The sequence below is a fragment of the Scardinius erythrophthalmus genome, assembly GCF_964197995.2.
Source record: "Scardinius erythrophthalmus genome assembly, chromosome: 7".
NCBI classification, from domain to species: domain Eukaryota; kingdom Metazoa; phylum Chordata; class Actinopteri; order Cypriniformes; family Leuciscidae; genus Scardinius; species Scardinius erythrophthalmus.
This window is the reverse complement of record NC_138227.1, coordinates 26,964,242-27,108,420: the sequence shown is the minus strand read 5'-3', so window position 1 is coordinate 27,108,420 and position 144,179 is coordinate 26,964,242. Positions and strand designations below refer to the sequence as shown.

Here is a 144,179-nt window from a genome sequence, read left to right as displayed (position 1 = left end):
CCCTACCTTTAAACTGAACAAGCGCAAAATTCAGCATTCAATCAAATTGTAACGATCACCAGCTGGAGCTGCCCTTGTGAGCCACCAGAGGGCAGTCCACATCAGACTATCATATTCACTCACTAACTACATTTCCCATAACTCACTGCCCGGACTCATCATCACTTATCACTGATCACATTCACCTGTACCTCATTCACTGATTGCATTCACCTGTCTCATCATCCTGTTAGTCTGTCTATATATACCTTGTTCATTCATTCACTCACCGTGAAGTCTTGTTGTACTGTTAGTCTGCAATTCCGAGCATTTTCCCTGGTTTCATGTTTCATGTTTCTTGGTTTTTGGATATCTTGCTCTGGTCCCTGGATTACTCTCTTGCCTCTGGTCCCTGCCTGTTTTGTTTGTTTGTTTATTTGTTTGTTTGGACTGCCTACCTGTGTTTTGACCCATTGCCTGTACTTTGGATTACGCCTTTGGATTGCCCCTTAAATAAAAGCTGCGTTTGGATCTACCTTCTTGTCTCGGAGCAGTTCATAACAGAAGACTTCGCCACACTTCAGATCCAGCAGCAATGACCTCCTGTAATACAGCAGTACGGATCTCACCTGATCTTCCCAGCATGAGCAGGGAGTTCGCTGGACAGATCGCGGCCTTAGCCCTGGATAGCCTCGATCTGTTCCAGTACACCTGGGGTTTTTTTCCTCTCGCTGCCTCTTGCTCTCTGGGTGACGAGGCTATTAAAGCCGAACTCGGCAACTCTAGCGAACTCTAGTCACTTCTTCGCTGATTTTCCCTTTTGTTGTCGCATGTTTTCCCCACGAGCTCCCCCTACAGCTGTGGTGGGGCGTATATTTCACAACACAGTCGTAAAAAACTCACTTGCGGCGGCCTCCTTCCCCTCTCTACCGCTGCTCATGTGCGTTTGTTTTGATCGAGCCAACTGCCAACTGTATCGCGTGGAGCTATGTCTACCGAGGTGGGTAATCTGGTAATACATCATACATGCGTGTGTGTTTATGTCGAATTGCCGTAAAGCAATTTGTGTTTCGCGCTCGTTCTCGCTTTCGCTTCTCACGAGACTTCCAATTTCTATCTTGCCGGGACGGTAGTGAACAAGTTGCAAGGTTGGTTTTCCGCCTGGGAACGCTGGGGGGAGCGGGGAAAGTCACCAATATCACCAGAACAGGTTGTTTAACCATCCAAATGATTTCTAGACAGTTTTATTAAGTTAAAAAAGCTACCAAGTTCTCCTTTAAGTTATGTTACCGGCTGGGGGCTAAGGAGGTCGACCCGAGGGAGCTCCCCGATCTCTCTGGTCTGGATTGGAGAGAGGCACTCTCCAGATGTCTGGAGAGCTTCCTTCCGTGGCACCCCCGTCCAGCCGAGCCTGCACTTCACGCCAGTCCAGCCGAGCCTGCACTTCACGCCAGTCCAGCCGAGCCTGCACTTCACGCCAGATCTGCCGAAGCCAAGACAGCAAGCGACATGCCCGCCAAGCTAGAGTCTTCACCGCTGGTCCCGTCCAGCACAGAGCCCTCTTCACCGCTGGTCCCGTCCAGCACAGAGCCCTCTTCACTGCTGGTCCCGTCCAGCACAGAGCCCTCTTCACTGCTGGTCCCGTCCAGCACAGAGCCCTCTTCACCGCTGGTCCCGTCCAGCACAGAGCCCTCTTCACCGCTGGTCCCGTCCAGCACAGAGCCCTCTTCACCGCTGGTCCCGTCCAGCACAGAGCCCTCTTCACCGCTGGTTCCGTCCAGCACAGAGCCTTCACTGCTGGTCCCGCCCAGCTCAGAGCCCTCTTCGCCGCTGGTCCCGCCCAGCTCAGAGCCATCTTCGCCGCTGGTCCCGCCCAGCTCAGAGCCCTCTTCGCCGCTGGTTCTGTCCAGCTCAAAGCCTTCTTCATCGCTGGTCCTAACCAGCTCAGAGTCCTCTTCGCCGCTGGTCCTACCCAGCTCAAAGCCCTCGCCGCCGCTGGTCCCGTCAAGCTCAGAGTGCGCTTCTGCTGATCCAGAGACTGTTCAAGTCGCTTCTGCTGATCCAGAGATTGTTCACGTTGCTTCTGCTGATCCAGAGACTGTTCACGTCGCTTCTGCTGATCCAGAGACTGTTCATGTCGCTTCTGCTGATGCAGAGACTGTTCACATCGCTTCTGCTGATCCAGAGACTGTTCACATCGCTTCTGCTGATCCAGAGACTGTTCACGTCACTTCTGCCGACCCAGAGAGTGAGCTTCACGTCACTTCTGCTGATCCAGAGACTGTTCACGTCACTTCTGCCGATCCAGAGACTGAGCTTCACGTCACGTCCGCCCGTCAAGGGTCTCGTCCCGCCCCTCTTCCTCTTTCTGCGCCTGTGTCTACAGACAAGATGGCCGACTCCACGCCTGTGTCTTCGGACAAGATGGCCGACTCCACGCCTGTGTCTTCGGACAAGATGGCCGACTCCACGCCTGTGTCTTCGGACAAGATGGCCGACTCCACGCCTGTGTCTTCGGACAAGATGGCCGACTCCACGCCTGTGTCTTCGGACAAGATGGCCGACTCCACGCCTGTGTCTCCAGACACGATGACCTCCGCCACCGAACCAGTTTCTACGGACAAGATGGCCGCTGACACGTCTGTTCCTGAGCAGGAGCCAGTGTCTGTTCCTGAGCCGGAGCCAGTGTCTGTTCCTGAGCCGGAGCCAGTGTCTGTTCCTGAGCCGGAGCCAGTGTCTGTTCCTGAGCCGGAGCCAGTGTCTGTTCCTGAGCCGGAGCCAGTGTCTGTTCCTGAGCCGGAGCCAGTGTCTGTTCCTGAGCCGGAGCCAGTGTCTGTTCCTGAGCCGGAGCCAGTGTCTGTTCCTGAGCCGGAGCCAGTGTCTGTTCCAGTCCCTGAGCCGATGTCTGTTCCTGTGCCCTGGCCGCCCGAGGGATCGTCTCCGCCCTGGCCGCCCGAGGGGTCGTCTCCACCCTGGCCGCCCGAGGGAAAGTCTCCGCCCTGGCCGCCTGAGGGAAAGTCTCCGCCCTGGCCGCCCGAGGGAAAGTCTCCGCCCTGGCCACCCGAGGGGTCGTCTCCGCCCTGGCCGCCCGAGGGGTCGTCTCCGCCCTGGCCGCCCGAGGGGTCGTCTCCGCCCTTGCCGCCCGAGGGGTCGTCTCCGCCCTGGCCGCCCGATGGACGGTCGTCTCCGCCCTGGCCGCCCGATGGACGGTCGTCTCCGCCCTGGCCGCCCGATGGAGGGTCGTCTCCGCCCTGGCCGCCCGATGGACTGCCTGCTCCGTCCTGGCCTCCCGTATTACCACAGTCTCAAGGTCCTCTTCCGCTCCACGGACCTGGCCCTCCATCCCGCCCCCGGATCCGCCTCCGGGCCACCTCCCACCTGGACAGTTTTGGAGCGTCTGGAAGCCGCTCTTTGGGGAGGGGCTATGTAACGATCACCAGCTGGAGCTGCCCTTGTGAGCCACCAGAGGGCAGTCCACATCAGACTATCATATTCACTCACTAACTACATTTCCCATAACTCACTGCCCGGACTCATCATCACTTATCACTGATCACATTCACCTGTACCTCATTCACTGATTGCATTCACCTGTCTCATCATCCTGTTAGTCTGTCTATATATACCTTGTTCATTCATTCACTCACCGCGAAGTCTTGTTGTACTGTTAGTCTGCAATTCCGAGCATTTTCCTTGGTTTCATGTTTCTTGGTTTTTGGATATCTTGCCCTGGTCCCTGGATTACTCTCTTGCCTCTGGTCCCTGCCTGTTTTGTTTGTTTGTTTGTTTATTTGTTTGTTTGGACTGCCTACCTGTGTTTTGACCCATTGCCTGTACTTTGGATTACGCCTTTGGATTGCCCCTTAAATAAAAGCTGCGTTTGGATCTACCTTCTTGTCTCGGAGCAGTTCATAACACAAATATTCAAAAAGACTTAATAATAATGTTATTTCAACATAATATCTCGTTATTTTGACATAATGTGCGTGCAACAAGCAAGATGTGCATTTGTAAATCCGGGGATGCGTGCATTAATTTTTATTTATAAAATAGTGTTTTCTGTCAGTGTCTGGCAAAGATGAAGTTGACGATCGCCATATTCGTAGTAAACGCGCCTATAGAGAGAAATAACATTATTATTAAGTCTTTTTGAATATTTGATTGCTGAATTTAATAAAATTAAAACTTTAATTGTGATCATTAAAATAATTGAATATTAAATATTTTGTGGCCAAGTTTTGCTCATTTATATATATATACACACACGTGTGTGTGCCCTCAGCGCATGGGTTAAAAATTATCCTGCGCCGCCCCTGACTGCAAGAAACAGTTTGCAAGAAACTTTTTAACTGCAAGAAACTACAGCGTTGGCTGTTGTCTACTGGCTATTTAAATCTAGCGGGTTTGTCTCGTGCATGGTCTCGTGTCGCAAATACAATGACACTGGTAGTGACGATTCAGTCTGACCAATCAGTGATCTACAGTGTTTTCACGTCACATTTTAGTATCGGTACGGTACGCTTGGAACCTCAACAGAGGTGGTACCATTTAAAGCGAGCCGTACCCTACCGTACCATGCAGTGGAAATCCGCCATAAGTAAGCCGTATAGTGAGCCGCGCCATAAAGCGCCAAAGCGTGCCGTACCGAACCGAGCCGTACAGTACCATGCAGTGGAAAAGCGCCATTATAGACCACTTATAGACCACAACACAATAGAATATGAAAGATATTTTACATAGCCACTGAGAAACACATAAGAACGCCTTTGCTTCATTCATATCTCTGTGAACCGTAAAAAAACTGTCAAATCTTGTTTCAAACACGTTCTGATTCTGCTCTTGATTTGTTGCTGTGATGAAGAGAGATGAAGGACCAAAATGCGAGATTCTCAATATGCAGTCTTTAATGATGAGTGAACGGAGATTAAGGATAAATGGGAACAGCTGGTACTGATGAGACCAGGGTGATAGTGTTGTAAGGACATTAGCTCTAAGGGGAAATATTAATAATAATCCATAATTACCAATTATGATTAATTATTAATATTTGGGTCAGTTAATCAGATTAACTTTGAGGTAAGCCAAATTAATATTACAATCAATTAATCAGTTCCAAAGAACTCTTTGATTATTCATTTATTCTAAGGAAAATGTATTGTTCATGGTCGCTGAAAAATAATTATTCCTTATGTACAGCAATTAGCATGTAGCAAGATCAAAATCGTAAAAGGGACTTTGTATGCAAACAGAGGATCAGAAACCAAATTCATAATCGTGCACAAATTTTATTAACTAAATCACAAACATAACTAACACTAAACAAACATAAATACATTCATACATCCATACATACATGCATAGGTAAAGGGGTGAGTGGTGTGGAACAGGAAATAGAACTATGGAATAAGATCTCAGTATGAGAAGAAGAACCATCAGCTTATTTCATAGCAATCTCATCAAAGAATACTTGCATGGCAGTTGCAATCATGGTCAATTCGAAGTGGCTGAAGATTGAGTTTGTTGATGAGTCTGTGGCCTTGAAGAAGAGCATGGTGGCTTCGAGCACATGGCTGTTGTGAGTCGAAGCCTGCTGAGGGCACACTGGACGGCGCGCCGCCCTCAAGTGCCGATAAGACCAGGAGTGGATCGTTGTGTCAGTGATGGTAAAGTTGCCGTTGTTCTCGGAAGAAATTGAAGAGATTGAAGAAATGTCTGACTCCCTTTTGGGAGTATGAAAGCATGGCAGGCATTGCTCAGGCCTGTTTGCTGGGCCCCAGTAACAGCAGAAACCTTTCCCAGTAACAGCAGAAACTGCGTTGTTGTTGGCTGAGAAGCGCTGAGAGATAGAGAGGCAGGGCTAACGGAAGGGCCTTTTAAAGCTTAACCAAAAGGCATGCCTTGAACCAATCAGAAACAGGGAATTTCTGGCGGGAGTTTCCTTTGTGGGAAAGATTTACAACGCTGTCTCAAGCCCTCTTTTTCTGTTCATTAATACTCAGCTAGATATAACAAATCCACACTGCATTCTAAGAGAAGGTGATGTACATCAAAGCGTGAGTTATCAAATGAGGATTAATTTGATAGGAGCCATGATACAGGTAAAGTTACAATGTTGTATAATAAAATACATACTATGGTGTATACATAATAGGACACAAAACATCACAATCATTCACACAGTTTCTGGGATCCACGTTCATTTCTAGATCAGTTAGTTTCTGATTAATGCAGCGAAGTTTGCATGGAAGATTGTTTCTGTCCCCCCATTGTCTCTCTCTTACACATGCAGCCACATACCTTTTGGTCGTAAACCCCCCTGTGTTTCCTGTAACAAGACACCATCCTGCCAGTGTGTTAGCATCATTTGGGATGTTAAGTTTTGGTGAAAGTTTCACAGTGAGTTTGCTGGATTATTTATCAAATAAATGAATTGTGTGTGTCCGATTGGTCCAGACGCTACAGTGTGGTGAAACAGTGTGAGAAGTAGCCACAAGAGGGAGACAGAGAAAGAGGGAACCCGGATCATGACAGCCCCCTGGCGCTCCCGAGGAGGAGAGCTGGCGAGAGTGGAGGAAATCATCAATGAGCGAAGTGTCCAGGACGTCCCGGGAGGGAATCCAGCTTCTCTCCTCTGGCCCATATCCCTCCCAATCGACTAAGTATTGGTGACCACGACCCCGGCGGCGCATGTCCAGGATACGACGAACTCTGTAGACAGGAGAATTATCAACACGAACCGGCAGACAGACAGGACGAGGAGGTGCACGCACGACGGGCTTAATATGCGAAACGTGGAAAACTGGATGGACTAGACGAAGATAGGATGGGAGGCGAAGTCGTACCGCGACAGGGTTAATGATCTTAATAATACGAAATGGCCCGATAAAGCGGGGCACTAACTTGCGGGAATCGGAACGTAAGGGTAAATTTGCGGTAGAAAGCCAAACGCGCTGCCCACGAAGATAGCGTGGACTCTTGACTCGACGTTTATTGGCAGTGATGCTCATGCGAGTGTTAGAGCGACGAAGAGCAATTCTCACCCTCCTCCAAGTGCGCTTACAATGGTCAATATAGGCTTGAACTGACGGTGAATTTGACACAGTTTCCTGAGACGAAAACAAAGGAGGTTAATAGCCGAGACAGCAGTGGAAAGGCGAAAGGCCAGTAGCAGAGGATGGTAGGGAATTGTGTGCATACTCTGCCCAGGCCAGTTGCTCAGACCACGATGCGGGACAACGGTGGGCAAGGCTGCGCAGAATGCGGGCGACAATTTGATTGGCATGCTCAGCTTGCCCGTTGGTTTGAGGGTGAAAACCCGACGAGAGACTGGCGGTGGCACCAATTAGACGGCAAAACTCTTTCCAAAAAAAGGCGGAGAACTGCGGACCTCTATCAGAAACCACGTCAGTGGGAAGACCATGTATCTTAAAGACATGATCTACCATTATTTGGGCTGTCTCTTTGGCAGAAGGAAGTTTAGTGAGAGGAATGAAGCGAGCAGATTTAGAAAAGCGTTAGACGACTGTTAGGATGACCGTATTGCCAGCGGACGACGGGAGCCCGGTGATAAAATCTAGCATGATATGAGACCAGGGGCGAGCTGGCACAGGCAATGGTCAAAGCAAAATTTCGATGGTCCGTCCAAACGATAAAAAGGAACGGAAGCGCCTTCCTACCAATGTCTCCATTTGCCGAGCGCCAGCCGGATGGTGAGCAGTTCACGATTGCCAACATCGTAATTTCGTTCGGTGGGCGCGAGACGATGAGAGAAAAAGGCGCAGGGATGTACTTTTCCGTCTGAAGAAGAGCGTTGAGAAAGTACAGCCCCGACCCCAACCTCCAAGGCATCGACTTCGACAATAAATTGTTTCGAGACGTCAGGAGTAAGACGGGAGCGGAAGTGAAGAGAGTCTTTAGCTGATCAAAAGCGGCTTGAGCTGTCTCCGACCATTTAAAGCGGGACTTGACAGATGTTAGAGCAGTGAGGGGTGCGGCAACTTGACAAAAATTTCATATGAAACGACGATAAAAATTGGCAAAGCCAAGAAAGCGTTGAAGCGCAACACGGGAATCAGGAACGGGCCATTCAGTAACCGTTCGGACCTTCGCTGGGTCCATACTGACTCCTTCTGCCGAAATGACTGAGCCCAAAAACGTGACTGACGGAACATGAAACGAACATTTCTCTGCTTTGACATAAAGGCAATTCTCTAACAGACGTTGGAGAACCCGACGTACGTGTTGGACATGGACTTGGAGTGAGGGAGAGAAAATGAGAATGTCATCGAGATAGACAAAGACAAAAATATTTAGCATATCTCGTAAGACATCATTGATAAGGGCTTGGAACACGGCAGGGGCGTTGACCAGCCCAAAGGGAAGGACCTTATATTCAAAGTGACCGAGGGGCGTGTTAAAGGCGGTCTTCCATTCGTCACCCTCTTTGATGCGAACTAAATGATAGGCGTTTCGAAGATCGAGTTTGGTAAAGATCTTTCAGGAGCCGATAGAGAGTCCCCGGGAGTAGGTCGATACAATCGTACGGACGATGGGGAGGAAGAGAAGTGGCCCGAGCTCGACTAAAGACCTCCCGCAGATCGTGAAAAACCTCCGGGACTCCAGACAAATCTCCGGGTTCTTCCTGAAAAACAGATACAGAGGAAACAGGTGAGACAGCAGAGGTTAAACACTCAACATGACAAGACAATTTCCACGACAAAATAGAACCATCAGACCAGTTAATTTGGGGATTGTGTAGTACTAGCCAAGGATGGCCGAGTACCACAGGGGTAAACGGGGAATGAAAAATAAAAAAAGAAATTGTCTCTTTATGATTTCCTGAGACGGTAAGCGTCAGAGGCACTGTCTTCTGTTTTATTCTAGGAAGGACGCTACCATCAAGGGCAAAGAGAGGGGTGGAGTCTTTTAAGTCTATGAGGGGAATACCTTGCTTCCGAGCCCACAACTCATCGAGGAAATTCCCCTCCGCCCCTGAGGCAACCAACGCCATGCAAGAGACAGATGAGACGGGCCACCGAAGAAGTGCAGGAAGGGTAGTACAGGACGTGGATGGAGAGTTCCTGGACATCGCGCTCGCCAGTAACCCTCCACCTACTGACGAGCTCTGGCTTTTACTGGACAATGAGTGACAAAGTTGGTGATGCGTCGCTCGCGTTCCTTGGGAGAAATTCGAAGACCACCAAGTTGCATGGGCTCAGAGTCCGTGTCTGAGGCAAGAGGTGAAACGGCAGAGTAGGGAGTGGAAAAGCGGGCGGCTTCGGTCTGACGTGCTTTGTGGCGTAGGTCAAACCGCTTCTCAATTCGAATAGCCAGGTCAATGAGGGCATCAAGTTGAGCAGGCACCTCGCGCATGAAGATCTCGTCCTTGAGATCAGGGTTCAACGCCTCCAGAAAGCGCGCCACTAGCGCCGGCTCATTCCAGCCGCAGGACGTGGGTAGAGTGCGAAACTCAATAGAAAAGTCAGTAACAGAACGCCTCCCCTGGCGAAGGGAGGAAAGAAGTCGTGAAGGCTCCTCCCCGTGGGCTGACCGGTCAAAGACATGGATCATCTCTTGCTTAAAGAGTGTGAAGTCGAAGACACATTCACCTTCTGCCTCCCAATGAGCCGTTCCCCATTCCCGAGCTCGTCCAGCGAGGAGAGAGACTACGTAGGCGACCTTGGCTCGACCCGAGCGTAAGTGGCAGGCTGTAACGAGAAAACCACCTCACACTGGGTAAGGAAGGAGCGGCATTGAGTCGGCTCACCGAAATACACAGGGGGATTATTGACACGCGGTTCGGACACATCACGAATCTCTTGGGTGGACGATTCGTGTCGAATCTGATGAACCCGCTGTGAGAGGTCGGCCATCTGGCTAGCGAGGGAGTCTACAGCCTGGCGAGCGGTGGAAATCTCCTGCTCGTGTTACCCCAGCATGGCGCCTTGAAGCTCGACTGCCGCTTGAAAGGGATGGCTGCTCGCTTGGTCCATAACTGGTCAGTTTATTCTGTGATGAAGAGAGATGAAGGACCAAAATGCGAGATTCTCAATATGCAGTCTTTAATGAGAAGCGATTCACAGAAGTAATATGAAACAAATCTTCACAGTATTCTCTGGAAACTGTCAACTGAAAACTTAGCTTTGTAGAAATCAACATAAACTGCTGGAAGTAGAAACGACAGGAACTCAGGGTGCACAGCAGGCGTCAGGCGAAGTGTGCTCCAAGAGGAGACAGTAGTCAAGTCAAGTCAAGTCAAGTCAACTTTATTTATATAGCGCTTTTCACAATACAGATTGTATCAAAGCAGCTTCACAGTGTTAAATAAAATAGTACATCAGTGTTTGTTTCTAGTGTAAAACGTCCACGTTTGGTAATGCTGATCAATAGTATTGTTGATTGATTAATTAAATTAAGTATCCCCAACTGAGCAAGCCAAAGGCAACAGTGGCAAGGAACCGAAAAACTCCATCAGGTGACCTAATGGAGAAAAAAATACCTTGGGAGAACCCAGGCTCAGTCGGGGGCCAGTTCTCCTCTGGCGTTTATGAACTAGAGACCGGATTTAACTGTAAGATTAAAAATATTATATAAATGCCTGGCTGAAGAGATGCGTCTTTAATCTAGTTTTAAACTGGGAGAGCGAGTCTGAGCAACGAACAGTATCAGGAAGGCTATTCCAGAGTTTTGGAGCTAAATGTGAAAATGATCTCCCTCCTTTGGTTGATCTGGATACCCTAGGTATGACCAAAAGCCTCGAATTTAGTGATCTTAAAGAGCGCGATGGATTATAGGGCGATAGAAGATCCGTTAAATAAACTGGAGCTAAGGCGTTTAGTCAAGTCAAGTCAAGTCAAGTCATCTTCATTTATATAGCGCTTTTAACAATGTAGATTGTCTCAAAGCAGCTTTACAGAGATAAGCGTATAATTTAAGGTAACAGAGATTGTTTCGGCTTTACAGCAGAGTTAAGTTATTTCCATCTAAAGTTAGTTTTAATTGATTTGGTTCCGTCGCAATGATCATTTGTTATTAAATTAGGGGCCGCTAAGATGACACCATTCTCTCTACACAGACTTTAAACGCGAACCTGTGAGAAACGCTGATGGCGTTCACATGCGCATTTAGAATGGGTTCTATAGTTATGTGCGTTAGAATATACGCAGGTTTGGAATTCCCTACAAGCCAAGCCTAAACAAAATACTTGTCTTTCCTTATAAATTTTGATAAGGAATTTTATTTTATTTGTTGCTTTGGGGTAGGACCGCAAGACGAATTTTCCCGACAACGCCTTATCTGTAGAGTGGTAGTGGGATCCTCCATAGGGAGAGACTAGTTGGCACTTCAGCACTGCGTTGTCATCGGTCCAGGTGAAGGTCCTTCGTCAGATCTGGATACGGCCCGGATCCGGCAGGCTGCAGGAAAAACCTTGGGATAAACACAGACATTAAAATTAGCGTAGATGCCATTCTTCTCATGATGTAACGAGTACATCAGGATTTTTGGGAAGTGTTCCCGGTTCCGGCTGACCTAATCTATGCAGCATAACATTAAATTATAGAAGTCTATAATGTATTATGTGAAAGCTAGGTCAAAGAGATGTGTCTTTAATCTGGCTTTGAACTGACAGAGTGTGTCTGCTTCCCGGACAATGGTAGGAAGACTGTTCCAGAGTTTTGGTGCTAAATAGGAAAAGGATCTACCGCCAGCAGTGGATTTTGATATTCTAGGTATAATCAACTGGCCGGAATTTTGAGATCGTAATAGACGTGACGGACTATAATGCGTTAAGAGCTCGCTCAAGTACTGCGGAGCTAAACCATTCAGTGCTTTGTAAGTAATCAGCAATATTTTAAAATTTATGCGATGTTTAATAGGGAGCCAGTGCAGTTTTGACAGAACTGGGCTAATATGGTCATACTTCCTGGTTCTGGTAAGAACTCGAGCTGCTGCGTTTTGGACCAGCTGTAGTTTGTTTATTAAGCGTGCAGGGCAACCACCCAGTAGAGCATTACAATAATCTAGCCTTGAGGTCATGAACGCATGAACTAATTGTTCCGCATTTGTCAATGAGAGCATATGACGTAATTTAGATATATTTTTAAGATGGAAAAATGCAGTTTTACAGATACTAGACACGTGACTTTCAAATGAAAGATTGGTATCAAAGAGCACACCCAGGTTCCTAACCAACGACGAAGACTTAACAGAGCAGCCATCAAGTGTTAGACAGTATTCTAGGTTATTACGTGAGGAAGTTTTTTGTCCAATAATTAGAAACTCTGTTTTTTCAGAATTTAGAAGTAGGAAATTACAAGTCATCCAATTTTTTATATCCGCTATGCATTCCGTTAATTTTGTGAATTGATAAGTTTCGTTAGGTTTTGAAGAAATATAGAGCTGAGTATCGTCAGCATAACAGTGAAAGCTAATTCCATGTTTCCTAATGATATCTCCTAAGGGTAGCATGTACAGAGTGAACAGCAGCGGTCCTAATACTGAGCCTTGTGGTACGCCATACTTAACCTGTGATCCATGAGACATCTCATCATTTACTGCTACAAACTGATAACGGTCAGATAAGTATGATTTAAACCATGCTAGTGCATTTCCTGTAATGCCAACATAATGTTCTAATCTATTTAAAAGAACGGTGTGGTCGATGGTGTCAAATGCAGCGCTAAGATCGAGTAACACTAATAGAGAGATACAACCACGATCGGATGATAAGAGCAAATCATTTGTGACTCTAACGAGAGCTGTTTCGGTACTATGGTACGGTCTAAATCCGGACTGGAAATCCTCGCAGATATCATTTCTTTCAAGAAAGGAACACAGTTGTGAGGATACTGCCTTTTCTAATATCTTTGACAGAAAAGGTAGATTCGAGATCGGCCTGTAATTGACTAATTCTGAAGGATCAAGTTGCGTTTTTTTAACAAGCGGTTTAATCAAAGCCAGCTTAAAGTTTTTTGGTACGTATCCTAGAGACAAAGACGAATTAATGATATTAAGAAGAGGATCTATGACCTCTGGAAGTATTTCTTTCAGTAGCTTAGTCGGTATAGGGTCTAACATACATGTTGTAGATTTAGATGATTTAATGAGTTTAGTAAATTCTTCCTCTCCTATAGCAACGAATGAATCAAATTTTTCCTCAGGGAGACTACAATGCACTGCCTGATGTGATACTGTAGTAGACGGTTGCATAGTTATAATTTTGTCCCTGATATTATCAATCTTATAAGTGAAGAAGTTCATAAAGTCATTACTGCTGTGTTGCTTTGAAACTTCGGTGCTTGAAGCTTTATTTTTCGTTAGTTTAGCCACCGTTTCAAATAAATACCTAGGATTATGTTTATTTTCTTCTAATAGGGTTGAAAAATAAGCAGATCTAGCAGCTTTTAAAGCCTCTCTGTAAGTAATTGAGCTCTCTTTCCATGAAATGCGAAATACCTCTAGTTTTGTTTTCTTCCAGTTGCGCTCCATTTTTCTGGCTGCTCTCTTAAGGGCCCGAGTGTGCTCGTTGTACCACGGCGTTGGACTATTTTCTTTAATCTTCTTTAAGCGCAACGGAGCAACTGTGTCTAAAGTGCTGGAAAAGAGAGAGTTAAACGTTTCTGTTGTAATATCTAGTTCTTCTAAGCTATCTGAGATGCTGAGATGATGAAACTGATTAGGAAGATTATTAATAAAGCAATCTTTAGTAGCAGAAGTGATAGGTCTCACATATTTGAAACACGGAGTCGGCTTTGCAGCCTTGGCTAAATGCAAATTACACGAGACTAGATAATGATCTGAGATGTCATCGCTCTGCTGCAGAATTTCAACGGCATCCACATCTATTCCGCGTGATAATATTAGATCTAGAGTATGATTACGACGATGAGTAGGTCCTGACACGTGTTGTCTAACTCCAATTGAATTTACAATGTCTTTAAATGCCAATCCCAATGCATCTTTTTCATTATCGATGTGTATATTAAAATCACCAACAATTAGTACTTTATCTGCAGTCAATATTAATTCTGATAGAAAGTCCGCAAATTCTTTGATAAAGTCTGTTTGGTGCCCTGGTGGCCTGTATACAGTAGCCAGCACAAATCTCAAACGTGATTTATCGTTTACACTATATATTTTTACATTAAGCACCAATGCTTCAAAAGAATTATATTTAAAACTTGATTTCTTAGTGGTTTTGAAACTATTACTATAGATTACAGCAACACCACCCCCTTTGCGTTTCAGACGAGGCTCATGTTTATAACAGTAATCTTGCGGGGTTGATTCATTTAAAGTAATGTAATCGTTTGGTTTTAGCCAGGTTTCTGTCAAACACAGCACATCTAGGTTATTATCTGAAATCATATCATTAACAATGAGTGCTTTTGAAGTAAGCGATCGAATATTCAGCAACCCAAGCTTTAGCATTTGCTCATCTGTATTATAGCTGTTTTTTATTTGTTGAACATCAATTAAATTTTTAACCTTAGTTGGGTTTAAACGTTTTTTGGATTTCCAAATTCGGGGAACAGACACAGTCTCTATATGATGATAGCTAGGTGAAAGAGGCTCTATGTGATGGGATTTATCTGACCTTGGTGACGAGAGGCCGCTAGAGAGTAGAGAGAAGATACCTCTGGCTGGATACCGCATCTTGATCAGGAACTCAGCATCTGAATTGGCAGGGCAGAGTTCAGTGAGCCAGCATGAGATAGGAAGAGAATACTTGACTCGAAGTGAGGCTTCCACACGAACCATACAAGACACGACACGACACGACACGACACGACAGGACTAGATTCACTTGATAAGAGAGGTAAGAGATACGTCTTCTGCATAAGATAAATCGGAATAAACTGACAAAGAAACAGAGAAAGAGAGTGTTAGAAATAGCAGGAAACATCAGGGGGGAAAGGGGAAACAGATGAGATGAGTGAACGGAGATTAAGGATAAATGGGAACAGCTGGTACTGATGAGACCAGGGTGATAGTGGGGTGAAACAGTGTGAGAAGTGGCCACAAGAGGGAGACAGAGAAAGAGGGAACCCGGATCATGACAGTTGCTAATGAAAACTTCCTTTTTTAAAGTTCTTGAGTTGCCAGAAGTGCCAAGCTATAAAAATAAATAAAATAAAAAACTGGATCATTATGTAAAAGATTGTAATAAATGTTAATGGTTGGTATGATTACTGTACATACACAGTCTAGTTGTGCATGATATATTGTTCAGTTTATGGCTGTTTTTGTAATCCTAATGCCTTTTTATTTTATTACAATATTTTAATGCTCTCAAGCTAAATTATTGTTAACTTGATCGAATCAGCGATCAGTGTGTTTGTGTCTGTCTACATGTGAAATTTCAACTGTTGACATGGGACATCAATGACAGTGAAGAACAGTTTGCAAGTCTTCACAAAACTATTGTTGGATTCCACATGGCACAAAACAAAGTAGCCTAATTATTGTGCAGTCTCTTTAAGATCATTCAATTTAAAATACGAGTACAGCTAAAAGTGGGTTTAGTTTCAGTTTTAATCATCAGTTACATCTCAGATATTCACAAATTTTCTGTGACAACAATGCAAGACAACAATGATGTCCTCCTATTGTTGCATGTCTTTAAACGTTTAGCTATGAGGAGAAGGATATGGTTTTGTGGGTATGAGGAAGTTTCTCAATGAAGGAACTTAATGAAAAACACTGCAACTTGCTGAAAGATCATTGAGTTTCTGTCACCAGTGGAAAATAATCAAAACAATCAAAATGTAATTTTCCCCCTCAAAGGCATTTTGTTCTACTGACAATGGCCACTTATCTGAAAAAATGCAATTACTATTATTGTACAGGGTATTATTAAGTCATCCACTTGCAGTAGACTAACAAACATCCATAAAAGTAGAGCTCTTAAAAGTGCATCTAAATCTATAAGCAATTATCAGAATTATTATACTTGTGCTATGACTTAAATGTTAGTGATTGTCTGAATCAGTATATGGAACATCAGTGTGTGTCATATCCTAATGGAACCTTTTCAACAAGTTTCTCTCCAGTTTGTATCTGGGTCTCTTTGGCTTCTGGGTCAAGACATCACACAGGTTTCAGAACCATGGATAGAGGATTAAACAGATTGATCTGTGTCATCTTGGCATGTTTACAAAAGTGAATACCAAAGATGATTTTTAACATGATCATGTGATCAGAATGATTTTTTTTTTTGTGGCTGTCTTTATCAATCTTTATGCCTGTATGTTTGGTGGTAAGAGAACATCATGTGCATTTCATTACCTTTGGCAAATAGTTTATCTGTACAGATGAGAACATCTGATAATCCTGACTTGTTTGGAAGTTAGTATCTAGTAGATTTGTATGCACTGTGGTTAACTATTGCAACACTTTTGTCTGTCATTTGTTACTGTGAAAGTGGAACAGTTTTTTAAAATTGCAATTTACAGTGAGGAAAATAAGTATTTGAACACCCTGCTATTTTGTAAGTTCTCCCACTTAGAAATCATGGAGGGGTCTGAAATTGTCATCGTAGGTGCATGTCCACTGTGAGAGACATAATCTAAAAAAACAAATCCAGAAATCACAATGTATGATTTTTTAACTATTTATTTGTATGATACAGCTGCAAATAAATATTTGAACACCTGAGAAAATCAATGTTAATATTTGGTACAGTAGCCTTTGTTTGCAATTACAGAGGTCAAACGTTTCCTGTAGTTTTTCACCAGGTTTGCACACACTGCAGGAGGGATTTTGGCCCACTCCTCCATACAGATCTTCTCTAGATCAGTCAGGTTTCTGGGCTGTCGCTGAGAAACACGGAGTTTGAGCTCCCTCCAAAGATTCTCTATTGGGTTTAGGTCTGGAGACTGGCTAGGCCACGCCAGAACCTTGATATGCTTCTTACAGAGCCACTCCTTGGTTATCCTGGCTGTGTGCTTCGGGTCATTGTCATGTTGGAAGACCCAGCCTCGACCCATCTTCAATGCTCTAACTGAGGGAAGGAGGTTGTTCCCCAAAATCTCGCAATACATGGCCCCGGTCATCCTCTCCTTAATACAGTGCAGTCGCCCTGTCCCATGTGCAGAAAAACACCCCCAAAGCATGATGCTACCACCCCCATGCTTCACAGTAGGGATGGTGTTCTTGGGATGGTACTCATCATTCTTCTTCCTCCAAACACGTTTAGTGGAATTATGACCAAAAAGTTCTATTTTGGTCTCATCTGACCACATGACTTTCTCCCATGACTCCTCTGGATCATCCCCAGACGGGCCTTGACATGTGCTGGTTTAACCCTCTGGGGACCAAGGTGTTTTTGGGGCCCTTGAGATGTTCTGACATGCCTTGACATTTGTGCTTTTTTCAGTTATTTATAAACATGTTAATGACAAAGGTGTAAATTCACTATATATAGCACAAACAGGGCTACCATAATATGCGAGCAACTTGTATGTAGATGTTTGTATTTTTAAGAGAATAATGTTTATGCGTGGTTATTGGAAAAAATAAAAATGAAAGTTGCTGAATTAAGACCACAAAACACATATTAAATATGTGTCCACAAGACTTTTGACCAATGGATGTGGTCCCTTTGAGTTCTAGCTTAAAAATTATATGAAAATAGTCTTGCTTTATCGTTCACAAAAAAAATACATTGATTTAAATGGTGTAAAACAGGTTTTGCTTGGAAAGCCAATATGCGAGGGGGAGGAGTAGTTCACACCCACTCTGCATAATGACTCTGCCTAATGAGCCATCCTTTCAGGTGTGACACTGACTGAGCCACAATGCAAGGACAAAGGATGTATTTAGAAGAAGACTTATATTGACCATTTAAGATTTTGCTTACATCTCTCTTGTAAATATGTTTTGCTATTTTATTAAAAATGTTACAATTACAACAATAATTACAATTTCAACAATATTTCAAGTGTACTCTTTCTTTGTAAAAAAGAAAAAGAAAAAAGATTATAGGCCTACATTTTATCATATGTATTCATTAGTTTGAATATAGCCGCATTGGAACATCTAACATCTTAGTCTATGACTTTATTTTAGACAAATATATATATATATATATATATATATATATATATATATATATATATATATATATATATATAAAACGTTAGATATGAGCAGAAATTGCTAAACAAAAGCTTATTTTATGTGGCAGTATATTTTACAGTAGCCTAAAAACTGTACCCAAATCTAGTCAACAAGTGACTGACTGTAGCGTTGTTTTTATGAAATATTAGGGCATATAAATGCTAATTTGCAGTTTAATACGTTGCTTATACAAATACATTTTATTTCAACATATTCCAGTCGATTTTTACTCATCTCAGTAGGCTATAGCAAAGCAGTTTATTCTTTCACACACAGACGAGCGATTTATATTTAGGCTAAACAGTCTTTACAAATATGTACCCTTCATTCATCTCACAGAAAGGCGAGTCATATTATAGAAATGCGATTCATCTTTTTGCGGTTTGCATAGGCCTACACTAACGTTATTCCATAACGTTATTCCACACTTGAGAAAAGAAAACAGCCTACCTCACTCCTCAGCGGGATCTGCTCCTCATATCAGGATATATTGCTCCTCATATCAGCACTGTTCTGAGGAATCTTTTCTCCATAAGGTAGGCTATATTATGCCTCACTCGATCGCGACGCGCTTTGTTTACAGCTGATGTGGGCGTTTCACAGATCTTCAATAGTTCTCAGAATTTGCGTTTGAATAGCACGCGCTCTCCGGGGAGTGGTCACATTACTGTGAATTAGCTTGTAATGAGCTCGACTGGAGTCGCTCTCTTTTTATACAGATTACAGAAGATGAGAATATTTGTTTTTTATATAAGTTACTTCATTTAACAGATGCGATCTCAAGCTTTATGCCCGTGGGTCTGTTTGCCTGTTTGACTGAATTTTCGCGGAGTTATAGATCATTTTCGAACGCGTTTCAAATGGGAGTTTACTGACAGTGAGAAAGCAGAAATCGCATCATGTTAATTTTTCTTTATTTGTCAAAAAGCAAAACACTTTATTTTTATTGTGAGTATACAGAAAAAAAATAGAAACTGAACAGGATCGTTTGATGTATTACACGAAAATGAAAGATCAAAATTAACAGAGCATTTAGTGTTTATTTTCATTGCTAAAAAAAAAAAACGAGCAAAACGTGCGGGCGCGTTTGTGGTCCCCAGAGGGTTAAGCAGGGGAACCTTCCGTGCCATGCATGATTTCAAACCATGACGTCTTAGTGTATTACCAACAGTAACCTTGGAAACGGTGGTCCCAGCTCTTTTCAGGTCATTGACCAGCTCCTCCCGTGTAGTTCTGGGCTGATTTCTCACCTTTCTTAGGATCATTGAGACCCCACGAGGTGAGATCTTGCATGGAGCCCCAGTCCGAGGGAGATTGACAGTCATGTTTAGCTTCTTCCATTTTCTAATGATTGCTCCAACAGTGAACCTTTTTTCACCAAGCTGCTTGGCAATTTCCCCGTCGCCCTTTCCAGCCTTGTGGAGGTGTACAATTTTGTCTCTAGTGTCTTTGGACAGCTCTTTGGTCTTGGCCATGTTAGTAGTTGGATTCTTACTGATTGTATGGGGTGGACAGGTGTCTTTATGCAGCTAACGACCTCAAACAGGTGCATCTAATTTAGGATAATAAATGGAGTGGAGGTGGACATTTTAAAGGCTAACTTTGAGGGTCAGAATTCTAGCTGATAGACAGGTGTTCAAATACTTATTTGCAGCTGTATCATACAAATAAATTGTTAAAAAATCATATATTGTGATTTCTGGATTTTTTTTTTTTGATTATGTCTCTCAGTGGACATACACCTACGATGATAATTTCAGACCCCTCCATGATTTCCAAGTGGGAGAACTTGCAAAATAGCAGGGTGTTCAAATACTTATTTTCCTCACTGTAAATGTATATTTTAAAAGTACTTATATTTTTAAGGAAAATATTTTATATTTAATTTTGTTTGCTGTATTTTATGTGGATTATGGTAATTTATGTTTTAAGGTCAGATAAATGATTACACTTCATTACAATTGATTGTATTCATTTCATTTTATTTTCATTATTTCATTACCAGAAATTTTCATTATTTGTTTAAAACTGTGACATGTAACATGAACCAAAAACAAAACATTAAACTCAACAGGCAGGTCACAGGAGCCCAGAGTGACACTGACACAAAATCATAAACAAAAAGACCATCAACAGGGACCAACTGTAATACAGATTAATGATTAAACTCTGCCTTTGCCTCCTTTGAAGGGTAAATGCTCAGACTGGCGCTCTAACTGGAAGCGATAGTCTTGTCGATCCAGGAGCGCAGTTGGGAGATACGGGCGTAGACTACTGGGAAACGGGTGTCACAAGTACTGAGGCCCCAGGACACAGACCCCACCAGAGTCCAGACTCCTGATCTCTCACACACCAGAGGACCACCAGAATCACCCTGTGGGAATCACACAGACACAAACACACATTTGAGATCGAAACAGCAGCAACGTTAATATGGTAATGTGTTTGTCCTGATCTGTCTTCCCGTACCATGCAAGATGAGGATCCAGAGGCTCCAGCACAGATCATGGCATCAGTGATACTGCTCTGACCCCAGATCTGTCTGCACACAGCAGGACTCATGATGGGCAGACCTGTTTGCTGCAGGATTAGAGGACTCCCTGAAAAAGGAAAACATCAGACAGACTGTTCAGAGTCATGTGGAAAAAAACAAAACAAGTAATATACACGAGTCATTTCTGCAATTCGTCTTTGTCTAACAGGTCTTTGTCTAACTTACATGTGGTGGCAGTTGCGCCCCATCCAGTGGTGAAGCAGCGAGTTCCAGGCAGGATGTTGATGGTTGATGGAGCCAGACATACAGGAGAGATACGGGGAGTGAAGACAACTGGAGACGCAAGTTTCAGCAATGCAATGTCATTGTTGATGGTCGAGCTGCTGTAGAGCGGATGTGTGATGACCTGCACAGACGGAAAGAACGAAAAAGATGGACGGTTACTAGTGGAAGCTGACTTTGTGGAAGGTAATCTAAGATATACATGTAAGCATGTTTTATTTCTTCTTCTCGTCTTAAGCTTTTCATGCATTTTCCCCTTTTACCCTCAGCATGAATGTTCATTTGAGAATATGGTGCAGATGGCTTCTTTCCTATGCTCAATTTTAAATCTGTAAATCTATTTGGATCATTTTTTAGGAGTAAACTAGACTTCATAAGCTGACAGACAGGACCAAAAGTTAATCTAGAGATAATTTGACTAATACCTATTTCTCCACTCAATTCAATTTAACAGGTAAAAGTAATCAAGTCATTTAAAAGGACAATACTGGATTCATAATGAACATTTATAGTGCATATTATTTGTTTTGTCTTTATTGTTCTAGTCCAGTGATCTCGTTTTATTATTGTCAAGTGAAGTCACCTTTATTTATATAACACTTTATACAATATTGATCACAGTAATAAACAGGAAAAAAAAAAACAGAATCAATGATGCAAAATTCACCAAATATACAGTAAGAGACATTCAAATTCTGCTGTAAAGCAGCTCTAAAAACCACAATAGTGTCATTATTCAGCTCAAGTCAGTTCAGTGTTGATTCAGTTCATTTCAGTTCAGTTGTGTGAAAAAGCAGAAATGAACCAACTATTAAAAAGCATTCAGTAATTGAACACTGAAATAAATAGTATGAGTTGATCTCTAATTTTGATATTCATCACTGAAATTAGTCAACATTTTTACCTTGGAAACTAGTTTGACCTGGATGGGTTCAACATTGGAGCCACGATCATGTTCTCCAAGAATGACACGATGATTGCCGACCCTAAAAAGAGAGCAGTAAAGACAAAACTAACTATGAAAAGAAAAGAGAAACAGCATCTATAAAGCACCATTGTAAGTGTCATTTGTCAGACTGAAGACTCTTACAAGACACCGCAGTGAGCAGCAGTGAGAACCCAGTTTTGGTTGATCAGGGATCCACCGCAGAAGTGGAATCCGTTGGGTTGCTGTTTCAGAGGTAAAAGCATTGAACACATGACATATACTCTTTGACCAAATCAGGCAAATGCAGGATAAAAGTCGGCCAATACACCGTTACCTGGAGAGAGACCTGCCAGGGCCAAGAACCAGAGATGGCGTTCTGTCCGTTCACAATCCTGCTGCCAATCATCTGTGGCTTAATCGCTGGCACTCCACAACCTGTAGATAAATAACAGAAGTTCATGACACATGAAGCTCTTTGTGTAGGTTTTGCATTTTGTAAAATATATATATATATATATGTGCACTCAATACTTTTCTTGCAAACTTCTAAAGAAGACACTTACCCAGAGAAGAGGCCACCAGGGCAAGGAAGGTGATGGTGAAGATCATGATGACAATGAGTTTGTGATGTCTCACTGTTGTACCTGTAGATGCTCTCTCTCGCTTTTATATCATCTATTAAATGTGGGATGTGATCGAGGTCCATCCTAGCAGCTTAAATGACTTCACAGCTGAAGAATGTTGAGATCTGTAATCGCTGGAGACAATCTGCATCTTTTGAAGGTGTGACTTCTTTCTATTGAAAATCAACATACTTCCTCTGTAGTTACAGGTTATGAAATGTTTCTGACGGGAAAAAGTTTTTGTTGTTGTCTGTTGTGAGGTTTTATTTATTATATGTAAAGTGCTGAGGGAAAGTAAAACTAAATATTCTTCATGTTAATCAACCGGTCGAATAAGTTGACATCACAGTTATCGGAGAGAGTGTTGTGCAACTGTGTGTTTTTCTGCAACGTCACTTACATTTACTTTTTGGAAAGCATTATATTACAGTTAAACTCTCCACTGATACAAAAATAAAGTTTGTTACATATACAGCAGGGGAAATAAGTATTGAACACGTCATCATTTTTCTCAGTAAATATATTTCCAAAGGTGCTACTGACATGAAATTTTCACCAGATGTTGATAACAACCCAAGATATCAGAACCTACAAAGAAACCAAAACAAATAAGCTCAGAAATTAAGTTATGTGTTATAATGTGAAATGACACAGGGAAAAAGTATTGAACACATGAAGAAAGGGAGGTGCAAAAAGACATGGAAAGCCAAGACAACTGCTTAAAACTATTAGTAATTAAAAAGCAATCGAGTCTCATTGCCAAGGTGTCACACAAGACACATCTCATGATGGGTAAAAGCAAAGAGCTGTCTCAAGACCTTAGCAAACTAATTGTTCCAACACATAATGATGGCATTGGTTATAGGCGCTGTTCTAAGCTTCAGAATGTTCCAGTGAGCACTGTTGGGGCCATAATACGGAAGTGGAAAAACGTACTCGGTTACTAATGTAACCTCGGTTCTCTCTAGAAGAGGGAACGAGTATTGCGTAAGTAGCTTACGCATCGGGAAAGTCTTCTTTCTTCGAGATCTGAAGCCAAAAAATTATCCTTAATTTTGTATTCATTGTCAACGCAGTGCAGCAGCCGACAGACCTAGGCAGGCTAAATAAGCGTGCTCATTGGCTGCTCGGCTGCAACTGCTTAAGCCTATCGGTGAGCGCTCTGAACGCGGCAACCAATGAGGGCGCTTCGCGCCCTCCACACCCTTCTAACCGTCAGAATGGGCGTGGCCAGCGTGTATATATTCAGCGCTCACAGGCTAAAATTCTGGTTTTCGCAGTCTGAAGCACAAAAGCTTGTGGCGCGACACGGCAGGTTACGCAATACTCGTTCCCTCTTCTAGAGAGAACCGAGGTTACATTAGTAACCGAGTACGTTCTCTTACGAGAGGTTCTCTCGTATTGCGTAAGTAGCTTACGCATCGGGAACCCTTTGTCAACGCCGTGTGCGCCGAGCATCCAGCCCATGAATCCCAGGGGAACCGGGGAAAACACTCTGCTGGGAAATGTGGCCGGTCGGAGAGACGGGCCAGCGCAGTACATGCACTTCATGCAGCATATGAAATAGAGCGGCGCGGCCGGTCTATAAACATAACAGTACAAACAGTAGGGCCGGCGGAGCGAGCCCATACAGTACATAAGCACTCATAAGGGTAGGAGAAAACGACATAGTCGGTCTCACATGAAGAGAAAAATTCCCGCGCGGCAGAGAATAATGCGGGCGGCCAGCAGCGCGGGCCAGCACCGATAACAGCGCGTAACGGGAAATAGGAAACAGAACGGATCAGCCGGTCTGAGTCAAACACTTCACCCTGAGTAGTTACCAGAATAGCGCCAGCATATGAACGTAGTCTGCACACGGGAGCTGGGCAGAGCATACATGTCACTTATACTGACAATATTTTTGCCTGTAGGGCAGGAACTTCCAGGTTATAAAACCTCACGAATGTTGACGGGGAGGCCCAGCCCGCCGCCATACAAATGTCGTGGATAGAAATTCCGCTGGACCAGGCCCACGACGAGGCCATGCCTCTAGTGGAATGGGCTCTGATGCCCAGAGGGCACTGCAGGTGTTTGGAGGCATAAGCTGCTGCTATCGCGTCCACTATCCACCTGGACAAGCTCTGCTTCGAGGCGGCAAGACCTTTGGTGCGTCCGCCGAAGGAAACAAAGAGCTGCTTTGAACGCCTGAAAGCGGCGGAGCGCGTGATGTAAACTCTCAGCGCCCGGACAGGGCATAGGAGGTTATCACTGTCCCCACTATCGGATGCTGGCAGAGCCGAGAGGGAAATAACTTGTGCCCTAAACAGGGTTCCAATCGCTTTGGGGATGTAACCGTGCCTCGGTCTGAGAATGACTTTCGAGTCATTCGGCCCGAACTCGAGACATGCAGGGCTAACAGATAGCGCGTGCAAATCACCCACTCGTTTGACTGAAGACAGAGCTATCAGAAAAACGGTTTTAAGCGACAGATACTTTAGATCCGCGGATTCAAGCGGTTCAAAGGGAAAAGCCTTTAGGGCCGCCAGGACCAAGGACAGATCCCACGAGGCAACCGAGGGGGGCCGCGGGGGATTAATCCGTCTAGCTCCTCTGAGGAAGCGGATAATGAGCTCATTCCTTCCCATTGCCCGGCCGCGCGTCGTCTCAGCGAACACTGTAATAGCGGCCACATATACTTTGAGCGTGGAAGGGGATCTGCCCTTTTCCAACAGCTCTTGTAAGAAGGAGAGCACCCGCGGGACCCCGCATGCGCGCGGATCCAGGTTTTGAGTAGCGCACCATTTAGAAAACACCGACCATTTAGACGCATAGAGCCGTCTCGTGGAGGGGGCTCTCGACTGTGTGATCGTGTTCACGACCCCTTCTGACAGGTCAACGGGTATCCGTTGATCACCCATGCATGCAGCGACCAGCGCTCTGGATGGGGATGCCAGATCGATCCAGCGGCTTTGGAGAGGAGATCCTTTCTCACCGGGATCGGCCACGGGGGTGAGTGCGACAGCCTCACTAGCTCTGGGTACCAAGTTTGGTTTTCCCATCGCGGGGCTATAAGCAGCACTGAGTGGTGCGTTTCTCTGATCCTCGAAATGACCTGTGGCAACAGGGAGATCGGAGGAAAAGCATACAGCGGGAGGCTGGGCCATGTCTGGGACAGCGCGTCCTCGCTCTTCAAATAAAACTTCAGGCATTGAGCATTGTCTTTCGACGCAAAGAGGTCGATTTCCGCTCTGCCGAATAGGCGCCAGAGAAACTGGACTGTCTGGAGGTGCAGAGACCATTCTCCCGGGGGAATGTTGTCCCTGGACAGTCTGTCTGGACCGACATTCAGGTGGCCCGGTACGTGCGCGGCTTTCAGCGAGCGCAGCGAGCGGTAAGCCCACACGAGAAGGCGTTCTGTCAGCCTGCACAGATTCCTGGATCTGACACCGCCCTGTCGGTTCACATAGGATACCACGGACATGTTGTCCGAGCGGACTAGCACATGGTGATCCCGTATGAATGGGAGGAAGCGCCTGAGCGCGTTCTCGACCGCTATCATCTCCAAACAGTTTATGTGGAGGCATTTTTCCCGGTCTGACCATAGGCCAAAAGCCGGTTTGCCCTCGAACAGAGCGCCCCAGCCTGAGGTGGAAGCGTCCGTCGAGATAATTTTGCGGTGTGAGATAGCTCCCATTGTCACTCCCCGCTGGTACCAGTCGGCCGCTAACCAGGGCTTCAGAGCTGAAACGCAGCTCTGAGTCACTCTGATGCGAATACCGCCGGAAGCCCATGCTCTGTGAGGCACTCGGGCATTCAGCCAGCATTGTAGCGGGCGCATTCGTAAAAGACCCAGCCGAAGCACTGCTGCGGCTGAGGCCATACAACCCAGTAGCCTCTGAAATGTTTTGAGAGGTACGGTGCTGCCCGGCCGGAGGGACGCGGCCAGGCGTCGAATGCAGCGCGCGCGCTGTGTCGACAGGCGGGCCGTGTACTGATATACCTGACCGTCGAAGGCGAATCTCAAGAATGGCCTGTGACGGGGTATTATCAGGATCTGAAAAGCACGCGTCTTTTAGATCGAGAGATATAAACCAGTCCCTCGGGCGAATTTGCGCGAGAATTTGTCTGGTTGTGAGCATTTTGAACGGTCTTCTCATAAGAGCCTCGTTTCAAACGTCTCAGATCCAAAATTGGTCTGAGTGCTCCGTCCTTCTTGGGAACGAGGAAATAACGGCTGTAAAAGCCCGACTCGCTCATGGAAGGGGAAACCGGTTCCATAGCCCTTTTGCACAGAAGTGTAGCTATTTCTGCTCGAAGTAGATGTGCTACTTCCCCATTCACTCTGGTCTCGATACGCGCTTGAAAGCGCGGAGGGCGGCGAGCGAACTGCAGAGTATAGCCCTGTTTTACTGTGCTTAGCACCCGTTCTGATGCGCCTGGAATAGTTTCCCACGCTTTTGCGTGTGCAGCCAGGGGCAGAATGGCCTCCGGGCTCCGATCGCCGCGCATCGCGGGCTCGAGAGCTCGAAACGGAGGGGCGGGCGCGGCGCGCGTGCTCTTGGTGCTTAGATACGGCAGATCGCACGCAGCGATAGCTGGCCGTTTTACACACAGTGTCCCGGTGGCTTTAGACGGGGAACATAAAGTGTGAGGCGCGACGCGCGATGGCGGCGTCGGGGCGAAAATGTTCGTTAGTATGTGTGAGCGCTCGAAGGCGGGCACAGGAGTTACATTCAGGGGCGGGCGCGGCGCGCGCGCTCTTGGTGGTTAGATACGGCGGATCGCACGTAGCGATAGCTGGCCGTTTTACACACAGTGTCCCGGTGGCTTTGGACGGGGAACATATAGTGTGAGGCGCGAAAATGTATGTGTGAGCGCTCGAGGGCGGGCACAGGACTCACATTTAAAACATGACCGGTCGTGCGAGGCCGTGTGACAGAGCGGGCAGTGAGTAGGTGTGGGCACGGAGAAGTGGACACGTGACCTACTTTTAACACTAAAGCGGCTTTTGCCTGCTTCATGAGAGTGGGCTCTGTGAGAGACACGGGATGTATAGTGCTTGTGTACAGGGGTGGGCACAGAACGTGGGCACATTCACTGTACTAGAAACACATACGGCGTCAGCCGTGCAACCAGACATTATGCTCTTTTGACATTTTTCTGGGTTGCCGTGAGAACGGCGGATGCGCGCAGGCGAGCGGGTAGATACCGGCTCGTTGACTGCGGGGTAAACAGCTGCAGTAGCCGTGGCAACGGGGACTGACAGAGCGTTAAGCTTCGACGGTGGTCCAGCCGCAGGGCTGCGGGATTTAACCGTCTTTTCTTCTCTCGTGTTTAGACGCTCAAAAAATACTCGAGCACCCTGAGAAGGTGTGGTGCGAGGGGCGGGTTCGCTTTCTGTAAGTAAGAAAGACTGGCCGCGAGCTCGGAGAAGCAAGCAGCATAAATTTTATTTTCCCCGAGAGCTGGGATCGAACGCGGGTCTCTCGCATGAAAGCGTATGATTCTGCCACTGAGCCACAGGGGAATCACATAGGGTTTCAGTTAGCGCGAGCATATAAAAAGCGACCTCATGTGTCGCGTCGGCGTTCGTTTGTTCCCCTTTCACCAGTGACGCGCGAGGACGGAGTAGCTTTCTTGTAACGTAAAGAGAGCTCAGACCGTCCGCTGCTGCCATCCCTTGTGAGCGGCGCAGTTTGCGCGGCTCGAACAGAGGGAGAGGAAATTCGCTCCGAGACCGTCCGCTCCTGCCATCCCTCGTGAGCGCCGTATTGCACGGCTCGAACAGAGGGAGAGGAAACTCGCTCCGAGACCGTCCGCTTCTGCCATCCCTCGTGAGCGGCTCAGTTTGCGTGGCTCGAACAGAGGGAGAGGAAACTCGCTCCGAGACCGTCCGCTCCTGCCATCCCTCGTGAGCGGCGTATTGCACGGCTCGAACAGAGGGAGAGGAAACTCGCTCCGAGACCGTCCGCTTCTGCCATCCCTCGTGAGCGGCTCAGTTTGCGCGGCTCGAACAGAGGGAGAGGAAACTCGCTCCGAGACCGTCCGCTTCTGCCATCCCTTGTGAGCGGCGTATTGCACGGCTCGAACAGAGGGAGAGTACGGGTATCTATCACATTCGCCTCATCTCCTGACGCGGCGGCGGCGCGGGCAGAGCCGGCGGTAGAGCGGCCGGGAGGGAGAGGGCGAGAGAGAGCTCGAGGGAGAGGTTCCGGCGAGCTCCTCAGTCACAACAGTCTCCGGTGGTCGCTGCGAGCGGCGCTTCTTATTGCGCGGCCCGGCAGGGACAGGCGGAGCGACAGCTTGGTCGAAAGCTTCAAGTCGAGCCCGCAGAGTCGACATTGAAAGCTCTTCGCACTCGGAGAGTGCGGTGGCGGCGTGCCCGCGGCCCAGGCGGAGAGCGCAGAGAGGTGGCGGTCTCCGTTGCTGAGTGGGGCGCGGCACGAGCCGCAAAAGAAGAATCTCTTTTAGAATACACACAGAAACAGTAAAAATGTAAAGGATATGTCGCCGGATAGCGTAGCAGGCACGGATGGCTGAAGGCGGCGAAGACGGCCGGCTTCCTCAGGCGCTGTCCTAAGCTTGCTGGTCGCTGGTTTCAACGGCGGCGGCTCTCAAGATCCAGCGATGCGAAGAGCGTCACTGAAGACAAGAAAATCAGAATTTTAGCCTGTGAGCGCTGAATATATACACGCTGGCCACGCCCATTCTGACGGTTAGAAGGGTGTGGAGGGCGCGAAGCGCCCTCATTGGTTGCCGCGTTCAGAGCACTCACCGATAGGCTTAAGCAGTTGCAGCCGAGCAGCCAATGAGCACGCTTATTTAGCCTGCCTAGGTCTGTCGGCTGCTGCACTGCGTTGACAATGAATAAAAAATTAAGGATAATTTTTTGGCTTCAGATCTCGAAGAAAGAAGACTTTCCCGATGCGTAAGCTACTTACGCAATACGAGAGAACCTCTCGTAAGAGAACAATCATTTCACCATAAATTTGCCTCGACCAGGTGCTCCTCGCAAGATTTCTGACAGAGGAGTGACAAGAATAATCAGAAGAGTTGTCCAAGAGCCAGTGTAACGGATGTGCAAGGACACACTCACAAATGGGGTTCAGCTCGAATTTATCTTTTTTTGGAAACAACAAGAAGAAAGATAATTTACATTGGCTGATGACAGACTGCAGACAATTCATATGGACCACAGCGTCGACTAGGGGTGTGACGATAACCGCATCACCGCAATATCGCGTTGAGATGCCTACCGCGGTGTGAGGTCATCACCGCTCGTTTTTTTTTTGTTGTTTTTTTTTGCTGAAAGTTACAGGAGTGCATATGGTGTGTGATATGAACTATAAACACATTAATATTTTGCTTATAATTTACTGTATTCTGCGAGTCCCATGTTCAAGGGCTTCTGGAGAAAAAAAAACGCTTCCTGTGCAAGGGAGGGAGTTGAGGGACAGTCCGTTAAACATAGCCTATGGGGGATTTATTTTTTTGTGTGTGTCTGATTATTATTAATTAACTGCTAGGCTTTGTGATGTTTACAGATAATGTTCAATTAAATACAAACAAACACAGGAATAAAAGACAAGCATAACGTAAACAGTTGGAGTTAGATTTTAATTGCAATTGCGATCTCTCTTATATGGTATAGGAAATAACAGTTGACGGCGCTAGCCGAATGATTAAAAAAAATAGCCACGAATCTAGTGTCTAAGCCAAATACTGTGTCGCCTTTGAGGCAGGTGACAATTAAGGGGAAGCCGGTGAATTTGGACAAGGCGCACAAAAGTATCCGTCTCGTGAGGAAATACCACTAACCAATAACTAGACCACATCTTAGAAAAATTAACCGTCCTGTGGCGTTTGCAGGACTTAAGTGCAGCACACTTACCTTAGGTCGGCGACACACTGGCTGCGTGGCGTGTCCGTTTTAATTTCGGCTCCCATATTAACAGGTTAGAGCTTGCGAGCGTGAGACGCGCTTCTCAGTTGCGGCACGAGCCGCGTTGAAAACGCGTGCATGCCAGAAATAGAACCAACGCCTATTTTTCACGCGACACGCAAGCCTGTTGGAAATAGGAAAAGATGTTTGTATGTCATTTTGACATGAATATTAATAAATTACATTTTGATGTTTGAAAGTTAAGGTTTTGACATAAATGAAGATATAAATGTAATTAAAAAAATACTATCGATTTTCAAATATTGCACCTGTCAATACAGAACGAAATATTCTGTAGCCTATTTTGCCGTCAATACTGCCGACGCTGTCTTTGCTGCTATATATTTATGTTTAACATTAGCCTAGGCCTTCCACAACTCTCTCCCCATATGTCGAATATATCACCAATGAGGTGTATATGTCACCTAGCAGCAGCAGCGCTGTTTCTGGTGTGCAAAGACATAGAAAAAGACACGCAACTGACACGAAACAGAAACGCCATCACACTCACACAACACACAGCCAGTGTGTCACCGGGCTTAAGACTACCTAATTAATAGTTAATTACAATTTTATACAAATGTTAATAAAGATTTTTAATAAAGAATACTGCTTTATGATTATTCATTTCCATTGTCATTTACAAGCTACATGCGGTCTTGATCGCGTCTGCAGTGTGTGATGCGGCCGCGGGTGATTTTTTTTTTGGGGGGGGGGGGATGTCGGTTAACCGCCAAACCGCGATATTTGTTGCTTCTTCACCGCGGTAAGAAAAAAATCCCATACCGTCACAGCCCTAGCGTCGACACTTGAATCTGCTGCTGTACCACTAACTCGTATTATTCACATTAAACACATAGTAATGATATACAATGTGAAAAACTTAACATAATACTTATAATAAGTACACCAATGTAAATGTACAGGATTGGTTAATTGCAGACAACATCAGTAACTCTTCATTAATTGTCAAATAACATTTGTTAACAATTATAACAGAATAAACATGAAAGCAACATACCTTTTTTTGGAAACAACAAGAAGAAAGATAATTTACATTGGCTGATGACAGACTGCAGACATTCATATGGATGTAACGGAAAGCAGATGATCAGGTCTGCCTTTTTGTTGATTAATCAAATCTAATCAACAAACAAAAGGTACTGATTAACCCCTCAAAACAAAACAACAGTGTTAGCAGATGCTCGGTCAGGTCCCCTGAGTTAATCTCATCAACTCAAGAAGATATTCACACTGAAAAGGAAGGACAAAGTTCGCCACGCGGTTCCACGTGTGCACGACTCTGCATACACACACACAAAACACAGACTCCTTATCATGCCCGACCACTTGTGGTCAAAATTACCTTTTTAAAATGTTTAAAATGTATTTCTTGCTGTGCTTATGATCCTTATACCCGAAATACGATATCTATAAGCTTTATTGATATGTAATCAGTTTAATATGCATGTAATCACGAGAAATCCTGTTTCTTTGTGTTGTTGACTAACAGAATTGTCATTCGCGGTATTGTTTTGTTCAGAAGAACACAACGGTGTTGAATATTTAGCACAGAATATTAGAGGATGCATTATTTGATCAATACCAGTTTTATAAATGTTTATGAACGAAGTTTATTCCGCCAGCATTAGTTAGAAGAGGCGTGTACCTTTCCAAATGAAAGGACATGGCCACAATACGTCCTCCCAGGCGATTGGGTCACGCACGCAAGGGGGCGTGACTTTAGCTCCTTCAAAACACAGCGGGCTCTCTCACCTCTCTCTCTCTCACCTCGCTCTCATCCTTCCTCCTCTTCTACCGGCGCGACGCTTTCCCGAGGAACATCCCGGAAGGCCTCGGACAAACACATGTTCGAGTCGTAGCAGCCGTTCTTTTGCAACTAAGTTATATTTGCCTCTTCCTTCACGGAAGATGAAGACGAACTTTCTCGGTAACGTTACATTTCAGTGAGCCTTTTCAAGCTTCCCGCGACACCGGAAGACGCAGTCGAAACAGGACCTCGTCCGCACTTTCAGCATCAACCAAACAGAGAACAGACGTGCAAGTATATTTATCTGATAAAAGCTGCTTTTCTGGGGTCCGTCGTTTAGGTTTCTGTATGTAACAATTACTAGCTTTTCCCTTCTCTCTATTTCTCTCTTTCTTTCTCTCATTTCATTTTATTCTTATCACGTATGTTATTATTGTTTAAATGTTTGTTTGTGTTTATTGTTTGCATTTTTACGTACGTTTCTATTCGTAGCTCATATAATCTTTAGTCACATTTATTAAAATCCATTTATACTTTTCACTGTCTCTGTGTTTGAAAACCCACCATTCTAAAGTCAATGAAACAAAAGATCCAGCTACAAGCTCGATATTAGACTACATTCAGTAGTTTTAATTAATAAACTCATAAAGTTTACTGTTCGTGGCCAGAACCTAAACTTTCTTGGAGTTTGTAAAGAGATAACCCTTCTTAACTGTGATTATCTCACCGTTATTCGCTGGACGAATAACGATTAGATCAGTTACAGAACCAGTTAATCTCTATAATTGATAAAATAAATGTATATGCGACTTATGAATTATGACCATGAGTCATAATTATTAATATTTCCAAAATTCCCTATATTATTGAGCTAATTCAAATTTACCCAAAGTCGTATTCGCTATATTTTGGTGGAGTTATTTTAGGCAGTTTCAAACTTTATTTGGTGGGCAAAATTCAGTTTCAGTGAATGTGTATTATTGGTATTAATAATTGTAACGTTACACGCGCGTTTTGAATTGTGAGGTAAGTCGCTATAAAGCGAACTCACTCAGCTGACGTTAGGCACAAAGCCAGCTCAGCTCTTCAAATTAACAGTTTCAAAAATGTCTAAGCATTTTTAATCACTGTTAAGTGCTAAAACTGCAGTTCATGATATTACATTTGTCTCTGTAAAGACGAAGCAAAACTCTTTACAGTTAGTTCATGTAATACGATTTAAACCGACTAAATGAAGACGAAAGGATCTCTTTTAGGACGAAGACGTAAATCTGACCTGAGTAGTGACTCAGTTTTTCAGTCGTAATAGGCCTTATTATATACAATACGTTAACGATAAGCTCCTGGTCAGAAATTGGCCTCGCGATCCAATTTCGTAAACCTACGCATTATCATAAAGTGCTACTTTGATTAATGCTTATGGGAGAGGAGCAGATGCAATAATTCCTGTTCCTGTAATGAGCAGATGTTTAATTCCTGTTCATAGCTGTAAGTAAACAGAAGAGAAAATTCCTGTTCACAGCTGAAATAAACAGAAGATAATCCCTGTTTATTCAAACCGTTTCATGTATAATGTGTAAGTAAACCGAAGTCTAATGCCTGTTTACTCACAGCTCGATTAATTAAAAACGGAAGTTTTAATGCCGGTTTTATTTAAACCGTTTCATATATAATGTGTTATTAAATAGATGTGTAATTCCTGTTAGTCACATGTTATGAAACTCGTGTAATTTTCCGCATGCAACAGAGCGCGAAATACTCGTGATTTCCACAGATAAAAAAAAATCTGCTGTCTAAATTGCTGAATCACGTCACTGACACTAGAGGGCAGCCTCTAGGTGTGTGGCAGTTCTCAAATCACGCGCGCCCCACCGACGTCGTCCTGCGTGAGTGTCGCCTCCCACTGACGTCAGCCTGCGCGAGCGCAACTACGCCATCTCGTGGCGTTATAAGATAATACCTGCTTTCAATTTCTTTTTCTCTCTGCATTCATTTTCTCTCTCAAATACTTAACTGCATTCAAGCTTAGCTTATGCTGGTATTATTTGGAGTTAGACAATTCCTTTTTCTGTTTTTGACTGTCACACTTTAAGTTAAGTTCGGAAAAAAAGAAAACTTTTCAAATTAAAAACTTAGATTTGATTCACTCAGTTCATTGATAGGTCCACCTAGGAAGAAGCACGCCACCGTGTGGCCATCTTGGGTCGACTTATCAATATCTGTTTAACCCCCAGTCTGCAATTGAAGTGTCTCATTGCTACCCTTTTCGTTTGATTATTTTTATAATCAATACTAATAACTTCAGTGTTATTGTAGGGATTATAGGAAGTCATTCTGAATTTCAGTTTAATTAATTTTAGTATTGATACATCACTGTCATCATTCTAATTTTCTTTCCTTCCTTATTTTTATTATTTTGAACCTCCCCTTGCATGCTTAGTTGAATTCCAATTCTAACTAGTTTGAATTTTAATTCAAAATTGTGTCTAATCAGCCAGGGAAGACCACTGAGAAGACACACGGCCCTCACCCTAGTGGCACAAACCCACTGCCGGGGCCTATCCCTCTGCCTGCGTCTCAAGCCTGTGTTGTTATTCACATTTTCTTTCATTGATAATTTTCTCTTTTTTTCTCTTCCCTCTTTTCTCCAAAGGGGGGGGGGGTAGGTTATACTGATAAATCACCATCAGTTATCATAATTTCCCTTTTGTTGTATCACTATTTTAGTAAAACCTTTGCCTCGGACCCCTGCATACATATTTACTCAATTTGATGACACCAGAAAGCCTTAATTTACATTAAGTCTAACATCTTAATCCCTTATTGTGTATCTATTGGCAGAACTCAGTCAGTGTTTATAGGCTTAGGCCTCTTTATTTTTATTTTATAACACTCCCCGTGTTATTGCTTGTGACATTTCATTACAGACCAATTCACTTCCTTGTGTTGTGTTTCCCTTTGATCTTCCCTACCTTCAACTTTGTTTTTATTTAAATTTTTCTCCATTTCTGTTGTGATTTGTTTCTCTCATTTCACTTACAGACAGAACCTAAGAGAGACCCCAGGAAAGTGAATAGAGTAACGATCAGAGCCGGCGTCATTAGACGACCCCCAGGCTACCGCCTGTCAAAATCTCTATTGTGGGCTTTATCCATACCCACGAAATTGGCTCCGCTAACTGTCGGCATCAGTTAGCCCCGAAATTCTCATAAACGGCCTAGCCCGTATGAGTATAGCTCATTTGACCCTAAAACAAACTTGCATTTTGTCTCTTTTTGTGTGTGCTGTGCTTCTCTCGCCAACAGTGAGCCGAGATGTCGAGCTCACCCTGTCCTGCAGTCCGCTGGGACGACCTTGAGGCATGGCTGAGAGACATAACAAAGACCGTGCTGCCCCAGGACTCACATCGCTCGAGCCAAGAGCAACGGGACACAGACCTGAGCCAGTTCGAGTCCCATGATCCAGCCCAGACATACAGCCACGAGCAGCTGTCCAGAATCTTCGGAAACCTCGCACTCAAACTCGTCGTCAAGGCCCGGGTCAGTGAAAGAACCACCCTCGAACTGGAGCAAAAGACAGCCGAATTACAGCTCCAGGCCACAGAGGCCCTGGAGGACCGAGCACACACACAGAGCCGTCTAGACCAGCTACTCTTCCTGACCGAGGAAGAGGACGAGACGGACACGACGCTGCAACAGGAAGTTGAAAGACTTCAAAATGCCCTAGACGATCTTCATCGACACACAGACCAAAGAGAACAGTTGGAGAGAAAAAACAGAAAAGAACTCAACGAAAGGCTCCAACAGGCTGAAGCTCTCCTTGAGAGAGCAAAGACTAAAATCCATCAGCTCACTCAGCAGAGACACGAGCTCCAAGATGAACTTGACACCGTTCATGCAGAACTAAAACATGCTTACAGATTGCAGAGTGTCTGGAACGGAGAAACACGCATCACAGAGTTTCTCCCGGTCAGCCAAACACCAAAAGCTGAAGGGGGCGGAGCTGTAAAGGGTCAGACTCCTCTCCAGACGGATTGGGCCCCCAGCAACAGCTCTCCTCCCAAAAGCCTTGACAAGCTAGCCCGCAACATTCCTACGTTCAACCCAGATCCTGCAGGAAACCATGACATTTTTGCTTACTTACAAGACATTGATTTTCACTTGCAAACTGTCGCCAACGTGACCGCTTGGGATGCATTGTATCTGCTACGAATAACTGCAAATAGAGATGTGCGTAAATTCCTGGATCGCCAACCAAACCCTGTCAAGGCAGATTACAAGCAACTGCGACAAGCTTCGATCCATGAATTCTCTGACCCAGAATCTGACCAAGGGTTTATCACGGCCCTCGACGTGAAACAGGCCCGACTTGAACACCCAAACTCCTATTATGGCCGACTCCGACAAACGTTTTTCGGAGCAACCGACACCCCAGGTATGGAAGAAGATGTGAACTTTAGAACGTTGTTTCTGCGGAATCTACATAGCAGCGTGAGTGGACATCTTGACGTGCTTGTCTGCCCACGAACAATGTCCACTCGAAAACTCAGAGACTTAGTCCACAAGGCTTACACCAAGCAAAGGGCTATAGATGAAAAGACTGTAAAAACACACACAATCTACTCCGTCTCTGAACACTGCTCAGAGCCAGACAGCAGGTGGCAGCACGACTGTGACAGTGCTCATCCAACGCGTCGGACCGAGAGCTCAGAAAGATTCTGGAACTAGCATCATCCGCCGTCCAGAACTCCAAGCCCAGACCGTCGAACCTGGAACCACTCTCCCCAGAACACTGGTGAGCCAGAGTCTTCTTACACAACAGATGAAGACAGCGCAGCCACGTCTGACTCAGACACAGAAAACGAACACTGACACCTGCTGCCTCAAGGTCCTGGACTGAACTGCAGTTGAGTAACCAGACCAATGTCTGCGCCACACACAGACCAACCACCCTCACGATTGCAGTGACTACACAGCAAAAACGAACTTTACCAACTACACTGCACGCCTCAGAGCTGCTTACGCTACCTCCGATGTGTTAAAAGGTCATGCGGGCCTCTGAAGAACAGACTTTTTCTAGGCCGCCACTTACCCCTCCACCACCCTCGCAAGCCATCTGAGCTCACTGGCAGCCAGTGCCTCAGAAAACTGTCTGCCACCACGCACAAGCTGCGTTCACAGGACTTCAGTACGCATTGTGCACCTGTGCCATCACAGCGCCACAGCTTGTAAGGCCACAGCGCACAAAGGGCGGTCAGGCGTGCCGAGAACACATCATGTGCTGAACACCGCAGCACCAAACCCACGCATGGCACACCAAAGCATGTGGCACACCAACCTCAGCGAAGCAACAAGATGCCCTAGCCAACCAAGGACATCCATCGCTGAAGTTTTTCCTCTCTTTCTCTCTCTCTCTCTTTTTCCTCCAACAGGATGCTGTGGTGGTTCGTTAGAAAGCAGCCACAATCGGACATCACCAGATCCTGCATCCGGCATCGCATGGGGAGAGAGCAACCCCGAGTCCTGATTACCAAAGCAGGACTCACACTCCGAAAGTGTACATTCGACTTAAACCCAGCAACGTCGAAAGAGCACCTTACCTCAACGAAATGTGAACATCCACAGCCTAGCTCACAAAGCCGTGTCCGGCGGTTTCCTATGGAACCCCGAAAAGGGGGGATCCCACACTATCGACCCCCCTCAACCTCATTTGAGCTGAGTCATCAGCCTAGCAATCACCTGCCATCTGACCATTGTTACCGTGATGAGTCAACTAGGCCCATACACGCCCTATCAACTCATCAAGGGGGGACTGTAACGGAAAGCAGATGATCAGGTCTGCCTTTTTGTTGATTAATCAAATCTAATCAACAAACAAAAGGTACTGATTAACCCCTCAAAACAAAACAACAGTGTTAGCAGATGCTCGGTCAGGTCCCCTGAGTTAATCTCATCAACTCAAGAAGATATTCACACTGAAAAGGAAGGACAAAGTTCGCCACGCGGTTCCACGTGTGCACGACTCTGCATACACACACACAAAAAACACAGACTCCTTATCATGCCCGACCACTTGTGGTCAAAATTACCTTTTTAAAATGTTTAAAATGTATTTCTTGCTGTGCTTATGATCCTTATACCCGAAATACGATATCTATAAGCTTTATTGATATGTAATCAGTTTAATATGCATGTAATCACGAGAAATCCTGTTTCTTTGTGTTGTTGACTAACAGAATTGTCATTCGCGGTATTGTTTTGTTCAGAAGAACACAACGGTGTTGAATATTTAGCACAGAATATTAGAGGATGCATTATTTGATTAATACCAGTTTTATAAATGTTTATGAACGAAGTTTATTCCGCCAGCATTAGTTAGAAGAGGCGTGTACCTTTCCAAATGAAAGGACATGACCACAATATGTCCTCCCAGGCGATTGGGTCACGCACGCAAGGGGGCGTGACTTTAGCTCCTTCAAAACACAGCGGGCTCTCTCACCTCTCTCTCTCTCTCACCTCGCTCTCATCCTTCCTCCTCTTCTACCGGCGCGACGCTTTCCCGAGGAACATCCCGGAAGGCCTCGGACAAACACATGTTCGAGTCGTAGCAGCCGTTCTTTTGCAACTAAGTTATATTTGCCTCTTCCTTCACGGAAGATGAAGACGAACTTTCTCGGTAACGTTACATTTCAGTGAGCCTTTTCAAGCTTCCCGCGACACCGGAAGACGCAGTCGAAACAGGACCTCGTCCGCGCTTTCAGCATCAACCAAACAGAGAACAGACGTGCAAGTATATTTATCTGATAAAAGCTGCTTTTCTGGGGTCCGTCGTTTAGATTTCTGTATGTAACAATTACTAGCTTTTCCCTTCTCTCTATTTCTCTCTTTCTTTCTCTCATTTCATTTTATTCTTATCACGTATGTTATTATTGTTTAAATGTTTGTTTGTGTTTATTGTTTGCATTTTTACGTACGTTTCTATTCGTAGCTCATATAATCTTTAGTCACATTTATTAAAATCCATTTATACTTTTCACTGTCTCTGTGTTTGAAAACCCACCATTCTAAAGTCAATGAAACAAAAGATCCAGCTACAAGCTCGATATTAGACTACATTCAGTAGTTTTAATTAATAAACTCATAAAGTTTACTGTTCGTGGCCAGAACCTAAACTTTCTTGGAGTTTGTAAAGAGATAACCCTTCTTAACTGTGATTATCTCACCGTTATTCGCTGGACGAATAACGATTAGATCAGTAACAGAACCAGTTAATCTCTATAATTGATAAAATAAATGTATATGCGACTTATGAATTATGACCATGAGTCATAATTATTAATATTTCCAAAATTCCCTATATTATTGAGCTAATTCAAATTTACCCAAAGTCGTATTCGCTATATGGACTAGAAAGATAGAAATTACACATTCACTCAAATCATAATACAAATCAGGGTTTCCCATACATTCATTAATTTGTGGCGGCCCGCCACATATCAACGCTGACCGCCACGGATTGATTCAGATTTTTTAACTATTTAATATGGGTAAAATTGTATTTTATTCGCGCTGCTTGCTCCCCCTCTCTCTCACAAACTGACAATGGAGGCACGACTAGCCCCTCCTTCTCTTACCGCACGATCTGAATCAAAATATGAGCATGTAGAGGGCGGATTGTTGCCGGTGCTTAATGCTTATTCCCCCAGCGAAGATTCCAGAATCAATCCGGAGTTGAATGGTTAGTATAATGAACACTGTTGCTCCACATAACTCTGAGAAGTTGTCTAGATGTTAAGCGCTGTCGCGTTTCATTACAGATTCGCGCAAAACTTTTGCGATTTTTTTTTTCTAAATATCCGTTACAACTATTGCGAAATGACGGCGTTTCCATTAACCGATGTTATGCAACTAAAACGTAATTTGTTCCTCTCGCGATCAGTCATTCCAAAAATCATTGCAACGGACGTTGGTAGGTTCATATCACAGCCACCAGACTAGACATTATATTATTATTATCTCCAGGTTCAGGTTGGTGTGTGTTGGTTTTTGTCCACCTCAATCTCCAGGTGTGTGTGTGTGTGTGTGTGTGTCAGAGTCTCTGTGTGTCCACCTCCAGGTCCAGTTTGGTGTGTGTTTGTGAGCCTGTGTGTGTCTGAGTATGTGTTTGGGTCTGAGTGTGTGTGAGTGTGTGTCTGTGTTTGAATCTGTGTGTGAGTCTTTTTGAATGTGTGTGTTTGAGTGTGTCAGTAAGTTTGTGAGTTTGTGTTTGTGTTTGTGTGTGTGTGTGTGTGTGTGTGTGTGTGTGTGTGTGTGTGTGTGTGTGTGTGTGTGTGTGTGTGTGTGTGTGTCCAGTTCCAGGTTTGTGTGTGAGCAAAATTTGCAACAAAAAGTCTGTGGAGCAGTCATAGCATAGAAAGTGTAGCAATGGCAAAGTCTTTAAGTTATCTGACACTAAGTGTTGGCAATGGGAATGTGTACTTGTCAATAAAAATATATGATATATATATATAAAGTTTATATATATGATGTATATATAAACATTATATATATATATATATATATATATATATATATATATATATATATATATATATAAACATTATATATATATATATATATATATATATGATATATTTAACTTAATCACCCCCCCCCCCGTCCCCAATACCACACCACCGCAAATAGAATCTAATTCTGTGGGAAACACTGCAAATAATCGTCAGATAGTTAAGACAGACGCAATCGTCACGAGAAATGAATCCGTGCTCGCACGTGTGACGCACATGGAAATTCAATACATCTTATAATACTCTCAACAACCGTGTTAAAGTGCTAAATGCATTATCTATATGTTCACATATATGTATCAAATATATTGCGTCGAAAAGATTCACTTGAAACGTATAATTTTCACAATTAATTTGTTAATGCGTCAGAGCATGAAAAACCATACATACCCACAGCGTCGACACTTGAATCTGCTGCGGTACGGCAAGAGAAGAGCGACAAAATTCAATATCTGCAGTACCATTAATAGCCACAGGAGGGAAGCCTTCTAACACCAATAAATACAACCAAATGCCTTATTTTATGAAATTCACACAATACTCTTTAAATCAAATGTTCTTTTTAACCCTGTTACATCCACCCCCACTGAATTACATAAAATATATGCATGACCAGGGAAATATCAACAACGGAACACTTTTCCTTCAGTTCACAATAATAAACTTCACAATACGAAAGGAACTCCTATAGGAGGACAGTCAAAAATCAATTATCCCTTAGGGACGAAGTGATGAGAGAGTAGCGCTAAGCTCTCTCACCAGCTACTGACAGCAGAACATCTACATACATTCCGCAATATCCTTCCATACTCTATTCACCATTACAATACCAAATAAAAAAAAATAAAAAATAAAACAATTTAGAGATACACAAGGTGTACTCAAAGATGTGAAGGCAACCCATTTCTTCAGGTATGTGCATAATCTGAACTACTGCTTTTAGACTATAAAACAGCTTTAACACTATTTTAGACAATATGCCAACAGGCACGAAACCAAAAGTCTTGTTCTAAGCAGAGAAAGCCCTAAACAATGACTTGCAAACAGCTTGAACATTGTGTTTTGTATCTTGAACCACAGCCTGTGTAGACGTTACATGTATTAATCTTTCAACAGGTCTAACGACTCGACCAAAACGTGTCCTAACCTGTGTGACTGAGCTAGAACTTTGCAGTACATTATCAGTGTCAGCTACATGTGTGTTGGTAGGAGTTTGAGAGGGTGGCTGGGCAGACAGGACTATCTCAGAATCGGATTCATGTGAATCTGAACCGCCTCTTGTGTCTCCATCAGAAACAGATGTTCTTACATCTCTTGACATGTCAGATACATGGCTTTTTGGTGCAGAAAGGAAGGCCTCAGCTACCGGATCTACCAGAACTCCATTTGGGTTTGATCAGACTCATGATGTGATCCTTCAGGCAGCTCCGAAACCCAACTTATCATTCTGTTTCTGGTATCAGATTCCTGAACTGACATAGAATCATCCTCACAATTAACGTCAGCATCATCACATGAGGCTATCACCTTGCCTCTCGTCATCACCGAGTCATCCATTGTAACACTGCTGTAGCTATCCTCTGTGTGCTCAGATACTACCGCATCTCCTCCCAAAGACTCATCCTCCACTGCACACAATGACAGGACTGAAGATGACCTCTGGCAAGAAGTGGAAACACCAGAAAGTTGATCAGACTGAGGGTGCTCTACGTTCACTGGTAAGAAATTCACCAACATCAATAGGTTTCGATGAACCACTTTTTCCTGACCTGTGGCTGGGTTACGGATCCTGTAAGTATGAGTGTCTGGTTTACGATCCACAACAGTGTAAACTGTTGACTCCCACCTGTCAGCAACTTTCTTCTTACCCCTTTCGGTTTTATTGGCTAAGAGCACCTGGTCACCTGTTTCGATGAGTAGTCCTTTTACCCTTCGGTTGTACAACTCTGCATGTCTGTTCTGTTCTTTTGTTGCATGTTCTTGTGCGATCTGTAACACTTCTTTCAGATCTTTGACCAGAGTGGATACGAACTTGTCACAGCAGGTCACATCTGGATCATTCAATACGGAGCGAAACAGAATGTCAATGGGCAGACGGGGTACACGCCCGAACATCAAATAAAAAGGAGCATATCCTGTCGTCTCATGGATTGTGCAATTATACAGAAATGTCAGTGTCTGCAACCGTCTCGGCCAATCTCGCTTCACATCTGGTGACAAAGCCCGAATCATATTTCCAAGGGTTCTATTAAAGCGCTCCACACTTCCATTACCCATTGGGTGATACGGTGTTGTGCGCGACTTGTTCACTCCAGAGACCCTTAGAAGCTCTCGGATCAATTTACTTTCAAAACTCGGACCCTGGTCGCTATGGATGCGTTCTGGCAGGCCGTAGATGCAAAAATACCTGTCCCATATTATCCTGGCAACCTGTTTGGCAGATTGATCTCTACACACAAAGGCTTGTGCTAGCCTCGTAAAGTGATCGGTTATCACCAAAACGTCAACAGACTTGTTAGTAGAGTCTTCAGCTGACCAGAAGTCTATGCAGACAAGCTCTAACGATCTACTTGTTAAAATGTTCTCCAGGGGTGCTCTACCAGAAGGATCAATCGTTTTGCTCACAGTGCAGCGATGACACAGGCGCACACAGTCTCTCGCATTTCGCTCCATGTTCAGCCAAAAGAAGCGCTGCCTTGCAAGGCTAACACTCCGCGACTGACCTTGGTGACCACAGTCGTCATGGATTCCTTTCAAAATCACACTCACTAAAGACTCTGGGACCACAAACTAAAAGCGTTTTTTCCTTGATAGTCGGTCACAGGACACTCTGTACAAGATACCACTTCTGACAACAAGTTTCTCCCAGTGCCTCAGGTATCGAAGAACACTCGTTGATTCCTTTGACCTCTCTCTTCTTGAAGGCCTACGCTGACGCTCAACATAATACAAGACTCTTGACAGAATTTTGTCTGAGAGCTGTTTTTCACGCAGCTCCTGTTCTGAATATGTTGGCAACGTGTCCTGCCCTTCTGACATCAACTGAGGTAAGTGATCAATGACAGACATTGCTCATGCTCTGGCACCGATGTTCCACTCAACATGTGAGTTCAATATAGCAGAGACATCTGCATTCGAGACAGTTAGAAGGTCTTTGGTATGCTTTATGTCTGGTCTGCATGACTGGCCTAGATTAATGACACCCAGCCTCCTATCTGAATCACAGGAACGCCTGAATGCATCCTGCACAGAATCTGTGGACATCCCTCTGGATCCAGCCAGTAGTGGTCCATATGGCTCTTTGAGCAGTCTCTGCGTGACATCAGTTTTGACAAATAGAACCCTGCTCAGGGCATCAGCGACTATGTTCTGGGGACCAGGCACATACTTTATGTCAAAGTTGTAGCTAGCCAACTTAGCCACCCAACGTTGTTCGCAGCAATCAAGTTTGGGTTTTGTAAGTATATGAGCCAAAGGATTATTGTCAGTCAAGACAGTAAATTCATGTCCTTTGAGCCAATGACTGAATTTATCACATACTGACCATTTTAAGGCCAAAAACTCCAAACGATGTGCTGGATAATTTTGCTGCGACCGAGAAAGGGACTTGCTGGCGAAGGCTACAGGCCTGGCTTTTGTCTCCCCCTCTGTGACCTGAGAGAGCACAGCTCCAATACCATCTAAGGAGGCATCCGTTGCCAGTATGAAAGGGCGATCAAAATCTGGATGGGCAAGGACAACGCACTTGACCAATGATGTTTTAAGCCGCTCAACTGCCTGGTCCTGCTCTTGTGTCCAGTCACTAGATTTCAGCTTCCTATTCTGATGAGCATGACCCAGCCTCCTCAGATTCCTTGCTGTCGTCTTTTGACCCTTCAGAAGATTAAAAAGTGGCTTGGCTACTGCAGAATAGTTTGGAACAAAGTGCTGGTAATAATTCACCATTCCCAAGAATGATCTTATCTTCTTCTGAGAAGGAGTTGTTCCATCAAGCTCCATCAAATCTAAACTGGTTATCTTAGAGATGCTTTCAACTTTACTTGGGTCCGTAGAAACACCCGTCTGATCAATCATGTGCCCAAGGAACTTCACTGATTTTCTCATCAGGTGACACTTCTTTGGAGCCAGCTTAAAATTGTGTGTGCGAAGCCTGCCAAACACCATTTCCAAGCGATCAATAGCGATTTTCTCATCTGGGCCAAAGACAATCAGATCATCCAGATAACACAGGAGACTGAGAAAGTTTTCATCCCCGAATATGTTGGTCATCATACGCATGAAGCTGCCAGGACTGTTGCAGAGACCTTGGGGTAATCGATTGTACTCGAAAAGGCCCATGGGTGTAGTAAAGGCGGTAAACTTGCGGTCCTCCTCATGCAGCGGCATATTATAGAATCCGGACGTCAAATCCATTGTGCTAAAGAGGGCGTTACCGCCAAGTGCTGCCAAACAATCCACCTGGTGAGGAAGAGGGTGCGCGTCCTTCAGCGTTCTCCTGTTCAGCCAACGGAAGTCAGTGCACACACGCAGGTCTCCATTCTTCTTCCAGACCAAAACGAGAGGAGAAGCATACTCACTGGTAGATCGCCTAATAATCTCCTTCTACTCCATTTCAGTCAGCACCTGACGCAGTTTTTGATATTGACCGGGTGCTACCCGTCTGAAAGGAAGCCTGAATGGTCTGGTGTCTGAGAGGTGTATTCTGTGCACGAAACCCTTTGCTTCCCCACAATCAAGATGGCCACGTGAAAAGATTTCTTCATAACTCAGAATCAGGTTCAGCAACCGTTGCTTGCATGCATCTGAGATATCACACGAGTCAATGTTAAGACTGTCCAGCCCAACTGACTTCAGTCGCTCGCTCACAGGTGACACTTCGGCCTCATCATCAGACAACCTTGTGGGGCAGTTTACCAGGAAAGGATCGACAGTATTGGCGTCATCAAGATCTTCAAGCGCAATGCACGGATAAAGATCTGCAATTTTTGCATTCCGTCTCAATAACACTGGACTCCCTGATGTGTTGATAAGTTTCAAGGGGACCCATCCATCTCGCCACAGGGACGTGATTAGCCTAGCCACCATAACACCTCTGGGAGCTGAGTGAGAAGATGTAGGTTCAGTCATGACTGCACTTCCCGGGGACACAACAGCAGATTTGGGCAGCTTCCCCCATACTAAATACTCACGGCCCGGCTCGAGCTGGACAGCTGAATTGCATCTGACTGTTCCTATCTTCCCAGGAATCTCTTCTCCTCTCCAGCGGTCCAATCCAGCAAGCATCGACAAGAAACTTTCACCCCCAATTTCCACCGGCTGCGTTACGGCTCCGGCACGGCGGCGGAGTCAATAGGTTTCAATTAAAGTGAATGAGTGTATTTCCACTGAATGCGGTACAGCTGCGTTCCGACTCCGGCGATCCGCAGCCCTCCGGAGCAGATACGCAGAGCTTCTATTTTTGCCGGATGCCGGAGAGCTACGCAGCACTACAGGGCAGAATGCGCAGGACAGGAAGTTGAGCAAAAAAACAGAACAAACCAAAACAAAATAAAAGATCCGGTTAATTTTCTAAATAAAATACACCGTGATCATGGCGGATCATATTTCCCTACACTACACCTTGAAAACGTCATAATATGCCATTCCTCATAACGTTCTGTTTATAGAAACTATATATCGCGCGATCATACGTGAATTAGCGAGATCTCGTGGGTCCTCGTGACTTCAGCGGTCAGTCATGGACGCAGCCGTTCCGCAACAAATCCGGACCTGGTGGGTATTGACGGACGACGGAACACGGAGCTGTCACGCAGCGGAGCTGTTACGCAGCCGTTACGCATCTGGTGGAAATTGGGGGTCACACTCAGGGTCTGCTGAAGTTGGATTAGACAGAGCTTGCCAAAATCCATCGCATAGTTTGAAGTATCTGAGAATGTGTTTAATGACATTAGTCCCAATTATCAGCTCATCATGTTGTCCAGAAACCACTAAGGTGGGTACTGCCATCTTTATACCATACACTTCCATGGTAAAATTGAATGATGATTTAGGTTTCACACGCAGCCCTCCGCAGCCTACAAGGGTGACATCAGTTTTGAACTCACTGGATTCATCCACTGCACCAGCTGATCTCAGTTTCATTTCAGCAGACTCATTTATAGTGCAGGCCATCGAACCACTGTCCAACATTGCATCCAATGTCACCGTGTCTCCAATCTTCACTGGCGTATAAAATAGACTGTCACGTCCCCCTACAATGTGCGTGTTCTGATAAATGACTTCTGAATGATCAAGACTTCCTTTGGCTAAAAGGTATGTATTCTCAGACTCACAATCATCAATGGCTTGGGAGTTACAATGAGGACCCGCACTGCCTCCCTCCAAATATGGGTCTGCTAGTTTCCCTCATGTTGTGTCTGGGCAGAGGAGTGTTTAGGACAATCCTTCTTTGTGTGTCCTGGGGAGAAGCATGCAAAACACAGTTTGTCTGTCATACAGTGTGTCACTGTGGTGTGTTTGCTGTCATTACAGACTCGACAGGCACTTCTGACAAAACTGCGCTGCTGTCTAGAGCCATGCCTTGGGTTGGAAACATCACGAAATTGCACCCTGCCCATGAGCTGCTCCATCATCTCCATCATTCGAGTGAGCAACTGACTCTCAGCCTGTTGTGTGTGTTGAGACATCGCTGGGGCCGGAGTTGAGCAGGAGGAGGGCTGATGAGGTGCCAGATTGGGTGCTGGTGTAGGCTCTGGCTGATGACGTGCCTGACTATCAGGCATAGAACTGAATGATTGGGCTGGAACAGAAGGCGACTCAGTCTTGGGGCAATCGTACATAACATGTTCACTGTTGAACACTGCAGTTGTGTGGCTCCGTAGATTCGCTGTACTATTTCCACAGCCTCTAAATTCCCTCTGGTAATCATCAATCCTGCTCTGTATTTCTTTTGCACTCCATTCTTGAACAGGCTTGCATCTGAACATACTCGCCAAACTGGGGTCAGGACAGAATTTAACAAACATCCGTGTTACCTCCTCTCCTATGTTGTCGAAACGTTTGCCTTGTCTTCGCAGTCCCTCATCTGCCAGATCAGCCGCTTTGTTAATTCGAATCCAGTAGTCCACAGGATTCTCTTTGGCTCTGGGGAGAGTGGCATAAAAATCTGCGAGTGGCAGGCAAGAGGTAGATTCACTGAAGTACTGCATAAGAATGCCATAAATCAACTCAGGTTCCTGCCTGACGTTGAGCATATCATCACTGCGAAGGCTGACTTTGACAACATCTCTTGCCTTTCCAGCTAGTCTACTCATTATCTCTTCGGCCTGCTCGTGAACAGGACACTTCTGCTTTCTTAAGTAAGCTTTTGTCCTGTCCACCCACTCCTCAATGCCATACTTATCAGAGCCATCGCCCCTAAATGAGTCATGTTCAGACTTCATGTGCACTGTAACATGTGGTGCCATCATTTGTGTATGTGTACACTGTTCTGTACGTGCTGGTGTCCGAGTGTAACTGAGCGAATTGGTTTGGCAATCAGCATTTGCATTAACTAAGCCAGCAGACACTAGTTTTGCAACTATCGACTCGCCAATTTGCAAACCTAACTGGCCTACCATGTCTGTGAGGTGGTCAAAAGCAACTCTATCAACACCAGGTGTCGAGGTGTATGGACCCTCACCAGGAACCCGACCAACAGGAGTACCGCCCGGGAACTGACTCAACCCAATACCCCTACCGTTGTCATCATATAACTGTGGTCGTCCAACCCCCCGACTAACGTCTTCACGAAAAGTACCACCTTCGGCACTACTCAGTAACCATGTACCCCTTCCTCTAGGGAAGCCCATGTTACCATAACATGATGCGTCTAGATCACCATCATATTCAGGTTTCTCAGCCATAATGAAATCAAAAGTTGTGCATAAAAAAAAATATAAAAAAAAATAATAAAACAAGAAAAATATCAACGAGATTGACTATGAGAAAGCTCACTACATGAAATTATATACAGTCAAATCAGAACTACATTCCATGTGTCCATGCGTTGTGTATGTAATAAACTAATGTACAGTCCCAATGACAGTGTGTGAGTATGTGTATACTGTCCGCATCCAAAGCATTGAAGACTTGATCCTTCTGACGAACTTGACCTGCTCACAGCAACGAAGATTCGAACCACCAATGAACTCGATCTGCACACAGCAATCACGGTCGATCTGCATCAAGCTGATCAAGGGATCCACGGAGTCACGGCACCAGTGTAACGGATGTGGAAGGACACACTCACAAATGGGGTTCAGCTCGAATTTATCTTTTTTTGGAAACAACAAGAAGAAAGATAATTTACATTGGCTGATGACAGACTGCAGACATTCATATGGACCACAGCGTCGACACTTGAATCTGCTGCTGTACCACTAACTCGTATTATTCACATTAAACACATAGTAATGATATACAATGTGAAAAACTTAACATAATACTTATAATAAGTACACCAATGTAAATGTACAGGATTGGTTAATTGCAGACAACATCAGTAATTCTTCATTAATTGTCAAATAACATTTGTTAACAATTATAACTGCAGACATTCATATGAACTAGAAAGATAGAAATTACACATTCACTCAAATCATAATACAAATAATCGTCAGATAGTTAAGACAGACGCAATCGTCACGAGAAATGAATCCGTGCTCGCACGTGTGACGCACATGGAAATTCAATACATCTTATAATACTCTCAACAACCGTGTTAAAGTGCTAAATGCATTATCTATATGTTCACATATATGTATGAAATATATTGCGTCGAAAAGATTCACTTGAAACGTATAATTTTCACAATTAATTTGTTAATGCGTCAGAGCATGAAAAACCATACATACCCACAGCGTCGACACTTGAATGTGCTGCGGTACGGCAAGAGAAGAGCGACAAAATTCAATATCTGCAGTACCATTAATAGCCACAGGAGGGAAGCCTTCTAACACCAATAAATACAACCAAATGCCTTATTTTATGAAATTCACACAATACTCTTTAAATCAAATGTTCTTTTTAACCCTGTTACACCAACACCAAGGTGTATGGCGTTTTTAGGGTAATGTGCAGTGCCATTTCTCCTCCAAACATGGTGTGTATTATGGCATCCAAACAGTTCAATTTTGCTCTCATGTGACCACACTAAATTCTCCCAGTGTTTCACTGGCTTTTCCAAATGTTGTGCAGCAAACTTTAAACAAGCTTCAACAGTAATGGAGTCTTGCGTGGTGAGCGTGCATACAGGCCATGGAGGTGGAGTGCATTACTTACTGTTTTCTTTGAGACAACAGTACCTGCTATCTGCAGGTCTTCTTGAAGCTCTCCACAAGTGATCCTTGGCTCTTGGACAACTCTTCTGATTATTCTTGTCACTCCTCTGTCAGAAATCTTGCGAGGAGCACCTGGTCGAGGCAAATTTATGGTGAAATGATTGTCTTTCCACTTCCGTATTATGGCCCCAACAGTGCTCACTGGAACATTCAAAAGCTTAGAATGGCGCCTATAACCAATGCCATCATTATGTGTTGGAACAATTAGGTTGCGAAGGTCTTGAGACAGCTCTTTGCTTTTACCCATCATGAGATGTGTCTTGTGTGACACCTTGGCAATGAGACCTTTTTGTAGGCCATCCGTTGGGACTGAACCAGCTGTTATTAATTTGCACGGACAGGGGGCTGGATTGCTTTTTAATTACTAATAGTTTTAAGCAGTTGTCTTGGCTTTCCATGCCTTTTTGTACCTCCCTTTCTTCATGTGTTCAATACTTTTTCCCTGTGTCATTTCACATTATTATACATAACTTTATTTTTAAGCTTATTTGTTTTGGTTTCTTTGTATGTACTGATTCCTTGGGTTGTTATCAACATCTGGTGACAATTTCATGTCAATAGCACCTTTGGAAATATATTTACTGAGAAAAATGGTGACGTGTTCAATACTTATTTCCCCTGCTGTACCTTTAACACAGTAATGGCCTTTTTGTAGGGTTGGTTTTTATTTGTATTTATTATTTTTCATTTCCTTGTTTATTTGTATGTTTGTTTATTTATTTATAAACGGAATTATCGTTGGAAAGTTGCATTTATAGCCTTGGCATTTTGTACTGACCACTTATATATATATATACCACATCTATCGTCTCTCTGTCCACTGGTTATTATATTGGTTATACTGTACTTAGTTATACAGAATTTATGACTGGAAGATAAAGCCAGCTTGCTTTACTTAGTCAGTAAGATGGACTGATGATGTAATGAAAGTTAGCACTAATTGTCAAATGCAATTTAAGTGTTTTATTAGAATTCAGATTTGTGAAACTCATTTCGATTAGAGCTGAATTTAATTCTAGCCATTTAGGCTTATTTGGATTGTAATGTTGTCAACATTATAATGTGTACATTTTAAAGTATTAACATCAGTTTGTACACAGTGCTGAGAAAGATAATCAAACTTCCTCACAAACAACACAATAGAATATGAAAGATATTTTACATAGCCACTGAGAAACACATAAGAACGCCTTTGCTTCATTCATATCTCTGTGAACCGTAAAAAACCCAGCAAGATAATCTGGCTCATCTTGTTTCAAACATGTTCTGAGTCTGCTCTTGATTTGTTGCTAATGTAAATTTCCTTTTTTAAAGTTCTTGAGTAGTAAATTGGGAGGTGATCAAGTCAAGTGTGATCAACTCAAGTGTGATTTGATTTCTCAGAGAATAGCCCTCTCTTCCAATTTCTCCAGCCTTACACAGCTAAAATGGGTTTAGTTTTAGTTTAAATTTTAATCATCAGTTACATCTCAGGTATTTACAAATGTTCCGTGACAACAATGCAAGACAACAATGATGTCTTATTGTTGCGTGTCTTTGAACGTTTAGCTTTGAGAAGGAGGATATGGTTGGGTATGAGGAAGTTTCTCAATGAAGGAACTTAATGTAAAACACTGCAGCTTGCTAAAAAATATCACAGATTTTCTGTCACCAGTGGTGACTCCCAACTTTACATATCTTTATTTAATGTCATAATGTTCCAGCTCCTGCTCATTCTGTAAATCAAAATGGACAGTTTGATTTTAAACAAAAACAATCAAAACAATCAAAATGTTATTTTCCCCCTCAAAGGCATTTTGTTCTATTGACAATGGCCAATTATTTGTAAAATGCAACCTCATACCACATCGTCTCTCTGTCCACTGGTTATTATACTTATATTGGTTATACTTAGTTATACAGAATTTATGACTGGAAGATAAAGCCAGCTTACTTTGCTTAGTCAGTAAGACTCACAGTATGTGGACTGATGATGTAATGAAAGTTAGCACTAATTGTTAAATGCAATTTAAGTGTTTTATTAGAATTCAGAATGAATGAATGAATGAATGAATGAAATTTTATTATTGTGTCATGCGTATGATTACGCCCAGCCCGCATGGACTTACAAGACACCAACATCAACAAACATAAACAAGAGGATTAATATACACGATAAATGTACAAAATATACATTAAATAGACAGATCCAAAGTACATAGAATACATTGCTCCCCAGATAATAGTAACAGAATTAATAATAATAATAGTACATATTATTCAAATACATGCATGCATGTAATCATACATACATGTATTCTCATTTATTCACATAACCACCCATATAAGCCCATAAGCCTACACAGAACAAAATTAAATCTAATTAAATAAACTAACTTGCCTTCTTTTCCAGGCCTTTGAAACAAAGTTTGCAAGCTTAAACACATCATACTTAAACAAGCATAATAATTTTTGATCATCAGCATACCAAAATATTTCTGGAATTTGTCGTGTAACTTCCAGAAACAAAGATTCCCTTAGATCATCATAATGTGTACAATACAAAAGGAAATGAGATTCACTTTCTACTTCACCAAGATCACATAGCACACATAATCTATTTTCCTCTGGAGTATTTTTGAATCGACCAACCTCAATGGCTAAAGGCAAAATCCCACATCTCAGCTGTGCAACCAAAGATCTCTGACTTCTAGATAAACGAGATGTAACATATAATTCTGGACTAAAATTCTGTTTGATATGCATGTATGTTCTTAATTTAGGCTTTAATAAAACATTTTCAAACCATTTTTCTTCATATTCCATTAACAGCTTATGTTTAAGCGAATTGACATTACAACTTAAATTATTTCTATAGATATACAACATATCCACCTCCTCAAAAATAGAATAAATCTCCTTTACCCATGGAGACCTATGAGCTTTACTCCAACTAAATACTCTCTTATTTACTCTACACTGTAAAAAATTTGCTGTAGTTTTGCAGCTGTTTGCCAGTAACTTACTGTAGATTTAAATTGATGTTATTTACTGGCTACAGTTTGTTCAAAGTTAAATGAACATTAAACATTAACAAGTCTTTGGGCCCTATTTTAACGATCTGAAACACAAGTGTCAAAGCGCAAAGCGCAAGTAACTTTGTGGGCGGGTCTTGGCGCTGTTGCTATTTTCCCGGCGGGATAAATGACTCTTGCGCCAGGCGCAAATCTAAAATGGGTTGGTCTGAAGTAGCTTCTTTATTCATAGGTGTGGTTTGGGCGTAACGTGAAATAAACCAATCAAAGCGTCATCTCACATTCCCTTTAAGAGCAGACGCACTTTTTCTAAAGCGGATTCCTATTGTAACGGCGGATTTGCCAGGCGCGCGCCAGGAGCGGTTCACAGCCGAGGAGAGCAACGCTCTCGTCAGGGACGTTGGGGATGGAGAAACCCACCCAAATTAACTTCGGTTAAAAAGGCGTATGATAATTTGGGTAAATGTGTAAGCTAGATGTATGCTTTTATAATAAATTATCTATCTATCTATCTATCTATCTATCTATCTATCTATCTATCTATCTATCTATCTATCTATCTATCTATCTATCTATCTATCTATCTATCTATCTATCTATCTATCATAATAATGTATGATTTGCAAAAATGAAAACTGCTGCTTCTGTGTAGATGAGAGAATCAAAGTGTATGCGCGTTGTGCACGCTTCATTGATTATGGCCAAGCATGCGCCCTTAAAATAGCATATTAATAACATGCGCAACGCGCCACTGACTTTAAACTATTTTTTCCTGGTTAGTAGCGCAATTGTTTTCTAAACCTGCAAAATAGCATGAAGGAACGTTTGCGCTGGAACACGCCTCCTTTTTTTGCGCTGAACCGCCCAGGGAGCGCAAGTTCATTCCCTAGTTTAGTGACGTGCTTCTGTGGAGGGAAAAGCGCGCTTTGCACGGGTGCAAAATAGGAATGAAACATGCGTCGGTGTACAAAGTCAATTGCGCTGGGTGCAAGATAGGGCCCTTTGTCTTTAAAGAATAAAATTATAAAATAACAATCTGATGCAAAGCATTCTGGGAACCAGAAATGTTCATCAACCTTTTTCTGTTTTTTTCCTTCAGATTTTGGTTCCCAGAATGCTTTGCATGAGGATGTTATTTTAGTTTTATTCTGTAAAGATAAAAGCCGTTTCTCAATATGCGTTCTTGTCTGTACTTGTGTTCTTGTGGACTTGTGAAACGTCATCAGTCGCTGCCTTAGTACTGTTCCATTTCAAAGTTCACATCTAGCCAAGTCCAGTTCGAATCCCCGGATGTGTTCTTGAGCCGCCCCTTTTACCGAGGATGCATCAAGAGGTGACTTGTGCGGACTTGACAAGCCAGGTATCCCAGAATGCATCTCACACCAACCAGCAAGCGTCAATAGCAGAGGAGAAACCCCGCGTAATTTAAAAATACTGCTATAAATGTGTCACGAAATGTAGTTTTAAGAGTATTTCAGGCGAGAATGTAGTTGTTTAAAGCTCAAATCTTTGGTTTATTTATAAAGATAGCGCCTATTTGAAAATTTGATCTGACGTTTTCGGAGTTGTGAGAACCAGGAAATCGGACGCTCGGTGCTCGTACCCCGCCGAGAACAGCCTTTTCTCGGCTTCTGCTGCTGACTTGCCGTTGGCTTGGATGTCTCTAGTCTAGTGGTATAACCTTTTACAGTCTATGGGTATAATATGAGATTTAAATCATCCTGTGTATATCAACAGGCGATTTATTTATTTTATTTGTCTCATTAATGTATTATTTGTTCCCTGGCAAAACGTTTTAGCTGAGGGCTAAGTGAAGTTATAGCTTTATTTAACGTTAGTCTATTTAACTATGTAGCCTAGAGAGCTGACTTATGTTTGACTGAATCGTTGGCTTTATTATTGTATAGCTTCTTATACCTTTTAGGCTACTTATACTTTTAGAATGGCTATTATTGATCATTAAAACTGACATTTAGCAAAAAAGGTTATGTCATTTTATTTAAAACATATAAAATATTTTATTATAATAGCCTACATGTTGCCTACATTCTCTTCACTGTATATACATATATGACACAACCCTGTCTCTTTTTGCTAAATGTTCGTTTTAATGATCAATATTATAATGTTTTTTTATTCATCATATTTTTAAAATGAAAACAAAAAGAGTCAGGGTTGTGCTTTATATTTCGTGTTGTTGTAGGCTAAATATGCAGTGAAGATAATCTTGCGTTGCCTGAACCTCATTTGTGTGGCCATTATGTTAAAGATCTTTTTTAAATGAAAATGAAAAGAGGCAAAGTGGTGGTTTATAACATATTTTGTTTTATTTGTAGCCTATAAAGAGATAACCGGAGTAGCCAGAGCGAGCTGAGTGACGCAATCAAGTACGCCGCTGTTCCATTTGCAGAATTACCGGACTCGCGTCCTCCCGTCCTCGGGAGTTCGTTCTCCTGAGTCGAACTTGTCAGTCCGAACTACCAAGGACTCAAGTCCGAACTTTGCGTACTTGGTATTGAGAAACGGCTAAAGACTTGTTAATGTTTAATGTTCATTTAATTTTGAACAAATTGTTGCCAGTAAATAACATCAATTTAAATCTACAGTAAGTTACTGGCAAGTAGCTGCAAGTAATACTGTAATTTCTACAGATTTTTCTAACAGTGTATCCTCTGCCATTCTGATTAGTCGATTCCACAATCGTATCATTTCGCATTTTCTCTGTACAACTCCTGGTACCCAGCCCATATCTCCCTGAATTGCTAGGTTTGGAGCAAATTTATGAACCCCCAAAAAACATCGTATGGCTCTATTCTGTATAGTATCTACTGTTTTGAACTCTTTCAAGCCCCACACCCCTGCAGCATAATTTAATATAGGAGAAACACATGCCTCATAAAGTCGAGTATATGTAGAATATCCAAGATCCTTACATACTTTTAATTTATTGATAACTGATCCTAAAGCTCTCCCTCCCGAATCAACAAGTGACTTAATACCAACTTCATAGGTCAAAAAATCATCAAGAACAAAACCCAAATATTTATATGAACTAACATAGTCCAAATTGACTGAGCCATAGCTAAATATATGTGTACTTCTTTCAATGCCTTTCTTTCTAAAATGCATTACGTGTGTTTTGCTTTGATTTATAGCTAATCGCCATTTAAAACACCACAGATTAACCACATTTAACATTTTCTGTAATTCAGACTCAGACTCAGCCAAAAAGACTATATCATCCGCATATAATAAAATTCCCAACTTAATACCATCAAGTAATACTCCTAAATTAGCATCCTTAATTTGTAAAGCTAAATCATTCACAAATAAAGCGAAAAGGGTTGGGGAGAGTACATCACCTTGTTTTACTCCAAAAGGTGTATCAAACCAATCAGTAAATAAATCATTAATCTCGACACTAGCAACTGTACCACAGTAGTATTAACATATACCATGTGTCACTTTTGGGTTAATATTTGATTGATTTATGACCCCTTGTCACTCATGATTGACAGGGAATCCGTGTGTCAAAAACAGGGTCTCTGATTTACAGCGCCGAGCTGGCTGGGGTTTGCTTCCTGATTGACATGACTGCGTTGTCACATATCCACACGTGGTGATGTCCGGTGGGGGATATTTTAAAAGACAAAAACAGATCAAACAGATCAAACAGATGTGTCTCTGATTTACAGAGCCATACTGTCTAGCCAATTGTTGATTGGTATCTGACTCCTTCCAGTCTGATGGGGCGAAGGTGTCTGGACAGGACGCGCGATGTGTATTGCAATATTTTCTGTGATGGTAGGTGCGTAAATGGCGTTGTGTGGAACAGCCCACTTTTAACACTTAGTTTGACCATGCGTAGGTATCTGTATAAAAATAGGGTTTATTTCATACAACAAACAGCTCGCATCAGCGTCCCTGTCTCGTCCTCAAACTACAATTTTCAACGTTGCATTTCGTTATTGGAAACGTGAGTGTTGTTCACAAGAAGATGGACGCCGGTCTTAACAGTAAGTGTGTTTTATTAATTAGTAAAAATTGTTAAGAAACTTACGAGAGTCACAGTTCTATTGCGTTACTTAAAACAGGTTTTCGCTTCAGGTGGGGTGACTGATATGAGTCTTTTCGATATCGTTGAGGAGATTAATTTCCTGAACCAAGCAAGTGGTACGTAATAATTACGTTTTATGTTTAAATGTTAATATTGTTTGTATGCTTGTATGCTTGTATGTGCGTGTGATGCATAAACGTTTTTTATATATATTAGGAGGAGCTCCGAATCTGAGATCTAGCACTGTAAAGGATCCTTTGTCAGAGCGCGTGGATGGCATTGTGCATCGTAAGTGTTCTGCTTCCTAAAACTGATCCGTATGCGGTGTGTGTGAGAACACATGCTTATACTGTATTGTGCGTAGGAAAAAATATCGTATCTTCTTTGTATCTCACTCTCTCTCTCTCTATCTTTTTTACCAGCCCGACTGAAACGGGAAACTGTCACAGCTTTAGTACATACTAGAGCACCGCGTGACAATGTGCACATTCCCCCGATCCGTGAGTGTATTTTGACATTATCGATCATTATACTATTTGCTATTATGGTGTGATGATTTTAGTTTAAAACTTCCTTATGTATTTCCAGAAGGCTTATCAAACGTTGTGAACCGTGTTGGTGCGTCTGAATCCACTAACGATGCTGCGAAGACTAATTCGTGCGGAATAGAGGCAAAACCGAAAAACAGACTCAAGCGGAAAGCTGGTGTGAACATCGCCCCAAAAGCAAAAGTACCAGTTGATTTCAAACCACAGACATCGAGGCGGAAGAAGCCAAGACGATCAGCTGTTAAAAGTATGTGAACAAACCAAACTGTGGAGATGATTTCTCTTTATACTAAATCAGATACAAACAATGTAGTAGAGTATGATATTGTTTTATTGGGGTGTAATAGAGAGAGAGCCCGTGTGTGTGTGTGTGTGTGTGTGTGTGTGTGTGTGTGTGCGTGCACGCACGCGTAGGTCTATTGCAATAGTTTAAAACTGTTGTTGACATGCATAATATTTAAAACGTAAACATGCATATCTCTTAGAGTATGCTTTTAGCCTATCTTTTTAACAGGCTGTAGCGGAGAACGGTGTGTAAAAGTGTCTCTTCTCAAATACCTTTATAAATAGGCATGCTGAGAAAAAAAAAAGTAATAATTTCATCTTTTAATGCATAAATTATTCTAAATTATTCTATTTTTCCCCCATCTCTTTTCTCAACAGATGTGGTCGTGGATGACAATGCGGTTCCCGATATAAATGATGTACAGAGTTGGAGTGATGGACTTATAGAATCGTGGGATGAGTGTGTGTTTACACCCGAACCCGAAACACAGCGACCTGTTCCATCCAGCAAACGTGTGGTGGCTGTGGAAGAATCAGTGCCCGGTTGCATAAAGCACCTTAAGTTTTTCCCTTAAGTGTGATACTTAAGGGGCGATTTCCCCTTACCTAAGAGAATAACTTAAGGGTGTTGCATATAATCTCTTAAACGGTTCTCTTAGGTAAGGGAAACATTTAAGTGTTTCACGACAGCGATCCTGGATTCACGTTATAAAAGTCTGTTGTTGCCATAGATACGCAAAACACTAAAACGCGCGTCGTGTCTAGGACAACTGTATCACACACCGGACGCGCACTTTCTCAGTTTATGGCCAGCAATATTGTTATGTTTAAGGACATTATGGAATTAAGATAATGTCTGTACGTTATGTTATGACTGTACTGTACAATTAAATATAATCGTTGCTATAAGTCTGCAGTCTGAACACTTTACCTCAGAGCGTCGTTAACTGAATGAATTGAGAATATCACCTGAAAATCCGATACACACTAATTGTAGCCTACATTTATTGAATGGTAGCCGATTTATGCACATGTAAAACATATCCCACTACTGAAAACTCCCAGTTGCAAAAAAAAAAAAAAAAACCCGCAGTGCTAAGCATTTGTAACACCGCAGGTAAAGAGTGGTTGCGATGTGTGACATGGTCAAGGTCGCTCTCTAGTTTGTTAGCAATGTATTGCGCAAATATTGCGCGTCGATCAAATCGGTATTCTTGCAACAATTTTTCATCGCTAAAATGGTCCAAAGGGTTCTCCCTATCCCTAAAAATTCTTCTTGGCACATAATGATCTTCAGCTGGTTCCATAAATTCAGCCATGTCGTCTTATTTTTGTCCGCGTTACTCTTAAGGTTACGATTTCCAAACCTTAAGTTATACTTAGGGAAATGACCGTTAAGGGGTTTTATGCAACACTTAACGCTTTTTAAGGGATTATTTAAGTGAAAAAACAGCATTTAAGGGAAATTCTAAGTGTTTATGACGTTTCACTTAAAGAAACCCTTAAGTAACACTTAAGGGTTTTTTTCTGCAACACCCTTAGGTTTAAGGGAAACATAAGGGCGAACTTAAGGGAAAATTACACTTAAGGTGCTTTATGCAACCGGGCACTGACCCTGAACAGCTACCTTCAAATCAGGAGGCTTTCAGACAGGAATCACAACCCAATATAGACACTCAACAAATAATCAGAGCGATACATGCAATTGAGAAAAAGATTGATGCTAACGCACATTCTACAGCTACAGTGCTACAACAGCATGGTGTTTGGATTAAGCAGCTCATGGCAACACAACAACAGCATGGTATTTCGTTCAAGCAGGTCATAGCCGCACAACGACTGCATAGTGGATCTGTCCAAAAAGCGGCCGTAGATCAATGTTTGTCGGTGGAATTGTTAAAGAAGGTCGTGTTCATGGCAAAAAAGAATCACCGGTGAGTTGTCTTTTTCTTTTTCTTTTTGCTGGGTGTGTTATACTTTTTCTTTTATACAATGTTTTTTTTTTCTGTTTTTTTTTTTTTTTTACATTTATCCCAAGCTGTGTGTGTTATCGCTATGATTGTATAGTTGCTGGTTAGTTGGTTTTCTTTCTTTTTTCACTGTTTTATTTTCCGTAGTTATTTCATGTGTAAAACCTACGTGTGTTTAAATAAAAACAAAACAAAAATTGATTTAAAATGGCCAAACGTTGTCGGGAGTCAGATGATTTTGATCAGGATCGGGTAGCAAGGTTTAGACGAGATGATGGCAGTGTGGTGTCCCTTGATCAATGCAGTACCACAGAAACTTTGCGCTATTTAATACAGACAATGGATGAAATTAATAGGCCTAGGTCTACAACAGATACATTGCTAGAATTATTAAACATCATGAACACAATGTCAGATGAATATCCAGAACCAAATTCTGATTTTGAACATTTTGTGAATACACCACATAGAGGGGATATGTCAGATGAAGATCCAGAACTAAATTCTGATTTTGAACATTTTGAAACTACCCAACAGTCAGGAGAGGTGTCTGAACCTACTCCAGAACCAAATTCTGATTTTGAACATTTTGATACTCCCCAACAGTCAGGAGAAGGGGTGTGTACCCAGTCACAACCCACACTCAATCCTGAAGCACCCAACATGGGTCTCACACATGATGATATAGAATCACTTGTAAGAGAGGGTGGTGATGTGAGTGGGTACACTGTACTGCCACGAACTCGGTTCAATGGTCTGGAAATCCACAGGCTTATAAATCTGCGGGAAATATCTTCTACAGATTTAGCAGCCTACACTGTGTTTTTACATGACACCCTTTCTGAAATAGTGGCGTTTTCCAGACTGTTAGGCGGAGATGGTAGTTTAATCAGCATCACCTTGAGGGGTCCTAGTTTGACATCAGATGTTAGTACACTTTTGTCAGGTAGCAATGGTTACAGTGTTGATCTATTTATAAACGAGCTTGAAAAAATAATGCAGAGTAACTCTGATGTGCAGTTTGATGAGAGAATGAATTTAAGAGTGTCGATAGCAAGAAGTAAACGTGGCGGTGCTTATCGTAAGTTACGTGACCTTGCTCACAATGAAGTGATTGGTAAAAACAGACTTAATCTGTTCTGCCCCACGAACATTTCAAACAACCTTTGTTTTGCAATCTGCCTGGCACATTTCCTAAACCCACAGAAACCTCACGCTGAGCTAGAGTCAGTTGCATCTTCATTGCAGAAGTCAGCTGGATATGCTGATAAACACAAGATAGCGTTTAATGACATCAGACAGTTTGAACGCATGCTGAATGTTAAAATAGTTGTCTTCTATCGGTCTGATACAGGTGTTTTGGAGAAGTATACAAACACAGACGACCCGCATGCTAAAACAGTATTTTTGTACCTGCACGACAATCATTATTTTATGATTAAAAATCTACGCGCTTTTATTGGTACACCATATGTGTGTGAGTTTTGCTACCAGGGATTCACCTGTAGGAGAGATCACAGATGTCGGTACGTCTGTGATGTCTGTAATGACCCAGAATGTCATAAACACCCCAAAAAGCCAAAACATTGCGATGACTGTCTGCGTTATTGTAAGTCTGACTACTGTTTTGAGATGCATAAAAAACCACCTCAAGGTATGCAATACGCGCAGTGTGATGTGACTAAATATTGCGGAAAATGTAATAGACGCTACCATGTCAGCGGCCCTAAACCCAAACCCCATAAATGCCCTGCAGATCGTTGTGTGCACTGTGGTGAGAGTTTGGTTACCGATGGTGTGCATCAATGTTTTATCCAGCCTGTTAAGGCGGAGGTGCCAAACGATCGTTACATTTTCTACGATTTTGAGACCCGTTATGAAAACGGAAGGCACATCGCCAATTTCGTATGCGCTATTACGTTTGCTGGCGACGAATTCGTGGCTGAAGGACCAGATTGTGTGGATCGCCTCGTTAAAAAATTCAGACATCCTCGTTACCGTAATTACACGTGGATTGCGCATAACGCTTCGGGGTTTGATCATTTCATCCTTTTGGAATACTTTACTAAGAAGGGGTTTGCCCCTAAAATTACGATGCAAGGTTGTCGTCTAATCTTGATGTATGACGCAGCATTCAAACAGCGGTTTATTGATTCATACTCCTTCATACCCATGCGGTTAGCCAAGACACCCGTTGCATTTAATCTGCCTAATGCTGAGAAAGGATATTTCCCGCATCACTTTAACCGCGTTGAAAATGACAACTACATAGGCCCGTACCCTGACAAGAAATTTTACGGGTACTCGACTATGTCAAGTCAAGACAGAGTGGCATTTGATAACTGGTACAGTACCACTTCCGACAAAGTGTTTGATTTTAAAAAAGAACTGGCGATTTATGGTAAAAATGACGTCGTTCTGCTGAGGGACGTATGTATGAAGTATCGCGATGAATTCCTTCTATGTGCAGGCCTTGATCCGTTTAATTACACTACTTTGGCAGCCACATGTATGGCTACGTATAAAACACACTTCATCCCTAAAGACACAATAGCGCTAACACGCAACAATGCGTACATCAACCAGAACAAGACATATTCAAACATCTCAATTGAATGGCTTGAATATATCCGATCATCACGGTCCATAGATGTTCAACACGCTCTAAACCGTGGTGAGGCGTCATTTGGAAAATACTATGTGGATGGTTTTTATGGCGACGGTACCGTGAAAAAAGCATTCGAATTTCTCGGGTGTTTTTTTCATGGTTGCGAACGTTGTTATAACCCTAATGATCTCAATCCGTTATCAAAAGTACCTTATGGTATTCTGAAAAGACAAAGTGATGACAAACTTGAAATTTTGGAGCGTGCGTACGGTCTTCAGGTCGAGGTGGTTTGGGAGTGTGATTGGGTCCGTGCTAAACAGACAGACACAGCGGTGATGGACTTCATGGCTACTTACAACCACCCTGAAAGATTGAAACCTCGTGAAGCACTTTTCGGCGGGCGAACTAATGCGTTAAAACTGTACCACAAAGTCGCGGAGGGCGAGCGTATTAGGTATGTAGATTTTACCTCGTTATATCCCTTCTGCCAAGCGCGAAAATGCTATCCAATTGGCCATCCTGAAATAATATACAAGGATTTTCAAAACCTTGAAAATTATTATGGCTTTGTCAAGGCTACCGTCATCCCTCCGCAGAAGCTGCTTCATCCTGTATTGCCTTATAGGACAGGTGGGAAGTTAATGTTTCCACTTTGTAGGTTGTGTGCTGAACAACAAAACCAGACACGGCCATGTGTACACACAGATGAGGAAAGGGCTATACACGGTTGTTGGGTTAGCATCGAGCTGTTAAAAGCAATTGAGAAGGGTTATGTAGTGGCAAAAATCGATGAGGTTTGGCATTTTCCCCAACGATCTGAAACATTGTTTTGTGATTATGTTAAAACATTTTTGCAGTTCAAACAGGAAAGTTCAGGTTTTCCAAAAGATGTTGTGACTGATGCCGACAAAGAATCTTATGTTAAAGATTACTTTGAGAAAGAAGGGATTAAGCTGAATCTGGACAAGATCGAGTTTAATGCCGCACGCAGATCCATTATGAAGCTTATTCTTAATTCATTGTGGGGGAGGTTCTCTATGCGCGAACAGCTCCCGACAACTGAAATACTTACAGACCCTGAACAGTTTGCCCGACACATTTTTGGCATTGAGTATGACGTGAAACATTTCTCATTTGTGTCAGACACCGTAGCGATCGTGCAATGGTCTTACGCAGATGGGAAAGGAGCTCAGACACGTGACATTAATATTTTTCTAGGCGCTTTTACGACTGCCCACGCCCGGTTGGAACTTTATGATCTTATGGACCGGTTGGGGGACAGACTGATTTATTGCGATACCGATAGTGTTGTGTACATATCTAAAGACGGTGAATACGAACCCCCACTAGGTCCATACCTTGGCGACCTTACTGATGAAGTCGGGGGCAACGATTTTATTGTTGAATTCTCCTCGAGTGGTCCTAAAAGTTACGGGTATCGTACAGCCAAGGGCAAGGTATGTATGAAGGCCAAAGGCATCACACTGAATGCTGTAAACTCTGAGGCCATCAGGCTAGACTCATTAATAGGACTTGTTGATCAGTATGTGAGGGGGCGGGGCGACAGCAGTTATATTCTTGCACACGCCGACAGTATAGTGAGGAACAAAAAGCAGTTCACATTACACAACAAGTCAGTTGTGAAAAAATTCCAAGTTGTGTACAACAAACGTGTTTTGCTACCTGACCTAACTACATTACCATATGGCTACTGACAACGTTTTTGGTCATCGAGGGGTGGTAGACACAGCTGGATTCGATTTCAGATTGGATCACCCATTTTCTTGTGTATTAAGTGGTCCTTCTAACTCAGGAAAAACATTTTTTGTAAAAATGTTGTTGAAAAATGCTAAAAGTGTCATTTCAAAAAATGTTGAAAACATTGTATACATTTATAATTGTTGGCAACCTTTATATGACGAATTGTTGAAACTGTATGATATTAAATTTATTGAAGGTATCCCCCAGACTCTGAATGATGATCATTTGTTTCCCCCCGACAAGAATAATTTTGTTATTTTAGATGATGTGATGCAGGATGCTAGTAACAATTCTGAAATCCAACGTTTATTCACGATGTATGTACACCACAAAAACCTGAGTGCATTGTATATTGTACAAAACTTGTTTTCTCAAGGTAAATCCAGCAGGACCATCAGTTTGAACACCAATTATCTGGTGCTGTTCAAAAACCCCAGAGACAATACACAAATTAATGTATTAGCACGCCAAATGTACCCCCGAAACACAAAAATTTTTATGGAGTGTTATGAAAATGCGACCAGCATGCCTTTCGGGTACCTTTTGATTGACTTTAAAGCAAAAACACCAGAGCAGTACCGTCTCAGAACAGACATTCTGTCACAATATCCAGTTGTGTACGTTCAGAAAAGAAAACATTGACATTGTTAGACGGAATTTGAAAATGTCTGCAAGACTTTTAAGAAACCTGCCTCTTTTAAAACTGTTATTAAAAGCTACACCTAAACAAAGACGTGTTATTTTAGAGGCTGCTGCAGACGAACTCATTGTGACGTTGTGTGAAGTAGCTCTTAACGTAGTCCATGGAAATATTCCACTATCACCACAACAATATCAGAAACTAAAGAGAAAAAGAAACGAGATCAAAATTGTTGCAGATAAAAAGGTTGGCGTTAGACGTAAAAGACGGTTAATCAATCAACAAGGCGGATTTCTATTACCTTTGTTAAGCGTTGCAATTCCCTTTATAACCCGTTTAATTACATCTAAATAAGCTGGTGATGGAGTATGCCGAGAAGATGTTTTTAATCCCGCAACACCAGTTGGATAAACTGAAATCCTCTAACACCCGCGAGTCTATACATCATGTTGTGGAGAACGATTTGGATACGACTATAAGAAATATATTGCAAAGGTCTGACATAGATCACCACGAAAAAGCTAAGATGTACACCACTGTTTTACAGAGGTTTTTAACACTCGCTAGACTGGGGGATAGGGAATCTTCCACATTAACATTAAGTCTTCCACAGCCTGACAGCCTTGTAAAAGAAGGTCCACACCCAACAGACAGCGTTACAGCCCACGATGGTTTAGATGATTTTGCAGATGAGGTTTTAAAAAATATCCCACAGAGGAGCGTGAAAAATGTCCGTTACATTTTAGATAAAATGTCTAAAACTAAAGATATTACGTCGTGGACTGAGTCGGGGGAGTTTGTGTTCAAAGGCAGAACAATCCCCGGTTCACACATGCTTGACCTTGTTAAAAGCATCACAGCTCCGCATAAGATTGCTGATGAGCGGAGACCAGGTGGATGGCACGAGTTTCTGGAGGCTTTTGCTAATTTAAATCTGCCATACTCTGTGGTACCAAACCAGTATGTCAGACAAGCAATTAACTCATTCAAAACCAAATCGACCCCTACTGTAGCCGATTTACCTAAGAAGAGTAAAAAACGGAAAGTGCATCTGAGCACACCGATACATTCAAAACATCCAGAAGACATCTTGTTCAATTCACCCAGTCTAGACCAGAGTCGATGGTTAAGTTTTTAATCCCCCAGTTTGTGTGTAGCCTATTGCGTTCTCTGTTTTTTTTTTTTTTTTTTTTGTTGTTGTTGTTGTTGTTTTGTTTTGAGAACTTATGTGTTATGAATTACATGTATTGTTGAATATGTAGTGTGTATGTGTAATAAAAAAGACTTTAAAGAAATATCTGTTTCTCGAGTATCTTTATTTAAAGATATTAAGCATGATACATGTACATTGCACCAAATTGCACACACTGAATACATTTGAAAACATTGTCATTACATGGAACATGTTTTAGTTTTTTCACAAATGTTGACACCATTTTATCATTTTTAATTAAATCATTGGTATACAATTTCAACACATAATCATAATCATATCCCTTTGACATGTGGTAGAGAAAGAACACACAGTGTTGACCACACGTGTCTGATGAAAAATCTTGGACTTGCACAGTGGAATGTAGTACTTTACTAGAATTGTGATTTAAAAAGTCTTTGATAACAGGGTGAAAGCCTTGGTAATCTGGTTTATTACCAAAACTATCGAAAAAACAACCTACTCTATCAGCATTTATGAAGATTGCCAACCAATGTTGGCCTGGGAGTCCTGATGGATCTGTATTGATTAAAACCATTGATGGTAATGTTCTTAAAGGGGTTTTTGGTAGATAGTCACACGGTAGTACCCCAAGAAAATAAGTATTGCACGAAATCTTATCCATGACACCCATAAGTTGTACTGTGTTCATTTTAACGCATTAATAGTAATCAACAAGTACCTGTCGTCGATTTGACACTTCAATTATGCTATCAAATAATGCGTAAACAATTAAGTTAACAGTCTGTGGTAGTGGTTGTCTAAAGCGCGCTTCTAGTCTTATATTGCCGCTTTTGATAAGTGATACATGCTGGCTGCACTCCTCGTCTGGTGTAAAATTGAACGAGTAGAGTGTATAACCATGCAGAAAATCCTCCCTATCGATACTCAGAGCCTGGTTTTTAAGATGCTTTCCTGAAGCCAGCGCCAACTGGTAAAACTCCCGCACTGCAGAACCATTTTCATATTCAGGCTGTAGAGGCTTCGAGGGGTATTGTTGACCATCCAGATAAATAGCTAAAAATTCTAAATCGTAGTTTTTAAAGGCAAAAGGGTTTTTATTATATGCCCCGACAAATGCATCATTATCAACCATCGCTAGAACCAGAGATTTTGGTAAATGCCCTAAGAAGAAGTTCTCTTGATTACAGACCCGGGAGCCGGCTGGTAATGAAAAGCTTTTCAAACACACCCTGTCGATGGGATACTTGGCTGTGGTTGAGAGTAGTGCTTGCGCATGACCCAGTCTCACAGCTGGTGACACTGTCACTTTTTTCACAAATAGCGACGCTGTCTGGATGTTCAGTTTGTAGGCTCTGTCATTGCTCCTCATCAGACAGAACTCGTCTTTACCCCTTGTCATTCTAATTTTAAGGTCCAATCCATTGAGTAAAAGTTTATCTTGAAAGAAGATGTCACTGTGAACTGGCGCAAGTAGTTCGACCACGTTACTAGCGTTGGTGAAGGCTGCTCTCTTTGTCAGACCACTATTTTCTCCGGCGGGGTCCGCCACATCCATATGCCCCGCCTTGTCTTTGTAAAAGAGTCCCGCTGAGAAAAGTGTTTCAAGGGTGTCTTTACCATAATTAGTAAGACACTCTATCATACAGCGGTATGGGTATGTGCTAGAACTCTGTGAAATGAGTCGATCTCCAAGTGATACGTCCACTTGTGAAAAAATTGTGGCTCCCGGATAGTTAACAAGCCCCACGGGATCTCCGTCTGCAATATCCGTTCCATCTGCATAAGTAATTTTGACACGCATAAACAACAATGTGTTGTTTAGATCCACGTAATCCTCTCCATTCCCCGCAATAAGAAATTCCAGAGGGGATGTGTCAGATATTGCTGATAATGGTGGTATTTCTATATAAGTGTTTTTTTCAATAGCGGTTTGAGTCAGTGGTACAGTAAACAGATCCAGTTCGGTTTTTAAACACTCTTCTGACATGTTGTGAAGTAACGCCATGATCTAAAATATTGTTTTAACAGAACTCCTTGATCTTTTTGAAGCACTGCTCTTAGCTGTCTCCTTGCGCTTGCGTTTTACAACTGATGTTTTCTTGGGGGGCTGTTTTGTTTTCTTCTGCTTCTGGCCACTCCTCCGCACACCCGGTGGCCTAGGTACGCTTCTGCGTGCCATCACCATCAACCCGGATCCGTCTTGAGTATCGTGATTGTTATTAAAAGATCGTGATAACGTATTACTAACAACGTCACTTAGTATGTTTTTCGCTGCTGATTTAAGATGTGGCTTGGCTATGCTAAATCCTCGTCTTAGTAGTGGTATAGCCATTCTAAAGAGACCCCTAAAAAGACCACCCAAACCAGCGCCATACATAACTCCGCCTCCTGCATACCCCGGAAGTCCATTTCCCACTTGATTCTGGTAATAGGCCACATAACGCATGGGATCAACATTGTGATTGTTGAAATACACCATTTTAATGAAAATTTTTTACTGGCCTAAAGTGTAGTTTGATGCACACTTTCCCGTAAGAAAAAGGGATGTGGTGATTTTGATCGTCCTTCACTTCTATAGCAATATCTGTGATGACCGATTTGTTGACAGATGCGTAGTGGGGTTTGTCGTATCGAACACTGACTGTGTTATTGTTATCACCTGTTATTTGTACACACTCCAGGAGCGGTACAAAGGCATCACCTACTGACTGGTATCTGATAATATCTGTGTATATATAAAGAGTATAGAAGCCACCGTGTATGTCTGCCTGATGCATTGCATATGTTACAACATCCTTTTCAAAATTAGTTTTTCCAGGGTTTGTTTTTTGTCGCATAGAATCTCCTATGGGAACACCTGGTTTCAACCCTAAAATAATGGCTAGTTTTCCATGGAATGTTATTGAAATGTTGGGTTTTGCTTTCAGAAATACTTTGTTTTTTACAACATCGTAACCGAATGATCCATGAGGGGCTAGTAAATCATTTATCACACTAACAACAGATGGGACCTTGTCATAATAACCAGTTTTTATCGGTATGCGTAGTCTCGATAATTCGGTCTTCTTCACATCTACACCACGGCGTATGTTGTTAGTGTTTTTTTCGTCGTCGACAGTGATAGGTTCGATGTTTATCTCAAAAACTGCATCTTTGCTGTTAAATGTGTACCAACTTCTAGGATATTCGATTTGAACGAGCCCCAGCTCCCATTCTCCTTTTATATTTATAGGTGTAGCCATCCTTGTTCTATAATTAGAGATTGCATTATCAGGGTATACAGACCGTGAAGCATTGCATGGTAGTGTGACATAAAAACCACCCTCTGCCATGTCTGTTTTTATACAACTGCAGACAATCTGTCCTTGTCCTTTGTTTTTATGGCACCTGTACGTCGACTAATTCTTTCTGATCGATCCATGATGCAAATTTTGCAGGCCATCCGAGCCACTGTACCAGTACTAATGTTTTGCGACCCTTCGTCTTCTTATCCAAAATCTTTTCAACTTTAAATGTCTTGTTTTTACTAACAAATATTTTTTGCAATTCTTCAGCATAAAAAACACAGTTGATAACATCCCCATCATAGTCACTCAATCTGTAAACAGGGGGGTCTCGTGGAATACGTGCTGAAACAGTGAAATACTCTTGTGTGTAGTTTTCCTCATACCCTTTGGCAAACGGACCTCTGACTTTAGAAATTCGAACCACGTCACCAATCTTGTATTTAAATATGGGGGAAGCATTGTGTGGTTTGGTATCTCCATATAGGTTATGTAGTACCACAGATTCGTTTTCTACACGCACATCAATCGGTCTCATCTTGATGCTTCTGTGATAGCTCACATTGTATCCTTGTGTAATGTCTTGAAGTATGTCGATGTAACGTTTGGAGTTTATAGCTGTTAAATATCTCCACATTCTTCCTTTTAAGGTTCTATTAAACCGCTCGATAACACAAGCCTTTAATTCTGTGTCTGTTGCAAAATGGTTAATATTGTACTTTTTTGTCACATTTTGAAAGTGTTTGTTAAAAAACTCCTTCCCTTTATCTGTCTGTAATTTCTGTGGTACGCGACCCTCTTTCAGTATGGATTCAAAAGCTTTAGAGACCTCTACACCACTCTTGTTTTTTAATACACGTGTCCATGCGTACTTACTAAACAAATCGATGCATGTCAACAGAAAGTGGTTGTTGTCATTTACCTCGGCATATGCAGACATATCTACTAGATCGGCTTGGAACTGCATATCAATACCATAGACAAAAACCCGATTCCTTTTATATTTTAGCGGTGCACTTCTGTGTAGTGTATATGCATCCTCGCCAGCGAGCCAATCTGAAACTTCTTTATCGGTTAAACGGACCCCCGTCTCTTTTAAAACACCTTCTTTTAAACGTTTTTTACCCCCTAAAGAACCAGGGTTAGAAGGTGTGTAATAAATCTTTTTCATTTCTTCTGACATATTGACACTTCAGGCTCCACAAAAGAATAACACAGATGGTTTAAGTGATTCAGGTTTTATTTCTTAAACATTAAAAGGATACAAAAGGTATCATACCGCATCGATGTAGTGTAGAAATTTTATACACATCACAATATTTTTCTCAAGAATATAATCAACCAGCGTTTCAACAATTTCACAAACATCAGTCTGATTGTTTCTTGTCAACATGTCCACACATAGATCTGATACATATGTACACAAGCATAATATATCAGCTATTCTAATAAAGCTACCACATTCAGTCATCAGGTCTAAAACTTTTCTGATGGTTACACAAACTGGATCACCAGCATTAACACATAATCGCATCATATCAGACCATTCATTTGACACATTTCTTACAAAAGACATTTGTTTCTTAAGGTTTGTAAAACGTTTGGCATCAACACCACATCTGTTTACAGTAACCGATACATTGGCACATTCATTAATGTTGTTATACAACAAGGTGGTCATCTCACATCTAATACGTTGTTTAAGTAGACACTTAGCCAGTCCTGTTGCAAAACAAGTGTTCCCCATGTTGTTGTCACAAACAGTCAACTTGGACAATACCTTTCCAGCTGTCCACAGCGTCATAGACAATTTGTTCACTGCCGCTGTCCACAACTTTCTCTCTGACTTCACGAAGCTTCTCAACAATAAAAACCTCGTCACGCAGTTCGTGTAAAATAGCATCCACTGACCCCTGAATCCTCTGGGGGTGAACCCTTAAACCACAACGACTCAATGCTTGAGCAACGATGTGCTTAAGGTCTGGTCTAACCAGATTACGCGTCAGCTCATCAAAGTAGGCATCCACAACTGTCCACAACTTTCTCTCTGACTTCACGAAGCTTCTCAACAATAAAAACCTCGTCACGCAGTTCGTGTAAAATAGCATCCACTGACCCCTGAATCCTCTGGGGGTGAACCCTTAAACCACAACGACTCAATGCTTGAGCAACGATGTGCTTAAGGTCTGGTCTAACCAGATTACGCGTCAGCTCATCAAAGTAGGCATCAAAGAAATAGGGGTCCGGTTCAAACAAACAGGAATGTCTAATCTGACTGGGGTGATCCACTTCACACCCCAAACAGATTTCTTTCAGCTTTTTGTTGATAACGTGTTCCAGAAGGACAACAACAGTCGCTTTTATGATTTTGAACCCGTCAGAACGAATACAACTGTCTGTGTCATCAATTCCGGCTAAGGCCGCAGCTCCAGCTATGGCACCGGTGTTGCCGTATGGAGTTGTAAGGAAGGTCAGGTTGTGATATCCTAGATCCATACAAAATTTATCCAACCAACTGTTGTCATAGGTTTGTGGGTGGGGTTCCAGCAGTGTGGCATTGTCATCAGGCATCGCTGGGGCCGTCTCAGGGGTGTTGCTGTAGCAGTAGACGGGTGTAGATCCGTGAGACATGGTGAATGAATGTTGCGAATGCACCGATCCGTACACGTTTTTAATGACTGTAATATGTGGGTGGGCTTAAGAGGCGGTCTTCGGGGTTGGTAACGCCCTTCTCAGGGTGAAACAATTGCATCTTTACAGAACTGTAACGATCATACATGTCACACCATCTAAACATCTTGTTTATGCTTGTAAATATATTGTCAAGCATACGAACATCTCTCCACTGAAACAGAAATTTCATGTCGTAGCACGTGTGATGCTCACATTCTCGAATAGGCCAGGCCTGTACGTTGAGCTTTGTCTTGTCGTTACAACAAAAAATATAAACACAGTCGTCTGGTAGCTTTTTACTGTGGTCACCGACCACCCGAAATCTTGTGTTAGGAGCTGATCCATCCCACTCAGCGATGTATAACGGATCATCACCACAGTCGTTCAAATCTCTCCAAACGTAGTTGAAAAACAGAAACCAGTCTTTGTCTTGAAAAATCAGACATGGAGTATGACATGTAAATTCGTCTCCAACATCAGCAGTGTAGAGTTTCACAATACGCAGCACCTTGTCAAACGCATATCTCAACACACGTTTACCAGACAATGGGAAATCACTTTTCACATTAGCCATGTCTTCATGAAGAAACTTTGTCAAGCTAACATTTTGCTTTTTCCTTGGTGCAAAAGTTAGTTCCTCTCTCATTTCAACAGGTCCTCTTGTTGGAGAAATACACATAACCTTTCTAGGGGTTTTAGGAGTTCTCGGAGCAGCCATTGTAACAGGAAAAGATGCAGAATGTCTTCTCTGTCTAACACAGCAACCCCTAACCTTATTTAATCCATGGTGTAGTTAGTGACGTAGGTGTGAAAAGACATGCCAGGAAAGACCCTATCATAAAAACTTCATTGGCATATGGTGAGGTGTGAGTATTCACATGTCAATCAGGAAGCAAACCCCAGCCAGCTCGGCGCTGTAAATCAGAGACCCTGTTTTTGACACACGGATTCCCTGTCAATCATGAGTGACAAGGGGTCATAAATCAATCAAATATTAACCCAAAAGTGACACATGGTATATGTTAATACTACTTACCACTATACATTACTTGTATTGTTTTATAGAATTTTCCATCCACTCCTGCTTCAATTAGTTTAAAAGCAAGCAGCTCTCTACACTCTAAAAAATGCTGGGTTATTTTTTAAACCCAAATGCTGGGTTGAGCATTTTGACTATGTTGCTGGGTTATTTTTTCCGTAATCAGCTGACAATGACCCAGCATTTGGGTTTGTTTTGGAAATTTTGACCCAGCTCCTCCTCGCGAGTCGCGCGCTTTTGTCCACACTGTTCAAATCACTACGTCAACAGGAGGACGAGAGGTTCAAGCAGGAGCGAGCGTAAAGGTGAGCAACCCTGTTTTATTACAACTTTCCTTTTGTTAAGTAGCAACGTTAGTCAAATAAGTCAGAAAGTCAACAAGAAGTTATGTTGAAATGAACTATGAATTATTGACGACGTCGACGTCTGTCGAACTAGCGACCGTTAACGTATGCTAACGTAAACGTTACGTTACACATAACATTCATTATTTTTACACGGTCTGTAATCAATTATTCCACTTAAAACACGGTCACAATGTCTAAGTACAGTTGTTGGTGTCTGTTTTATCTCCAGAAATGTTGCGGGTTACTTGATTCGGCGGATGGATGCAGTGTAACGTCACTGGCTAGTGGCTGGATATGCTAAAGAAGCTGTAAGTCTAACGTTACCTATTATTTAACTGTGTTTGTTAGTCATTTTCGAAAGGTAGCTTTACATAAAATATTGAATTATGCTGCAGTATGTTCTCTGTGTTTGGGTGTGTGCGCCTTAGTTCAATTTGGCTAAGCATTTCTGCAGAAAACAGTGTCATCGTCCAGCTCAGTACAATTCTTATCAAAAACTGTCATTGTTCATTTGAAGTCAGTTCAATGTTGCTTCAGTTACGTTCAGAAACTATGTAAAGTATCCACAAAATAACCACAAAATTAACATTTCTTCTGTTTACAGTCTTGTGAATTAACAATAGTTAATTAAGCTGTTAAAAATTATTTAGTCTATTTATTTATTTTATTTTTTTAATTAAGTAATGATTCATTAAAATTATTTAAATATATATTTTTTAAATTAACTGGAGCCAGCATAAAAATTATTTTTAAAAACATTGTATAAGACATGCTAAATTTGTAAAGATATTACTAATCAGATGTTTCCTTCTTTTCTTTTACAGCAATGGACATTTTTGTTCAACAAATCTCCTCAACTGGAGTCTTGAGTGCCTCAGTGAAAAATTGCTGGTAAATATGTGATGAACAATTTTGCATTTCAAATTCTCTTTCTTAGTATGTAATCTTTTTTTCACAGTTGCATCCAGTGCCAACCCTAACCCTTAAATAGTTCGCCCAAAAATGATATTTAACCCATGATTTACTCACCCTCAAGCCGTTTGAGATGCATATGTCAATCTTTTTTCAGACGAACACATTTTCAGTTATTTTAGAAAATGTCTTCGATCTTTCAGTGGTTATAATGTCAAGCAATGGGGTCCACCTCCTTCAAGTCCCAAAATGTGCATGCATCCTTCACAAAAGTAATCCATCCGGCTCCAGGGGGATAAACGAAGGCCTTCTGAGGGTAATCCGTGCGGTTTTGTCGTAAAAATATACATATTTAAAACTTTAGAAACGAAAATAACTGGCTTCCGGTAGCGTTCGACGTGCGTTCATGGAGATGGATGCTGGCGTATGACGTAGCGTAGAAAGCGTCGTGACGTAGAACGAACGTAGAGTTTTGTTTTGCTCTGCTCTCTGGCTGCGCTGTCACGTTCGTTCTACGTCACGACGTTTTCTACGCTACGTCCTACGGATTACTTTTGTGAAGGATGCATGCACATTTTGGGACTTGAAGGAGGTGGACCCCATTGCTTCACATTATAACCACTGAAAGATCTAAGACATTTTCTAAAATAACTGAAAATGTGTTCGTCTGAAAAAAGATTGACATATGCATCTCGAACGGCTTGAGGGTGAGTAAATCATGGGTTAAATATCATTTTTGGGCGAACTATCCATTTAACAAAGTTTGCTACACCATTCACAATAAGCTCAAAAACATGAATGGCCAATTTACTTGTCCAAGTACAAGCACATGACAAGACAATTTAAATCAGTTATATTGTAGGGCTGGCATAGGGTACCACTTCTGTGCCTAGTCGTTGTCAGTGTAATTTCATAGATAGCCGTGCTTGTTTGCCCCTTTCTTGGTTTAAGGCAGTGGTTCTCAAATGTCCTGGGACCCCCATAATTTAGGATGTCTCACCCAATTTAAATTTTGCAGTCTGTACTAATGAGCTGAATCAGGTGTGTTAAATGAGGGAGAGATATAAAATGTGCAGTGGTATGGGGTCCCCAGGACGGGTTTGAGAAGCACTGCTTTAAGGGATAGTTCACCTGAAAAGGAAAATTTTGTCGTCATTTACTCACCCTCATGGTATTACAAACCTGAATGAGTACTTTTTTCCTATTATGGAAGTCATTGGTTACCGGCAACTATCTTGTTACTGACATTCTTTAAAAAATCTTTTTGTGTTCAGCAGAGGAAAGAAACTTCAAAAAAAGTTCCAAAAAAAGGTTTGGAACAACGTGAGGGTGAGTAAATGAGGCGATTAAATTTGACATGAGGGTGAGTAAATTTGCATTTTAAGGTGAACTATACCTTTAATAACACTAAATGTTTTCAGATTACCAGAGTACATATTTAACTGTTATATATTTAAGCTAATTTCACTCATTCTAAGTTGACCTTAGTTAGAAATGCACTTTGCTTAATTTAAAAGCTGATGAACGAACAAGTTCTAATTTGCCATTTTTCTATTCTTAGATTCCAAAGGCATACTAGCACTTACAATCCTGCCTGTCATTCTTCCCCCGCCTGTGTACAAGATTGGCCACAAAACCTTTCGGCCAACTATTCAAGAGACAAGAACCTCATTCATTGATGTACAACCGGTAAGTAAAACAACAGGGGACAAAAAGAGCAGGCTCATTTCTTTACACCTGTTTGTAGGGCTGCACGATAAATCGTTTTATTGCTGCTTGAATCTAACATGCATTTCATTTTCTCACAACTCTTTAAAGGATTAGTTCACCCCAAAATGAAAATTTCCTAATAATTTACTCACCCCAATGTCTTCCAAGATATCCATGTCTTTCTTTCTTCAGTGGAAGAGAAATTAAGTTTTTTGAGGAAAACATTTCAGGATTATTCTACACAGAATGGACTTTAATGACAACCAACTATCCCAACGTTCAAAGAAGGTTCAAATGTCCATCTCAATGCAGCTTCAGAGTCTCTACACAATCCCAGTCGAGAAATAAGGGTCTTATCTAGCGAAACCATCAGCCATTTGTGGTTTAATAGTATATAAATGTTTTTTTTTTGTTTTTTTGTTTTTAAATGACCAATGGTTTCGCTAGATAATACCCTTATTTCTCGACTAGATTGTGTAGAGACTCTGAAGCTGCATTGAGACTGACATTTGAACCTTCTTTGAACATTGGGATAGTTGGTTGCCATTTAAGTCTATTCTGTGTAGAAACATACTGAAATGTTTTCCTCAAAAAAACTTAATTTCTTTTCCACTGAAGAAAGAAAGACATGGATATCTTGGATGGCACTGGGGTGAGTAAATGATTAGGAAATTTATATTTTGGGTTGAACTAATTCTTTAAGTTAATTTAAGATGGTATTTAACTAATTTAAGACTGCTCTTATGAAAACCTAAGACACACTTTTAAATAATTATCTGTGTCTGATATTGTCTTTCCCTCATTTAGTCTGGAACCAACATGGTGCTTTACCTGGAAAGGCAGAGAGAAGCAAAACCCTTCCCCTTTGTCTTGGAGCTTGGAATGGCTGGACAGTTTTTTGGTGAATGGGGAAACTCTGGAAAAGTTGACTCCGTTTTTTTTTTATCATCTTGTGAAGATAATTTTTAGCTAGGCTATTTTACAGTTTATAGGTATAGAGTTTCATGTTTTTATTTTGCTACACAGGACTAAATGATTGCTTATTTAAAATGAATTGCAATGTATGTACTTACTGTTTATACGCAGAGATGTGCCTCTCATTTTTGCTGCACAGGACTAAATGATTGCTTATTTAAGTGAATTACAATGTATGTACTTACGTGTTTTTTATTGTATTCTTTGTGAATAGAATCTTAAGCTGTAGGCTATTTTACAGTTTATAAGTGAAGAGTTTTGAATTTTGAGAATCTTACCATTTTATAATATTTTAACATACCAACATTTTAGCACAAATGATTTTTGTGGGCCTCCGTTTATGTTACAGATGTTTTTTTTTTTAACATGAATGTATTTTTGATTATATTAATTTCCTGGAATAAACACTTTAATTGAATCAATAAACAGTAGTGTTATTATTGTTATTAATATTTTTTTATTCGTTTTTTTATTATTATTATCTAAAATTAATAACCTGTAGCATGGGGGTTGTTTGACCCAGCACTGATCAAAAACAACCCAGCAGATGGGTTAATGTATAAAAACCCAGCCTGCTGGGTCAAAATAACCCAGCATGTGTTCTGTCCAATATTTACCCAGCGCTGGGTTGCCAAATAACCCAAATTGGGTTGTTTTTAACCCAGCATTTTTTAGAGTGTATTAATCCAATCAAAGGCTTTTTGAAAATCAATAAAACATGCAAAGGTGGATTTACTTTCAGCAATTCTAGATCTAATAATAGTTGATACAGAATATATATGATCGATGCATGCTCGTTTACTTCTAAATCCATTCTGCTCATCCACAAGATACTGACCCATTTCTAAGTACTGTGTAAGCCTATAATTCAGTATATTGGAATACAATTTGTAGGCTGTACTAAGAAGACTAATTCCCCTATAATTAAGGGGCATTCTAGGATCATTTCTTGATGACTTTGGAATAGGTTTAATAATAGACTTGCGCCATGTTGACGGAATTATACCATGTTCAAAGCATGTCTTAAAGAGATGGAATAGGATCTCTAGTAGCTGCGGAATTTTTAAAGCTTCATTTGGGATCCCCTCTATACCAGCTGCTTTATTCAGTTTTGCATTATCAATAGCCCTTTTAACTTCTTCCATAGTAATTTCATGATTCAGAAATATATTTGGACAATAATCTGGTGTATCCATAATCATCTCAGACTTAAATTTCTTAACACGAATGTTATTTAAATGTGCCTCATCAAAACCTGGCGAAATATAATTTCCTGAAAATAAATCTGAAAAATCCTTGCCCCATTTTCTAATCACTATTTCTTTTTTATTTTCCGTTTCACCATTCTCTAGTATAATTTCCATTGGGATTTTTTTCAATTTCTTAGGACCCAATTTGTTTATTTCTTTCCAAAATTGTTGTGGGTTATTAGTTTTTAATCGATCTAATTGTAATGCTTGTCCTCTTCTAAATTGCCTTTTATAAAACCGTATTCTCTTATCAAAAATAAACTGAGTTTGTGTATATTTATCTTTAAGTTGTTGTCTAATCAATGGATTTTTACATTTTAGAAATTTGTTTTCTGCATTTCTTTTATTGTTCCAAAGTTTTTTAAGTTCCTCGTTCCAGTATGGCTCGGTCCTACCCACTTTCTGACATGTCTCCTTCTGACTTTGAAAATTAGATTTTGTAGGTAGATGTGTATTCATTTCTCTACATATTACATCACAAAATGAGTTATACCAATTATCAATACTACTTTGTATTTTCTTGCCTTCTTCTAACTTGCTGATAAGTTCCACTAGTGCAAGACGACTTATATTAGAAGAAAAAAAGTTATCTGGAAATATTCTAGGTCGTCGTCTAGTCAAAGAAATCTCACTATCACCTTCAGAAGAGTGCATTTCAACAGAAGCATTCATTTTAAATTTAACCATTAACAAAGAATGATCTGGTAACTTACATCTCTCACCTATAAAATCAAAGCAAGTAGGGGTATTATCCAAAAGCTCAGATGCAGTGATCACTTCAAATTCAACGCAAGTATGCAGACAATCATGGGGAGTTATTATATAATCCACAACAGCTTTTCCCTTTGGTGATATAGATGTAAAATTATCTTTTTCAGGATTTATTCTCCCATTTAAAACACAGCATTTACAGTCCCTGAGAAATTCAAGGAAGGATTCCCCATGACTGTTTGCATTTACATCTATAGACACTCGGGATGGGACATGATCAATGTCTTCTATATATTCATCTTTATTCGAGATACGACTATTAAAGTCTCCAGATATATAAATAGCATCAGCATCCACAGAGTAAAGCTGCGCTAACAGGTGACTAAAAAAAGTAATTGAGTCCCGTCCTCTTGTAGATCCCTCTGGTGGTAAATAGCAAGAAAAAATCACTATACTGTACTGCAGTTCCCGGTGTTCCAGTCGTATACCTATTATATCGTCCATTGTTTTATCAATCACAGATTTGTGAAACTCATTTGATTCGAGCTGAATTAAATTCTAGCCATTTAGGCTTTATTTGGATTGTAATTTTGTCAAAATTATTATCTGTACATTTTAAAGTATTAACATCAGTTTTTAGACAGTGCTGGGAAAGGTAATCAAACTTCCTCACAAACAACACAATAGAATATGAAAGATATTTTGCATAGCCACTGAGAAACACATAAGAACGCCTTTGCTTCATTCATATCTCTGTGAACAGAAAAAAACTGTCAAATCTGGCTCATCTTGTTTCAAACACGTTCTGATTCTGCTCTTGATTTGTTGCTAATGTAAACTTCCTTTTTTAAAGTTCTTGAGTTGCCAGAAGTGTCAAGCTATAAAAAAAAAAATAAAAAAAAAACCTGGATCATTATGTAAAAGATTGTAATAAATGTTAATGTTTGGTATGATTACTGTACATACACAGTCTAGTTGTGCATGATATATTGTTCACTTTATGGCTGGTTTTGTAATCCTTATGCCTCTTTTTATTTTATTACAATATTTTAATGCTCTCAAGCTAAATTATTGTTAACTTGATCGAATCAGCGATCAGTGTGTTTGTGTCTGTCTACATGTGCAATTTCAACTGTTGACATGGGACATCAATGACAGTGAAGAACAGTTTGCAAGTCTTCACAAAACTATTGTTGGATTCCACATGGCACAAAACAAAGTAGCTTAATTATTGTGCAGTCTCTTTAAGATCATTCAATTTAAAATACGAGTACAGCTAAAAGTGGGTTTAGTTTCAGTTTTAATCATCAGTTACATCTCAGATATTCACAAATTTTCTGTGACAACAATGCAAGACAACAATGATGTCCTCCTATTGTTGCATGTCTTTAAACGTTTACCTATGAGGAGAAGGATATGGTTTTGTGGGTATGAGGAAGTTTCTCAATAAAGGAACTTAATGAAAAACACTGCAACTTGCTGAAAGATCATTGAGTTTCTGTCACCAGTGGAAAATAATCAAAACAATCAAAATGGAATTTTCCCCTCAAAGGCATTTTGTTCTATTGACAATGGCCACTTATCTGAAAAATGCAATTACTATTATTGTACAGAGTATTACTAAGTCATCCACTTGCAGTAGACTAACAAACAGCCATAAAAGTAGAGCTCTTAAAAGTGCATCTAAATCTATAAGCAATTATCAGAATTATTATACTTGTGCTATGACTTAAATGTTAGTGATTGTCTGAATCAGTATATGGAACATCAGTGTTTGTCATATTCTAATGGAAGTTTCTCTCCAGTTTGTATCTGGGTCTCTTTGGCTTCTGGGTCAAGACATCACACAGGTTTCAGAACCATGGATAGAGGATTAAACAGATTGATCTGTGTCATCTTGGCTTGTTTACAAAAGTGAATACCAAAGATGATTTTTAACATGATCATGTGATCAGAATGATTTTTTTTTTTGTGGCTGTCTTTATCAATCTTTATGCCTGTATGTTTGGTGGTAAGAGAACATCATGTGCATTTCATTACCTTTGGTAAATAGTTTATCTGTACAGATGAGAACATCTGATAATCCTGACTTGTTTGGAAGTTAGTATCTAGTAGATTTGTATGCACTGTGGTTAACTATTGCAACACTTTTGTCTGTCATTTGTTACTGTGAAAGTGGGACAGTTTTTTAAAATTGCAATTTAAATGTATATTTTAAAAGTACTTATATTTTTAAGGAAAATATTTTATATTTAATTTTGTTTGCTGTATTTTATGTGGATTATGGTAATTTATGTTTTAAGGTCAGATAAATGATTACACTTCATTACAATTGATTGTATTCATTTCATTTTATTTTCATTATTTCATTACCAGAAATTTTCATTATTTGTTTAAAACTGTGACATGTAACATGAACCAAAAACAAAACATTAAACTCAACAGGCAGGTCACGGGAGTACAGAGTGACACTGACACAAAATCATAAACAAAAAGACCATCAACAGGGACCAACTGTAATACAGATTAATGATTAAACTCTGCCTTTGCCTCCTTTGAAGGGTAAATGCTCAGACTGGCGCTCTAATTGGAAGCGATAGTCTTGTCGATCCAGGAGCGCAGTTGGGAGATACGGGCGTAGACTACTGGGAAACGGGTGTCACAAGTGCGGATGCCCCAGGACACAGACCCCACCAGAGTCCAGACTCCTGATCTCTCACACACCAGAGGACCACCAGAATCACCCTGTGGGAATCACACAGACACAAACACACATTTGAGATCGAAACAGCAGCAACGTTAATATGGTAATGTGTTTGTCCTGATCTGTCTTCCCGTACCATGCAAGATGAGGATCCAGAGGCTCCAGCACAGATCATGGCATCAGTGATACTGCTCTGACCCCAGATCTGTCTGCACACAGCAGGACTCATGATGGGCAGACCTGTTTGCTGCAGGATTAGAGGACTCCCTGAAAAAGGAAAACATCAGACAGAGTCATGTAGGAAAAAACAAAACAAGTAATATACACAAGTCATTTCTGCAGTTCGTCTTTGTCTAACAGGTCTTTGTCTAACTTACATGTGGTGGCAGTTGCGCCCCATCCAGTGGTAAAGCAGCGAGTTCCAGGCAGGATGTTGATGGTTGATGGAGCCAGACATACAGGAGAGATACGGGGAGTGAAGACAACTGGAGACGCAAGTTTCAGCAATGCAATGTCATTGTTGATGGTCGAGCTGCTGTAGAGCGGATGTGTGATGACCTGCACAGACGGAAAGAACGAATAAGATGGACGGTTACTAGTGGAAGCTGACTTTGTGGAAGGTAATCTAAGATATACATGTAAGCATGTTTTATTTCTTCTTGTCGTCTTAAGCTTTTCATGCATTTTTCCCTTTTACCCTCAGCATGAATGTTCATTTGAGAATATGGTACAGATGTTTTCTTTCCTATGCTCAATTTTAAATCTGTAAGTCTATTTGGATAATATTTTAGGAGTAAGCTAGACTTCATAAGCTGACAGACAGGACCAAAAGTTAATCTAGAGGTCATTTGACTACCCATTTATCCACTCGGTTCAATTTAACAGGTAAAATTAATCAAGTCATTTAAAAGGATAATAATGGATTCATAATGAACATTTATAGTGCATATTATTTGTTTTGTCTTTATTGTTCTATTCCAGTGATCTCGTTTTATTATTGTCAAGTGAAGTCACCTTTATTGATATAACACTTTATACAATATTGATCACAGTAATAAACAGGAAAAAAAGAATCAATGATGCAAAATTCACCAAATATAACACACATTCAAATTCTGCTGTAAAGCAGCTCTAAAAAATAAATAAATAGTTTGAGTTGATCTCTAATTTTGATATTCATCGCTGAAATCAGTCAACATTTTTACCTTGGAAACTAGTTTGACCTGGATGGGTTCAACATTGGAGCCACGATCATGTTCTCCAAGAATGACACGATGATTGCCGACCCTAAAAAGAGAGCAGTTAAGACAAAACTAACTATGAAAAGAAAAGAGAAACAGCATCTATAAAGCACCATTGTATGTGTCATTTGTCAGATTGAAGACTCTTACAAGACACCGCAGTGAGCAGCAGTGAGAACCCAGTTTTGGTTGATCAGGGATCCACCGCAGAAGTGGAATCCGTTGGTTTGCTGTTTCAGAGGTAAAAGCATTGAACACTGACATATACTCTTTGACCAAATCAGGCAAATGCAGGATAAAAGTCGGCCAATTCACCGTTACCTGGAGAGAGACCTGCCAGGGCCAAGAACCAGAGATGGCGTTCTGTCCGTTCACAATCTTGCTGCCAATCGTCTGTGGCTTAATCGCTGGCACTCCACAACCTGTAGATAAAGAACAGAAGTTCAGGACATGTGAAGCTCTTTGTGTAGGTTTTGCATTTTGTAAATATACATGTACACCCAATCATTTTCTTGCAAACTTCTAAAGACACTTACCCAGAGCAGAGGCCACCAGGGCAAGGAAGGTGATGGTGAAGATCATGATGACGATGAGTTTGTGATGTCTCACTGTTGTACCTGTAGGTGCTCTCTCTCGCTTTTATATCATCTATTAAATGTGGGATGTGTTCGAGGTCCATCCCAGCAGCTCAAATGACCTCACAGCTGAGGAATGTTGAGATCTGTTATCGCTGGAGACAATCTGCATCTTTTGAAGGTGTGACTTCTTTCTATATTTTTCAAAATCAACATACTTCCTCTGTAGTTATAGGTTATGAAATGTTTCTGACAGGAAAAAGGTTTTGTTGCTGTCTGTTGTGAGGTTTTATTTATTATATGTAAAGTGTTTCTGTAAATTAAGTGAAGACTAAACATTGTATTTCTGAATGCTCACAGTAAATTTGTGGCTCTACCATTAAGTTTTTGACCTGTTGCAAATTCCATAATCAACCTGTCAAGTCATTTAAGCCAGTGATGCCGAAGAGGAAGAGAGTGAAATTGAGTGATTAAGTCACACTATTAGAGCTGAGGGAAAGTAAAACAAAAGTGCTTGTGCAACTGTGTGTTTTTCTGCAACATCACTTACATTTACTTTTTGGAAAGCATTATATTACAGTAAACTCTCCACTGAGACAAAATAAAAATGAAGTTTGTTACATATACCTTTAACACAATAATAGCTTTTTTGGAGTTGGTTTTTATTTGTATTCATTTCTTTTTATTTCCTTGTTTATAAACAGAATTATTGTTGGTTGGCAAGTTGCATTTATAGCCTTGGCATTTTGTACTGACCACTTTTATATATATGTCACATCTATCGTCTCTCTGTCCACTGGTTATTATACTTATATTGATTATAGTTAGTTATACAGAATTTATGACTGGAAGATAAAGCCAGCTTGCTTTACTTAGTCAGTAAGACTCACAGCCTGTGGACTGATGATGTAATGAAAGTTAGCACTAATTGTTAAATGCAATTTAAGTGTTTTATTAGAATTCAGATTTGTGAAACTCATTTTGATTCGAGCTGAATTAAATTCTAGCCATTTAGGCTTTATTTGGATTGTAGTATTGTTGTCAAAATTATTATGTGTACGTTTTAAAGTATTAACATCAGTTTGTACACAGTGCTGGGAAAGATAATCAAACTTCCTCAAAAACAAGTTACAACACAATAGAACATGTGTTGTACAATACATGTTTTGTACAACATATTTTACATAGCCACTGAGAAACACGTAAAAACGCCTTTGCTTCATTCATATCTCTGTGAACCGTAAAAAACCCAGCAAGATAATCTGGCTCATCTTGTTTCAAACACATGTTCTGATTCTGCTCTTGATTTGTTGCTAATGATGTAAACTTCTTTTTTTAAAGTTCTTGAGTTGCCAGAAGTGCCAAGCTATTTAAAAAAAAAAAAAAAAACTGGATCATTATGTAAATGAAAAGATTGTAATAAATGTTAATGATTGTTATAATTACTGTACATACACAGTCTAGTTGTGCATGATATATTGTTCACTTTATGGCTGATGGTTTTGTATTCCTTATGCCTCTTTTTATTTTATTAAAATATTTTATGCTCTCAAGCTAAATTATTAATAACTTGATCGAGTCAGCGATCAGTGTGTTTGTGTCTGTCTACATGTGCAATTTCAACTGTTGACGTGTAGCGTTTATACGCCCGTATACATATAATTAATTATTATTCATAACGGATTATGATCAATAATTAATAATTAAATTATTTTCAGAATTTACTGTAGCAGAACCAATAGTATGATAATTGTATCAGTTCATCCAATGAACAGAAAGAATAAACAATTATTAACTCTAGGAAATATAATATCTTCCTGGCCAAGAAAGAATAATCCCCAGCTAACAATAAATTAAGAAATAATCAAGGGTAAAAGCATAGGTAACTTAGATCGAAGTTCAAGACAATAAATTCGTAAGCACATAACACAAGTTATACTTCTCTTTTCAAATACAAACAATACTTAATTGAGTATATGCTAACACATAAAATAATATCTAACACAAACACACGCATACACATACACACACATTCATACAAGTTGCCGAAAGAAAGAAATAAAGAGTTTGGAAAGAATGAGTTTAAGATTCTCAAGATTCCATGCACTTATAAGACATATCCTGAATGAACCATCAATCATTAATTAAGTCAAGTCAAGTCAAGTCAAGTTTATTTATATAGCGCTTTTCACAACACAGGTTGTATCAAAGCAGCTTCACAGTAATAAATTAGAACAATACATCAATGTTTGTTTCTAGTGGAACGTCTACGTTTGGTAATGCTGATCAATAGTATCGTTGATTGATTAATTAAATTAAATATCCCCAAATATCCCCAACTGAGCAAGCCAAAGGCAACAGTGGCAAGGAACCGAAAAACTCCATCAGGTGACCTAATGGAGAAAAAAAACCTTGGGAGAACCCGGGCTCAGTCGGGGGCCAGTTCTCCTCTGGCGTTTATGAACTAGAGGTCGGATTTAACTGTAGGATTAAAAGTATTATATGAATGCCTGGCTGAAGAGATGCGTCTTTAATCTAGTTTTAAACTGGGAGAGCGAGTCTGAGCAACGAACATATCCGGAAGACTATTCCAGAGTTTTGGTGCTAAATGTGAAAATGCTCTCCCTCCTTTGGTGGACCTAGATATCCTAGGTATGACCAAAAGCCTCGAATTTAGTGACCTTAAAGAGCGCGATGGATTATAGGGCGATAGAAGATCCGTTAAATAGACTGGAGCTAAGCCGTTTAGGGCTTTATAAGTCAGTAGCAATACCTTGTAATTAATACGGGACTTTATAGGTAACCAATGTAGGGATGATAAAATCGGTGTTATATGATCATATTTTCTTGATCTAGTTAGAACTCTAGCGGCGGCATTTTGGACTAACTAGAGCTTGTTTATTGAGGATGCAGGACAACCGGCTAATAACGCATTACAGTAATCTACACTGTAAAAAAAATGCTGTAGTTTTGCAGCTGTTTGCCAGTAACTTACTGTAGATTTAAATTTATGTTATTTACTGGCAACAGTTTGTTCAAAGTTAAATGAACATTAAACATTAACAAGTCTTTGTCTTTAAAGAATAAAATTATAAAATAACAATCTAATGCAAAGCATTCTGGGAACCAGAAATCTTCATCAACCTTTTTCTGTTTTTTTTCCTTCAGATTTTGGTTCCCAGAATGCTTTGCATGAGGATGTTATTTTAGTTTTATTATGTAAAGATAAAGACTTGTTAATGTTTAATGTTCATTTAATTTTGAACAAATTGTTGCCAGTAAATAACATCAATTTAAATCTACAGTAAGTTACTGGCAAGTAGCTGCCAGTAATACTGTAATTTCTACAGATTTTTCTAACAGTATAGTCTCGAGGTCATGAATGCATGAACTAACTTTTCTGCATCAGAAACAGATAGCATATTACGCAGCTTAGCAATGTTTCTAAGGTGGAAAAAGGCTGTTCTTGTAACATATGAAATATGATTTTCAAAAGACAGGTTGCAGTCTAATATAACACCCAGGTCTTTTACTGTAGAGGATGAAGTAACAGGACATCCTACTATGTTAAAGTTGTATTGTGAGAGGTTTTGTGGGTGGTTTTTTGAACCGATAAGTAGTACCTCTGTCTTGTCTGGATTTAATAAAAGAAAATTATGCGTCATCCAATCTTTTATATCTTTAACACACTCTGTCAATTTGGATAATTTAGCGTTTTCATCTGGCCGTGATGAAATATAGATTTGAGTGTCATCAGCATAACAATGGAAACTAATTCCATGTTTCCTTATAATATTTCCAAGTGGCAGCATATATATTGAGAATAATAGAGGGCCTAACACAGATCCCTGCGGCACTCCATAGTTTACTGGAGTTATGATAGATTTTTCTCCATTTAAATAAACAAAATGGTAGCGGTCAGATAAATACGATCTAAACCAGCTTAATGCTTGTCCTTGAACACCAGTATAATTTTGTAGTCGATCTAAGAGTATTGTATGATCTATAGTATCGAACGCAGCACTAAGATCAAGTAAAACTAATATTGAGATACAGCCTTGGTCAGAAGCTAAAAGTAAATCATTTGTGATTTTAACGAGCGCAGTTTCAGTGCTATGATGCGGCCTGAACCCAGACTGAAACTTTTCATAGGTGTCATTTTCTTGTAAGAAAGAGACCAGTTGAGCGGACACAACTTTTTCTAGTATTTTAGACATAAAAGGTAGATTTGAAATGGGTCTATAATTTACTAGATTATTCGGATCTAATTGTGGTTTCTTAATGAGAGGTTTTATAACTGCCAGTTTAAATGTTTTTGGAACATAACCTAAAGATAAAGACGAGTTAATAATATTGAGGAGAGGCTCTTCCACTACAGGTAACACTTCTTTCAATTGGTATAGGATCAATTGGTATAGAATAGTTGGTATAGGATCTAGTAAACATGTTGTTGTTTTAGATGAAGTAAAAAGTTTATTTAACTCTTTTTGTTCTATAGTTGTAAAGCACTGTAATTGTTCTTGCGGGGTGATAATTGAGGCTGAATTATAAGGCGCGATTGAGGATTGAACGTTTACAATTGTGGTTCTGATGTTTTCTATTTTCTCAGTGAAGAACTTCATGAAATCATTACTACTAAACTGTAATGGAATATTTTGTTCAGGAGACATCTGTTTATTTGTTAGTCTCACCACGGTGTTAAATAAGAACTTAGGATTGTTATGGTTGTTTTCTATTAGTTTGCGGAGATGCTCAGCCCTGGCCGCTTTTAGGGCCTTTTTATAACGTGACATACTGTCTTTCCATGCGATTCTAAAGACCTCTAAGTTGGTTTGTTTCCATTTACGCTCTAAATTACGGGTTTCTCTCTTTAGAACACGCGTAGTATTGTTGTACCATGGTGCTTTACTTTTCTCTCTGACCTTTTTTAATCTAATGGGCGCAACAATATCCAATGATCCAGAGAGAATGGTGCTCATAGTGCTAGTTAATTCCTCAAGTTCATCTGTTTGTTTGGGTTCACTGAGCAGCTGAGACAGATCCGATAAGCTGTTTGAAAAATTATCTATGGTGGATGGAAGGATTGTTCTGCCTAATCGATAACGCGGCGCAGCATGATATATTACAGGAGTACGTAATATGCAAGTTACCATGTAATGGTCAGTGACATCGTCACTTTGTGGAATGATATCTATATCGGTTGGATCGGTTCCATGTGATATAATTAAATCGAGTGTATGATTAAATCGATGAGTCGGTCCGGTAATGTTTTGCTTGACCCCAAAGGAGTTTAATAAATCTGTAAACGCAGCCCCTAACGCATCATTTTGATTATCTACATGGATATTAAAGTCTCCAACAATTAATGCTTTATCGAAGTTAACTAATAGGTCTGAGAGAAAATCTGCAAACTCTTTTAGGAAATCAGCGTAATGCCCAGGCGGTCTATATACGGTAGCCAAGGCTAGAGATAATAGGGATGTTTTTCGAACATCTAAGAGCATAACAATTAACCCTTCTATCGTTTCTTAGACAGGTTATTAAATTTATATCAATACACCAGTTCAGCTTAAAAGTCTGGAAGTTACTTGCTCGTTTTGCGTTCCTTTTTGGGAATTCCTTTGGTCAGCGTCAAAGGGGTTTCCCCGAGTTCGTTCGTTGGCTGGTCTCCTCGTGCCTGATGTCTGGGGCGGCCAATCACGTGGTGTACTGGCGGGTGGATGGAAGTCTTTGTTTGAAGCTGGCTTTGCAGAAGAAACGTGGACCGAAACTTTGCCGCAAAACTTAACTTAGAACCGAGACTCACAACGAAAAGAAAGGAAAACTCAGAAAAGAAAGAAAATTGAGACGAGAGTAGTAAGATGGCTTGAATAAAGCTGTTGAACCTGTTCTTCTGATCTTAATTTGGGTTCGTTGTCTCTTCGTGTCTACATGGTTACTAGATCTTCATCTTTTTCTGCCTAACTTGTTCTGTGCCCCCTCCTAACTAATGCCCTGCGCTAGGTTTTTAAAGGGTTTTTTTTAGAGTTCTGACTACTGCTTTGTTCTCAAAGTCGTAAATCATGTCTTCCCTGGGGGGTGTCGGTTCTCTAGCTTTAATTGGAGACCAGATGCAACAGTTTTGGTATGATTTCTAATTATCAGAATACGAAACATATTTTACACAGATTTAATTCCAGCCATCTTTTGAATCACGAGCATATGATCATACTGATATGAAACACCACACACTTTCATTCAAACATTTAACAGTTATAACCATTAAATGACTTACATGGGATCTAAGCTTATTAAAAATGCATATGAGTGGTAGAAACAACATAGGATTATGTAGTTGCATGATGTTTGATTATAAGTCCATCGAAAATTGTTCTGGAATGATTTTATTTATTGTTATGGGTAAAATCTCAGTTCTCGTGGTTTGAAGAGATTTTACTCTGTGTCATTCAGAGGTCCTTAAGAAAGATGGGGTCTGTTTTGTCACAGGGGTCAGGTGACCTCTTGGTAGGGCCCTGAGCAGTACCATCTCTGAACCGATCCGTCTTGCAAAACTATCAAACTTTGACAACGTTCTTCCTTAAAGTTAACCAATAAAAAGTCTTTGGTTAGCAGACTCTCTGGAGCCAGTGGGTGATTTATGGCTCTGGGTTTGGTGATTTGAGTCTGGAATGTGAAGACTCTTTGTGGGATTATGTATGAACAAAATCACCTAAAAGCTTCAATTGTGTTTGATTATTCTCGTAGTCGTTACACATGGGACATCAATGACAGTGAAGAACAGTTTGCAAGTCTTCACAAAACTATTGTTGGATTCCACATGGCACAAAACAAAGTAGCCTAATTATTGTGCAGTCTTTTTAAGATCATTCAGTTTAAAATATGAGTACAGCTAAAAGTGGGTTTAGTTTCAGTTTTAATCATCAGTTACATCTCAGATATTCTCAAATCTTCTGTGACAGCAATGTAAGAAAACAATGATGTCCTCCCATTGTTGCATGTCTTTAAGCGTTTAGCTATGAGAAGAAGGATATGCTTTTGTGGGTATGAGGAAGTTTCTCAATGAAGGAACTTAATTAAAAACACTGCAACTTGCTGAAAAATCACAGAGTTTCTGTCACCAGTGGAAAATAATCGAAACAATCTAAATGGAATTTTCCCCCTCAAAGGCATTTTGCTCTATTGACAATGGCTACTTGTCTGTAAAATTCAACAAGTTTTCAACAAGTTTCTCTCCAGTTTGTATCTAGGTCTCTTTGGCTTTTGAGTCAAGACATCACACAGGTTTCAGAACCATGGATAGAGGATTAAACAGATTGATCTGTGTCATTTTGGCATGTTTACAAAAGTGAATACCAAAGAAGATTTCCAACATGATCATGTGATCAGAATGATTTTTTTGTGGATGTCTTTCTCAATCTTTATGCCTGTATGTTTGGTGGTAAGAGAACATCATGTGCATTTCATTACCTTTGGCAAATAGTTTATCTGTACAGATGAGAACATCTGATAATCCTGACTTGTTTGGAAGTTAGTATCTAGTAGCTTTTCATGCACTGTTGTTAACTATTGCAACACTTTCATCTGTCATTTGTTACTGTGAAAGTGGAACACAGTTTTTTAAATAGCAATTTAAATGTATATTTTAAAAGTACTTATATTTTTAAGGAAAATATTTTATATTTCATTTTGTTTGCTGTACTTTACGTGGATTATGGTAATTTATGTTTTAAGGTCAGATAAATGATTACACTTCATTACAATTGATTGTATTCATTTCATTTTATTTTCATTATTTCATTACCAGAAATTTTCATTATTTGTTTAAAATCGTAACATACAACATGAACCAAAAACAAAACATTAAACTCAACAGGCAGGTCACGGGAGCCCAGACTGACACAAGGCCAAAAGTCATAAACAAAAAGACCATCAACCAACTGTACCAACTGTAATACACTGTAATACACTGGACCAACTGTAATACAGATTAATGATTAAACTCTGCCTTTGCCTCCTTTGAAGAGTAAATGCTCAGACTGGCGCTCTAGTTGGAAGCGATAGTCTTGTCGATCCAGGAGCGCAGTTGGGAGATACGGGCGTAGACTCCAGGGAAACGGGTGTCACAAGTGCGGAGGCCCCAGGACACAGACCCCACCAGAGTCCAGACCCCTGATCTCTCACACACCAGAGGACCACCAGAATCACCCTGTGGGAATCACACAGATACAAACACATATTTGAGATCGAAACAGCAGCAACGTTAATATGGTAATGTGTTTGTCCTGATCTGTCTTCACGTACCATGCAAGATGAGGATCCAGAGGCTCCAGCACAGATCATGGCATCAGTGATTTGGCTCTGACCCCAGATCTGTCTGCACACAGCAGGACTCATGATGGGCAGACCTGTTTGCTGCAGGATTAGAGGACTCCCTGAAAAAAGAAAACATCAGACAGACTGTTCAGAGTCATGTGGAAAAAACAAAACAAGTAATATACAAGAGTAATTTTTGCAGTTCGTCTTTGTCTAACAGGTCTTTGTCTAACTTACATGTGGTGGCAGTTGCGCCCCATCCAGTGGTGAAGCAGCGAGTTCCAGGCAGGATGTTGATGGTTGATGGAGCCAGACATACAGGAGAGATACGGGGAGTGAAGACAACTGGAGACGCAAGTTTCAGCAATGCAATGTCATTGTTGATGGTCGAGCTGCTGTAGAGCGGATGTGTGATGACCTGCACAGACGGAAAGAACGAATAAGATGGACGGTTACTAGTGGAAGCTGACTGTGTGGAAGGTAATCTAAGATATACATGTAAGCATGTTTTATTTCTTCTTGTCGTCTTAAGCTTTTCATGCATTTTTCCCTTTTACCCTCAGCATGAATGTTCATTTGAGAATATGGTACAGATGTTTTCTTTCCTATGCTCAATTTTAAATCTGTAAGTCTATTTGGATAATATTTTAGGAGTAAGCTAGACTTCATAAGCTGACAGACAGGACCAAAAGTTAATCTAGAGGTCATTTGACTAATACCCATTTATCCACTCGGTTCAATTTAACAGGTAAAATTAATCAAGTCATTTAAAAGGATAATAATGGATTCATAATGAAAATTTATAGTGCATATTATTTGTTTTGTCTTTATTGTTCTATTCCAGTGATCTCGTTTTATTATTGTCAAGTGAAGTCATCTTTATTGATATAGCACTTTATACAATATTGATCACAGTAATAAACAGGAAAAAAAGAATCAATGATGCAAAATTCACCAAATATAACACACATTCAAATTCTGCTGTAAAGCAGCTCTAAAAAATAAATAAATAGTTTGAGTTGATCTCTAATTTTGATATTCATCGCTGAAATCAGTCAACATTTTTACCTTGGAAACTAGTTTGACCTGGATGGGTTCAACATTGGAGCCACGATCATGTTCTCCAAGAATGACACGATGATTGCCGACCCTAAAAAGAGAGCAGTTAAGACAAAACTAACTATGAAAAGAAAAGAGAAACAGCATCTATAAAGCACCATTGTATGTGTCATTTGTCAGATTGAAGACTCTTACAAGACACCGCAGTGAGCAGCAGTGAGAACCCAGTTTTGGTTGATCAGGGATCCACCGCAGAAGTGGAATCCGTTGGTTTGCTGTTTCAGAGGTAAAAGCATTGAACACATGACATATACTCTTTGACCAAATCAGGCAAATGCAGGATAAAAGTCGGCCAATTCACCGTTACCTGGAGAGAGACCTGCCAGGGCCAAGAACCAGAGATGGCGTTCTGTCCGTTCACAATCTTGCTGCCAATCGTCTGTGGCTTAATCGCTGGCACTCCACAACCTGTAGATAAAGAACAGAAGTTCAGGACATGTGAAGCTCTTTGTGTAGGTTTTGCATTTTGTAAATATACATTTACACCCAATCATTTTCTTGCAAACTTCTAAAGACACTTACCCAGAGCAGAGGCCACCAGGGCAAGGAAGGTGATGGTGAAGATCATGATGACGATGAGTTTGTGATGTCTCACTGTTGTACCTGTAGGTGCTCTCTCTCGCTTTTATATCATCTATTAAATATGGGATGTGTTCGAGGTCCATCCCAGCAGCTCAAATGACCTCACAGCTGAGGAATGTTGAGATCTGTTATCGCTGGAGACAATCTGCATCTTTTGAAGGTGTGACTTCTTTCTATATTTTTCAAAATCAACATACTTCCTCTGTAGTTATAGGTTATGAAATGTTTCTGACAGGAAAAAGGTTTTGTTGCTGTCTGTTGTGAGGTTTTATTTATTATATGTAAAGTGTTTCTGTAAATTAAGTGAAGACTAAACATTGTATTTCTGAATGCTCACAGTAAATTTGTGGCTCTACCATTAAGTTTTTGACCTGTTGCAAATTCCATAATCAACCTGTCAAGTCATTTAAGCCAGTGATGCCGAAGAGGAAGAGAGTGAAATTGAGTGATTAAGTCACACTATTAGAGCTGAGGGAAAGTAAAACAAAAGTGCTTGTGCAACTGTGTGTTTTTCTGCAACATCACTTACATTTACTTTTTGGAAAGCATTATATTACAGTAAACTCTCCACTGAGACAAAATAAAAATGAAGTTTGTTACATATACCTTTAACACAATAATAGCTTTTTTGGAGTTGGTTTTTATTTGTATTCATTTCTTTTTATTTCCTTGTTTATAAACAGAATTATTGTTGGTTGGCAAGTTGCATTTATAGCCTTGGCATTTTGTACTGACCACTTTTATATATATGTCACATCTATCGTCTCTCTGTCCACTGGTTATTATACTTATATTGATTATAGTTAGTTATACAGAATTTATGACTGGAAGATAAAGCCAGCTTGCTTTACTTAGTCAGTAAGACTCACAGCCTGTGGACTGATGATGTAATGAAAGTTAGCACTAATTGTTAAATGCAATTTAAGTGTTTTATTAGAATTCAGATTTGTGAAACTCATTTTGATTCGAGCTGAATTCAATTCTAGCCATTTAGGCTTTATTTGGATTGTATTGTTGTCAAAATTATTATGTGTACGTTTTAAAGTATTAACATCAGTTTGTACACAGTGCTGGGAAAGATAATCAAACTTCCTCAAAAACAAGTTACAACACAATAGAACATGTGTTGTACAATACATGTTTTGTACAACATATTTTACATAGCCACTGAGAAACACGTAAAAACGCCTTTGCTTCATTCATATCTCTGTGAACCGTAAAAAACCCAGCAAGATAATCTGGCTCATCTTGTTTCAAACACATGTTCTGATTCTGCTCTTGATTTGTTGCTAATGATGTAAACTTATTTTTTTAAAGTTCTTGAGTTGCCAGAAGTGCCAAGCTATTTAAAAAAAAAAAAAAAAAAAAACTGGATCATTATGTAAATGAAAAGATTGTAATAAATGTTAATGATTGTTATAATTACTGTACATACACAGTCTAGTTGTGCATGATATATTGTTCACTTTATGGCTGATGGTTTTGTATTCCTTATGCCTCTTTTTATTTTATTAAAATATTTTATGCTCTCAAGCTAAATTATTAATAACTTGATCGAGTCAGCGATCAGTGTGTTTGTGTCTGTCTACATGTGCAATTTCAACTGTTGACGTGTAGCGTTTATACGCCCGTATACATATAATTAATTATTATTCATAACGGATTATGATCAATAATTAATAATTAAATTATTTTCAGAATTTACTGTAGCAGAACCAATAGTATGATAATTGTATCAGTTCATCCAATGAACAGAAAGAATAAACAATTATTAACTCTAGGAAATATAATATCTTCCTGGCCAAGAAAGAATAATCCCCAGCTAACAATAAATTAAGAAATAATCAAGGGTAAAAGCATAGGTAACTTAGATCGAAGTTCAAGACAATAAATTCGTAAGCACATAACACAAGTTATACTTCTCTTTTCAAATACAAACAATACTTAATTGAGTATATGCTAACACATAAAATAATATCTAACACAAACACACACATACACATACACACACATTCATACAAGTTGCCGAAAGAAATAAATAAAGAGTTTGGAAAGAATGAGTTTAAGATTCTCAAGATTCCATGCACTTATAAGACATATCCTGAACGAACCATCAATCATTAATTAAGTCAAGTCAAGTCAAGTCAAGTCAAGTCAAGTCAAGTTTATTTATATAGCGCTTTTCACAACACAGGTTGTATCAAAGCAGCTTCACAGTAATAAATTAGAACAATACATCAATGTTTGTTTCTAGTGGAACGTCTACGTTTGGTAATGCTGATCAATAGTATCGTTGATTGATTAATTAAATTAAATATCCCCAAATATCCCCAACTGAGCAAGCCAAAGGCAACAGTGGCAAGGAACCGAAAAACTCCATCAGGTGACCTAATGGAGAAAAAAAAACCTTGGGAGAACCCGGGCTCAGTCGGGGGCCAGTTCTCCTCTGGCGTTTATGAACTAGAGGTCGGATTTAACTGTAGGATTAAAAGTATTATATGAATGCCTGGCTGAAGAGATGCGTCTTTAATCTAGTTTTAAACTGGGAGAGCGAGTCTGAGCAACGAACATATCCGGAAGACTATTCCAGAGTTTTGGTGCTAAATGTGAAAATGCTCTCCCTCCTTTGGTGGACCTAGATATCCTAGGTATGACCAAAAGCCTCGAATTTAGTGACCTTAAAGAGCGCGATGGATTATAGGGCGATAGAAGATCCGTTAAATAGACTGGAGCTAAGCCGTTTAGGGCTTTATAAGTCAGTAGCAATACCTTGTAATTAATACGGGACTTTATAGGTAACCAATGTAGGGATGATAATATCGGTGTTATATGATCATATTTTCTTGATCTAGTTAGAACTCTAGCGGCGGCATTTTGGACTAACTGTAGCTTGTTTATTGAGGATGCAGGACAACCAGCTAATAACGCATTACAGTAATCTACACTGTAAAAAAAATGCTGTAGTTTTGCAGCTGTTTGCCAGTAACTTACTGTAGATTTAAATTTATGTTATTTACTGGCAACAGTTTGTTCAAAGTTAAATGAACATTAAACATTAACAAGTCTTTGTCTTTAAAGAATAAAATTATAAAATAACAATCTAATGCAAAGCATTCTGGGAACCAGAAATCTTCATCAACCTTTTTCTGTTTTTTTTCCTTCAGATTTTGGTTCCCAGAATGCTTTGCATGAGGATGTTATTTTAGTTTTATTCTGTAAAGATAAAGACTTGTTAATGTTTAATGTTCATTTAATTTTGAACAAATTGTTGCCAGTAAATAACATCAATTTAAATCTACAGTAAGTTACTGGCAAGTAGCTGCCAGTAATACTGTAATTTCTACAGATTTTTCTAACAGTATAGTCTCGAGGTCATGAATGCATGAACTAACTTTTCTGCATCAGAAACAGATAGCATATTACGCAGCTTAGCAATGTTTCTAAGGTGGAAAAAGGCTGTTCTCGTAACATATGAAATATGATTTTCAAAAGACAGGTTGCAGTCTAATATAACACCCAGGTCTTTTACTGTAGAGGATGAAGTAACAGGACATCCTACTATGTTAAAGTTGTATTGTGAGAGGTTTTGTGGGTGGTTTTTTTAACCGATAAGTAGTACCTCTGTCTTGTCTGGATTTAATAAAAGAAAATTATGCGTCATCCAATCTTTTATATCTTTAACACACTCTGTCAATTTGGATAATTTAGCGTTTTCATCTGGCCGTGATGAAATATAGATTTGAGTGTCATCAGCATAACAATGGAAACTAATTCCATGTTTCCTTATAATATTTCCAAGTGGCAGCATATATATTGAGAATAATAGAGGGCCTACACAGATCCCTGCGGCACTCCATAGTTTACTGGAGTTATGATAGATTTTTCTCCATTTAAATAAACAAAATGGTAGCGGTCAGATAAATACGATCTAAACCAGCTTAATGCTTGTCCTTGAACACCAGTATAATTTTGTAGTCGATCTAAGAGTATTGTATGATCTATAGTATCGAACGCAGCACTAAGATCAAGTAAAACTAATATTGAGATACAGCCTTGGTCAGAAGCTAAAAGTAAATCATTTGTGATTTTAACGAGCGCAGTTTCAGTGCTATGATGCGGCCTGAACCCAGACTGAAACTTTTCATAGGTGTCATTTTCTTGTAAGAAAGAGACCAGTTGAGCGGACACAACTTTTTCTAGTATTTTAGACATAAAAGGTAGATTTGAAATGGGTCTATAATTTAATAGATTATTCGGATCTAATTGTGGTTTCTTAATGAGAGGTTTTATAACTGCCAGTTTAAATGTTTTTGGAACATAACCTAAAGATAAAGACGAGTTAATAATATTGAGGAGAGGCTCTTCCACTACAGGTAACACTTCTTTCAATAGTTTAGTTGGTATAGGATCTAGTAAAAATGTTGTTGTTTTAGATGAAGTAAAAAGTTTATTTAACTCTTTTTGTTCTATAGTTGTAAAGCACTGTAATTGTTCTTGCGGGGTGATAATTAAGGCTGAATTATAAGGCGCGATTGAGGATTGAACGTTTACAATTGTGGTTCTGATGTTTTCTATTTTCTCAGTGAAGAACTTCATGAAATCATTACTACTAAACTGTAATGGAATATTTTGTTCAGGAGACATCTGTTTATTTGTTAGTCTCGCCACGGTGTTAAATAAGAACTTAGGATTGTTATGGTTGTTTTCTATTAGTTTGCGGAGATGCTCAGCCCTGGCCGCTTTTAGGGCCTTTTTATAACGTGACATACTGTCTTTCCATGCGATTCTAAAGACCTCTAAGTTGGTTTGTTTCCATTTACGCTCTAAATTACGGGTTTCTCTCTTTAGAACACGCGTAGTATTGTTGTACCATGGTGCTTTACTTTTCTCTCTGACCTTTTTTAATCTAATGGGCGCAACAATATCCAATGATCCAGAGAGTATGGTGCTCATAGTGCTAGTTAATTCCTCAAGTTCATCTGTTTGTTTGGGTTCACTGAGCAGCTGAGACAGATCCGATAAGCTGTTTGAAAAATTATCTATGGTGGATGGAAGGATTGTTCTGCCTAATCGATAACGCGGCGCAGCATGATATATTACAGGAGTACGTAATATGCAAGTTACCATGTAATGGTCAGTGACATCGTCACTTTGTGGAATGATATCTATATCGGTTGGATCGGTTCCATGTGATATAATTAAATCGAGTGTATGATTAAATCGATGAGTCGGTCCGGTAATGTTTTGCTTGACCCCAAAGGAGTTTAATAAATCTGTAAACGCAGCCCCTAACGCATCATTTTGATTATCTACATGGATATTAAAGTCTCCAACAATTAATGCTTTATCGAAGTTAACTAATAGGTCTGAGAGAAAATCTGCAAACTCTTTTAGGAAATCAGCGTAAGGCCCAGGCGGTCTATATACGGTAGCCAAGGCTAGAGATAATAGGGATGTTTTTCGAACATCTAAGAGCATAACAATTAACCCTTCTATCGTTTCTTAGACAGGTTATTAAATTTATATCAATACACCAGTTCAGCTTAAAAGTCTGGAAGTTACTTGCTCGTTTTGCGTTCCTTTTTGGGAATTCCTTTGGTCAGCGTCAAAGGGGTTTCCCCGAGTTCGTTCGTTGGCTGGTCTCCTCGTGCCTGATGTCTGGGGCGGCCAATCACGTGGTGTACTGGCGGGTGGATGGAAGTCTTTGTTTGAAGCTGGCTTTGCAGAAGAAACGTGGACCGAAACTTTGCCGCAAAACTTAACTTAGAACCGAGACTCACAACGAAAAGAAAGGAAAACTCAGAAAAGAAAGAAAATTGAGACGAGAGTAGTAAGATGGCTTGAATAAAGCTGTTGAACCCGTTCTTCTGATCTTAATTTGGGTTCGTTGTCTCTTCGTGTCTACATGGTTACTAGATCTTCATCTTTTTCTGCCCAACTTGTTCTGTGCCCCCTCCTAACTAATGCCCTGCGCTAGGTTTTTAAAGGGTTTTTTTTAGAGTTCTGACTACTGCTTTGTTCTCAAAGTCGTAAATCATGTCTTCCCTGGGGGGTGTCGGTTCTCTAGCTTTAATTGGAGACCAGATGCAACAGTTTTGGTATGATTTCTAATTATCAGAATACGAAACATATTTTACACAGATTTAATTCCAGCCATCTTTTGAATCACGAGCATATGATCATACTGATATGAAACACCACACACTTTCATTCAAACATTTAACAGTTATAACCATTAAATGACTTACATGGGATCTAAGCTTATTAAAAATGCATATGAGTGGTAGAAACAACATAGGATTATGTAGTTGCATGATGTTTGATTATAAGTCCATCGAAAATTGTTCTGGAATGATTTTATTTATTGTTATGGGTAAAATCTCAGTTCTCGTGGTTTGAAGAGATTTTACTCTGTGTCATTCAGAGGTCCTTAAGAAAGATGGGGTCTGTTTTGTCACAGGGGTCAGGTGACCTCTTGGTAGGGCCCTGAGCAGTACCATCTCTGAACCGATCCGTCTTGCAAAACTATCAAACTTTGACAACGTTTTTCCTTAAAGTTAACCAATAAAAAGTCTTTGGTTAGAAGACTCTCTGGAGCCAGTGGGTGATTTATGGCTCTGGGTTTGGTGATTTGAGTCTGGAATGTGAAGACTCTTTGTGGGATTATGTATGAACAAAATCACCTAAAAGCTTCAATTGTGTTTGATTATTCTCGTAGTCGTTACACATGGGACATCAATGACAGTGAAGAACAGTTTGCAAGTCTTCACAAAACTATTGTTGGATTCCACATGGCACAAAACAAAGTAGCCTAATTATTGTGCAGTCTTTTTAAGATCATTCAGTTTAAAATATGAGTACAGCTAAAAGTGGGTTTAGTTTCAGTTTTAATCATCAGTTACATCTCAGATATTCTCAAATCTTCTGTGACAGCAATGTAAGACAACAATGATGTCCTCCCATTGTTGCATGTCTTTAAGCGTTTAGCTATGAGAAGAAGGATATGGTTTTGTGGGTATGAGGAAGTTTCTCAATGAAGGAACTTAATTAAAAACACTGCAACTTGCTGAAAAATCACAGAGTTTCTGTCACCAGTGGAAAATAATCGAAACAATCTAAATGGAATTTTCCCCCTCAAAGGCATTTTGCTCTATTGACAATGGCTACTTGTCTGTAAAATTCAACAAGTTTTCAACAAGTTTCTCTCCAGTTTGTATCTGGGTCTCTTTGGCTTTTGAGTCAAGACATTACACAGGTTTCGGAACCATGGATAGAGGATTAAACAGATTGATCTGTGTCATTTTGGCATGTTTACAAAAGTGAAAACCAAAGAAGATTTCCAACATGATCATGTGATCAGAATGATTTTTTTGTGGATGTCTTTCTCAATCTTTATGCCTGTATGTTTGGTGGTAAGAGAACATCATGTGCATTTCATTACCTTTGGCAAATAGTTTATCTGTACAGATGAGAACATCTGATAATCCTGACTTGTTTGGAAGTTAGTGTCTAGTAGCTTTTCATGCACTGTTGTTAACTATTGCAACACTTTCATCTGTCATTTGTTACTGTGAAAGTGGAAAACAGTTTTTTAAATAGCAATTTAAATGTATATTTTAAAAGTACTTATATTTTTAAGGAAAATATTTTATATTTCATTTTGTTTGCTGTACTTTACGTGGATTATGGTAATTTATGTTTTAAGGTCAGATAAATGATTACACTTCATTACAATTGATTGTATTCATTTCATTTTATTTTCATTATTTCATTACCAGAAATTTTCATTATTTGTTTAAAATCGTAACATACAACATGAACCAAAAACAAAACATTAAACTCAACAGGCAGGTCACGGGAGCCCAGACTGACACAAGGCCAAAAGTCATAAACAAAAAGACCATCAACAGGGACCAACTGTAATACAGATTAATGATTAAACTCTGCTTTTGCCTCCTTTGAAGGGTAAATGCTCAGACTGGCGCTCTAGTTGGAAGCGATAGTCTTGTCGATCCAGGAGCGCAGTTGGGAGATACGGGCGTAGACTACTGGGAAACGGGTGTCACAAGTGCGGATGCCCCAGGACACAGACCCCACCAGAGTCCAGACCCCTGAACTCTCACACACCAGAGGACCACCAGAATCACCCTGTGGGAATCACACAGATACAAACACATATTTGAGATCGAAACAGCAGCAACGTTAATATGGTAATGTGTTTGTCCTGATCTGTCTTCACGTACCATGCAAGATGAGGATCCAGAGGCTCCAGCACAGATCATGGCATCAGTGATTTGGCTCTGACCCCAGATCTGTCTGCACACAGCAGGACTCATGATGGGCAGACCTGTTTGCTGCAGGATTAGAGGACTCCCTGAAAAAAGAAAACATCAGACAGACTGTTCAGAGTCATGTGGAAAAAACAAAACAAGTAATATACAAGAGTAATTTTTGCAGTTCGTCTTTGTCTAACAGGTCTTTGTCTAACTTACATGTGTAGGCAGTTGCGCCCCATCCAGTGGTGAAGCAGCGAGTTCCAGGCAGGATGTTGATGGTTGATGGAGCCAGACATACAGGAGAGATACGGGGAGTGAAGACAACTGGAGACGCAAGTTTCAGCAATGCAATGTCATTGTTGATGGTCGAGCTGCTGTAGAGCGGATGTGTGATGACCTGCACAGACGGAAAGAACGAATAAGATGGACAGTTACTAGTGGAAGCTGACTTTGTGGAAGGTAATCTAAGATATACATGTAAGCATGTTTTATTTCTTCTTGTCGTCTTAAGCTTTTCATGCATTTTTCCCTTTTACCCTCAGCATGAATGTTCATTTGAGAATATGGTACAGATGTTTTCTTTCCTATGCTCAATTTTAAATCTGTAAATCTATTTGGATAATTTTTTAGGGGTAAACTAGACTTCATAAGCTGACAGACAGGACCAAAAGTTAATCTAGAGGTCATTTGACTAATACCCATTTATCCACTCGGTTCAATTTAACAGGTAAAATTAATCAAGTAATTTAAAAGGATAATAATGGATTCATAATGAACATTTATAGTGCATATTATTTGTTTTGTCTTTATTGTTCTATTCCAGTGATCTCGTTTTATTATTGTCAAGTGAAGTCATCTTTATTGATATAGCACTTTATACAATATTGATCACAGTAATAAACAGGAAAAAAAGAATCAATGATGCAAAATTCACCAAATATAACACACATTCAAATTCTGCTGTAAAGCAGCTCTAAAAAATAAATAAATAGTTTGAGTTGATCTCTAATTTTGATATTCATCGCTGAAATCAGTCAACATTTTTACCTTGGAAACTAGTTTGACCTGGATGGGTTCAACATTGGAGCCACGATCATGTTCTCCAAGAATGACACGATGATTGCCGACCCTAAAAAGAGAGCAGTAAAGACAAAACTAACTATGAAAAGAAAAGAGAAACAGCATCTATAAAGCACCATTGTATGTGTCATTTGTCAGATTGAAGACTCTTACAAGACACCGCAGTGAGCAGCAGTGAGAACCCAGTTTTGGTTGATCAGGGATCCACCGCAGAAGTGGAATCCGTTGGTTTGCTGTTTCAGAGGTAAAAGCATTGAACACATGACATATACTCTTTGACCAAATCAGGCAAATGCAGGATAAAAGTCGGCCAATTCACCGTTACCTGGAGAGAGACCTGCCAGGGCCAAGAACCAGAGATGGCGTTCTGTCCGTTCACAATCTTGCTGCCAATCGTCTGTGGCTTAATCGCTGGCACTCCACAACCTGTAGATAAAGAACAGAAGTTCAGGACATGTGAAGCTCTTTGTGTAGGTTTTGCATTTTGTAAATATACATTTACACCCAATCATTTTCTTGCAAACTTCTAAAGACACTTACCCAGAGCAGAGGCCACCAGGGCAAGGAAGGTGATGGTGAAGATCATGATGACGATGAGTTTGTGATGTCTCACTGTTGTACCTGTAGGTGCTCTCTCTCGCTTTTATATCATCTATTAAATGTGGGATGTGTTCGAGGTCCATCCCAGCAGCTCAAATGACCTCACAGCTGAGGAATGTTGAGATCTGTTATCGCTGGAGACAATCTGCATCTTTTGAAGGTGTGAGTTCTTTCTATATTTTTCAAAATCAACATACTTCCTCTGTAGTTATAGGTTATGAAATGTTTCTGACAGGAAAAAGGTTTTGTTGCTGTCTGTTGTGAGGTTTTATTTATTATATGTAAAGTGTTTCTGTAAATTAAGTGAAGACTAAACATTGTATTTCTGAATGCTCACAGTAAATTTGTGGCTCTACCATTAAGTTTTTGACCTGTTGCAAATTCCTTAATCAACCTGTCAAGTCATTTAAGCCAGTGATGCCGAAGAGGAAGAGAGTGAAATTGAGTGATTAAGTCACACTATTAGAGCTGAGGGAAAGTAAAACAAAAGTGCTTGTGCAACTGTGTGTTTTTCTGCAACATCACTTACATTTACTTTTTGGAAAGCATTATATTACAGTAAACTCTCCACTGAGACAAAATAAAAATGAAGTTTGTTACATATACCTTTAACACAATAATAGCTTTTTTGGAGTTGGTTTTTATTTGTATTCATTTCTTTTTATTTCCTTGTTTATAAACAGAATTATTGTTGGTTGGCAAGTTGCATTTATAGCCTTGGCATTTTGTACTGACCACTTTTATATATATGTCACATCTATCGTCTCTCTGTCCACTGGTTATTATACTTATATTGATTATAGTTAGTTATACAGAATTTATGACTGGAAGATAAAGCCAGCTTGCTTTACTTAGTCAGTAAGACTCACAGCCTGTGGACTGATGATGTAATGAAAGTTAGCACTAATTGTTAAATGCAATTTAAGTGTTTTATTAGAATTCAGATTTGTGAAACTCATTTTGATTCGAGCTGAATTAAATTCTAGCCATTTAGGCTTTATTTGGATTGTATTGTTGTCAAAATTATTATGTGTATGTTTTAAAGTATTAACATCAGTTTGTACACAGTGCTGGGAAAGATAATCAAACTTCCTCAAAAACAAGTTACAACACAATAGAACATGTGTTGTACAATACATGTTTTGTACAACATATTTTACATAGCCACTGAGAAACACGAAAAAACGCCTTTGCTTCATTCATATCTCTGTGAACCGTAAAAAACCCAGCAAGATAATCTGGCTCATCTTGTTTCAAACACGTTCTGATTCTGATCTTGATTTGTTGCTAATGATGTAAACTTCTTTTTTTAAAGTTCTTGAGTTGCCAGAAGTGCCAAGCTATTTAAAAAAAAAAAAAAAAAAAAAAACTGGATCATTATGTAAATGAAAAGATTGTAATAAATGTTAATGATTGTTATAATTACTGTACATACACAGTCTAGTTGTGCATGATATATTGTTCACTTTATGGCTGATGGTTTTGTATTCCTTATGCCTCTTTTTATTTTATTAAAATATTTTATGCTCTCAAGCTAAATTATTAATAACTTGATCGAGTCAGCGATCAGTGTGTTTGTGTCTGTCTACATGTGCAATTTCAACTGTTGACGTGTAGCGTTTATACGCCCGTATACATATAATTAATTATTATTCATAACGGATTATGATCAATAATTAATAATTAAATTATTTTCAGAATTTACTGTTGCAGAATCAATAGTATGATAATTGTATCAGTTCATCCAATGAACAGAAAGAATAAACAATTATTAACTCTAGGAAATATAATATCTTCCTGGCCAAGAAAGAATAATCCCCAGCTAACAATAAATTAAGAAATAATCAAGGGTAAAAGCATAGTTAACTTAGATCGAAGTTCAAGACAATAAATTCGTAAGCACATAACACAAGTTATACTTCTCTTTTCAAATACAAACAATACTTAATTGAGTATATGCTAACACATAAACTAATATCTAACACAAACACACGCATACACATACACACACATTCATACAAGTTGCCGAAAGAAAGAAATAAAGAGTTTGGAAAGAATGAGTTTAAGATTCTCAAGATTCCATGCACTTATAAGACATATCCTGAACGAACCATCAATCATTAATTAAGTCAAGTCAAGTCAAGTCAAGTCAAGTTTATTTATATAGCGCTTTTCACAACACAGGTTGTATCAAAGCAGCTTCACAGTAATAAATTAGAACAATACATCAATGTTTGTTTCTAGTGGAACGTCTACGTTTGGTAATGCTGATCAATAGTATCGTTGATTGATTAATTAAATTAAATATCCCCAAATATCCCCAACTGAGCAAGCCAAAGGCAACAGTGGCAAGGAACCGAAAAACTCCATCAGGTGACCTAATGGAGAAAAAAAAACCTTGGGAGAACCCGGGCTCAGTCGGGGGCCAGTTCTCCTCTGGCGTTTATGAACTAGAGGTCGGATTTAACTGTAGGATTAAAAGTATTATATGAATGCCTGGCTGAAGAGATGCGTCTTTAATCTAGTTTTAAACTGGGAGAGCGAGTCTGAGCAACGAACATATCCGGAAGACTATTCCAGAGTTTTGGTGCTAAATGTGAAAATGCTCTCCCTCCTTTGGTGGACCTAGATATCCTAGGTATGACCAAAAGCCTCGAATTTAGTGACCTTAAAGAGCGCGATGGATTATAGGGCGATAGAAGATCCGTTAAATAGACTGGAGCTAAGCCGTTTAGGGCTTTATAAGTCAGTAGCAATACCTTGTAATTAATACGGGACTTTATAGGTAACCAATGTAGGGATGATAAAATCGGTGTTATATGATCATATTTTCTTGATCTAGTTAGAACTCTAGCGGCGGCATTTTGGACTAACTGTAGCTTGTTTATTGAGGATGCAGGACAACCGGCTAATAACGCATTACAGTAATAGTCTCAAGGTCATGAATGCATGAACTAACTTTTCTGCATCAGAAACAGATAGCATATTACGTAGCTTAGCAATGTTTCTAAGGTGGAAAAAGGCTGTTCTTGTAACATATGAAATATGATTTTCAAAAGACAGGTTGCAGTCTAATATAACACCCAGGTCTTTTACTGTAGAGGATGAAGTAACAGGACATCCTACTATGTTAAAGTTGTATTGTGAGAGGTTTTGTGGGTGGTTTTTTGAACCGATAAGTAGTACCTCTGTCTTGTCTGGATTTAATAAAAGAAAATTATGCGTCATCCAATCTTTTATATCTTTAACACACTCTGTCAATTTGGATAATTTAGCGTTTTCATCTGGCCGTGATGAAATATAGATTTGAGTGTCATCAGCATAACAATGGAAACTAATTCCATGTTTCCTTATAATATTTCCAAGTGGTAGCATATATATTGAGAATAATAGAGGGCCTAACACAGATCCCTGCGGCACTCCATAGTTTACTGGAGTTATGATAGATTTTTCTCCATTTAAATAAACAAAATGGTAGCGGTCAGATAAATACGATCTAAACCAGCTTAATGCTTGTCCTTGAACACCAGTATAATTTTGTAGTCGATCTAAGAGTATTGTATGATCTATAGTATCGAACGCAGCACTAAGATCAAGTAAAACTAATATTGAGATACAGCCTTGGTCAGAAGCTAAAAGTAAATCATTTGTGATTTTAACGAGCGCAGTTTCAGTGCTATGATGCGGCCTGAACCCAGACTGAAACTTTTCATAGGTGTCATTTTCTTGTAAGAAAGAGACCAGTTGAGCGGACACAACTTTTTCTAGTATTTTAGACATAAAAGGTAGATTTGAAATGGGTCTATAATTTACTAGATTATTCGGATCTAATTGTGGTTTCTTAATGAGAGGTTTTATAACTGCCAGTTTAAATGTTTTTGGAACATAACCTAAAGATAAAGACGAGTTAATAATATTGAGGAGAGGCTCTTCCACTACAGGTAACACTTCTTTCAATAGTTTAGTTGGTATAGGATCTAGTAAACATGTTGTTGTTTTAGATGAAGTAAAAAGTTTATTTAACTCTTTTTGTTCTATAGTTGTAAAGCACTGTAATTGTTCTTGCGGGGTGATAATTGAGGCTGAATTATAAGGCGCGATTGAGGATTGAACGTTTACAATTGTGGTTCTGATGTTTTCTATTTTCTCAGTGAAGAACTTCATGAAATCATTACTACTAAACTGTAATGGAATATTTTGTTCAGGAGACATCTGTTTATTTGTTAGTCTCGCCACGGTGTTAAATAAGAACTTAGGATTGTTATGGTTGTTTTCTATTAGTTTGCGGAGATGCTCAGCCCTGGCCGCTTTTAGGGCCTTTTTATAACGTGACATACTGTCTTTCCATGCGATTCTAAAGACCTCTAAGTTGGTTTGTTTCCATTTACGCTCTAAATTACGGGTTTCTCTCTTTAGAACACGCGTAGTATTGTTGTACCATGGTGCTTTACTTTTCTCTCTGACCTTTTTTAATCTAATGGGCGCAACAATATCCAATGATCCAGAGAGAATGGTGCTCATAGTGCTAGTTAATTCCTCAAGTTCATCTGTTTGTTTGGGTTCACTGAGCAGCTGAGACAGATCCGATAAGCTGTTTGAAAAATTATCTATGGTGGATGGAAGGATTGTTCTGCCTAATCGATAACGCGGCGCAGCATGATATATTACAGGAGTACGTAATATGCAAGTTACCATGTAATGGTCAGTGACATCGTCACTTTGTGGAATGATATCTATATCGGTTGGATCGGTTCCATGTGATATAATTAAATCGAGTGTATGATTAAATCGATGAGTCGGTCCGGTAATGTTTTGCTTGACTCCAAAGGAGTTTAATAAATCTGTAAACGCAGCCCCTAACGCATCATTTTGATTATCTACATGGATATTAAAGTCTCCAACAATTAATGCTTTATCGAAGTTAACTAATAGGTCTGAGAGAAAATCTGCAAACTCTTTTAGGAAATCAGCGTAAGGCCCAGGCGGTCTATATACGGTAGCCAAGGCTAGAGATAATAGGGATGTTTTTCGAACATCTAAGAGCGTAACAATTAACCCTTCTATCGTTTCTTAGACAGGTTATTAAATTTATATCAATACACCAGTTCAGCTTAAAAGTCTGGAAGTTACTTGCTCGTTTTGCGTTCCTTTTTGGGAATTCCTTTGGTCAGCGTCAAAGGGGTTTCCCCGAGTTCGTTCGTTGGCTGGTCTCCTCGTGTCTGATGTCTGGGGCGGCCAATCACGTGGTGTACTGGCGGGTGGATGGAAGTCTTTGTTTGAAGCTGGCTTTGCAGAAGAAACGTGGACCGAAACTTTGCCGCAAAACTTAACTTAGAACCGAGACTCACAACGAAAAGAAAGGAAAACTCAGAAAAGAAAGAAAATTGAGACGAGAGTAGTAAGATGGCGTGAATAAAGCTGTTGAACCCGTTCTTCTGATCTTAATTTGGGTTCGTTGTCTCTTCGTGTCTACATGGTTACTAGATCTTCATCTTTTTCTGCCCAACTTGTTCTGTGCCCCCTCCTAACTAATGCCCTGCGCTAGGTTTTTAAAGGGTTTTTTTTAGAGTTCTGACTACTGCTTTGTTCTCAAAGTCGTAAATCATGTCTTCCCTGGGGGGTGTCGGTTCTCTAGCTTTAATTGGAGACCAGATGCAACAGTTTTGGTATGATTTCTAATTATCAGAATACGAAACACATATTTTACACAGATTTAATTCCAGCCATCTTTTGAATCACGAGCATATGATCATACTGATATGAAACACCACACACTTTCATTCAAACATTTAACAGTTATAACCATTAAATGACTTACATGGGATCTAAGCTTATTAAAAATGCATATGAGTGGTAGAAACAACATAGGATTATGTAGTTGCATGATGTTTGATTATAAGTCCATCGAAAATTGTTCTGGAATGATTTTATTTATTGTTATGGGTAAAATCTCAGTTCTCGTGGTTTGAAGAGATTTTACTCTGTGTCATTCAGAGGTCCTTAAGAAAGATGGGGTCTGTTTTGTCACAGGGGTCAGGTGACCTCTTGGTAGGGCCCTGAGCAGTACCATCTCTGAACCGATCCGTTTTGCAAAACTATCAAACTTTGACAACGTTCTTCCTTAAAGTTAACCAATAAAAAGTTTTTGGTTAGCAGACTCACTGGAGCCAGTGGGTGATTTATGGCTCTGGGTTTGGTGATTTGAGTCTGGAATGTGAAGACTCTTTGTGGGATTATGTATGAACAAAATCACCTAAAAGCTTCAATTGTGTTTGATTATTCTCGTAGTCGTTACACATGGGACATCAATGACAGTGAAGAACAGTTTGCAAGTCTTCACAAAACTATTGTTGGATTCCACATGGCACAAAACAAAGTAGCCTAATTATTGTGCAGTCTTTTTAAGATCATTCAGTTTAAAATATGAGTACAGCTAAAAGTGGGTTTAGTTTCAGTTTTGATCATCAGTTACATCTCAGATATTCTCAAATCTTCTGTGACAGCAATGTAAGACAACAATGATGTCCTCCCATTGTTGCATGTCTTTAAACGTTTAGCTATGAGAAGAAGGATAGGGTTTTGTGGGTATGAGGAAGTTTCTCTATGAAGGAACTTAATTAAAAACACTGCAACTTGCTGAAAAATCACAGAGTTTCTGTCACCAGTGGAAAATAATCGAAACAATCAAAATGGAATTTTCCCCCTCAAAGGCATTTTGCTCTATTGACAATGGCTACTTGTCTTTAAAATTCAACAAGTTTTCAACAAGTTTCTCTCCAGTTTGTATCTGGGTCTCTTTGGCTTTTGAGTCAAGACATCACACAGGTTTCAGAACCATGGATAGAGGATTAAACAGATTGATCTGTGTCATTTTGGCATGTTTACAAAAGTGAAAACCAAAGAAGATTTCCAACATGATCATGTGATCAGAATGATTTTTTTGCGGATGTCTTTCTCAATCTTTATGCCTGTATGTTTGGTGGTAAGAGAACATCATGTGCATTTCATTACCTTTGGCAAATAGTTTATCTGTACAGATGAGAACATCTGATAATCCTGACTTGTCATAAACAAAAAGACCATCAACAGGGACCAACTGTAATACAGATTAATGATTAAACTCTGCCTTTGCCTCCTTTAAAGGGTAAATGCTCAGACTGGCGCTCTAGTTGGAAGCGATAGTCTTGTCGATCCAGGAGCGCAGTTGGGAGATACGGGCGTAGACTCCAGGGAAACGGGTGTCACAAGTGCGGAGGCCCCAGGACACAGACCCCACCAGAGTCCAGACCCCTGAACTCTCACACACCAGAGGACCACCAGAATCACCCTGTGGGAATCACACAGACACAAACACACATTTGAGCTTGAAACAGCAGCAACGTTAATATGGTAATGTGTTTGTCCTGATCTGTCTTCACGTACCATGCAAGACGAGGATCCAGAGGCTCCAGCACAGATCATGGCATCAGTGATTTGGCTCTGACCCCAGATCTGTCTGCACACAGCAGGACTCATGATGGGCAGACCTGTTTGCTGCAGGATTAGAGGACTCCCTGAAAAAAGAAAACATCAGACAGACTGTTCAGAGTCATGTGGAAAAAACAAAACAAGTATTATACAAGAGTAATTTTTGCAGTTCGTCTTTGTCTAAAGGTGATGATACACAGGGCAACTTTTTGAGCAATCTTGCTGGGCAATGTTGCCGTCAACCGACAACCAGATGAGACACGGGGTCCATGACTGATCTAAATTATCCAGACAGAAATTTACTGCCAATTTTCAATGGGAAAATGCCCAAGCAACAATCGATCGGCGAGATTGCCCAGCAACATTGCTCAAAAAGTTGCCCTGTGTATCGTCACCTTAACAGGTCTTTGTCTAACTTACATGTGGTGGCAGTTGCGCCCCATCCAGTGGTGAAGCAGCGAGTTCCAGGCAGGATGTTGATGGTTGATGGAGCCAGACATACAGGAGAGATACGGGGAGTGAAGACAACTGGAGACGCAAGTTTCAGCAATGCAATGTCATTGTTGATGGTCGAGCTGCTGTAGAGCGGATGTGTGATGACCTGCACAGACGGAAAGAACGAATAAGATGGACGGTTACTAGTGGAAGCCGACTTTGTGGAAGGTAATCTAAGATATACATGAAAGCATGTTTTATTTCTTCTTGTCGTCTTAAGCTTTTCATGCATTTCATGCATCTATTTGGATAATTGTTTCCCCTTTTACCCTCAGCATGAATGTTCATTTGAGAATATGGTACAGATGTTTTCTTTCCTATGCTCAATTTTAAATCTGTAAATCTATTTGGATCATTTTTTAGGAGTAAACTAGACTTCATAAGCTGACAGACAGGACCAAAAGTTAATCTAGAGATAATTTGACTAATACCCATTTATCCACTCGGTTCAATTTAACAGGTAAAATTAATCAAGTAATTTAAAAGGATAATACTGGATTCATAATGAACATTTATAGTGCATATTATTTGTTTTATCTTTATTGTTCTAGTCCAGTGATCTCGTTTTATTATTGTCAGGTGAAGTCACCTTTATTTATATAACATACAATAATGATCACAGTAATAAACAGGAAAAAAAAAACAGAATCAATGATGCAAAATTCACCAAATATAAGAGACATTCAAATTCTGCTGTAAAGCAGCTCTAAAAACCACAATAGTGTCATTATTCAGCTCAAGTCAGTTCAGTGTTGATTCAGTTCAGTTCAGTTCAGTTGTGTGAAAAAGCAGAAATGAACCAACTATTAAAAAGCATTCAGTAATTGAACACTGAAAAAAATAGTGTGAGCTGATCTCTAATTTTGATATTCATCGCTGAAATCAGTCAACATTTTTACCTTGGAAACTAGTTTGATCTGGATGGGTTCAACATTGGAGCCACGATCATGTTCTCCAAGAATGACACGATGATTGCCGACCCTAAAAAGAGAGCAGTAAGACAAAGCTAACTATGAAAAGAAAAGAGAAACAGCATCTATAAAGCACCATTGTATGTGTCATTTGTCAGATTGAAGACTCTTACAAGACACCGCAGTGAGCAGTAGTGAGAACCCAGTTCTGGTTGATCAGGGATCCACCGCAGAAGTGGGGTCCGTTACCTGCGTGAAGTTGGCCCCCCACCCAACGCAAAACGTCGTCAAACTATGCTCAATCGTTTGTGCTCCGTTTGTGCTGGTTTGTGCTGTAAAAATTTTCGTTTGTGCTGTTTCGGTTTTTTAGATATTAAAAGAATATTTTTAGGTCATTCTGAGGTCACTTAGCCCCCCCACATGCTCCAAATTCACCCAAAATAGTCTCGTTCGTTTGTGCTTCGTTTGTGCTGGTTTGTGCCGGTAAAATTTTCGTTTGTGCTGCTTCGGGTTTTAAAATATTATACATTCAATTATTTTTGATGACGTCATCAGCCCCCCCACATGCTCCAAATTCACCCAAAATAGATGCAATCGTTTGTTCTCCGTTTGTGCTGGTTTGTGCTGTAAAAAGTTTCGTTTGTGCTGCTTCGGTTTTTTAGATATTAAAATAATATTAGGTGGTCATTCTGAGGTCACTCAGCCCCCCAAATGCTCCAAATTCACCCAAAATAGTCTCGTTCGTTTGTGCTTCGTTTGTGCTGGTTTGTGCCGGTAAAATTTTCGTTTGTGCAGCGTTGGGTTTTAAAATATTATACATTCAATTATTTTTGATGACGTCATCAGCCCCCCCACATGCTTCAAATTCACCCAAAATAGTCTCGTTCGTTTGTGCTTTGTTTGTGCTGGTTTGTGCTGTAAAAAGTTTCGTTTGTGCTGCTTCGGTTTTTTAGATATTAAAATTATATTTTTAGGTCGTTCTGAGGTCACTCAGCCCCCCCACATGCTCCAAATTCACCCAAAATAGTCTCGTTAATTCGTTTGTGCTTCGTTTGTGCTGGTTTGTGCCGGTAAAATTTTCGTTTGTGCAGCGTTGGGTTTTAAAATATTATACATTCAATTATTTTTGATGACGTCATCAGCCCCCCCACATGCTTCAAATTCACCCAAAATAGTCTCATTCGTTTGTGCTTCGTTTGTGCTGGTTTGTGCCGGTAAAATTTTCGTTTGTGCTGCGTTGGGTTTTAAAATATCAGAAATTGAATTATAGACGATGACGTCACCAGCCCCCCCACATGCTCCAAATTCACCCAAAATAGTCTTGTTCGTTTGTGCTTCGTTTGTGCTGTTTTGTGCCAGTACAATTTTCGTTTGTGCTGCATCGGCCTTTAAAATATTAGACAGTGAATGAAAGCGAATTATAGACGGTGACTTCACCAGCCCATTAAAGGAGAACTCCGGTCAATTTTAACATTGAGCTCATTTTATTGTACATTTGGAGTGCTGTCAATACAGAGAACAACTACAAAAATCGGTGTTGCCTACACCGAGTTATTCTATTTTTAAAATTTGCACCCTGTTGACTTCAATGGGGCAAGTACTAAACCTGCTTTTAGCCTCTTAACATCCTTGATGTGTCATTACAAGTGCACAGAAAATGTGAGTGATTCCTTCTGAGTGAACACGAGTGAATCTGACTGCAGTAGATGTGAAAGATATGTATAAAAATGATGTTATTTAAGCCAGCGCAAATACCTCTGTTTACATCCTGCTTTCGGGTGAAGTCCAAAGTAGTCGATTGCCGAGTTCACGCGCATAGGTTTAGTTACCTATGATCACGCGCGTGAACTCGGCAATCGACTACTTTGGACTTCAACCGAAAAACAGGATGTAAACAGGTATTTGCGCTGGCTTAAATAACATCATTTTTATACATATCTTTCACATCTACTGCAGTCAGATCCACTCGTGTTCACTCAGAAGGAATCACTCACATTTTCTGTGCACTTGTAATGACACATCAAGGATGTTAAGAGCCTAAAAGCAGGTTTAGTACTTGCCCCATTGAAGTCAACAGGGTGCAAATTTTAAAAATAGAATAACTCGGTGTAGGCAACACCGATTTTTGTCGTTGTTCTCTGTATTGACAGCACTCTTAATGTACACAAAAATGAGCTCAATGTTAAAATTGAGTTCTCCTTTAAAATGACTTCAACCAGCCTGCATCTTCATGAACGCACCACAGAGAAATGCACATTTCATACATAAGCAGAGAGCAGTCTGTTTTCTTTCGTTTTGAATTGTTCTGTTTAAAAGTAGACATGTCTGTGATGCAAGTAGGTCTAGGCGCTGAGTTTCGGTTCATTTATGAGACCAACTGCAGTTCAGGCGCCGGCGCCTCTATGTCCTGATTATCTATTGTCTGATATAGGCCTATTAACATTTTATTTTGCCTATTAAATCCTGGCATTTGGTAGATGAAACAATGATTAAAATTAAGATAAAAATTAATACAAAACGAATTTCACCTTAAAGAAAGGCTTTGTGCTTTCTGTTTGAGGTCTCTGAAAGTTTTAAAGCAGTATTTTAGTGTCGTTTTCAGAGCGGTCAGTCCGTAACGCAGTTCTCCGTCCGTTACATTGTTTTTTCCTCATAAATGCAAACACGAAAAATTAAATAAAATGAATAATTTATGTTCTGCGGAGAGACAACGCTTCTTCATCCGGTGGGTAGGCTAGTATTAGGCTACTTTTGGTTTGCGCAGAATTACTAAAAAAAAAATGTAACGCACAGGCTATTTCCCTCATATTAAATATAAAACGCATGAGCAGACTGATATTTTTTAATTTAAGGGAGAAGCCTATGGATATATAACAGCTCTTTGTGTAGGTTTTGCATTTTGTTAATATATATATATATATATATATATATATATATATATATATATATATATATATATATATATATATATATATATGTACACCCAATAATTTTCTTGCAAACTTCTAAAGAAGACACTGCAGAGCAGAGGCCACCAGGGTAAGGCAGGTGATGGTGAAGATCATGATGACGATGAGTTTGTGATGTCTCACTGTTGTACCTGTAGATGCTCTCTCTCGCTTTTATATCATCCATTAAATGTGGGATGTGTTCGAGGTCCATCCCAGCAGCTCAAATGACCTCACAGCTGAGGAATGTTGAGATCTGTTATCGCTGGAGACAATCTGCATCTTTTGAAGGTGTGACTTCTTTCTATTGAAAAGCAACATACTTCCTCTGTAGTTATAGGTTATGAAATGTTTCTGACGTGAAAAAGTTTTTGCTGTTGTCTGTTGTAAGGTTTTATTTATTATATGTAAAGTGTTTCTGTAAATGAAGTGAAGACTAAACATTGTATTTCTGAATGCTCTCAGTAAATTAGTACCGGAGAGAGTGTTGTGCAACTGTGTGTTTTTCTGCAACATCACTTACATTTACTTTTTGGAAAGCATTATATTACAGTAAACTCTCCACTGATACAAAATAAAGTTTGTTACATATACCTTTAACACAATAATGGCATTTTTTGGGGTTGGTTTTTATTTTTATTTATTACTTTTTTATTGGTTTGTTTGTTTATTTATTTATAAACAGAATTATCGTTGGCAAGTTGCATTTATAGCCTTGGCATTTTGTACTGACCACTTTATATATATATATATATATATATATATATATATATATATACCACATCTATCGTCTCTCTGTCCACTGGTTATTATACTTATATTGATTATAGTTAGTTATACAGAATTTATGACTGGAAGATAAAGCCAGCTTGCTTTACTTAGTCAGTAAGACTCACAGCCTGTGGACTGATGATGTAATGAAAGTTAGCACTAATTGTTAAATGCAATTTAATTGTTTTATTAGAATTCAGATTTGTGAAACTCATTTTGATTCGAGCTGAATTAAATTCTAGCCATTTAGGCTTTATTTGGATTGTATTATTTTCAAAATGATTATGTGTACATTTTAAAGTATTAACATCAGTTTGTACACAGTGCTGGGAAAGATAATCAAACTTCCTCAAAAACCACACAATAGAATTTGAAAGATATTTTACATAGCCACTGAGAAACACGTAAGAACGCCTTTGCAAGAAAATATGACTGCTTAAAAAAAGGAAAACTGCTTTTAAAACATTTATAGAATCACCATAACTCTGTGAACCGTAAAAAACCCAGCAAGATTATCTGGCTCATCTTGTTTCAAACACATGAAGAAAAACAAAACAAAGAAATACAAGATAATCTGCTCATCTCATTCCAATCACATGTTCTGATTCTGCTCTTGATTTGTTGCTAATGTAAACTTCCTCTTTTCTTCAAAGTTCTTGAGTTGCCAGAAGTGCCAAGCTATTAAAAAAAAAATAAAAACCTGGATCATTATGTAAAAGATTGTAATAAATGTTAATGATTGGTATAATTACTGTACATACACAGTCTAGTTGTGCATGATATATTGTTCACTTTATGGCTGTTTTTTGTATTCCTTTTGCCTCTTTATTTTATTAAAATATTTTGCTCTCAAGCTAAAATATTATTAACTTGATTGAGTCAGCGATCAGTGTGTTTGTGTCTGTCTACATGTGCAATTTCAACTGTTGACATGGGACATCAATGACAGTGAAGAACAGTTTGCAAGTCTTCACAAAACTATTGTTGGATTCCACACGGCACAAAACAAAGTAGCCTAATTATTGTGCAGTCTCTTTAAGATAAGTCCGACTCAATCGGCCCAATGGAGGCATCTGGTCAGTGGGTGAAGGTTTTGCACGTTACTGTCTTTCCTCGTGGTAAAGTACAGAGGTGTCAAAAGTATTCACATTCATTACTCAGGTAGAAGTATAGATACTAGGGTTTAAAAAGACTTCTGTAGAAGTTGAAGTATCAACTCAAGCTTTTTACTCAAGTAAAAGTATAAAAAATTATTATTTCAAAACTACTTAAAGTATAAAAGTAATGTAAGGAAAAATCTCTCTCTCTCTCTCTCTCTCTCTCTCTCTCTCTCTCTCTCTCTCTCTCTCTCTCTCTCTCTCTCTCTCTCTCTCTCTCTCTCTCTCTCTCTCTCTCGTATTGGCACATCCGGTGGCACATCCGGTCTTTATTGGCATGTGCCAGTGGATAGTGGCATGTGTCACTGACATTCTTGGCATGTGCCAGTGGATAGTGGCATATGTGTCACTGACATTCTTGGCATGTGCCAGTGGTGGATTATGGCTCGCACGTTTTTCATAGTATCACAGCACGTCGCATCACAGACGCGTGACACCAACGTCTCACCACAGCACAGCATGACTCCAACGTCGCATCACAATAAAATAATATCTATTTTCCCCCCTAGCTTTTCTTATATTTCCTGTTATCTTTCTAATCAATCATTCTTTTCTTGTATTCTGATGACATTGAAAATATCATTGATACAAATTGTGTATTGTATACAAAGTTGTGTATGTCATTAATGTCATCTCTGAATGGTTTACGAACATAGTTTTTTTTTTTTTTATAATTCACTCACTTTCTACTGGATATGAGGGCTATGCAAATTATACACCATCAAAGTCACAACTTTTTGCACAATTATTAACAACAACTTTAAAGTTGAACAGATAAATTCATTAATTGTAATCTATAAACATAATATTCTGGAATGTGTCAGTCTGAGTTTTTACTTTTGAAGGTGGTAATAATTTTAATTTACACAGTTGACCATAATGGGCGAATACACAAAATGAAACTATTCACGATATTGTTTACAGGAGAAGGTGACAAGAAAGTATTTTAATAGCCTATTATTTTCAAGAAATCAACAATGAAAAAAATAAGACAGGGAAATAGTCGTTTAGTCACAAAATGCAAAACAATGTAGGTTCATGGTCAAATGTTCAAGACTAGGGCTGTCAGTGTCGACTATTTATTTAGGCTATATATTTTTTGGTCATAAAGATAGATCTGAAGTGAACAATAGCCTTTAGTATGACTTAAATACATAATTACAAATGAGGCAATATAATTGGTTCAAATAAAGTAGGGTATTAAAAGTAATTAATTATTTTATTTTATTTAACAACACTATTAAAATACATGACGAAATATATAAACAATGAACATATGTTATGTACAAATGCCAACAGAGGGCGCAAGAGGATAACTGACGATAATTGTTACACTTTACATCACTTTACATCAAGAGCAGTACTACGGTGACGCATAGCTGCTGCCACATACATATTATTGTTTCCCCTCAATTATGTTGTAATAACGAGATCTTATGTCGTTTTAACGTCATCTTTTCTCGTAATAACGTGATCTTATGTCGTTAAAACGACATATTTTTCTCGTAATAACGAGATGTCACGACATCTTTTTTTTTTGCCTTTATAATCCACATAAAATTGACAGCCTATCCTTTTTCACACTTCTACGTTCAAAAAGCTTATGCAAATAGTAACAGCCCCCAATCAGGCAAAATGAATCAATGAGGCCCTTTTTAAAAATATATTTTATATAGGCCTATACGTTTTTTTTATATAATATATTAATTATATATAGCCTAAGATTTATTTTTGTTAATAGGCTATATCTTCATTACCTATAGATAATTAAACAAAAAGTAGTCAAAACACATCTAACAGAACATAGCCTAAGTTGTTTATTTTTTACAACATTGTGCTCTTATTTTGTTTAATTAACGAAATGTCAATCTTCATCTTTATAACAGAAGATACAATACAAAAATCTTCAAGATACAGCCATATACAATCTTTTTTTACATTTACATTTACATTTACATTTACATGTATAACGGATTGTCACCTTATAAACAGTCCTTTGTGTGGTGGAATAAGCTATGCTATATAGAAATGTTACCGGTATAATTTAAACTTTATTTTATTATTTTATTTGTTCAAGAACTAATTATGCTAACTCAACTAATTTAATGTAAAGAGCTTGATAAAATTACTAATTAAATAATGTCAAATATTAAATGTAGGCTATTGATTAGAGTTGCCATAGACTAAAGGATTTTTCTAGACTAGTAGTAATTTATTTAAGCAATTAGGACTAATCACACGTTTATATTCAATCCTGGGTGTATAGGGACAGGATCACATAATCAGATGGTAGCCTACCGTATTTGCTTTCGATTGGATTTTTTTTTCGTTGGTGGACATTTTTATTTTATTTATAAACTTTATATAGATAGTTATATTTCTCATGTCTGTGAGGCTAACTGTTTTTCGGTTCATTTTTTAGATGCGCTCCAATTCACAGAGATCATGAAAGCGCGTTCGTTTTCTTTTATTTTACAAAAGCACAACGTTTTCTTGTTGTTGAGAGTTTACACAAATAAAGTTGCGACTGATATATTATTCTTTTCTGTATGACCAGAATGGAGTATTTAAGTTGTTTCCACTGTTGATAGGAAAATGCGAGTGATGGCACCGGCGCGTCAATGTGTGCCATGCAGTGCGCGCTCCACACTCCGCACAAACACTCGGATATGCGCTTAATAATAGCGAACATTTATCTAGGTTAACGTTAGAGCGAGCGGCCATGCCAGACTGATAAGTCCTTCATGTTTAACAAATCAAATTCTGTTGCATTTTATTGCGCCAGTTTGAAAAGGGCGGCTGAAACACTCTACAGATAAACGCCCAATGATGTTTTTTTTTTCTTTAAACAAATTCGTTTAGTCTTTAAAATAAATATTGTTTGTGGGCTAATTAATGCCACAATAATTTGTTTATTTTATTGGCTACTTTTATTTTTCATTTTTGTTTTGCATTGAATACCATTTAAAGGATTTGCTGTGCACCGCAATGCCATCCTCCCATAGACAGAAACGTTAAGAGCCACCATTATGGCGTCATTTTTTAGTCAAATGTTATGAGCGTGTAAGACATGCTCACGAGCACATTATGTTATTTCACACGCGCAAAAATGAACCTTCAGCTGGCATGATAAAAGTACTCGCGCACAAATTCAACAACCGAGAGGTGTACAGGTAGCTGCGAGCGAGCGCCTGGCATACTCTCATGCTTGTACAGTGGAATCCTGCGCGCAGCGGGCTTCTGCTCGCGGAGTGCTGTTTTGCTCGCGCAGTGGATTTCTGCTCGCTCAGCTGATTTCTGCTCGCTCGAGTCTACATGACTTTTGACAATTTGGGGGCGGAAACCAAGGAGGGCACTGACCCTCTTATGATTGGTCACTTTCATCATGGAAAATCTTGGGAAATCCTAACCCCGCCCATTACTCCGGCTATCTCTGTATATTTTAGACAACGAAATATGTGATAAAACACCATACTAACTCTTTTCGTTTTCATTTAAAGAAATCTTAAACATGATAGCCACACAAATGTGGTTCATGCAACGCGTATTGATTATATTCACAGCACATAACGTTTGCCTATTTATAATATATATATATATATATATATATATATATATATATATATATATATATATATATATATATATATATATATATATATATATAAAACACAAACCTGCCTCTTTTCGTTTTAAATATAATATAAAAACATTAAACATTTTAATATGGTCCAGGCAATATGTGCATTTGTACTAAACAACAGATTTTGCAGTAAACAACATTACAGTTTTTAAATTTTTAAATACAATTATTACAATTTAAAATGACAAAACTCAAACCAGTCTCTTTTTGTTAAATTTCAGTTTTATCAATATTAGCCATGATAAAAGTATAAGTAAAAGGTATAAAAAGCTATACAAATAAAGCAAACAATTCAGTCAAACATACAAAGTCAGCGCTAGTCTAACCATACAACGATGACCGGGCGCTCGGCACTCATGTACCCCGCCTGGAACAGCCTTTCCTCAGCTATAGTCGTTCTGACGTTCGCCGCTTTCGCTGGCGTCTCTGTAGTGGTTAAACATGAGATATAATTCGTCTTGTGTATATCTAACGGGCGATTTTTGGTCTCGTGAATCTATAATTTATTCCCTGGCCAATCGTTTTGGCTAAGGGGAAGTTTCATAACTTTATAAGCTATTTAACATTACCTTTGTATGGGTTTATAGAGCGCTGACTTTGTGTTTGACTGAATTGTTTGCTTTATTTGTATAGCTTCTTATACCTTTTACTTATACTTTTATAATGGCTAATATTGATAAAACTGAAATTTAACAAAAAGAGACTGGGTTGAGTTTTGTCATTTTAAATTGTAATAATTGTATTTAAAAAAATTAAAAACTGTAATGTTGTTTACTGCAAAATCTGTTGTTTTGTACAAATGCACATATTGCCTGGACCATATTAAAATGTTTAATGTTTTTATATTATATTTAAAACGAAAAGAGGCAGGTTTGTGTTTTATATATGGGTGATTCTCCAACTAGAAGCACTTTTGGCACTGTGAGTTTATGTAAAATTCACTCTCTTAAAACACTCTTAAAACAATCTTTCTTGCTTCATTCATTTGTCTTCTAACACAATATAACAGTGGGCAGTTTTAGAATTCCATGGATTATTATTATTTTTAACAGTTTTTCTGAAGAGCCATGTCATTTCCACCACTTTTCAATTTATGTATTTTATTACAATTTAATATTGTAAAACTGTTATATAAGATTATGCATCTGTCAACAACATCAGTGGGCTACCTAATCATGTAACAAAATAAATCTTAATACTTCATGAACTTAATGCATTTTCATTTAAAGTTGCTAAAATGCCACGAGTTGCCACGAGTTGGGATTTTTGCCTACAGCATCTAATTTTTGCTCAGGTCTATGTTTATTATAAGTCACTCACACATATATTGTGAGTAATGAACTATTACTACTTATTTTAAAATACATTTAGATCCTCATCATTGGTTATTCTTATTTTTTTTCTTAAAAACTGTAGTGGTGGAAAGTGGTGGAAATGACGGTTTATAGTGGAAAGATTGTTTCTGTTTATTTTTACTTAAATTGCCAGTGTAAAATATTTTTAACCATATATTTTATTATTTAACATATATGAGTTGAACAGTATACCTAATAGTTTTAAAAATAATGATTACAAATGATATGCAAATTATATAAACATTCATATAAATATAGATAAATAAAAATACATTTAGAGTGTACTGGAATGGTGATATATAAAGTTTTCAGTCCAAAAGCACAAATATGTCATGAGAACATGAGTCCAAATCTACGCCTCAAATTTCTCAGAGGTGGAAATGACGGAGGTGGAAATGACATTTTAGCAGTTTTTCTGCAATATTAGCACACCCTCATGTCAGGCTTAGCCACTTTTGGACTTATTATGTTGTTTACTCGTAATAAACATAAATACATTATTTTCATATTTGTTGTACATAATTCACCCGAACTACAGACAAGGTGGAAATGACGCTGAATAAAAATATTCAGTATAAAAGCTTGACTTACCTTGATTTATTTTCTTGTGCTGAAGAGCACATGTGCCTGAAGTTTCATCTTCAACTAATACATCCTTTTCACAGTTATTTCCATGATTACCAAGTAAATAAAATATTTAAGGTGGGTCTATTAAAGTGGATTTTGTTGAGGGAGGTGGAAATGACGGAAAACTTGGGGACAGACGTATTTCATTCCAAAAATAGTTTAAAATTATGACATACATATGGAATTTCGATGGTATGACATTATTTTATTTGTCCTTAAGACAAACATGTTAAAAAATATTTTTAAATCGATCCTTTAATATAATTTTCTAACATTCAAAGAGGGCCAGTCTGGGTTGGGGACAAGCATAAAACTGCAAAATCTGCTAATAAACAGCCATGCAAAAGCATTTTTAAAAGAAAAAAGGGGCAAGATTTGGTGGTTACTAGGATGTTGGAGCATGAACTTCATAATGACAGTTTATTTGTGCACTTATTTGTTTATTTATTTACAAAAAAAGGCCAGGGACAACAAAAGTGCCTGTAGTTGGAGAATCACCCATATATATATATTTTTTTTATAAATAGGCAAACGTTATGTGCTGTGAATATAATCAATACGCGTTGCATGAACCACATTTGTGTGGCTATCATGTTTAAGATTTCTTTAAATGAAAACGAAAAGAGTTAGTATGGTGTTTTATCACATATTTCGTTGTCTAAAATATACAGAGATAGCCGGAGTAGCAGAGCGAGCTCGAGTGACTCGCGCTGCGTCTGAAGGTGGGCGGGGTTAGGATTTCCCAAGATTTTCCATGATGAAAGTGACCAATCATAAGAGGGTCAGTGCCCTCCTTGGTTTCCGCCCCCAAATTGTCAAAAGTCATGTAGACTCGAGCGAGCAGAAATCAGCTGAGCGAGCAGAAATCCACTGCGCGAGCAAAACAGCACTCCGCGAGCAGAAGCCCGCTGCGCGCGAGCAGGATTCCACTGTACAAGCATGAGAGTATGCCAGGCGCTCGCTTGCAGCTACCTGTACACCTCTCGGTTGTTGAATTTGTGCGCGAGTACTTTTATCATGCCAGCTGAAGGTTCATTTTTGCGCGTGTGAAATAACATAATGTGCTTGTGAGCATGTCTTACACGCTCATAACATTTGACTAAAAAATGACGCCATACACCTTTATTTTCTTTATAATAAAGGGTTTCTATCGGAAAACGCTTAACGTATAATTAAATGCATTGCGTTCATATTCTGGGCTCATCTGCTTTTCTGTAGGATAGTATGGTTTATTAATAAGGTGTGTACAGCATTTGATCTTTATCACTGAAGTAGCCTATTAAGCCACATTAAGCTTTTTCTTTATGCTTAGCCTAATATGCAATTAAACCTATTTTTTACAGTCTATGAATTAAACACAATGTTCGTATTCTGGGCTCATCTGCTATTAATAAGGTGTGTACAGAATTTGATCTTTTAACATGAATGTCCGTTGGGGGCTGCTATTTCTTCAGCTTTTTGAACGTATGATAAAGACATGATTGGCTATCAATTTTATGTGGATAAAGGGATATTTTGTACATGACTACACACGTCCTTATAAGGCCAAGAAAATGTGTCGTTTTAATGAAATAAGATCTCGTTATTACGAGAAAAATATGTCGTTAAAACGACATAAGATCTCGTTATGACATAATTGAGTGGAAAAAATTATATGTATGTGGCAGCAATGCGTCACCGTAGTTTTTCATAAACTTCGATTTAAGAATAAAGAATTTTCCAAGCAAAATTATTAAGTCGACTATACAGAGAAATTTGAGTCAGAAAAGTAAAAGAAGATATCAAAATTAGATAAATGTAGGCTATGTTTGAGCCAAGTTGTTGAAACATTGTTGTTGCCATTAATGAAACATTGTAGGCTATCATTCTACAGAGAAGAGCTATGTGCAGGGCCGGCTCTAGACATTTGGAGGCCCTAGGCAAAATTCATGTTGGAGGCCCCCAAACCCCCAATAAAAAACACTTGAAACAAATATGATTCCTAACCTTTTTATTTATACAACATTTAATTTTAAATTTTGTATATTTTGACTTACACAGTACATTTGGACACATTACTATTTTTAATGTTTTTGAAAGAAGTCTCTTATGCTCATCAAGCCTGGATTTATTTGATCAAAAATACAGAAAAATAATATAGTGAAATATTACAATTTAAAATAATGGTTTTCTATTTTACTATAAAATATATTTCTGTGATGCAAAGCTGAATTTAGTGTCACGTGATCCTTCAGAAAACTTTATAATATTCTGATTTATTATCAAATGTTAGAAATGGTGCTTAATATTTATTTTATAACATGTGATACTGTTTTTCAGGATTTTTGATTATTAAAAAGTTGTTTTAAAAAAGTCTTCACTATCACTTTTATATATTTAACACATCCTTGCTGAATATTCCTGTTTTTTTCTGTATTTTTGATCAAATAAATGCAGGCTTGTACAGCATAATAATAAACTTCTTTCAAAAACATTAAAAATAGTAATGGGTCCAGACTTTTTACTGGTAGCAAATTTTATCTAAGGTAATCTCTTTTTTGTTTAATGAAGATGTTATTGTTGTTGTTGTTATTGTACTGTTTTATTCAGTTTATTCACAGTTCCAGAATACCACTCCAGTAGATGAACATGAACGTGCTTTTATAATTTTTTTCATAGCTGCGTTATGGGCAGGATTTTTCCCTCCCATTTAATCAATATTGACTGCAGATATTGTCATATTATTAATATCATTAATATGTTATTATGTATTGCATTGCTACCTTAAATATGCTATACACAAATCAAGTGGAAGAGAAAGATACGATCGCTACTGAGCAGAAAAAAAAATCTAAACTAATATTCGTATAGGCTATGATGTCAGGGTATTATCTAATCATCAGCATCAGCATATAGAAGATAGACCCATATGAGATCCTTTATTTGAAACATTTAAAAATGTTGCAGTGTGTTAACTTTTAACTTTGAATACAGACGTCTTGTCTTTTCATTTTGTAGCTTTTTTACTAGTCAGCTCCCAACGCGATGTTATTCATTGTACGCGCAAATTCAAAGCGTCGCGTCTGGGCACGTTAATGACGCTCGCGCTCTTTTAAACTCGTAGACTAACAAAGCGGTGAATGATTTTTCCAGAAATGACGCTGATCTACAGTAGCCCACAAGTTTATATTTAAAATACATTCCAATCACTCCAAAATCGATGACCTGCATTACGAGCTATGCTTCTTTGCGTGTCTATTTATCTTGTAGATAGGACATTTGTACATATTTTTTTTTTCCCTCTGTCTGGGCCCCATCCCGCCAATCGGGCCCTAGGCACGTGCCTAGTTTGCCTTTGCGTTAATCCGGCTCTGGCTATGTGATCAATTATAGAATAAATGGTCTAACGTTTCCGTTTCCATAAAGCAAAAGCTGCATTTTTCGTCTACGGTAGGCTATAAATTTAGAGATAATCTTGTTACAGGGGTAATAAATTATATTTCTTTAAATTTGTTTGTAATTAAAAATGTATGTGGGTTACTCCATGCTCTATTCCAATTATCATTTTCATACAAGGGGGACCATTTGTATCTGGAGGCAGGGATAGATTTTGCAAATAAAAGATTTTTATTACTTTTTTTATTTTTATTATTTTTGTTGTTAACTTTTCTGTCTAGAAAAGATAGACCATTTATTGAAACACTGCTGTAGAAAGACCAACAAGTTAGAGCCTGTTTATGGAATATTCGCTTCTTTTTTTAGTAAATCCAAGCAATTGGGTGATGACAAATTTAAGAGGCTTTAATATTAAACAAAAATTCACTTTAAAGAAAAGCTTCCTACAAAACAAAACAAAAATCATGTCTCCCGATATAGCCTATTGCAAATCCAATCTTACTCATGCTATTCACTTTTCGTTATCAACATCGGAAAAATAACATTAGATTGGGACGACGTGTGTATCAGGCGTCTTATAGGCCTTTATCGCATCACAATAGAACGCCGGAAGTAGCCGTCAAAAATAGCTGAAGCAGTGTACTGCGTCTTCCGGTTATTGCGTTCGACATGGCTGCCTGTATTCGCTGGACAACTTCGCTCTCGCATCTCCCAAAAGTTGGCCAAGACGATGTGGTGCGACTCGTAAATGAACACTCAAAGGTAAAATCATCCAAGTTGGAGAAAGGATACAAGTTCTTCTACGAAAATTTTGTCTTCAATTATAGAGGTAAGTAGCTTGAATTCTGTTCTGTTGGCGAGTTATCGCTAGCTTGTTATGTTTAAAGCTATTCGTCAGCTTGTTAGATAGGTTCAAATACAGAAAAAAAACGTATCCTATTTGAATAATTCGAACAATGTGACTGATTATTAATGCTTTCAAGTTTTATTATTTTGCTTTCACTTGAGTATGTCAGTGTCAGTGGTCATTAACAGTTAAACTTTTGCCTGAGGAGCCCCAAAGGCTCTAGCTAACGTTAATGGCCCGATGTTTTGATGATCACTTTGGCCACATTAACATTCCGAAATGCCGTTGCGGCATTTTAAGAATCACAGCCTAAGGTTAAATTGTATGTGGTTAAACATTGAATCCTTTTTCAGTATGATGTGTGACTATTCCCCCTTTTTAATGCAGTGTCAGATTTAGTGAGTGAGGAAGTGGTAGTGCAGGCGAGCTGCTACCGTTCTATGCGAAAGAATGAAGAGCCACATACACTTCAGGTTACATTGCTTGTCAGGAAGTTCAGGCCGAAATCATGCTCTAGTTCCTAACTTACTCGTCAACATGCGTTAGTGGCTTTCTGTAGTCTTTTGTTTATCAACAGGACATCATGTGGATAGTAGCCTAATCTTTCTGATCCTTGATGGATTTCATCAGATTTACAGTTTGGATCCAGACAGTGCTACAGTACCAAATTACCCCACACTTGTAATGTGTAGTGAATAGAGCATGGTTTCAGACCTATAAAGGTTCAGGTGCATTTGTTCAGTATGTTTTTGTTCCATATATCTGCTGTTGCAGATGTACCTTTTTTTTGTTCTGCTGTTGCCTTAATTTTGTTCAACCTAGTTTCACAATAATGTTCCTAGTGTCAGATAAATGCTAATTACAGTATAGGCTAAAATTTAGCCTAAACATCCAAACTTTCCCTCAAGTATATGTTCTCCATTTCTAGATTGTGCTGCATGCCGTTAGACCTGTGGAGTTAAATGGATGCTCCTGCTCGTGTGCTGCTGGAATGGCTTTATGCAACCATGTGGTTGCACTCCTGTTCCAAACAGCTCACTACAGCACCATGGGGCTGAAAACTGTGCCAACCCCACTGTCGTGCACCGGTGTGATTCAATCATGGCACCGTCCAAGGACACAGGTAAGTTTGTCTGATGCAAGTTGTGTCTTTAAAGGGGTCATATAATGCCATTTTTGTACAAGCTAATATGATTCTTTAGGGTCTAAATTAAAAGTTTGTAATATACTTTAATTAAAAATTCTTATTAGCATTGTAAGAAAACACTCATTTTACCTGGTCAAAAACAGCTCTGTTTTCAGCATGCCGTTTCAGTGCATGTGTCTTTAAATGATAATGAGCTTTGCTCACCCCGCCCCTCTGTTCTGTGCGTACACCGTTTCTACACACAATAACCACGCGTTGTTCATTATAAACGTGGGATTATGAAATATATTGAGAATGTCGTACATAGAAAACATGCTGTAATGTACCCTGAGTATAAACCTTAGACGCATTCATCGTGAAGCCTGCAGCAAGGCTGGCAAATTTCGCAAAGATTAATATAAATACTAATATAAAGGTTAATAAAACATTACACTCACATCTTCTGGAGGTTCAGCAGGAGCACGTTGGTACCGATCCGTTTTTTCTCGTTTGTAAAGCTGTCTGGTGTGAAATGATTTGCGCAAACATGAAAGCATGGACGATCGTGGGGAATCCCCATGAGGGAATCCCCGCGTCAATCCTTTGGGCATATCGCTTCAAAAACAAAACTCAGCCACTGCGTCTTCAACGGCTCGGATTTAGGAACATCCAAATGACTGCTGTGTTCCTTATTACATCTAAGAACTGAACACCACAATCGCTTAGACGCCATTCTACTCCAGCATAACAACAATGGCGGACTACTATGACGGCTGTCACAGCTTGCTCAGGGCGGGTCTTGTGTTGAAACACGGCTGTCACTCACAATAGCGGGAGGGGCGTACGATCTTATGACGTCACAATATCGAACGGCTTGATTTCAGAGAGGGTCAAACATATAAGGAGATTAAAACAAAACCACTGGATGGATTTTTATCATGATAGGATGGTTTTGTACAGGCACTGCCAACAGACATTTCAGTGCAATCAACTTGTAAAAGTGCATGTACCATTATATGACCCCTTTAAAGTTTGTAAGTGCACACTGTTGGAATACTGATTCTGGTGTAGATGTTTCTGCACAGTGTATCCGTATCCTACACCTCATCCATATGAATTGTTCACATGGTTTGTCTGGGTCCCTCAGATATAGCCATACATGCTGTATACTCAATAATGATGTTTGAAATTCTAGAATTACTCACAACCCACACATCACATTTCAGTATACATTTGTTTCCTTCTATTTTGCAGAGCAGCGGTTGCCTGCATAGGATGTACACCTACAATATGACTTGTGTGCTGAATTAAACTGATACTCTCTAAGACTTGCAACTGCATTTAATTTCTTTTTGTGTTGATACAGGGGATTCGTCCCGAACCCACGGATGAACTCGTGGTACGAAAGCCGAAGGCGCTAGGACGCAGTAGTGTCAAATCTACTCTGTATCGCGCTTACGCTGGTAAGTATTAATTTATTTACTTAAAGACCTTTATCACGGCAGAATTGATTACCGGAAGTGCTCGTCGAAGCGGTGTATCGATTTTTCCGGTTATGTATTTTCAATGTGCTGTTGTTAACACCTAGTTGAATAAATGCCTCTGAAAATGTCCAGATTTTAAAATCATCCTGCGGATGCTAATTTTAAGAGACAGGAAAAGAGATATTTTGATGATTACTGTGTACAGGATTTTTCAAACTCAAAGGAACTTGTAGGTTTTTAATCTAACATAAGCCATGGCTCTTAAACATGCGTGAAAATTTCACCACACGTTAGTGCTCGTCTAAATAGTGACCACGACGCTGCAGTGTGTATGAGCACTGATGAATAAGATCAAAATGAACATTTTTATTTATTTGTATTAAATATTGTATTGTCATTATTCTGTGTCATTTTTCATTTCACTGTATGTAATTCACACATTTATGCCAATTTTTCGCACTGTTAGTCTGTTAAAGGGATAGTTCACCCAAAGATGAAAATTCTGTCAGTAATTACTCACCCTCATGTTGTTCCAACCGCGTAAGACCTTCGTTCATCTTTAGAACACAAATTAAGATATTTTTGATGAAATCTGAGCCCTGTCTCACTCCTCCATAGGCTGCTAGGTGGCCCAAACTTGCTGGCCCAGAAAAGTTATTAAAGAGATCGTTAATATAGTCCAAGTGACTACAGTGGCTCAATCTTAAGTATATCAAGCGACGATAATACTTTTTGTGCGCAAAAACAAACAAAAATAATGACTTTATTCCACTATTCATTCATCTTAATTTGTCTTCCGAAGATGAATGAAGGTCTTATGCGGTTGGGTGAGTAATTACTGACAGAATTTTTGGGTGAACTATCCCTTTAAGATGAATTCAATTTGTAGCATCGTTACATTTCTTTAAGGCAGTTTAAGACATTCATTTATCTATTTTCATACTGCTCTTATGATAATAGACCATGGTTTTACTACAAATAAAATAAAAAATAAAACAACACGTTAATAGTTAAATCATGGTAACCAAAAATCAGCCATGGTTTTGCTAACCATATTGTAACCATGTTTATCAGTAAAAATTTGTTAAAATTCAGTTTAAAATGTAAATTCAACCGGTATGAAATATGATCAGTAAGATAAAAATACTGTTAATGAGAAGATGAGCACTGGACTTCGTCAGGTTAGTTTGGAAATAAATGTATTTATTATTCAGAATTCACATTTGAAAGGGAACATATTTACAGGAGGAACATTTCAACTAGTTGAAGATATAATGTAAACATCCTCAGCATCGCGTCTAGGACAACTCGAGGTGTCGCACACCAGACGCGCACTTTCTCAGTTTATGGCCAGCAATATTGTTAAGCACATTATGGAATTAAGATACTGTCTGTACTATGTTATGGTTAAACCTGAATCCGATTATGCATTATTATTATTCCTGAAAGTCTGATAGCATCAGCAATTTTCAAATGAGAACATGCAGATAGTGCTTTATATAAGATTAGCTACACTGTCACTTGTAAATCATTGGCAGTTATTAACTGATGAATGGTTTCTGTTACTTGTGTTTTTAGGACCCCTTCCTGACCCGACGGTGTTGTCAGTTGGAGCCCAACTACGTGACCATCAGCCACAACCTGGCATTTGTAAAATCTTATGCGGCCTCTCTGACCTGACTTTAGTGGACTCTAAATTTGGACTAGTCCCTCGAGGTTCCGTTCTTTCTTATCAGTGTACACCAATAATACCCCGAGAAATCATTAAGCATCCAGAAGCCCCCTCATTCCCACAACTTCCATTAATTAGTGGCTACACAACATTAGAACGGCATCTACATTTTGTCCCCAATTGTCATCAGTTTTATCACATGCAGAGTTTAGAACTAACCCATGAATGTGCAAGTATCATCGAAGAGAATACAAGGGGGCAGTCGGAGAATCCTTTGTGGAAGGAAGTCCGACAGCCCCGTCTAACTTCCAGTAGATTCGGCGAAGTTTGTAGCGTTAGAGGGGAGTCATCTAGTCAGGCTCTGGCAGCCAGGATCATAAAGGGGGTAAGGCAAACACCTGCCATGAAAAGGGGTATTGACCTTGAGCCAGAAGTTTTACAACAGTACAGTGACCTTTGCAATGTCAGTGTTGCTCCTTCTGGATTCGTTGTGAATCCTAATGCGCCTTACCTCGGTGCTAGCCCTGATGCCAAAGTGTATGATCCCACTGCAAATCCACCCTTTGGGTTAGCTGAAGTGAAATGCCCAGATGTTAACAGTATAACAGAGGTTACACATGTGAAGTTTATTGGTGGTCAGGCCAAACTAAAAAAAAATCACAAGTATTTCTGGCAAGTGCAAGGCCAGTTAGCCATAACTGGTTTAAAATGGTGTGATTTCATTACATCCACACAAAGTGACCTCACAGTAGAGCGAATTTGGCTCGACGAGTCGCTGATCAGTGAAATGAAAGATAAACTTGATCTATTTTATTTTGCCACATATATGGAAACGTACCTGAAACTAAAGTAAATCGGCTATACATCCCCCCCACCACACACAGACACACACAAACAAATGGGGTCTCTTTCTGATTTTATCTATGGAACAGACATACCTACTCTCTAATCATCACCCCCACCACCACATGCATGTGCGCACGCACACGCACACACACACACACACACACACACACACACACACACACACACACACACACACACACAAATGTTCCCACACATGTGTGCTTTATCCATTAACGAATTGTTTAAATTGTAAATTAAATTTATGTAAATATAAATGTAATATGAGTGTCTGATTTTTTTGTGTGTATACATGTTACGTTAGTGTATTAATTTTCACATAAATTATTTTTTTATAATAAATGTATATATGTCATGCTATATATATAATATATATATAATAAATAATAAATGCTATGTCATGTTTTAATGCAATAAAATGTAAACCAAACAAATCTGAATCATTCATCTTATGCCTATGTTAAGGGTTTCACACTGGGACATCACCCTTCACATCCAGAGGGCCTTGGTAGTTGAACATTAAGCAACAAGTTGCCCATAGCTGATTGACGGACCCTGAAAGGGTCAAAGGAATGGTTGTGTCCCAGATATGATATTCCTTCACTCTTCTGATGGCTCTCTCCACCAGGATTCTTAGTCGGGCGATGTTCTGGGTTTTTTCCTGTGTCCTCTTTGCTGAACCTGGTGCCTCTTTTGAAGGGGGGGATTATGAGGGTTGCTCCAACATCAGACAGCATCTGGTCAATGACAAAGCCTTTATCAGCCATGCATGCATCTCCAGGCTCAAACAGGCTGAGGATCCCTGACTGGCGTGTAATTTCTCGATCTGATATTGAACCTGTGAAAAGCTTTGAGATGAAGGTGATAACACCACATGGGGCAATGCCAATTAGACCTTTGAAAGTATTGGTGTTCTTATAGGAGGAGAATGTTTCTGACTGGAGGGTAAGTGATGATGGTGCCTCACATCTTATTTCTGTGCAGTCCAGAATAACATGCACGTTCGGGCAGTACTGTGCAAACTTTGGTGGCATTGTTGCTTGCACCTGTTCCCTTGTCATCCAGATTGGCACTGATCCCAAAACAATGAATAGATAGTTGGCCCATGTAATTATTATTCTACTCACCGTAGTGAGACTAATGCCAAATATGTCGGCAATCACCTTCTCCTTCATACCAACGGCAACTCTACAGCAGTAAAGAAACAGTTCATCCACAAGTGCCAGCCTCCGGTTCGGGCTTGGTTTCTCCAATGCCATGACATCGCTTGCCCTCTGAGCTCTGCTCCAGTAGACTAGCCTAGATGCTGAGGGGGCAACCGATTCCCAAAACGACCAAAACACCTTCTCTGACTGAAAACGGGTGTAAAACCGGAATTCTTCGTCAGTGGCACAGTATCTGTTGATGTTTAGTGTGCATGACAGGTCCCTCAGTTGTCTTTCTAAACTCCTGACCTTAGCCTCCAGTTGCCTGATGGTTTCAGCAGCAGCATCAGCATCTAGTCCACTGGCGGGTTCTTGATCCTCCGCGACTGTAGGCTGTTCATCCGCGTTCTCTATAGCAGAGTCGCTATTCTGAAACTCTTCAACTAACGTTACTTCAAAACGCGCATTAACCCGATCGTAAACTGACTGGCGAAGCACACGAGTTTCCCCCCAGCTGTTCCACGAAAATCGGCTTGGCGTAGTACCGGATTTTAGTCTCCTCCGCCCACTTTTCGAGACGTAAATGCTCTCCTCGTCAAAGTGCAAGCTGCACACAAACGTACTTCCCCGACTTATATTGAACGAAGGACCTTCGTCCCTCCTTATCAATCTCACCCAAGCCTTGCGGAGATGTTCGTCCTTTGGGAAGTCATGGAAGCTAAGGTATGGCTGTCTTTGTTTTGACGTTGAACAACCCGGTACACTGCAATAGCACCGGCGAGAGGAGGCAGCCATAGTTTATCTGGTAACTAAGTAACCACCGGAAGTGCGAGTACACTGCTTGGCGATTTCGAACGTTGCGAAACCAGGAAATGCGATAAAGGCCTATTAGGCGACGTACTGAGGGACGACGTGTGTATCAGGCGTCTTATTAGGCGACGTGCCTGGTTCAGACGTTATGATTTTTTATAAATTTCTCACGTACGCCGTCGCCACGTCGCCGTAAGGTATACGTTACTACTGTGACGCCGCCGTGACGTCGCCGCCGGTCTGTCGTCTGACGTCTCTATCAATCCCATTCAAAAATAGACACGGACTGACGGCGACGGAGGGGTAGACTGCTCCTTCGCCTTCTTCAGGGTAGACTTAGAAAAGGCATTATCCGCTCGCCATAGACCTACAACCAATCAGAGCAACGCAGTGAGCGACGCATAGTTGTCAACAGAGCTCAACTGCACACACAGTATGGAAGTAAAATAATCTCAAATGTTTTTGAAACAAAAAGCCTGTTGAATTGCACTACTTGAAAAATAATAGGCATTGCATTAACCATGCTTGCATTTTAATGCATTGTATTTTTAGGGCTTGCATTTTTATGGGCTGAAATGCAACATGGTTGATTAATTAAGCTGTGAATATTTCAATTTAAAACATTTCAAACACATTTTCATTATTAAAAATTCAATAATCCATATTCACCTTTCATATTTCACTTCCAAAATATTCAAACTGTTTAAAAATACAACCTATAATATTCAACAGGCAATTTTCGGTGCATTTTATTTCGCTTCCACAAATTCGCTTCCACAAATTCAGTGGTTCAAATTCGATAGTAAATTCAACGGAACTGCAGGAAAAGCAATAGATTACCGAGATACTCTCCATCTGCTGTTAGTCAATCCCACCAGCAGGTGGTAAAGCGCGTGTTGTTGACGAAGACCAGCAACTGTTAGAGCAAGACATTCATCATTCATTAAACTCATTTAACAGCAATGTAAGTGTATTTGTAATTATTATGACGGCGGTTGTATGTTAAATTCAGTGTCTTCACGGTTACTTTCCCTGTGTAGCCTACAATCATCTTTCTCTACCGTGAACAAGATTATACGTTAATGTTATTCCCCGATGCGGATACGCAGATCCAATGTTACATTTTTGAGGTTGACGTATATTTCTCCTGGTTGTTTAGTTGCCTTAACATTATATTGTGGCGATGTGCTGCATGCAAGCTATTAGGGTTTCCCTCAAAACGTCAGGATTCCCCTGCTGGACATATAAAACGCTTAATGTAGCTTAATGGACTAATTGTGATATAAAAGACCAAACTCGCAGGCAAGCAGATGGACTTAGAATAATGCACAAAGTTTAATGCTGAGCGTTTCCCAGTGATAGACTGGCATAAAGTTGGCTTGACGTTGGACATTCGCACATTTAGGGACCGTCTCTAAAGTGTTAGCCTACGTCTTTGGTATACACGTTTCAAACTTCAATATCATTTGAATAGAACGACTTACAGTCATAAAACCAACTGTAAAGTGTTCATGTGGTGCCAGCCATAATGCGCACCCTTTGGATTTTTTATATTTATTCAAATAAATTAAAGTTTGCTATTGAAGTTAGAAACGTGTATGCCAATGTTGTATGCAACTTTTGAGACGGTCCCTAAATGTGCGAATGTCCAAATGTCAAGCCAATTTTACATTTAGGCTACATTTAGTCATTTATTTAGCAGACGCTTTTATCCAAAGCGATTTACAGTTAAACTAACAATAGGAGGACAACAATATGCAAGTACTATGACTCTTCCCAGTTTAAGCTAATGCAACGTAGCTTACTACTCTCTCTCTCTCTCTCTCTCTCTCTCTCTCTCTCTCTCTCTCTCCACACACACACACACACACACACACACACTTACACACACACACACACACACACACACACACACACATATATATGTGTGTGTGTGTGTGTGTGTGTGTGTGTGTGTGTGTGTGTGTGGAGAGAGAGAGAGAGAGAGAGAGAGAAGAGAAAAGAAAGTGTTAATGATCAAGTGTTGATTTTATGCCAGTATATCACGAAACGCTCTGCATGAAACTTTGCGCGTTACGTTCATATTCTTAGTCCATAGTAGCCTACAGCCTACATCCCCATAAAGGTGCGAGTTTGGTCTTTCATATCACTGTATTAGTCCATAGCGTTTTGCCCCGACGGAAGGGGAATCCTTGAGTGTGAGATATTGAGGGAAACCGATTATAATCCTGTTCATGTAGGTAGAGAAAGCTGATAACATGTAGGCTACAAAATGTAACAATGAAGTTATTGAATGAAACATAAACACAGCTTTTGTGTCATCTTGTTATCATCTTTTCCGCATATATATACTGATACGGGTAATCATTTTCATTTTATGAATGAATGGCTTGCTCTAACAGTTGCTGGTCTTCGTCAACAACACGCGCTTTTGCACCACCTGCTGGTGGGATTGACTAACAGCAGATGGATAGTATGCTCGATAATCTTTTGCTTTTCCTGCAGTTCCGTTGAATTTACTGTCGAATTTGAACCACTGAATTTGTGGAAGCGAATTTGTGGAAGCGAAATAAAATGGACCGAAAATTACCTGTTGAATTTTATAGGTTGTATTTTTAAACAGTTTGAATATTTTGGAAGTGAAATATGAAAGGTGAATATGGATTATGGAATTTTTAATAATGAAAATGTGTTTGAAATGTTTTTAATTGAAATATTCACAGCTTAAATATTCAACCATGTTGAATTTCAGCCCATAAAAATGCAAGCCCTATAAATACAATGCATTAAAATGCAAGCATGGTTAATGCAATGCCTATTATTTTTCAAGTAGTGCAATTCAACAGGCTTTTTGTTTCAAAAACATTTGAGATTATTTTACTTCCATACACACGCAGGAAGAAGTAGTAAAGTAATGAGTAAAGTAATAATAAAGCACTCCAGGAGGGTGACCAAAGGAGAAACCACAATGACCACAGGGTTTTCATTGCGTCCCATCTTCTTAGCGACCATCGGAGTCATCTGATAAATTAAACTTTTGCCGAATCCCATAGGACGGACGGCAAACACATCTTTCCGATCGACAAATGCCTTGATCGCGGTTCTCTGTTCATCTTTTAAAATTAATGCGCTGTCCATTTCTTTTATGACAGACGCGATAGCGGAATCTAAACATCTCAATTCTCCTGCTGCAGTCGTTTTTGTTGAAAACCAATTCAACCCAAGCGCTCGTTGGTGACGTGGGTGATTACATAACCGCAGATCATCTGTCCATCATCGATTAAAGCCCACCCTGGCAATTTGATTGGCTCGGCCTTTTGGGAGCCGAGCATAATTACTCCTCAACGGATCGAGTCCAGACCGAACTTCCCGACCAAAAAATGTTGTGGGCGGGGTTCGGGCTGGCACCCTGGCTAATTAGAGAGTCAAAAAAAGCAACATGCTCCAGAAATAGCTTTAGCTCCACCCACTCCCATGAAGCACTGCAAATGAGTTAATCAGCCAATCAAGTCCATCTCCCCACCTTCAATACTGAAATGTTTGTTTTTTTGTTTTTTTTTTGGGGGGGGGGGGGTTAACATTGTTTTTCACAAGTAATACAAGTTATTTCAATTTTTATTTTACACATACTGTACAGGCATACATTTCTGTGAGGCACTAGTAATATTCTAACAAGCATTGTAATCTGGAAGATGTGGTATTGTGCTTGTCGCAACATAAATGCAGCCAATTTCTTCATTAAGGATGCAAATTGTTTTTGACAAGAGAATATCAATGTTTATATTCATATCCGAAAGAGAAGTCCTCCTCAGGCGGCAACTATAACATAAAGGTAGGTCTTTGGAGTCTGAGACATACTGAACTGACACTCAACAGAGCTCATAACAGTGAACTAATCCAATCATGAGAGTGTCAGCATCACTTCCTAATTATTTAAAATTTTAAATAAATGATCATTATTAGTATTATTCTATGTTTAAGTTTGAAATAAACAGAGAACATACGTCCATCCTTTGGCAAGAGTAGTAGTCACAATCTCAACCTGTAGCTAATGTATTTGGGGGGATATAATATTCATAAACTGGTTTCCACAAAGAACCCATTTGAGGCACAAGCTTCTGAAATGTTATGACCATGTTAAGAGTAAAAAAAAAACACAATTGTTCACTTTTTAGACATGTTACTTTTGTGATTAGTAATTAATTGGTTATTCTTTCTTAGTTCACAAGTAGTTCTCAATGAGGATATATTTCTTTAGTAATATTTAAAAACCTACCAAGGAACTACCTTTGTACTAAATTAGATATTACTTACTGCTTAGTTAATATTGCTTCCATATTAGTTAATAGTTTTAAGTTTGGTGTTAATGCAGTACTACCTATTACTTTCTGCATAGCTACTTGTTAACTACGGACCATTATTTTAAAGTGTTACAGAAGAATGTACTACACATTTTCACAGGTCATTTGGGTTCTGCATTTTATAAATTTATTTTCCAAAGTTAAAAGTAGAAAACAGGATTTCAGACTGTCTATCAGGAGAGATGTTTTCAATAATTATGGCAATCAGGTGGATTAGTGTTAATTTAATTTAAAGTTAAAATATCCAAGGCAGTAATATGTTCAGATTCTAGTTTAGCTATCTAAATTAGCAGAAGTCAGAAACAAGACATTATATGATAATAGAGACAAATAAGTGCATATATGTCTGTGATCTGCCATAAAACAAGAACAATGTACTAAAAACAGTAAAGTTGCTTGAATTTTTTGCTTACATACGACAACATTGTAAAAAAAAAAGTCTTTGTGGAGAAACACTATGTGCATAGGCTATAGATTGAACATGTAATACGCATGCATCTGATGTCACCGTTTTGACGTAATCTGTTTCAAAAATTAGCGTTTTTGTAGTTTACACGGAGACGATACCTGTATCATTTTCCAAAACTTGAACTTTGAACCACGTTTTCAAAAGTTTGCGTTTTCAGGCCTCCAAACCGCCGTTGATGACGACGTTTTTAGTTGAAAACGATTTTGTGTAAACAGCCCCTATGCACACTGCTACCAACATCCCCTGCAAATGACAGTTGTGGTCAGGTGTCTCTTAACAATATAGTATGCAAAGAGCTCATGCATGCTCATGCATGTTTTTCAGCTACAGTACAAAACCGGTTCAGCTGCCTCAGCAATTGATTTGAAGTCCTTAGGAACTAAAGTCTACAGTATAATTCTTGTTTCTCTGCAAAATAGGACTCTGAACCCTCAATAGGTAAAGCTGCAATATTGATAGATATTCATGCTATTTAAAATATATGATCTTTCAATAATGGTCGAATTATGAATTATGTTACCTGCATATCTAAACTTTATGAACCTGACATACTAAATTATTGTATTACTGCATTTTGGATTATTTCTAACTTCATGTCAGTCATTATACTGACTAACTAAAAGCAAATAGAGTATTAGTGAGATGTTTTTAAAAGAAATATCCCTTTAAAAAACCTTTGAAAAGTTTGGCCTTTTTTGTCAGAAAAGGTTTTGTACACGCTGTGAAAGTACCAAATCTAGATACCTGTCAGTTGTTAAAAGAGGGCGTCTATACATCGCATAGAGGGCGCATATCGACTGCAAAGGGGGCGCTCACAAGCACCCCTCTGAGGCTTAAAATGACAAATGGGACACACTACGGTCTCACGGACTTAACGGACACGCACACACGGCAGCCATTGTATGTCCACAAGACCAAAAGTGCATGAAGTGTGCCTTTTGGGACAGGGCCTATGTGTTTTGCGCCCTTGAAGGGCACTTCAGGAAGGGGACACCATTTGTAGAGGTGTTCTAAACGAAAGTGAACAACTGGATCCCTTTGCCTTGGGACTTTCCACAAGGCCGTTGGCAAAGGGTATACATGCAATGGTCACTTCAAGGGAGTAATTTTATCATTTACATTCTTCATCACATTCTTGTCATGTTCTGTTTGAATAAGTTTCATAGGTAAGAAATGTGTTAGGTAATGCAGGGTCCAAAGATGGGACGGCAAGTTTTAAAGTTGAGAACAGAAATACTCTCACACACATACAGTATATAACACATAATTTAAAAACTTTTTATATAAAATGTATATTTATTTGCAACAGTTATGTTAACAGCAAATTTCTTTCTTAAAGGGATATTTCAACATTTAGCATTAAACTTTGTATCAGTAGAAAACCTGTAGTATTTTCGAATTACCGAGCGTCCCTCCCTCATATCCCCTTGATATGAGAGATTTATGTATTGTTTGTCTGGAAAAAAATCCTCCGATGATGCAAAAATTGTCATTTTGCGTCATTGGAGGATTTTTTGGCCAGAGGCGAGAGACTACAGCCAGTAGTAGGAGCTGTTCCGCATGTTTTCAACCCGCCCATAGAGGGAGGGATCTCACTCACAGAATGTACAAATAGTGCCAGCCATCTTTTTTTGGAAGCTAAGCTAATTAGCTTCTTGTTCTGTGGAGAAAGCTGAGTAGTAGGGGTTACATCCTCTTTTTCCCGGCTGTCGAGATCATCCAAAATGTCTGGTATTCGCCTTTTGCGTTCTACAGTCGCCATTCATTGTTTACATGCACACCTTTTGTTTCAATCTAACTGAATTCATTCCGATTGGTGAATCTGAATGTAGTGTTTACATGAACGCTATACAAGTGTATCATATATATGCTATACTATATATCAGTTGATGTGCGTTTTACCATTGCTAAGAAAATTCCCGCTCCTCTGTGAGAGATAGCCTACGAGACCAGTGCATCTCACAGGTGTCGCTCATCAGTAATCACGCCACCGGCCTTGTGTTGTTCTAGAATGCAAAAGCCGAATCCCAGACATTTTGGGCCATCTCGAAATCACGGGCAGACTCGTCACGGAGACTCACGATAAAACAGCGTTTTTTAAATTTCGAGTCAACTAGTAGCCTAGCCTAGTTGTTTAACTGTGCTCTCTTACAAGTAGGTGTGGCTTGGTAATGGCCCCCGTAGGGCAGCGAAGCAAGTGCATTCTGGGAGTTGTTGTCCTTCATCCACATGAGCCAAAAATATTTTTTTTTCATAAATACACATTCATCTTTCCAGAGGTGAAGTATCCCTTTAAGAATAGCTAATCAGCTGATGGATATCATGCTGCGTTGTCATGGGAACATTCCCAGGTGAAGATAATGAGGAATTCCCTTAGACAAGTGTTTTCCAAACGGCTACATAATGACACGCAAATTGGCTTAGGCTTTAACTATTCTAAAAAAATAAAAAAAATAAAAAAAAAAATTGATAACTAACTCAAAATCTATTTGGGCGAAGAGTATGGAATGCCAAAGCTGCCAATATTAAAAATAAATAAATACATAAATAAATATACAAATAAATGTAAAAAAGAAAAAATAAATAAATATATATATATAAATAAATATACATAGAAAAGCAAAAAAAAAATAAAAATAATTATTTATACATTTATTTCCTTATTTATGTATTTATTTATTTTTTCCATATTTATTTATTTATTCTTTTAGTTATTTATACATTTATACATTTATTTATTTCTACATTTATTTATTTTTACATTTATTTATTTATACATTTATGTATTTCTACATTTATTTATTTATTCATTTATTTCTTCCTACATTTCTTCCTGCGTAGGGTAATGAGGAGGGCGTGGTTTACCTCAGACATAGCAATCGAGCTCAGAGTAAGCTAGGCGAAGGGTTGAGGCCACAGTGACACCCTGTCACCTATTTTAGATTTTGAAAATTGTCACGTATTTTAGATTTTGCAAATTCAATGAAAGATCAAAAGGAAAAACAATGCAGATTTATTTTTTACAGCCATTTTTGATCATATTTACCAGGGGTGCCATTAATTCTGACCACAGCTGTATATTTCCCAATCTATCATTTAATTAGTAAAACATAATTCAATTATAACATAATTTAAAGGGGTCATATAATGCCATTTTTGTACAAGCTAATATGATTCTTTAGGGTCTAAATTAAAAGTTTGTAATATACTTTAATTAAAAATTCTCATTAGTATTGTAAGAAAACACTAATTTTACCTGCTCAAAAACAGCTCTGTTCTCTTACGAGAGGTTCTCTCGTATTGCGTAAGTAGCTTACGCATTGGGAAAGTCTTCTTTCTTCGAGATCTGAAGCCAAAAAATTATCCTTAATTTTGTATTCATTGTCAACGCAGTGCAGCAGCCGACAGACCTAGGCAGGCTAAATAAGCGTGCTCATTGGCTGCTCGGCTGCAACTGCTTAAGCCTATCGGTGAGCGCTCTGAACGCGGCAACCAATGAGGGCGCTTCGCGCCCTCCACACCCTTCTAACCGTCAGAATGGGCGTGGCCAGCGTGTATATATTCAGCGCTCACAGGCTAAAATTCTGATTTTCTTGTCTTCAGCGACACTCTTCGCATCGCTGGATCTTGAGAGCCGCCGCCGTTGAAACCAGCGACCAGCAAGCTTAGGACAGCGCCTGAGGAAGCCGGCCGTCTTCGCCGCCTTCAGCCATCCGTGCCTGCTACGCTATCCGGCGACATATCCTTTACATTATTACTGTTTCTGTGTGTACTCTAAAAGAGCACGAGGCGTTTTTGTAAAAACGCCTCGTTTTTGCGGCTCGTGCCGCGCCCCGCTCAGCAACGGAGACCGCCACCTCTCTGCGCTCTCCGCTTGGGCCGCGGGCACGCCGCCACCGTACTCTCAGAGTGCGAAGAGCTTTCAATGTCGACCCTGCGGGCTCGACTTGAAGCTTTCGACCAAGCTGTCGCTCCGCCTGTCCCTGCCGGGCCGCGCAATAAGAAGCGCCGCTCGCAGCGACCACCGGAGACTGTTGTGACTGAGGAGCTCGCCGGAACCTCTCCCTCGAGCTCTCTCTCGCCCTCTCCCTCCCGGCCGCTCTACCGCCGGCTCTGCCCGCGCCGCCGCCGCGTCAGGAGATGAGGCGAATGTGATAAATACCCGTACTCTCCCTCTGTTCGAGCCGTGCAATACGCCGCTCACAAGGGATGGCAGAAGCGGACGGTCTCGGAGCGAGTTTCCTCTCCCTCTGTTCGAGCCGCGCAAACTGAGCCGCTCACGAGGGATGGCAGGAGCAGACGGTCTCGGAGCGAGTTTCCTCTCCCTCTGTTCGAGCCGCGCAAACTGAGCCGCTCACGAGGGATGGCAGAAGCGGACGGTCTCGGAGCGAGTTTCCTCTCCCTCTGTTCGAGCCGTGCAATACGCCGCTCACGAGGGATGGCAGGAGCGGACGGTCTCGGAGCGAGTTTCCTCTCCCTCTGTTCGAGCCGCGCAAACTGAGCCGCTCACGAGGGATGGCAGAAGCGGACGGTCTCGGAGCGAGTTTCCTCTCCCTCTGTTCGAGCCGTGCAATACGCCGCTCACGAGGGATGGCAGGAGCGGACGGTCTCGGAGCGAGTTTCCTCTCCCTCTGTTCGAGCCGCGCAAACTGCGCCACTCACAAGGGATGGCAGGAGCGGACGGTCTGAGCTCTCTTTACGTTACAAGAAAGCTACTCCGTCCTCGCGCGTCACTGGTGAAAGAGGAACAGAGTGTTTTCGTCCCGCCGTGGCCTGGACTATAACCTCCATTCTCACACATTTCTCAGTCCCCTCTTAAGTTCAGGCGACTGGAATTGTTACTATTGCAGTATACGAGCCTGTTATAAATACACGCTCGCCTGCAAGCAAACGCCGTCACAAGACATGATACTAATGTATTCTCCCCTGTGGCTCAGTGGCGGAATCCTAGACTGTCAAGCTAGAGACCGGGGTTCGGTCCCCGCTCTCGCGGCAGTTAAAGTTTATGCTGTTCGCTTCTCCGAGCTCGCGGCCAGTTTTTCTTACATACAGAAAACAAGCCCGCTCTCTCCCTCGTTGGGCCGTTCAAGGGATGACAAAAGTCTTAAGTTCAGGCGACTGGAAATATTACTAT

The 144,179-nt window shown here is 40.0% G+C and overlaps 8 protein-coding genes and 1 long non-coding RNA gene across 10 annotated transcripts; 4 read left to right on the top strand and 5 right to left on the bottom strand.

Annotated features, from left to right (window-relative positions):
* Positions 1-20,311: 20,311 nt before the first annotated feature.
* LOC308693774 (chymotrypsin-like protease CTRL-1) lies at positions 20,312-22,412 on the bottom strand (the record flags this gene model as incomplete). The annotated part of the gene is made up of 7 exons (XM_081370872.1): positions 20,312-20,473; positions 20,569-20,699; positions 20,819-20,999; positions 21,780-21,861; positions 21,966-22,045; positions 22,138-22,238; positions 22,367-22,412. The coding sequence occupies 7 exons, from the start codon at positions 22,410-22,412 to the stop codon at positions 20,312-20,314; spliced, it is 783 nt and encodes a 260-aa protein (XP_081226998.1).
* A 32,837-nt stretch (positions 22,413-55,249) lies between these two features.
* Positions 55,250-59,040, top strand: LOC308693363 (uncharacterized protein). Its single transcript, XM_081370219.1, has 5 exons — positions 55,250-57,254; positions 57,355-57,426; positions 57,561-57,638; positions 57,727-57,933; positions 58,350-59,040. Exons 1-5 carry the CDS (start codon positions 57,203-57,205, stop codon positions 58,544-58,546), a joined length of 606 nt encoding a protein of 201 aa, XP_081226345.1. The 5' UTR covers positions 55,250-57,202; the 3' UTR covers positions 58,547-59,040.
* Positions 59,041-72,118: 13,078 nt separating this feature from the next.
* LOC308693093 (uncharacterized protein) lies at positions 72,119-77,487 on the top strand. 2 transcript variants are annotated; one of them, XM_081369819.1, is made up of 5 exons: positions 72,119-73,778; positions 74,295-74,361; positions 75,657-75,711; positions 75,944-76,071; positions 76,900-77,487. In XM_081369819.1, exons 1-5 carry the CDS (start codon positions 73,765-73,767, stop codon positions 77,059-77,061), a joined length of 426 nt encoding a protein of 141 aa, XP_081225945.1. In that variant the 5' UTR covers positions 72,119-73,764; the 3' UTR covers positions 77,062-77,487. The 2 variants fall into 2 exon arrangements, 1 of the variants encoding a protein (XP_081225945.1); XR_014030408.1 differs by lacking the exons at positions 75,657-75,711; positions 75,944-76,071; positions 76,900-77,487 and having other exon boundaries at positions 73,349-73,428; positions 73,700-73,778.
* A 3,900-nt stretch (positions 77,488-81,387) lies between these two features.
* LOC308694013 (chymotrypsin-like protease CTRL-1) lies at positions 81,388-84,914 on the bottom strand. The gene is made up of 7 exons (XM_081371237.1): positions 83,510-84,914; positions 83,295-83,395; positions 83,124-83,203; positions 82,938-83,019; positions 82,110-82,290; positions 81,869-81,999; positions 81,388-81,773 (listed from the first exon to the last, which is right to left on the bottom strand). Exons 1-7 carry the CDS (start codon positions 83,553-83,555, stop codon positions 81,612-81,614), a joined length of 783 nt encoding a protein of 260 aa, XP_081227363.1. The 5' UTR covers positions 83,556-84,914; the 3' UTR covers positions 81,388-81,611.
* On the top strand, positions 81,487-85,119 carry LOC308694015. The gene is made up of 3 exons (XR_014030543.1): positions 81,487-82,029; positions 82,122-82,352; positions 83,109-85,119. It is a non-coding gene; the product is annotated as an uncharacterized lncRNA (long non-coding RNA).
* A 6,473-nt stretch (positions 85,120-91,592) lies between these two features.
* LOC308693773 (chymotrypsin-like protease CTRL-1) lies at positions 91,593-94,904 on the bottom strand (the record flags this gene model as incomplete). Its single annotated transcript, XM_081370871.1, has 7 exons — positions 93,503-94,904; positions 93,288-93,388; positions 93,116-93,195; positions 92,930-93,011; positions 92,099-92,279; positions 91,850-91,980; positions 91,593-91,754 (listed from the first exon to the last, which is right to left on the bottom strand). Exons 1-7 carry the CDS (start codon positions 93,546-93,548, stop codon positions 91,593-91,595), a joined length of 783 nt encoding a protein of 260 aa, XP_081226997.1. The 5' UTR covers positions 93,549-94,904.
* Positions 94,905-101,548: 6,644 nt separating this feature from the next.
* LOC308693772 (chymotrypsin B-like) lies at positions 101,549-105,056 on the bottom strand (the record flags this gene model as incomplete). Its single annotated transcript, XM_081370870.1, has 7 exons — positions 103,459-105,056; positions 103,244-103,344; positions 103,072-103,151; positions 102,886-102,967; positions 102,055-102,235; positions 101,806-101,936; positions 101,549-101,710 (listed from the first exon to the last, which is right to left on the bottom strand). The coding sequence occupies exons 1-7, from the start codon at positions 103,502-103,504 to the stop codon at positions 101,549-101,551; spliced, it is 783 nt and encodes a 260-aa protein (XP_081226996.1). The 5' UTR covers positions 103,505-105,056.
* A 5,627-nt stretch (positions 105,057-110,683) lies between these two features.
* Positions 110,684-120,651, bottom strand: LOC308693771 (chymotrypsin B-like; the record flags this gene model as incomplete). Its single annotated transcript, XM_081370869.1, has 6 exons — positions 110,684-110,845; positions 110,941-111,071; positions 111,406-111,586; positions 112,380-112,461; positions 112,565-112,640; positions 120,468-120,651. 6 exons carry the CDS (start codon positions 120,649-120,651, stop codon positions 110,684-110,686), a joined length of 816 nt encoding a protein of 271 aa, XP_081226995.1.
* Positions 120,652-126,927: 6,276 nt separating this feature from the next.
* Positions 126,928-132,361, top strand: LOC308693400 (uncharacterized protein). The gene is made up of 4 exons (XM_081370288.1): positions 126,928-127,096; positions 128,043-128,237; positions 129,607-129,703; positions 131,303-132,361. The coding sequence occupies exons 2-4, from the start codon at positions 128,106-128,108 to the stop codon at positions 132,247-132,249; spliced, it is 1,176 nt and encodes a 391-aa protein (XP_081226414.1). The 5' UTR covers positions 126,928-127,096; positions 128,043-128,105; the 3' UTR covers positions 132,250-132,361.
* The last annotated feature ends 11,818 nt before the right edge of the window (positions 132,362-144,179 follow it).

Bases quoted from the DNA above. Each gene is read 5' to 3' on its own strand.
- LOC308693363 (XM_081370219.1), top strand. From the start codon at position 57,203: ATGAGTCTTTTCGATATCGTTGAGGAGATTAATTTCCTGAACCAAGCA. The intron at 57,255-57,354 runs GTACGTAATAAT...TATATATATTAG, and splicing joins TTTCCTGAACCAAGCAAGTG to GAGGAGCTCCGAATCTGAGA. The intron at 57,427-57,560 runs GTAAGTGTTCTG...CTTTTTTACCAG, and splicing joins CGTGGATGGCATTGTGCATC to CCCGACTGAAACGGGAAACT.
- LOC308693093 (XM_081369819.1), top strand. The intron at 74,362-75,656 runs GTAAATATGTGA...TTTTGTGTTCAG, and splicing joins GCCTCAGTGAAAAATTGCTG to CAGAGGAAAGAAACTTCAAA. The intron at 75,712-75,943 runs GTGAGTAAATGA...TTCTATTCTTAG, and splicing joins AGGTTTGGAACAACGTGAGG to ATTCCAAAGGCATACTAGCA.
- LOC308694013 (XM_081371237.1), bottom strand. From the start codon at position 83,555: ATGATCTTCACCATCACCTTCCTTGCCCTGGTGGCCTCTGCTCTGG. The intron at 83,020-83,123 runs GTAAGAGTCTTC...CTCTCTTTTTAG, and splicing joins GCTGCTCACTGCGGTGTCTT to GGTCGGCAATCATCGTGTCA. The intron at 82,000-82,109 runs GTAAGTTAGACA...TTCCTTTTTCAG, and splicing joins GGGCGCAACTGCCACCACAT to GGAGTCCTCTAATCCTGCAG.
- LOC308693400 (XM_081370288.1), top strand. From the start codon at position 128,106: ATGGCTTTATGCAACCATGTGGTTGCACTCCTGTTCCAAACAGCTCAC. The intron at 128,238-129,606 runs GTAAGTTTGTCT...GTGTTGATACAG, and splicing joins GGCACCGTCCAAGGACACAG to GGGATTCGTCCCGAACCCAC. The intron at 129,704-131,302 runs GTAAGTATTAAT...TTGTGTTTTTAG, and splicing joins TCTGTATCGCGCTTACGCTG to GACCCCTTCCTGACCCGACG.